The following is a 144,179-nucleotide window of genomic DNA, read 5'->3' on the forward strand; positions in this document are numbered from 1 at the left end:
TCACCTTGACCTCTTTCCACCTATCGCATTTCCGACACCCTTCCCCCAAGTCCCTCCTCTCTACCTTTTATCTTAGCCTGCTGGACAAACTTTCCTCATTCCTGAAGAAGGCCTTATGCCCGAAACGTCGATTCTCCTGTTCCCTGGATGCTGGCTGACCTGCTGCGCTTTTCCAGCAACACATTTTCAGCTCTGATCTCCAGCATCTGCAGACATCACTTTCTCCTCAAATGATTTGATGCTTTGGAGTACAAAATCAAAAAAAAATGTTGAACAGTTACAGGAGAACTGCCAAAAGACCAACAAATGTAGGCTGCTAGTGAGAACTCAGAGGCACCTGTCCAGAGAAGGAGTCTGCACAGAGAAAAAACATCGACACCAACCTGGAGAGCAAATCTACAGAGGAAGATACAAAGAGAAGATTTAACAGCTTGCTGGTTTTGAAGTTTGAGTCTTTCGGTAAATCTTAATCAAGGGTTTTTATTGGACTGGTATCATACAGGGGAAGGTAGAAGATAGGTTAGAGACAGGAGTTGTAAATAGTTGTTAATTAATTATTCTCCGTTAGACTTTAATAAATAAAGTTGTTAATTTTAACTTTAAATACTGACCTTTGGGAATAGTTGCTTGGTTCTTGAATTTTCACAGATTACCACATGGGTTAAACCTTCTCTATGTTGCTGGTTTAAATTAGGTGGGGGAGGTTGCACCCAGTGTTGTAAAATTTGGGGGCTTTCATCCAAGATTTGAACTGGTTCAGACAGATTTGAATAGATTTGGCGGTACGAAAAATCCCAGCAGATTTAAACACTTGCAAGTAAGTGTCCTAGATCATTAAATAAAACTTTAAATAGTGACTTTTAGAAACAGTTCCTTACCTCTTGAATTTTCACATTACCACGTGGGGTAAATCTTTTTTGGGTTTAAATTAGTGGGGGGTGCAGTCTGTGTCATAACAGTTCTGACGATGTAGAAATAGAGTAGTGGAGCATGGAAACAATTTGTTTGTTCCGTGCCAATCATATATCCTAAATTAATCTAGGCCTATTTGCCAGCTCTTGGCCCATATCCCTCCAAACCTTCCTGTTCATATACCCATCCAGATGCCTTTTGAATATTGTAATTGTACCAGCTTCCACCACTTCCCCTGGGAGCTCATTCAATCCACGCACCACCCGCTGCCTGAAATAGTTGCCCTTTAGATCCCTTTTAATCCTTTCCCCTCTCACCCTAATATAAATCAATTGCTGCTTTTTCTGAACAGGCTCAGTGGTTAGCACTGCTGCCTTATAGCGCTAGGCACCCGGGTTTGATCCCGGTCTTGGGCAACTGTCTGAGTAGTGTTTGCACCTTCTCTGCATGGGATTCCTTTGGTGCTCCGGTTTCTTCCCACAATCCAAAGATGTGCAGGTTTGGAGAGGGCACTTGAGGGGAATTAACTTTCACACTTTTTTTCTACTCCTTAGGTCCCTTTTAAATCTTTCCCATCTCACCCTCAACCTATACCCTCCAGCTTGGGAGTCCCCTACCCTGAGGAAAAGATGAGTAGTCAAATAAAATGCAAAAGGAATAAAATGTGGAGCCGCAGGATAAATATAAAATGTCGCTCCAGCCTTTCTTGTCTCCGAGTGTCATTTGGGTACAAAATCTGTCAGTCACACCAGCAACTTCACAGAGCATCTTGCGCATGCTCCTCGGTGACAACACACACTGCGCATGTTCGCCAATGTCAGCAAAACCTGCGCGTGCTCCTGGTTGTCCGCGGAATCTGCGCGTGATCTTCTTTTGTTGGGCCAATAGGAAGCCCTGGAGGACCGGAAGGAGCGTGGTCCTCCTGCTAATCAGAGACAAGCCGATTGTGTTTCTCTCTCTCGCCTTCAATCTCAATTTATGGAGGGGGCAGATTCTGGAAAAATTGGGCCAGGTCTGTGTCTCAGTTGGCAAACTCATGGAAAATGCAGTACCACGATGTGAAGTGATAGCATTCCCTGTGGGGGGTGGGGAGGGAAAGCAGAAAGGAGATGCATTGTTTTAATGTTGACATATTGGGATGTGGAGAAAGTGAGGACTGCAAATGTTGGAGATCAGAGTCAAAAAGTGTGGTGCTCGAAAAGCACAGCAGATGAGGCAGCATCCGAGGAGCAGGAGAGTCAGCGTTACTGACACGAGCCCTTCATCAGGAATGTGTATAAAGGGGCCTCAGCGTCCTTCCATACCAGTTAATGCCAGTTGTGAGATAGGTGCAGCAAGCAATGAGCAAAGCAGGTGTTATCTTAGCAAGAGGAATTGAGTCCAGAAGTGGGGATGTCTTCCTGCAGTTATGGGATCATTGAATATATTCAAGGCTGAGTTCATCTGATTTGGAACAACAAAGAAGTGGATGTTTATGGGGGAAGGCAAGAAAATGGTTTTCAGACCATTGCAGAACAGTTACCGAGTCAAACAGCACAGAAACAATCCCTTCAGTCCAACTACTCCATGCTATGTTCTCAAACTAATCTAATCCCACCTGCCAGTGTTTGGCCTATATCCCTCTGTCACAAAGCTGGTCCTTTTACTAAAAGCTGGTCCTTCTTCTCAAGGATGCTGTGTCCTTGTTTTTTTTCAGAAGGGTGGTTAAAAAAACCTGGGCTCCGAAGCGACTCATTTAGTACAGAGACGAAAAATGGTATTGGGAGGCATTTTTGGTTATATGTGAACAGATGAGACTTGAGGCCAAAGCTTTTATGTTTTAGAAGTGACCTGTACAATGAAAGGGGAGTGGTCAGTCCTGAAAGCTGAAGTCTCGTTTGGGTGAGTTAAGCAGTGGACTATGTAGAGAAAGGCTGCTAACACTGTCTCCTTCTGCCCTTCTAACTTCAATTGTAAGCCTCTGTTTCAGTTTTACTTTGTTTAAGGGGTTTGTTTTTTTGGTACTGTTGTGTACCAGCATTGTGAAGAGTGTTAAGAGTTTCTCCAGCTTGTACTGTACTTAATAAAGTTTGGTTGTTCACAGAAGTTGGCGTATTGCAGTGTAAGAAGCTCAAGCAAAAGAACTTAACAAAGGAACCTAAGGGATAAGTCTTTCATGCAGAAAGTGGCGTGTTTAAGGAAAGAGCTGTCAGAGGAAGTGGTGGGTGCTGGTACAGTGGCATCTGGATGGGTATACGATTAGGAAGGGTTTACACAATATGGGCAAAAATGCTGGCAAATCGGCCGAGATTAGGTTAGGTTATCTGGAAGGGTGCTACATATCTCTATCACTCTGGCTAGCCACTAACATTTGCCACATTTATATGTACAGTTTCTCTCTGGTGTCAGTGTCAATGCCTTGATATTCTTAACCGGACTGGCAGTGATGACTTTTATAATCTTTTCTTACAGACTATCTGAAGACAGAAGTTTCAAGTTAACAGATAAAGGGCTTATGTCCAAAATGTTGATTCTCCTGCTTCTCTGATGCTGCTTGCCATGCTGCGCTTTTCCAGTGACGCAGTTTTTGACTCTGACTCTCCAGTGTCTCCAGTCCTCACTTTCACGTCAATGTCTGACGGTTACTCAATCCATCAGGACCGCAACAATTTTCAACTATGATTCTGTGAGAAGGAGCAAAGCTTTCTTTTTGGTTTCTGTTTGAGTACGGGGGCACTGGTTGAAAGACCCTACTGTTGCAGCGCACTGAGTGTGGAGCCTGAAACAACTCTACTGCCTGGAAAGAAGAATTCATGGCAGGGTTGTACACGTGTGTGTGCAGCTGAAGCTTCGGCCATGGAGAAACCCGAGGAAACACGCCCTGTTGAGAAACCATGGAATTGTGGAAACTGCGGGAAGAGCTTCCGTGTCCCATCTGTCCTGGCGGCTCATCAGTGCAATCACACTGGGAAGAGGCCGTTCTCCTGCCCCGAGCGGGAGAAGGGCTTTACTAGCTCCTGTGTCTTCCTGGCTCACCAGCATATACACACTGGTGAGAGGCTCTTCAGTTGCCACGAATGCGGGAAAGCCTTCAGCAATTCCTCCAACCTGCTGAAGCACTGGCGAGTCCACACGGGGGAGAGGCCATTCAGCTGCCCCGAATGCGGGAAGGCCTTCAGCGACGACTCCAAACTGCTGAGGCACCGGCGGGTCCACACGGGGGAGAGGCCCTTCAGCTGCCCAGAGTGCGGGAAGGCCTTCAGCAATTCCTCCAACCTGCTGGCCCATCAGTGGGTCCACACGGGGGAGAGGCCCTTCAGCTGCCCAGAGTGCGGGAAGGCCTTCAGCAATTCCTCCGACCTGCTGAGACACCAGCAAATCCACACGGGGGATAGACCCTTCAGCTGCCCAGAGTGTGGGAAGGCCTTCACTAAATCCTCCGACCTGCTGGCTCATCAGCGGGTCCACACGGGGGAGAGGCCCTTCAGCTGCCCAGAGTGTGAGAAGGCCTTCATCAATTCCTCCAACCTGCTGAAGCACCGGCGAGTCCACACGGGGGAGAGGCCATTCAGCTGCCCCGAATGCGGGAAGGCCTTCAGTGACGACTCCAACCTGCTGAAGCACCGGCGGGTCCACACGGGGGAGAGGCCCTTCAGCTGCCCAGAGTGTGGGAAGGCCTTCAGCAATTCCTCCAACGTGCTGACCCATCAGCGGGTCCACACGGGGGAGAGGCCCTTCAGCTGCCTAGAGTGCGGGAAGGCCTTCAGCAATTCCTCCGACCTGCTGAGTCACCAGCGAATCCACACGGGGGAGAGGCCCTTCAGCTGCCCAGAGTGTGGGAAGGCCTTCAGTAAATCGTCCGACCTGCTGGCCCATCAGCGGGTCCACACGGGGGAGAGGCCCTTCAGCTGCCCAGAGTGTGGGAAGTCCTTCAGTAAGTCCTCCAACCTGCTGGCCCATCAGCAGGTCCATACGGGGGAGAGGCCCTTCAGCTGCACAGAGTGTGGGAAGGCCTTTAGTAAGTCCTCCAACCTGCTGGCCCATCAGCGGGTCCACACGGGGGAGAGGCCCTTCAGCTGCCCAGAGTGCAGGAAGGCCTTCAGCAAGTCCTTCAACCTGCTGAGACACCGGCAAATCCACATGGGGGAGAGGCCTTTCGCCTGCTCTGAGTGTGCTAAGGCCTTCAGCAATTCCTCTGACCTGTTGTCCCACCAGCGGGTCCACACCAGGGAAAGGCCATTCAGCTGCCCCGAGTGTGGGAAGGGGTTCACCTGCTCCTCCAAACTGCTGGCCCACCAATGGGTCCACACCGGGGAGAGGCCGTTTGCCTGCCCTGACTGCGGGCGGAAGTTCACATCGTCCTGCAACTTGCGGAGGCACCAGCGGGGGCACCAGTGCATCCAACAATCAGATTCCACCAGTGACACTGCAATGGGTCACCCCCAGGGCTGAACCTCCTGCCCATTCTGACAGTGGGTGCAGTGAGCTTTTTTTGTTTTGTGCTGGACTTACCTCCCCCCCACCCACACAAGCCCACCTACGTGGCTCAGGGGTGGCATGGTGACTCAGTGGTTAGTACCACTGCCTCACGATGCTGACCTGGGTTCAATTCCACCCTCGGGATGACAGTCTGTGTGTAGCTTTCACGATGCCCCCTCCTCCCCCACGTCTGTATGGGTTTCCTCTGAGTGCTCTGGTTCCTTCCCCTAGTCTAAAGGTGTGCAGGTTAGGATGGATTGGCCCATCTAAATTGTCCCATAGTGTTCAGGGATGTGTAGGTGTGGTGCATTAGTTGGGGTAAATGTAGAGGAATAGGGATAGGGGAATGGGTCTGGCTGGGTTACTCTGCGGAGGGCCAGTGTGGACTTGTTGGGCCAAAGGACCTGTTTCCATACTGTAGGGAATCTAATCTTAAAAAAAATTCCTTCAAGCAATATTGATAAAATATGCCGAGTTGGACAAAGTACCCCGTCAAGTTTGAGACAAACCCAGAGTTGAAGAAGTCGGAAGTCACATGACACCATGTTACAGTGCAACAAGTTTATTTTAAATCACAAGCTTTAGGAGCATTGCTCTTTCATGAGTGCTGCTCCTTCATCATTTCATCTGGTGCCATGTGACTTCTGACTTTGTCCACCCCAATTCAACACCAGCACCTCCGCATCAGAGTTGACAAATGAGATTGGATTTTATTCGGCCTGATTGTGAGATGTTCATTTGGAAACTCAAAACTGTCGTACCTATAAAGAGATGCGAATCATAGAGTCCTACAGCAGGAGACAGGCCCGTCGGCCCAACATGGTCCACACCGACCAAACTGTCCATCAACACTAAGCCCATTTCCCTGCACTTGGTCCATTTCCTTCCATACCTTTCCTATCCACGTATTTCTCCAAATGCCTTTTAAATGTTGTTAATCGACCCACCTCAACCACTTCCGCTGGCATTTCATTCCATATGTGTACCACCGTCTGCGTAAAAAGAAACATTGCCCCTCACATTCCCTTTTATTCTTTTTCCTCTAACCTTAAACTGATGCCCTCTCGCCCTCACTTCCCCAACCCCAGGGTAAACGTCTGAGTGCATTCACCCTCTACGATCTCTTCACTTCTGTAAGGGCCTCTCTCAGTCTCTACTGCTCTAAATAAAAATAACTTAGCTTGTCCAACCTCTCCCTTTTACACAGACCCTTGAATCCTGGTAACATCCTTGTATATGTCTTCAGCACTCTTCCAAGTTTAATAACATATTTGTTATAGACACTGCCCCGTTGACCTATTTTGTTGGAAATATAGGACCTAATCCAACTGGATAATCTGGCTGATGGGGCAGGAAACCACTTCCTTACTTGAGAGACAAGTCTCCTGGAGAGAACTGGCTGGCTGACTGATCTACTGACCCTCACAGTGCCCCACTGCCTTCAGTTATCTGGAGGGAGTCTACAGATGGTGCTTGAAACCTTTATCATCTTTGGGATGGATCCCCATTCATTACGTGCTATGGAGTCATGCTGCCTGGAAACAGACCCTTCAGACCAACCAGTCCATGATCCCCAACTAAACTAGTGCCACCCATCTGCTCCTGGCCTGTATCCAGTTTGTTAATAGTTTTGTTCATTTGTTCACCGTGAGAGTTGGATAAATAAATTGCTGATTGTTGATTTTAAAGCATTGGGGATTTATTCTTCTCACTAGAGCAGGTTACACCACTTTTAATGCTAATTTTACAGATTATTGGGCGACACAGTCCTCTGGGTGTTTCTGTTTGAGAAAGGTGGTGCTGTCAGCCTTCGCTTTATAAGAGTATTGACGTGATGTACTGCTGAATGCAATGCAGTCAACATGAATCCCAGCCTCTCACTGTGGTTGTGGGTGAATCGTCTTAATTTGGCTCTGAACTCAGAAACTGCACACAATTAACTGCTGAAACAATGATTAACACTTTATTGTATGTAGCAACCAAACATAAAACTCAAGTAACCAAGTTCAACCTCACTCACAACTTGGCTATCACCCAATTGATGACAGAATTTAACTGAGTTTCCCCCAATAGTATCTGTCTCTGGAAGTGTCCAGGGATTCAGTGCAGCATTCTTCTTCCAAGTACTGCTGCTGCATCTTTCTGAGGTTGAATTCTGGTGGAGATTCCTCGCTTTCAAATCTGTGATGTGATGCTTCTTTAGATTCTAACACCACATCTCCACACTTCTGGAGATCTCCGGTCTGTAGCTTACCTTCTTATCCTCGAGGGTTAGTGGTTTGTTTGATACAGCGTTTCCTGCAAAAAACCCCTTTACGTCAGGGCCTTCCTTCCACAGACAAACTTAATTGTCCTTTTGTCATGAGCTTATTAAACACTTAGCTCATCTGTCCCAGGAAACAGCTTGTTATTTTGCGTCCTTCTTCCCAGGGATGGTTAACTAGCAGAAATTAGGCCATTCAGCCCATTGAGTCTGCTCCACTATTTAATCATGGCTGATACGTTTCTCAACCCAATTCTCCCCGTAACCCTTGATACTTAAGAATGATTGAGTCTGCTCCACCATTCAATGGGCTGAATGGCCTAATTTCTGCCTCTGAGGTCTTCTGATGTAGCAGTTTCTCAGTGGACCTTTTGTTTCTTTGTCCAGAAAGAATTCCTGCGGACTCAGGGAATTTGGAAAGTTCTGCAGTTTACAGGACCACACCACATTCCCCTCTGCCTCCTCCTGAGATACTGGCAATTCCCAGTATCCTTTGGTATCCCTGAAAACAATCGAGGTGTCTGGAAATCTCTGATGCTTCTCTGGAACAGAAGAATTATGGGGAGAAAATTCAGAAATCTGATGTGCAAAGAGACTATGGAGTTCTACTCCAGGATTCTCTCAAGGTAAACTTGCAGGTTGAGTCAGTAGTTGGGGAGGCAAATCCAATGAAGGCATTTATTTTGATCAGACTTGAATACAAAAGCAGGGATGTATTTCTGAGGCTCTGTAAGGCTCCGGTCAGGCCACAATTGGAGTACTGTATGTAGATTTGGTCCCCATATCTCAGGAAGGATGTACTGGCCCTGGAACATGTTCAGAGGAGGTTCACAAGAATGATCCAGGAATGAAAAATTTTACATATGAAGAACATTAGAGGATTCTAGGTTTATACATCATGTAGTTCAGAAGGATGAGAGGGGATCTAATTGAAACCTACAGAATAATGAACGGCGTGGATGTTGGGAAGATGTTTCCATTCGGAGGAGAGATGAGAACCTGAGGGCTCAGCCTTCACGTCAAGGGAAGACCCTTTAGAACAGAGGGAAGAGAAACTTCTTAAGCCAGAGTGTAGTGAGTCTATGGAATTCACCGCCACAGAAGGCTACAGAGGCCAAGTTACTGAATATATTTAAGACTGAGATAGATAGGTTCTTGAGTATCAAGGGATTCAAGGGTTACAGGGAGAATGGGGTTGAGAAACGTATCAGCCATGATTGAATGGCGAAGCTGACTCAATGGGCTGAATGGCCTAATTTCTACTCCTATGGTCTTATGATATGCTGATGTGTGGAAGGGTGAGGAGGGGGGAAAAAAAGAGATGAAGAGAGAAAGACAGTCAAGGCGAAGCTCGATAGAGACAAAGGAAATATAAGAATTGTATGATAAATGGCAGAACACATAGGAGCACTGGCATACAGAGGGATCTGGGCATATAGATCTGTGGAAGTGGTAATGCAGGTGGGCACGGTGATCAAGAAGGCACACAGCACGCTTCCTTGAGTGTAAGAGTTACGTTACAGCTGTTTATTCTGGCCACATTCGGAATATTGTGTGCAGTTCTGGTCACGGTGCTACTGGAAGGATGTGGGTGCTCTGGTAGAGGGTACAGGCAAGGTTCACCAGGAAAGTGCCTAGTCTGGAGGGCTCTCGTTATGAGCAGAGGAGGCATAAACCTGGATTGTTTTCTTTGGAAAAACAGAGGCTGAGAGGAGACCTCGACAAAATGCTGAGATACACAGATTGGCTGGACAGGGGTGGCAGGATAGCTCAGTGGTTCGCACTGACGCCTCACAGTGCCAGAGACCTGCGTTCGATTTTAGTCTCAGGCAACTATCTGTGTGGAGTTGGCACATTGTCCCTGCAACCCACCTCCCGTGTCTGTGTGGGCTTCCTCCGGGTGCTCGGGCTTCCTCCTACAATCCAAACTTGTATAGGTTAGGGTGGATTAGCGATGCTAAATTACCCATAGCGTCCAGGGAGAGGCAGGATAAGTTGGATTGTCTGAGTGTAAATTGCCCAATGTTCAGGGATGTGTAAGTTCGGTGCATTAGTCTAAATGTAGATAATGGGGGTAAGAAAACGAGTCTCGATGTGTTAATCTTTCGAGGGCCAGTGTTGACTTGTTGGGCTAAATGGTTTGTTTCCATGCTGGAGGGATTCTATGATAGTCAGAGGCGTTTTTTTCCCTCCAAAGTAGAAAGGTCAACTAAAAGAGGTTCAAGGACTGTTTGGGGGGAAAGTGGTGGGGGTGGGGAATTTACACAGAGGGGTGGTGGGTTTCTGGAACGCACTGCCAGTGGAGGTAGTGGAAGCAGGCACCTTAACAACGTTTAAGGTGTATCTTGATAGACGCATGAAGGGGAGGTGAATAGAGGAACAGAAGCCACACATGGGCAATAAATAGCAGGTCTAAGTAAGAATTAAGAAATAGCACAGGCTTGAGGGGGTCTGTGTGCCTAAAGCAAGTGAGAAGGGCCTGTGACTGTGCTGTATTGTATTGATACAGCTTTCCCCCACTATTTGAAAGTAGAGTGTTCCTTTCATAAGCCGAAATGGCCTAAAGCGAAGAAGCAATTACCATGAATTAATTTATATTATGCCTTTCTTTGTAAAAGCGACAATCCTCTTCAGATTTCTTTCGGTTTGTGAGAACAGGTATTAATGTAGGTCTTTTGTTAAAGTGAAGTAGTGTAAAGTGAACTTTCGAAAAGTGGGGGATATCTTTATGCTGATGGAGGGGAGATGGGGGAGCAATGAAGAGGGGTGGATGTAGGCTCAGGTGCAGAATAATAAACACTGAGACACCAATTGAGCAGCCCAGACTGGCCCTGTGCTGGAGACTCAATGGGATAGAGACAAATGTATCTATTTCAGGTATACCTGCAGTATGCTCCATCCAGGATAAAAAAAAAATGTCCTTCATCTGCTTCAGCATACAGGGCAGATGAGCAGTTTCTCCCCAATGTGGACGAGGAGGTGATGCGACTGAGTGAAGCCTTTCCTGTTCTGAATGCAGGTGAATGGCCGCTGCCCGGTATATAAATGCTGATGAATATCGGGCAGGCGGGGAAGGGAAACCGTTCCTACACTCCCTGCATTTTCATGATTTCTCCATGGTGCAGGTGTCCTCGTATTTCTCCAGGTTCAACAATCAGTTGAAACTCGCTCACACTTACAGCATAGGTGTGGTGTTACTGGTGAACCCTCTGATAATTGGAGAACTCTGTAAAACATGTTCCAGTCACTACTCTGGTGTGTGGGTATGTAAGACTCTGTGAGTTTCCAGTCACACTGATATTTAAAACCTAACAAAGCAGACAGACCTTCTCCCCTTTGTTTTCAAGGCCATCTATATCCAAGTCCTGGTGAATCAAGCGATTGTCAGACTTCGATGTGATGTTTGGTCTGAGATTTCTGCCTCCAAATTCTTCTCTTGTAATATTCCTGTGGAAAGAGATTGCGAAGGTCATCGCTGTCAGTCCACAATAGAAAATCAGAACACACATTTCTAGTTTCTGTGGATCATTCTTTCCTCTCTTAATACCCAAGATCTTTGTGCTGATCTATACGTAAATGTATACAGCAGGGTAATGTGGTGGATTGCATACTCCAGGAAGAGTTCACTCAAATTGCTGAATGGACATCTATCATGTGGTATTGACGTTCTTACTGAAGATATACAATATGCTGCAGTGCAATATTATGAGCCCAGAAACCACTGCAAATCAGGCTTTTAGAGCCATAAACATTCCATTAAATATGGAACATATACCCCAGACTTATCTGTCTTATATTAACGCATGGTTGTCTTACATTTCCAGAAGACTCAGATTTAAGTTTTAAGTGTGACTTTTTGTAAAAGAAGCCGTCGTTTTGGACTCCTTCCATGCCATACTGACTCTATTACTGGAAATACATCCATACTACACCGGGATTCATGGATCAATGACGTGAGGCTTATCTTTACCCTCTTATAATTTTCTGTTGCATAAATGTTTCGACGAATGCCAACGCTTTTCACCAGTCATACAGTCAGAGACATAAAGCACAGAAACAGATCCTTCAATCTAACTTGTCCATGCCGACCGGATATCCAAAATTAGTCTAGTTCCATTTGCCATCACTTGGTCCATATCCCTCTGAACCCTTCCTTTGCTTATAACCATCCAGATGCCTCCACCACTTCCTCCGCAGCTCATTCCATACACGCTTCACCCTCTGCAAAAAAAAGGTTGACTGCAAGGTTCCTTTTAAATTTTCCCCCTCTCGCCCTAAACCTATGCCCTCTAGTTCCGCACTCCCCCTATCCCAGGGAAAAGACCTTGTCTATTCACCCCATCCACACTCAAGTTTTTATAAACCTCTTTAAAAACACACACTCAGCCTGCGATGCTCGAGGGAAAACAGCCCCATCTTATTCAGCCTCTCCTTGTGGTTCAAACCCTCCTACCCTGGCAACAGCCTTGTGACTCTTCTCTGAATCCTTTCAAGTTTCACAACATCCTGCCTACAGGAGGGAGACCAGGATTGCACACAATATTTCAGAAGAAGCCGACTGAAACTGACTTTTGCAGAGTCTGCTCCCTGCTTGTATTCATACTGCCTCCCGTTGTTGCAAGTGAACAGTGCTTCCCCCTTTCTCTCTCCCTCCCAGGATAAGGAATGGAAAGGGGGAGACATTGCTTCATTCCCAGATTTTGCCCAGAAGAGCCCCCCTATTGGCTGAATGCGCAAGTTGGACGGTGAGCTTCTGAAGCTACTGCTGCTCCTCTCTTTCTGAATGAAGGTTGAGCTTCACTCCAGACTGCAACTCCCTTTCTCTGTCCAAACATCTGTGAGCACAGCACATTTTTGTTGAAATAAGGCATATTTCCTGAATGTTACAATTAAAGGGGTGTCTTCCCCCGGATATTGCAAGGGATGGTAAGTCAGAGAAGGACCACGCCTTGTGTTGTGTGGCTCGTGTGACAGTTGCAACAGGATGTCCCAACTCCTATGCTCAATTCAAAGTTTGAGAGAAGATTTGTAGCTCGGGTGCTCATTGTTGTGGTTCTGTTCGCCGAGCTGGGAATTTTTGTTGCAGACGTTTCATCTCCTGTCTAGGTGATATCCTCAGTGCTTGGGAGCCTCTTGTGAAGCGCTTCTGTGATGTTTCCTCCAGCATTTATAGTGGTTTGTCTCTGCCGCTTCCGGTTGTCAGTTCCAACTGTCTGCTGCAGTGGCCGGTATATTGGGTCCAGGTCAATGTGTTTGTTGATAGAATCTGTGGATGAGTGCCATGCCAGAGAACAGCCAGGGAATTCCTAGAGGCATGGCCTCGAGGCATTTTTCCAGCACCACATTTTTCAACTCTGGATCTGGGACAAGGTGTGTGGTGTGGGGGGAGGGGAGGGGAAATAAGGAAACTGGTGAAATCTACATTGATCCTATGTAGTTGGTGGGTCCCAAGGCAGAAGACAAGATGTTCTTCCTACAAGCGTCAGGTAGCTAGAGCTTGGAGAGGAAGGTACCAGAGTACTTGCGTGTCCTTGACGGATTGGGAGGGGGAGTTAAAGCGTTCAGCCACAAGGTGGTGGGGTCGTTTCGATTTGGCGTCCCAGAGCTGTTCCCTGAAATGTTCTGCAAGTTGGCGTCCAGTCTCCCCACTGTGGCAGAGACCACATCGAGAGCAAGGGACATATAAATAAATCTTATAAACAAATTGTACAAATTTTAGCCTGCCAGGGTTATTTTCTTTAATTAAGTTAAAGAAAATTTTAATTAAATTGGGTGACTACATGAAACGGTTTGTTGGTCAGACTCAAATCATCATCCTCAAATGAGACAATGCCATTAATATCAGTGAACTGCTTTTTTTGTTAGAACCACAAGTTCTTGATTTATTTTCACAACTTATTGGTATTCACATCTGCACATTCAATGTCAAACTCTGACATCAGAAATGACATGACACCATTAATTTTTTTTCTTACAGTAATTCAACAAACCAGTTAATAACACACAGTGAACACCAAGTCTCATTAATATGAAATTAAATTTGACCAAAAAAAAAAGTAAAATCAAGATGAGAGATAACAAATGGGGGAAGAGCAGAAGGTAAGAAATGCAACATCATAGAAGGTGTTCCTCCAGGGAGTGTATTTTACCAACTACAACTGCTCAATATAAACAAACACTCTGACATGATCCTCCGGTTTTAATGTAAACCACAGCCCCATACAGTAGGTACCATTTAAATAAGTTAATAGATACAAGCCTTGAGCAAATCCAGCCTCCAGCCGGACCCCCCGCTTCTTGGAGCTCGGACCTTCCTCCAGCTCCGGGGGGTTGTTGAGCTCCTGGGCTCCGGCCGCCGCTGAAGAAGCCGCGGGCGCTGGCTCTCTCTCTTCCACCACTGACATTTTTAATTTGTTTTCTCGTTCACCCGGTAACCGTCACCTCCCCCTTCCCGGGCCCCGGGAATTATACACAAATAAACAATAAACCCCACCGGGGACTGTCTCCTTTTCTTCACAACTTTTGTTTGAAATGTTCTGGCTTTAATTTGAAATGTATTTTAAAGGTATTTTCTGAGGTAAACGGTGCCTGTCTGCCCCCCTCCCTCCGTCAGAAACCGCCCGCTGAGTCGATGACAAAACCGCAGCCTCGCGCCGCCATCTTTGTTTTTCTTCTTCATTCCGTCTCCTCCTTCAGTGACGCGCGTCATTCGCGTCCCCTCCAATCAGAGCGCACCTTACTCCACCTGACCAATGGCGGCTGGCTTTGTGCATCGTGTTGGTCCCACCCTCTGCAATATCTCTCTCCGATTAGTCGGTACCAACCACAAGCTTTGGGATTGGTGGAGAATTTCACAATCACGTCAGTGTATCCACCCTTTTCATTCCCGTTCATTCATTCAACAGCAGATGACCCAATTTACTGCAACGGGCTGTGGGGCTATAGCGGTAGTGTCACATATTCAGGGGGAAGATGTGATTTTTAACGTTATCAACCAATTCAACTGTGGTACCTCCACATCCATTCATTCAACTGAAGAGGGCTCAATTTAGTATAAAGGGCTCTGAGGGTATAATATTTGTATCCCATGTTGAGAAGAAACCTCTCCCCATTCATTCAATAGAAGAAGGCCTATTTGCTGCAGAGGTTTTTTTTAAGGCGCAGTGGTAGTGTCCCTATCTTCGAGCCCTGAAATCCCACTGCTATGAGGATGCGTAATAACAAATTTTTTAGTCATAAGTCACATGACACCAGGTTATAGTCCAGCAGGTTTGTTTGGAGGGGATCTTACAGAAATATATTACATTATGAAAGAAATAAAAGTAGGATGTTGCATTGGTAGGTGAGACTAGGATAAAAGCGCATGGCCTCAAGATTAGAGGAAGCAGGTTTAAAACTGAACTGAGAAGAAACTTCTTCACCCAGAGGGTTGTTAATCTATGGAATTCCTTGCCCAGGGAAGTATTTGACATTACTTCAGCAATCACTAGAAGCAGTAGATACGTTTTTGAAAAATAAAATAATTAAGGGATATGGTGAAAACGCAGGTAAGTGCAGCATAGTCCACGAAAAGATTAGTCATGATCTTATTGAGTGGTGGAGCAGACTCGAAGGGCCGGAAGGCTGACTCTTGCTCCTAGTTCTTATGCTCTTATGTTGAAATCACAAGCTTTTGGAGTGTAGTCACTTCAGCAGATGAAGTCATGAAAAAACAAGTGCAGGAAAGAGAATTTAGATAAATGAAAGACAGAGCATCTCAACGGTCAATTACTTACTCCCATTCCTATTTCTGATGATCTTACTACACAGCAAGTTGTGTTTACCAAACATTAATTTTATTTCCATTGTTTAAAATCAAATATTTAAGATGAACAGTTTGTTTTTCCTCACTTGGACACACAGTGACCCACAACACTGTGAATATCATAAACCCGCTCATGAGATATCATAGGAACAATTCATAAACTAGATTTGTCACTGAGATACTAGAAAGGAGAAAAATTCCCAACATATGCAGGATGCTAACGAAAAGTTAGCAACCTGAAATGGTAAAAGGAGCAAGTGAACAGTCCCAATCAGGAAACTCATATTCTGACATCCACTACAGTAGCTTGCTTTCCTTTTCAGTTTAATGATCCATAATTGAATCTGACTCCAACACACTCTCTGGCAGACAGTTCCAGAGGTCAAAGTATTTTCAATCATTAACGAAGTAAGTTTTGGATCCATCCCAAAGACATTGAACATAGAAAAATACAGCGCAGTATAGGCCCTTTGGCCCTCGATGTTGCGCCGATCCAAGCCCACCTAACCTACACTAGCCCATTATCCTCCATATGCCTATCCAATGCCTGTTTAAATGCCCATAAAGAGGGAGAGTCCACCACTGCTACTGGCAGGGCATTCCATGAACTCACGACTCGCTGAGTAAAGAGTCTACCCCTAACATCTGTCCTATACCTACCACCCCTTAATTTAAAACCATGCCCCCTCGTAACAGCTGACTCTATACGTGGAAAAAGGTTCTCATGGTCAACCCTATCTAAACCCCTAATTATCTTGTACACCTCTATCAAGTCACTCCTAAACCTTCTTTTCTCCAATGAAAACAGCCCCAAGTGCCTCAGCCTTTCCTCATACGAACTTCCTACCATACCAGGCAACATCCTGGTAAACCTCCTTTGCACCCGTTCCAGTGCCTCCACATCCTTCCTATAGTATGGCGACCAAAACTGCACACAATACTCCAGATGCGGCCGCACCAGAGTCTTATACATCTGCAACATGACCTCAGGACTCCGGAACTCAATTCCTCTACCAATAAAAGCCAGTACGCCATATGCCTTCTTCACAGCACTATTTACCTGGATGGCAACTTTCAGAGATCTGTGTACATGGACACCAAGATCCCTCTGCTCATCCACACTACCAAGTATCCAACCATTAGCCCAGTACCCCATCTTCTTGTTACTCTTACCAAAGTGAATCACTTCACACTTACCGACATTGAACTCCATTTGCCACTTTTCTTCCCAGCTCTGCAGCTTATCGATATCCCGCTGTAACCTGCCACATCCTTCCTCACTGTCAACAACTCCACCGACTTTCGTATCATTCGCAAACTTGCTCACCCAACCTTCTAGCCCCTCCTCCAGGTCATTTATAAAAATGACAAACAGCAATGGTCCCAAAACAGATCCTTGCGGAACACCGCTAGTAACTGCACTCCAAGATGAACCTTTTCCATCAACTACTACCCTCTGTCTTCTTCCAGCCAGCCACTTCCTAATCCAAACCTCCAACTCACCCTCAATGCCATACCTCCGTATTTTTTGCAGTAGCCTAGCATGGGGAACCTTATCAAACGCCTTACTAAAATCCATATACACCACATCTACCGCTTTAGCCTCGTCCACCTCCTTATTCACCTTCTCAAAGAATTCAATAAGGTTTGTGAGGCACGACCTACCCTTCACAAAACCATGCTGACTATCCTTGATCACGTTATTCCTATCCAGATGTTCATAAATCCTATCCCTTACAATTCTCTCTAAGACTTTTGCCCACAACAGAAGTGAGACTCGCCGGCCTATAGTTACTAGGGTTATCCCTACTCCCCTTCTTGAACAAGGGAACCACATTTGCGATCCTCCAGTCTTCTGGCACTATTCCTGTAGACACTGAGGACATAAAAATCAAGGCCAACGGCTCTGCAATCTCCTCCCTTGCTTCCCAGAGAATCCTAGGATAAATGCCATCAGGCCCAGGGGACTTATCTATTTTCACCCTTTCCAGGATTTCCAACACCTCTTTCCTACATACCTCAAAGCCATCCATGCTAATAAATTGTGACTCAGTATTCACATCGGCAATAATATCCTGTTCCTGAGTGAATACTGACGAAAAGTATTCATTCAGTGTCTTCCCCAATCTCTTCAGCCTCCACACGCAACTTCCCACTACTATCCTTGACTGGACCTATTCCTACTCTAGTCATTCTTTTATTCCTGACATACCTATAGAAAGCCTTTGGGTTTTCCCTAATCCTACCAACTAAGAACTTTTCATGTCCCCTCCTTGCTGCTTTTAGCTCTCTCTTCAGATCCTTCCTGGCTACCTTATAACTATCAATCGCCCCAATTGAACCTTCACACCTCATCTTTACATAGGCCGCCCTCTTCCCTTTAACAAGGGATTCCAATTCCTTATTAAACCACGGTTCCCTCACACGACCCTTTCCTCTCTGCCTGACAGGTACATACTTATCAAGAACACTCAATAGTTGCTCCTTGAACAAGCTCCACATATCAATTGCGCCCTTCCCTTGAAGCCTACTTTTCCAAGCCACGCATCCTAAGTCGTGCCTCACCATATCATAATTTCTCTGCCCTCAGCTATAACTCTTGCCCTGCAGTGCACACTTATCCCTCTCCATCACTAGAGTAAAAGTCACCGAATTGTGGTCACTGTCCCCAAAGTGCTCACCTACCTCCAATTCTAACACCTGGCCTGGTTCATTACCCAGAACCAAATCCAGTATGGCCTCACCTCTTGTTGGCCTGTCTACATATTGTGTCAGGAAACCCTCCTGCACACATTGGACAAACACCGACCCATCTAACGAACTCGAGCTATAGCTTTCCCAGTCAATATCTGGAAAGTTAAAGTCCCCCATAACAACCACCCTATTACTTTCACTCTTCTCCTGAATCAATCCTTTCTTCTACGTCTCTAGGACTATTAGGGGGCCTGTAGAAAACTCCTAACAGGGTGACCTCACCTTTCCTATTCCTAACCTCAGCCCAAACTACCTCAGATGGCGAGTCTTCATCCATCGTCCTTTCCACCGCTGTAATACTATCTTTGACAAGCAATGCCACACCTCCCCCTCTTTTACCCCACCTCTGACCCTACTAAAACATTTAAACCCTGGAACCTGCAACAGCCAATCCTGTCCCTGTTCTACCCATGTCTCCGTAATAGCCACAACATCGAAATCCCAGGTACCAATCCATGCTGCAAGTTCACCTACCTTATTTCATATACTTCTTGCATTGAAGTATACACACTTCAAGCCACTTTCCTGTTTACAGGCACCCTCCTTTGAGATTGATGCCATGTTCCTAACCTCCCTACACTCCAGGTCCTGCACCCTAAAGCTACAGTCTAGGTTCCCATGCCCCTGTAGAATTAGTTTAAACCCCCCTGAAGAGCACTAGCAAACCTTCCCCCAAGGATACTGGTGCCCCTCAGGTTCAGGTGTAGACCATCCTGTTTATAGAGGTCCCACCTTCCCCAGAAAGAACCCCAGTTATCCAGATACCGGAATCCCTCCCTCCTGCACCATCCCTGTAGCCACGCATTTAACTGTTCTCTCTCCTTATTCCTCGACTCTCTATCACGTGGCACGGGTAACAAACCAGAGACAACAACTCTGTTTGTTCTAACTCTGAGCTTCCAACCGAGCTCCCTGAAAGCCTGCCTAACATCCTCAACCCTCTTCCTACCTATGTCGTTTGTGCCAATGTGGACCACGACTTCAGGCTGCTCCCCCTCCCCATTAAGGATCCGGAAAACACGATCAGAGACGTCACGTACCCTTGCACCTGGGAGGCAACATACCAAACGTGAGTCTCTCTCGCCCCCACAGAACCGCCTATCTGTGCCCCGAACTATTGCTCTGCTCTTCTCCACCCTTCCCTTCTGAGCAACGGGGACAGGCTCCATGCCAGAGGCCTGAACCCCACCCTGGTAAGTCATCCCCCCCACAAGTATCCAAAATGGTATACTTGTTCTTGAGGGTAACGGCCGCAGGGGTCCCTGCACTGGCTGCTTCTTCCCAGTCCCCCTCACTGTCACCCATCTGTTTGCAATCTTTGGAGTTACTACTTCCCTAAAGCTCCGATCTATGACCCCCTCTGCCTCCCGAATGATCCGAAGTTCATCCAACTCCAGCTCCAGTTCCCTAACATGGTCTTGGAGGAGCTGGAGATGGGTGTACTTCCTGCAAGAGTAATCAGCAGGGACGACCATGGCATCCCTCACCTCAAACATGTTGCAAGAGGAACATTGCACTGCCTTCACTGCCATCCCTCTAAAAGTAACCTTTTAAAAACAAACTAGGTCCAAGAACAGAACAAGCAAAATGCAGCACTTACCTACTTACCACAATGGTTCTTATTAATAGGTTAGGCACCTCTGTAGTGCCTCGGGTTCCTCTCCTGCATGCTTTTATAGGGAAAGAAACCTACCCAGGTAAGCTTACGCTACACCAACTTCCAGATCCGCTTCGCGCTTTTTAAAAAAAAAACTTTCAAATTTAAACCGTTAAACAAACGTCACCGAGCCTTCAAGCAGCCCCTGCCAAATAGCCCTTACCTGCTCCGCTGACACTTCTATAAGAGGTGTTGGCTGGACCCAGACACTTCAGCGGGCAGTGTTCATTACTCATGTGTATTCTCTCCCCCACCCGCCTTAAACTAATCACCTGGGTTGTGAGTCGATTGTGCTGGCATTCTGGTGGCCCCAGGCAGTGTCTGTATCTGCTCTGCTGTTTCTCTCCATATTGTGATCCAGCGGCCATCTTGTGTGTCAAGTTGGCCAACTGATGGCTCAGTAGCCATCTTGTGTATCTGTGTGCCTAGTAACACCCTGCCCTTCCCCACCTCTCCGCCACGCCCACTCTCTCTTCCCCACTCAATCTCTCTATCAACCCCACTCATTCTCTCTCTCTACCCCCACCCTCTGACCGCCATTTTCTCTCTCTCTCTGTCCCCCATCCTTTTGGTCACTATTCTCCCCAGCCCCCACCACACCCGTCCTTTCTCAAGCCTCGAACCATCTTTGACCGCTGTATCAAGCCCTTCAAAGAACAGAGAGAGAGAGAGAGAGAGAGATAATGGATAGTAATGACTCTACCTGGGAGTTGGGAGGGGTGATAAATGGCTGATCTTCAAAATTGAGAATACCTAAAATAATTTTTGCAAGGTTTGTAGCTCAGGTTGAGGTTTAGGGTGTAGGTTTGCTCGCTGGGCTGTAGGTTTGATATCCAGACATTTCATCACCTGGCGAGGTAACATCATCAGTGGCGACCTCCAAGTGAAGCGAAGCTGTGTCTCCTGCTTTCTATTTATATCTTTCTCCTGGATGGGGTTCCTGGGGTATGTGGTGATGTCATTTCCTGTTCGTTTTCTGAGGGGTTGATAGATGGCATGTAGATCTGTGTGTTTGTTTATGGTGTTGTGCTTGGAGTGCCAGGCCTCGTAGCCCTACACATGGATGAAAAAAAACATCATTTCGACTGGGACAACACATCTATCCTGGGGCAGGCTAAGCAAAGACTTGCCAGAGAATTCCTAGAGGCCTGGCACTCCAACCTCAACGCCATAAACAAACACATAGACTGAGATACCATCTATCAGCCTCTCAGAAAACGAACAGGAAATGACATCACCACAAACCCCAGGAACCCCATCCAGGAGAAAGAAATAAATAGAAAGCAGGAGACAACAGCTTCGCTTCACTTGGCGTCGCCACTGAAGATGTTACCTAGCCAGGTGATGAAACGTCTGGATATCAAACCTATACCCTAAACCTAAAATGATATCTTCAGAAACATCGTTAAAGCCAGAAAGCGTGTTCAAGTTTTTTAAAAGAGCTGCTGAAATCTGTCTGATTCTTTCACTGAAATAAACGCAGTCAGGCCACCGCTCAGGACAGGCTGGAAGGGGTGAATGGGCGAAAATGAGCACTGCAGACGCAGGAGATTAGAGTCAAGATTAGAGTGGTGCTGGAAAAGCACAGCCGGTCAAGCAGCATTCGAGGCTTTTGCCTGAAACATCGATTTTCTGCTCCTTGGATGCTGCCTGACCTGCTGTGATTTCCAACACCACTCTGATCTTGACTGTAAGGGGTGAATGGCCTAGTCCTAGTCTTGTGAAGTTGGTTCCAACTATCTAGAAATAGCGTCACAGAGCACAGAAACATACCCTTCGGTCTATGCCGACCAGATATCCTAAATTAATCTAGTGACCCATTTGCCAGCATTTGGCCCCTTATCCCTCTGAATCTGTCCTATTCATATCCCCATCCAGATGCATTTTAAATATTATCATTGTACTGGCCTCCACCACTTCCTCTGGCTGACCCCCACCAGCGTTCTGTGCAAAAAGGTTGCCCCTCAGAAATCTTTCCCCTCTCACCCTAAACCCATGCCCTCCAGTTCTGGACTCGCGCAACGTGGGGAAAAGACATACCAAAGTTGAGCAGCCAGACAGAATGCAAAAACAATACAATGTCGAATCACAGGGAAAAACAAATTGTAGCTCGACCCCTTTTTTGTCGTATTGGCATTTGGACTCTTAAAATCTGACAGGAACACCAGCATCCCTAGTGAGCATACTGCGCATGTTTCCCGGTGTCAGTAACGCAGTGCACATGCCCACCGGTGTCAATTAAACACTGGGCATGCTCATCGCTTTCCGCAAAAAATGGCGCGCGACCTTCCTTTGATGGTCCAATAGGGAACCGTGGAGGACCAAAACAAAACTGGTCCTCCTGCCAATCAGAGCCACCCCATTGTCTGAATGTGGAAGTTGGACCATGAATTTCTGAAGCTGCTACTCCTGCTCCTCTTTCTGAATCAACATTGAGCTTCACCCAGACTGCAAATTCTTTCCTCTGTCTAAGATCTGTGAGTACAGCACTCTCTTTTCTCGCCCCCTTTGCCATTTCTATTTCTTTCTGGAGTTCAATTGTTCACTTACAGCAACTGAAAGGAAAGGGATTGAACCCAGGGAGGGGACGGACTATGGAAAAGTGATCGAGGTCTGTGTCTCAATTGGCAAAATAGACAGACAGGAGGCTGGAAGGGCACAGCAAATCAGGCAGCATCACGAGGTGTAGAAGTCGATATTTCGGGTGTAACCCTTCGTCAGGACTGGGGATGGGTGCCAGGACCGGGGCTAAAGTGGGGATAGGTGAAGAATCAGTCAGATAAATCATTGGGTGGAAGAAATCAGGTTGGTGGCAGGAAGGAGTGGTAGTGAGGGGCAATGGGCTGAGAAGGGAGTCGGGTGATGGAAAGGGAGGTTATTTGAAATTGGAGAACTCTATGTTGGGTCCTGCAGGCTGTAGTCTGCCCGGGCGGAAGATGGGGTGTTGTTCCCTAATTTGCGGTTTGGTTCGTTGTGACAATAGAGGAAGCCTATGATGTTCTTGTCAGAAAGGGAGTGGGAAGGGGAATTAAAATCGATGGTGACTGGGAGGTCTGGTCAGCCTCTGCGGACCCAGCTGTGATGCTCGCCAATCCGTTCTCCAAGTTTATGCTCAGTCTCCCGGAAGTCGAGAAGACCACAATTTACAAACACGTGGCAAATGCAGTATCTCAATGTGAAGTTATAGTCTTTGCTATGAAACAAAAAAGCAGGAAGGAGATGTATTGTTTAAATGGTGATACTTTGGGATGTGGAGAAAGTGAGAACCGCAGATGTTGGAGATGAGAGTCAAAGTGTGGTGCTGAAAAAGGTGGTAAGTCAGGCAGCATCTGAGGACCAGGAGAGTCGACATTTCGGTCCCGAGCACTTCATCAGGAATGATGTGTGGATGGACAAAGGGTCTGATTCGGTTCTATATAACTCCAATAATCTTCAGTGAGAGCAGAAGTGTGATTGTGAAGGCTGGAGTTTCAGAGCAGCTTTCAAAGATGCTTTGCCCTTAATGTGGATGGACAAAGGGTCTGTTTCTGTGCTGTATGACTCTAATCATCTTCGGTGAGAGCAGAAGTGCTTCTGAGGACTTTTCAAAGATGTTTTGCCCTTAATGGGAGTAGAAGGTACAATGAAATCTTGCATTTGTGAGACAGCAACTGAGTGAGTGAGTAAATCCGAGGTTTTGGTGCAAAGTGGGAATTCATTGCACTGTGAGGATGAAACTCTACTTATTGAGTCATTTCTGCTGGTGAATGAAACCAGGCTCAAGATTAGGAGGAGTAAATTTAGGACAGAGATGAGGAGGAACTGCTTTTCCTGGAGTGTAGTGTATCTATGGAATTCTCTGCCCCAGGAAGCAGTAGAGGCAGCTTCATTAAGTATATTCAAGACACAATTGGATGGGTTTTTGCAATGGTGGGGGAATTAAGGGTAGTTGGGACAATGCAGGGAGGAGGATCTCAGATGGTGAATAGATTAGCCATGATCTTAATTGGATTTTTGAACAAGAGGAAGGCATCAAAATGGTTTCAAGACCAGTTTAGAACAGTTACAGAGCCAGAGAGCACAAACAGACCCTTCAATCCAACTAGACCATGCTGACTGTGTTCACAAACTAAACTAGTCCCACCTGCCCCATTCTCCCCGTAACCTTTGATCCCCTTGATACTCAAGAACCTATCTGTCTCAGTTTTAAATATCCTCAGTGACCTAGCCTGCACAGCCTTCTGTGGAAATAGATTCCACAGATTCACCGCTCTCTGGCTGAAGAAGTTTCTCCGTTCTAAAAGGTCTTCCATTTACTCTAAGGCTGTGCCCTCTGGCCCGAGTCTGTCCTACCAATGGAAACATCTTCGCAATGGCCACTCTGTCTGGGCTTTGAAGATTATGTATGTTTCAATTAGACACACCCCCCCCCCCTCCCCCCGAGTGCGGGCCTGTTAATCAGCATGAACCAGACCCTTCAGGATGAGGTACAGCAGGGATTAGGTCAGCAAAGTGAGAATGGAGGGAGTGTGTGTGGGATGGAGATTTTCAGCTTCGAGGGAATGAGAGAGAAAAGTGAGTTCGCTATAAATTAGAATTGATCGGATGGGCCAAAGAGTGGTAAATGGAATTTAATTTGGAGAAATGTGAGTTGTTGCATTTTGGTCAAGCAATCCAGGCAGGACTGACACAGTTAGGGGGAATGTTGCAGAACAAAGAGTCCTTGGAGTGCAGGTTCCATAGTTCTCAGGTAGACAGGGATAGCCTTTGTTGGTCAGAGCATGGAGTAGATGAGTTGGGAGGTCATGTTGTGGCTGTCCAGGATGTTGGTTAAGCCACTTTTGGAATCCTGCAGTTAGTTCTGGTCTCCCTGCTGTAGGAAAGATGTTATGAAACTTTGAAAGGGGTCAGAAAAGAATAGGCCAGGGGCATTTTCCATGGAGCATCCGAGGCTGAGGGGTAAACTTATAGACCTTTGTAAGGGCCATGGATAGAGGGGAAACCCTAAGGTCTTTTCCCCAGGGTATGGCAGTCCAAAATTAGAAGGCATATGTTTGAGGTGAGAGTGGAATGATTTAAGAGATTGGAGGGGCAACCACTTCAGAGGGTGGTGCATGTATGGAACGAACTGCCAGAGGAAGTGGTAGAGGCTGGCACAATTACAACATTTAAAAGGCATGTGGATGTCTGTCTGTTCTCAGCTCTGCTGGATGTCTGTTGAAGCTCTGAACCCCCCCTTCTACACCTTCTGGGTTAAACAAACATTCAGTCAATCAAGCCTCAATCCACAATCTCCCAGCCAGTCAACAATCCAGGCACAGTGTAGTCACAGCAGGGAATCAGCTGCCCTGAGTGCGGGAAGGCCTTTACCCAGGCCTCTGCCCTGCTGAGGCACCGGTGGGTCCACACGGGGGAGAGGCCCTTCAGCTGCCCCGAGTGCAGAAAGACATTCCGTGAATCCTCCAACCTGTTGAGGCACCAACGGGTCCACGCAGGGGAAGAGGCCCTTCAGCTGCCCAAAGTGCGGGTAGGCCTTTACCCAGGCTTCCTTCTTGCTGATCCACCAGTGGGTCCACACGGGGGAAGAGGCCGTTCCCCTACACAGTGTGGGGTTGGCCTTTTTCCAGGCCTCTGCCCTGCTGAGGCACCGTGAGTCCACGCAGGGGAGAGGCCTTCAACTGCTTCTCCCACCTGCGGAGCCACCAGCGGGATCATGTGGCATTGCAGGGGATTGAAAGAATGACGGCCGAGTGCGTTTATTAACTGGACTATCAACCCAGTTCCAGTGGCTCCCGAGTTCGATTCCCACCGCGACAGATGGTGGAATTCGAATTTGGTCAGAAATCTGGAGTTCAGAATCTAACGGTGAAACCATTGTCGGTGGGGTGGGGGTGGAAGAAAACCCCCATCTGATTCACTCAGTTCTTTTTTAGGGAAGACTTGAGCAGTTATTAGAGCAGTCGTCCAAGCTGCATCCTTTACCCGGTCTGGCCTACACGTGACTCCAGCCCCACAACAGTCTGGTGGACTCTACGCTGCTCATCCAACTTGATTGGAATACAGGTTGAAATTGCTGAGTGAGGCAATACTTCCTCCAGGTTAAGGCTGTACCAAGGATGCAGTTACAAAGGGACGACTCAGTGGTGACCAATAATGAAGAAAGTGAGGGGTTGCACTTTGACCTTGAGCGATTTTTTAAAAATTGCTACTTTTTCTACGCCTTTCTGCTGGGAGATTCTGAAGCTGTAACAAAGTTGGGTCACAATAAAGATTACCTGAACTTCACACTGAGCTCAGACTCTCACTGAGAGCTTTAAACTGCAACAGGTTTTTGTTTTAAAACTGCTCATTTTACATGTGAAAGTGAGAACTGCTGATGCTGGAGATCAGAGTCAAGATTAGAGTGGTGCTGGCAAAGCACTGCAGGTCAGGCAGCATGCGAGGACCAGGGAAATTGACATTTCGGGCAAAAGCCCTTCCTCAGGTTTTTGCCAGAAACGTTGATGTTCCTGCTCCTCAGATGCTGCCTGACCTGCTGTGCTCATTTCTGACAGTCTCCTGTACTATGTTTCCAATGTTGTGTATCAGTTGCAGCAGTGAATGAGTAGCCAGCATTGTTATAAATTGTAAAATTTTCAGGAGTGCAATGTCATCAGCATTGTAGTTTCCTGGCAGCACTGAGAAGTGTGTGCTTGGTTCACTAGACATGATGTGGAGGTGACATGATGTGGAGGTGCCGGTGTTGGACTGGGGTGGATAAAGTTAAAACTCAACACCAGGTTATCGTCCAACTGGCTTATTTGGAAGCACGAGCTTCTTCATTGGGTGTTTGTGGAACAGAATCATAAGACACAACCACCTGATGAAAGAGCAGTGCTCCAAATGCTCGTGCTTACAAATAAGCTTGTTAGAGTATCACCTGGTATTGTGTGAAATTTAACTTCGCACACCCCAGTCCAACAGCGGCATCTCCAAATCAGGTACATAGTTCTTTGAAAGTTGCATCATTGGGACACAGGGTAGTGAAAGAGGCCAGTCAGGAGCCCTGGAGGACCGGAAGGTGACTGGTCCTCCTGCCAATCAGAGCCTTCCTATTGTCTGAATGCAGACGTTGGAACATGAGCTTCGGAAGCTGCTGCTGCTCCCTCTGAATGAAGATTGAGTTTGCTCCAGACTGTAACCTCCTTATTCTGTCAACCATCTGAGTGTATGGTACTCTCTTCACAACTCCTTTTCCATGTTTTTCATTCTGGGCTTCAATTTACGACTTGCAGCAACCGAAAGGAAAGGGAATGAATTCACGGAGCGGACAGAATCAGGAAAAGTTTGTTTATAAACAGAGTGTTTCACGTGTGGAGTGAATGTAAAGAGGAAGTGGTGGATGCACATTCAGATGCAACGTTTAAAAGACATTTGGATAAGTATATGAAGAGGCACGGTGCGGAGGGATATGGGCCAAACACTGGCAAGTGGCACCAGTTTAGTTTGAGAACATAGACAGCATGGAATAGTTGGACTGAAGGGTCCGTTTCTGTGCTGTCTAACGTAACTGTTCTGTCGTGGTCTTAAAACCATTTTCTTGCCTTCCACCTTCAACGTGGATACTGTACCTGCATCCAACACATAAACCATTCAAAATAAAAAAAACCCTCTTGCGCACAAAGAAATCCACACTTTATTGGTCAAAAATCAGATGAACTCAGCCTTGAATATATTCAATGACCCCCTAACTGCAGGAAGACATCCCCACTTCTAATCTCAGTTCAGCTTGTTAATATACCACTTGCCTTGCTGCACCTGTCTGACAACTGGCATTGACTGATGTAGAAGGATGCTGCTAATCAAAGCACTGATCACACGGTGGTCTGGTGTCAGCTCAGATTTCAGGCCCTGATTTCTCTGTCCCGTGTTGATCCTCCTGTTCCCACAGACTAAGATGTCGGTCTGTTCTCAGCTCTGCTGGATTTCTGTTAAAGCTTTGACCCCGCCTTTTATAACTTCTGGAACGATAAAATATTCAATCAAGACCCAACCCACAATCTCCCAGCCTGTCAACCATCCTGATACAAGGTGCAGTCATAGCAGGGAATCAAACAAGAAAAAATGAAACAAAAATCATAAATAGGCGCACATGCTTAATGTTTGTTCATGAGAAAGTAAACCAGGAATAGGGGTCTCCCAGGAATCTTACAGTGCCCTACTTGAGGAATTCTGTCACCCTTACATCTATTAGTACCCAGCTATGAATTACAACAACATTTACACCAACAGGAATAAAGCATCTGTTATCAAATAGACAGAGATATACAGCACGGACATGGACTTTTTCTCTATCTCATGCACACATGATAGATCATCCATGGTGGGAGTTTGTCTTTGTAGCATGATGTTTGCAAATACATTCTACTTTGCTCAAAGACTGCACAATCTGCAGGCAGTCAATACATGTAATATATTGTAAATTCCACTTTGAAAATAGATAATGGGACCACTACCTTTTGGATGTGAGCATAAGTGGTATAGTAAGTAAGTTTGCTGATGACACCAAAATTGGAGGTGTTGTGGACAACGAAGGAGGTTACCTCAGATTACAATGGGATCTTGATCAGATGGGCCAATGGGCTGAGAAGTGGCAAGTGGAATCTAATTTAGGTAAATGTGAGGTGCTGCATTTTGGGAAAGCAAATCTTAGAAGGACTTGTACACTTAATGGTAAGGTCCGAGGGAGTGTTGCTGAACAGAGACCTTGGAGTGCAGGTTCACAGCTCTATGAAAGTCGCAGGTCAATAGGATAGTGCAGATGGCATTTGGTATGCTTTCCTTTATTGGTCAGAGTATTGAGTACAGGAGGTCATGTTACAGCTGTACAGTTGGAATATTGCATGCAATTCTGGTTTCCTTCCTGTCAGAAAGCCCTATGCAATGTTTGTTTTTGTTTAGTGGGCGGCACGGTGGCACAGTGGTTAGCACTGCTGCCTCACAGCTCCAGAGACCTGGGTTCAATTCCCGCCTCAGGCGACTGACTGTGTGGAGTTTGCACGTTCTCCCCGTGTCTGCGTGGGTTTCCTCCGGGTGCTCTGGTTTCCTCCCACAGTCCAAAGATGTGCAGGTCAGGTGAATTGGCCATGCTAAATTGCCCGTAGTGTTAGGTAAAGGGTAAATGTAGGGGGTATGGGTGGGTTGCGCTTCGGCGGGGCGGTGTGGACTTGTTGGACCGAAGGGTCTGTTTCCACATTGTAAGTAATCTAATTAATGATTGCTGCAACCTATTCTAAAATATGAAAGACTTAACAATCCAGGTTTGTTCAATATATCAGTTCAGTGGCAGGGCACGGTAATGTTTTCCTATCAATTCTGTGCCATATGATCTTATTGTCCACAATCACCTGATGAAGAAGCAGTGCTCCGAAGCTCGTGTTTCCAAATAAACTGTCGGACTGAGCCTGGTGTTGTGAGATTTTTAACTTTGTCCAGATTCAGATAGTGCCCAGGGATGTGCAGGTTAGGTGCATTAGTCAGGGGTAAATGTTGAACAATAGGGGAATTGTGTGGGTGGGTTACCTTTCGGAGGATCGGTGTGTAGTCTTTGGGCCAGTTGGCCTGCTCCCACACTGTGGGGAGTCTCTGAAGGGGAAGGGATTTTTGTAAACTGTGCAAGGCAATGCAGGCGTAGTGTGGGGGCCTGCTGTTGGCCTTGCCCCGCCCTTTGCTCCTCTCCCCTGTTGTGGAGTTGTCTAAAAAACAGCTACTCTTTCTCTGCCCTTTTTGCTGGGGGAGGGGTGGGGGATCTGAAGCTGTAACCATGTTGGGACACAAAATAAAGGTAACCAGAACGTACTGCTGGGCTCAGGCTCTCATCGAAAGCTCCAAGCGGTTTTTGTTTTAAAGCTGCTCATTTCTTGCAGCCTTCTGCACTAAGTTTCCAATGTTGTGTATTAGATGGAGCAGTGAATGAGTAGCTGGTTTCGTTAGATACTATAAATTTTTCAGGAGTGCATCGTTTCATCGGCAGTTTACTGGCAGCACTGGGAAGTATGGGCTGTGTTCACTAGAAACGAGGTGGAGGTGCTGCTGTTGGACTAGGTTGGACACGGTTTAAAAATCACAACACCAGGTTATAGTCCAACAGGTTTATTTGGAAGCACCAGCTTTCGGAGTGCTGCTCCTTCATCGGGTAACTGTGGAGCAGGATCATAAGACACAGAGTTAAGAGCAAAAGATCAGTGTCATGCAACTGATGATATATTGACAAACGTAGATTGCTGTTAAATCTTTCATCTTTTAGAATGGGTTGCAGGTTTTAGTTCATTAATGTGTACATCGCAGTACTACTATTAAGTCATATTCTCAAGATCACTTAAGGTCTTTTTAAAAAACAGGTGATATCTCAGTCCAGACAATGCATGAAAGGTGTGAGAGTATCCCAATCTTAAATCGGACTGGTTCTATTTCCAAACTAGGAATTTATAAAATATTACGTGGATTGACTACCTGCATATTGTGCGTTTGAATATATCTGCAAATATAATTCTGCAAATGCACCACATTGTTATATGTATGTGTGCAGCATGAGAGTGTGTGTAAGAGAGTATGTGCGCACATGCTTGGTAAAGTGAGTGTGATGGAGGAGAAGCCTGTGAAAGGGTGTGTGTGTTGGGGGGGCGTGTATGTGTGTATGTCTGAGAGAGAACATGTGTATAGATAAAAGGTGAGGGGTTGCATTTTGCCAAAATAAGGAAGGGCAGGGTTTGTACAGAGGGATATGGTGGGGGGCGGGGGGGTTCAGATATATACTTCTTTGAAAGTTGCATCACTGGTTGGAAGGAAGCTTCAGAAGGCATTCAGCACACTTACCTTAATTGTTCACACCATTGAATAAAGGAGCTGGGACATAATGTTGAAGTTGTACAGGATGTTGGTGAAGCCACTTGTAGAGTACTGAGAACGCTTCTGGTGGCCCTGTAATAGGAAGAATTCTATTAGAAAGGGTTCAGTAAAGATTTACCAGGATGTTGCCAGGACTGGAGGGTTTGAGTTGTAAGGAGAGGCTGAGACACTCTTCACTGGAGCACAGGAGGTTGAGGGGTGACCTCATTTGAGATTTATAAAATCATGAGGGTTATAGGGAAGATGAACATCAAACACAGCGAGCAGCATGCGCGGTTATGTCGAGTGACAGGGGAAGAAATTGTGGCATTTGGACACTTTAAATCCATCAGGAACAGCATCTCCATAGAGCACACTGCACATGTCAGGTGAGGTGCCAGAAGACTGGAGGTTGGCTAACGTGGTGCCACTGTTTAAGAAGGGTGGTAAGGACAAGCCAGGGAACTATAGACCAGTGAGCCTGACATCGGTGGCGGGCACGTTGTTGGAGAGAGTCCTGAGGGACAGGTGGTACATGTGTTTGGAAAGGCAAGGACTGATTAGGGATAGTCAACATGGCTTTTTGTGTGGGAAATCATGTCTCAAATTTTGAGTTTTTTGAGGAAGTAAAGAGGATTGAGGAGGGCAGAGCGGTAGATGTGATCCATATAGACTTCAGTAAGGCGTTCGACAAGGTTCCCCATGGGAGACTGATGAGCAAGATTAGATCTCATGGAATACAGGGAGAACTAGCCATTTGGATACAGAACTGGCTGAAAGGTAGAAGACAGAGGGTGGTGATGGAGGGTTGTTTTTCAGACTGGAGGCCTGTGACCAGTGGAGTGCCAGAAGGATCGGTGCTGGGCCCTCTACATTTTGTGATTTACATTAATGATTTGGATGCGAGCATCAGAGGTACAGTTAGTAAGTTTGCAGATGATACCAAAATTGGAGGTGCAGTGGACAGTGAAGAGGGTTACCTCAGATTACAACAGGATCTTGACCAGATTGGCCAATGGGCTGAGAAGTGGCAGATGGAGTTTAATTCAGATAAATGTGAAGTGCTGCATTTTGGGAAAGCAAATCTTAACAGGACTTATACACTTAATGGTAAGGTCCTAGGGAGTGTTGCTGAACGAAGACACCTCAGAGTGCAGGTTCATATCTCCTTGAAACTGGCGTCGCAGATAGATAGAACTGTAAAGGTGGTGTTTGGTATGCTTTCCTTTATTGGTCAGAGTATTGAGTACAGAAGTTGGGAGGTCATGTGGCGGTTGTACAGGACATTGGTTAGGCCACTGTTGCAATATTGTGTGCAATTCTGGTCTCCTTCCTATTGCAAAGATTTTGTGAAACTTGAAAGAGTTCAGAAAAGATTCACAAGGATGTTGCCAGGGTTGGAGGATTTGAGGTATAGGAAGTGCTAAACAGGTTGGGGCTATTTTCCCTGGAGCGTCGGAAGCTGAGGTCTACAAAGGGGCATGGATAGGATAGATAGACAAAGTCTTTTCCCTGGGGTGGGGGAGTCCAGAAGTCAAGGGTATAGGTTTAGGGTGAGAGGGGAAAGATATAAGAGACCTACTGGGAAACTTTTTCACACAGAAAGTGGTACATGTATGGAATGAGCTGCCAGAGGAAGTGGTGGAGGCTGGTACAATTGTAACATTTAAGAGGCATTTGGATGGGTACATGAATTGGAAGGGTTTGGAGGGATATGGGCCAAATGCTGGCAGGTGGGACTAGATTGGGATGGGATATCTGGTCGGCATGGACGGGTTGGACCGAAGGGTCTGTTTCCATGCTGGTTCAACAAAAGCCATTCATGCTCTTCGCTGTCTGCAAAAACGGTGCAAATCCTTCTTCAAATGGACCAATGAGAAGCCAATTGTTGACTTGCAGCAACTGAAGAAAGTGAGTGAATCCAGGGAGGGGACAGAGTCGGGAAACGTTGGTCCAGGTCTGTATCTCAATTGGCAAACACATGGCAAATGCAGTCCCACAGTGTGAAGTTATAGCCTCAGTTACGAACAAATAACCGCTGAAAGGAGGTGCGTTGTTTAAATGGTGACATATTGGGATGTGGAGAAAGTGAGGACTGCAGATGCTGGAGATGACAGTTGAAAAGTGTGGCACTGGAAAAGCACAGCAGATCAGACAGCATCCGAGAAGCAGGAGAATCAACGTTTCAGGCATGAGCCCTTCCTCAGGAATGATGTGTGAATGTAAAAAGTGGCCTCAGCGTCCTTCCACACCAGTCACTGCCAGTTGTCAGACAGGTGCAGCAAGCAATCAGCAAGGCAAGTGGTATATTAGCAAGAGGAAATGAGTTCAGAAGTCTCTCCAGTTAGGGGGTCATTGAATATATTCAAGGCTGAGTTCGTCTGATTTTAGAACAAGAAAGAAGTGGATGTTTCTGGGGGAAGGCAAGTAAAATGATTTTAAGACCAGTACAGAACAGTTAAAGGGTCATACAGCACAGAAACAGACCCTTCAGCCCAACTAGTCCATGCTGACTATATTCATAAACTAAACTAGTCCCACCTACCTGTGTTTGGCCCATATCCCCCTGAACCTTTCCTATTCATGTACTTATCCAAATGTCTTTTAAATGTTGTTACACAACCAGCATCCACTATTTCCTCTGGACATTTATTCCACACACAAACCACTGTTTACAAAAAAGGTGCTCCTCATCTCTTATTAAAATCTTTCTCCTCTCACCTTAATTTGAGGCCTAATCTTGAAATGACACATGCCGTTCACCTTATCTATGCCCCTCATGGTTTTGGAAACCTCTATAAAGAGAACAAAGAACCCTACAGCACAGGAACAGGCCCTTCAGCCCTCCAAGGCTATGCTGATCGAGATTCTCTATCTAAACCTGCCGCCTATTTTCTAAGGATCTGTATCCCTTTGCTCCCTGCCGATTCATGTATCTGTCTAGATACATCTTAAATGACGCTATCGATCCCAGCCCTACTGCCTACACTGCATGAGGCACCCACCACCCTCTGCGTAAAGAATTTTCCATGTAGATCTCCCTCAAACCTTTCCCCTCTCACTTTGAACTCGTGACTCCTAGTAATTAAGTCTTCCCCTATGGGGGAAAAAAAAATTCTTCCTATCCACCCCGGTCTACATGCCTCATGGTTTTATAGGCCTCAATCAACACCCCTCCTCAACCTCCTTATTTCCAATGAAAATACTCCTAATCTACTCAACCTCTCCTCATAGTTAGCGCTCTCCATAACAGGCAACATCCTGGTGAACCTCCTCTGCACCCTCTCCAAAGCAACCTTTGGGAAATCTGGCGACCGGAATTGTACAGCAGTATTCCAAATGTGGCCGAACCAAAATCTTATATAACTTTAACATGACCTGCCAGCTCTTGTACTCAATACTCCGTCCGATGATGGAAAGCATGTTGTATGCTGCCTTAACCACTCTACTGACAGACATTGCCATCTTCAGTGAACAATAGATCTGAACACCCAGATCTCTCTGTACATCAATTTCCCCCAGGACCTTCCCATTTAAAGTATAGTTTGCTCTCGAATTGCACCTTCCAAAATGCATCACCTCGCATTTGTCTGGATTAAACTCCATTTCTCTTCCCAACTCTCCAATCTATATTCTGCAGTATCATCTGACAGTCCCCTTCACTATCTGATATTCCATCAATCTGAATGTCATCTGCAAACTTGCTAATGAGGCACCCGACACCTTCACCTTTCAACCTCCTGTGCTCCAGTGAAAAAAGTCCCAGCCTAACCTTCAATAGGTGTGAATTCTGTCTGGGTCCCAATGTCGAGTCAGCCTGACATTTTGGATAGAAAAGCTCTGCATTTAAATTACGTTCTTGAGAAAGTTACTGAAAACAGGTTCTGGGATTAACATACCAAAGAACAGAACCCCATTCTAAAAGATGGAAGATTTAATCTAAATTGTTTAATGTATCAAAACTCCATGACACTGGACTCCTTTGGCTATAAATTCTGTGATCATGATCTTATTCTCCACAACCACCTGATAAAAGAGCAGAACTCCAAAAGCTAGTGCTTTCATGTTATGGCAGTAGCGGGAGGTGTGGGCTGTATTCACGAGAAACAATGAAGCAGTTGGATACCACACATTTGAGGGGGAAGGGTGTATTACATGACCTCCCAATTCCTATACTGAATGCTCTGAGCAATGAAGGAAAGCAAACCAAACACCTTCTTCACAATTCTATTCACCTGAGACTCCACTTTCAAGGAACTATGAACCTGCACTCCAAGGTCTCTTTATTTTGCAACATTCCCCTAACTGCATCAGTCCTGCCTGGATTGCTTGACCAAAATGCAAACCTCAGACTTCTCTAAATTAAACTCCAACTGACACTCCTCGGCTCATCAGCCGATCCCAAAAATTCTAATTTATAGGGAACTCTCTTTCCTCTATTATTCCCTAGAAGCGGAAAATCTCCATCCCACACTCTCTCCGTCCGTTTTCACTTTGTTGAAAGTGGAAGAATGGGATTGAGAAACTGATCAGCGATGATTGAATGGAATGAGCAGACCTGGTGGTCTAATTTCTGCTCCTATGTCTTGTGGTCTCTTGCTGTCCTGGACACCGTGAGAGAGAATTGGGACCAGCATTGAACCGATCATGACTGGATATGGATCTACCTGCATCTAGGTGGATGGGCTGGGACTTTTTTCACTGGAGCATAGGAGGTGGAGATGTGACCTTATCAAGGTTTATAAAATCATGAGGGGAGAGATGAGGTGAATGACAGGTGTCCTTCCCCGAGGCTGGGGGTTTCAAGATGAGGGAGCAATTTTTGAATGTGAGAGGAGAAAGAGATTTTAAAAAGACTTGAAGGGCACAATATTTTTTATATACAGAGTGTGGTTCACGTGTGGACTGAATATCCAGAGGAAGTGGTGGGTGCAGGTACAGTTACAAGGTTTAAAAGACATTTGGATAATTACATGATTAGGAAATGTTCAGAAGGGTATGGGACAAAACACTGGCAGGTGGGACTGGTTTAGTTGGTGAACATAGTCAGCATGGACTAGTTGGACTGAAGGGTCTGTTTCTATGCTTGTATGGTTCTGTAACTCGGTTCTGTACTTGTCTCAAGACCATTTTCTTGCCTTCCCCATAAACATCCACATAAAAATCAGATGAACTCAGCCTTGAATATATTCAATGACCTGAAAATGTGTTGCTGGAACAGCGCAGCAGGTCAGGCAGCATCCAGGGAACAGGAGAATCGACGTTTCAGGCATAAGCCCTTCTTTAGGAATCAAACGTCAATTCTCCTGTTCCCTGGATGCTGCCTGACCTGCTGCGCTGTTCCAGCAGCACATTTTCAGCTCTGATCTCCAGCATCGGCAGACCTCACTATCTCCTCGAATATTCAATGACCCCCCAACTGCAGGAAGACATCCCCGCTTCTGAACTTAATTCCTCTTGCTAATACACCACTTGCCTTGCTCATTGCCTGCTGCACCTGTCTGACAACTGGCACAGATGGACACTGATGCCCCCGAACATCCACGCATCACTCTTGATGAAGGGCTTGCGCCCAAAACCTCGACTGTCCTACTGCTCGGATGCTGCTTGACCTACTGCGCTTTTCCAGCACCACACTTTTTGACTCTAATCTCCAGCATTTCCAGTCCTCACTTTCTCCACATCCCAATATATCACCATTTAAACAATATACCTTTCTACTTTATTTCACAGCAAAGGCTGTAACTTTACGTTGGGGTACTGTATTTGCCAACTGTGGCCTTCTCTACGTCGGGGAGCACGAGCATAAACTTGGGGAACGGTTCGCCGAGCATCGCAGCAAGGTCTGCAGAGGCCGACCAGACCTCCCAGTCACCATCCATTTTCATTCCCCTTCCCACTCCCTTTCTGACATGACCATTTTTGGCCCCATCCATTGGCACAACAAACCAAAGTGCAAATTGGAGGAACAACATCTCATCTTCCACCTGAGCAGTCCACAGCCCGAAGGACTCAACAGTGAGTTCTCCAATTTCAAATAACCTCCCTTCCGAGCCCCTGCCCCTCCACCTCCCTGCCACCAACTAGGTTCCTTCCTCACATTCACCAACCAGGTCGTACCCTCTACCTATTTACACCTATCCCCACTTCATCACCCTGCCCTCAGCATACCCTTGTTCTGCAGCTCTCCCTATACTCACCCCCAGTCCTGAACAAGGGTTACACTCGAAACGTCGACTTCTCCACCTCCTGATACTGCCTGGCTTGCTGCATTCTTCCAGACTCCTGCTTGTCTGTTTTGCCAATTGAGACACAGGCATGGACTAACTTTTCCAGAGTCTATCCCCTCGCTGGATTCATTCCCATTCCTTTCAGTTGCTCCAAGTCAACAATTGAACCCCAGAATGAAACGTAAATGGAAAAGGGGGTGAGAAAAGAGAGTGCTGTACTCACAGATGTTGGACAGAGGAAGGAAATTGCAGTCTGAGGTGAAGCTCAATCTTCATTCAGTGTGAGAGGAGGAGCAGGACCTTAAGAAGCTCATTGTCCACCTTCCGCATTCAGACAATAGGGGAGCTCCAATTGGCATGAGGACAACTCTCCTTCTGGTCCTCCAGTGCTCCTTATTTGTACATCAAAAGTAGGTCTCGCCCCTTTTCTGCCGACAGTGAGGAACATGCCCAATGTTTTGGTGACACCGGCAAACATGTGCCCTGCTTGTTGACACTGAGGAGATTACACAATATGCTCTGTAGCAATGCTGACGTTATTGACAAATTTTAAGTGTCCATATGCCTCAGAGAACAAAAAGGATTAGAGCCATAATTTGTTTTACACTATGTGCCTCGATATTTTATTGCTTTTGCATTTGTCTGGCTGCTCAATGTTTTTATGTCTTTTCCTCAGTGTTGGGGTGAAGTTCACAACTAGAGGGCATAGGTTTAGGGCGAGAGCAGAAAGATATAAAAGGTACCTAAGGGGCAATGTTTCCATGCAGAGGGTGGTGCATGTATGGAATGAATTGCCAGAGGAAGTAGTGGAAGCCGGTAGAATTACAGCATTTAAAAGGCATCTGGATGGGTCTATGAATAGGAAGGGTTTAGAGGGATATGAGCCAAGTGCTGACAAATGTGACTAGATTAATTTAGGATATTTGGCTGGCATGGACAGGTTGGACCAAATGGGTCTGTTTCCGTGCTGTACATCTCTATGACTCTAAATAATAAAAAGTATATTTTCCAAGTAACAAACTATACCCAGTTAAAAATCACACAACACCAGGTTATAGTCCAACAGGTTTAATTGGAAGCACACTAGCTTTCGGAGCGATGCTACTTCATCAGCTGATTAAACCTGTTGGACTATAACCTGGTGTTGTGTGATTTTTAACTTTGTACATCCCTGTCCAACACTAGCATCTCCAAATCATAACAATACCCATATTAACAAGGTTTAGTACACCACACACTTGACCAACCATTCTCAACAGATCCTGCCCCTTCAATGCCTGAGGAACATATACATGCTGGTGCTTAATCTCCTTCACTAGTATTTACACACTACCCTCAGCAATTGCACAAGTAACAGCAAAGGGCAAACAGCACAAGGATTAAACACACAGTGAGGGGCAAACAGCACAAGGATTAAACACACAGTGAGGGGCAAACAGCACAAGGATTAAACACACAGTGAGGGGGAAACAGCACAAGGATTAAAACAAACAGTGAGGGGTAAACAGCACAAGGATTAAACAAACAGTGAGGGGGAAACAGCACAAGCGCCAGTAAAAGCAGATGGAAAGTGAGTGTAAAATGTCACTATGACAGGACAGGACAGGACAGGACAGGACAGGACAGGCCCCACATTCCTTCCCCTCCGTCCCCCCACAACCTGCCTCACCTTTCACCTCCCGGGCCCAGTACCTTCCAGGTGGCCCCATAGTTGACACAGGGGCCGCCCCACGACCAGTAGAACTCCACCACCCAGGCGGCCGACGAGTTCCCAACCAGGCCCTTAACCCCATCCGCCTCCAGAATGCTCACCGGCTCCTGCCTGCTGTACAGCCGGCCGGTGTGGCCCGGACACAGCAGCTGCGCCAGGAAGGCGGCGGTGCCCAGTGACGGGTGTCAGCCCCGGGCCGCACGGCGCCATTTTCCTAACGGCCGCCCTCCCGCCGCTTCCCCGCTCGAGCGACTTCTCCTCCCAACCGCCTTCGGCCCCGCGTGACGTCTGCACGGGGGATGGGCGGGGCCGGGGGAGCCTCACCGTCACCAAGCAACAGCCACCTCGCGCTACAACTGCTCATTCACAAAAACAAACTCTCCTGTCTCGCTCTGCAGCTGCAGGGGGGACACTGCCACGTTTCCAGGAGCCCTGTCTACATTGGGAAAGCTCACGGCTCAATTTAAACAGATATTCCGACATCTAACGGAACGGCGTCATATCTAAAGGGGGAAATCTGCATGGACATTTTAACGGGTATTTCTGCAAATAAAGAGGTTTAAATGGACGAGATTACATTTCAAAGGGATGTGGGCACATTTCAAAGGGATATCTTCATATGTAAAGTGACGCAGTTATATCTAAATGAATCTACATTTCGAAGAGACGTTGCCCTATTTATAAGTAGAGACAATAGGTATGAATTCTATCTGTGTCCCAATGTTGAGTCAGACTGACATTTTTTTTAGAAAAGCTCTGCATTTAAATTACATTCTTGAGAAGGTAATTTATAGATTCGGGTGTAGGTTAGGGAGGATTGGCCGTGCTAAGTTACCCATAGTGACCAGGGATGTACAGGTTAGGGTGGCTTGGCCATGGGAAATACGCAGTAAGGGGTTGGGTATGGGTGGGATACTCTTCAGCGGGCCAGAGAGGAATCAATGGGCTGAATGGCCCGCTTCCACATTGTCGGAATTCGATGACCCTCCCCACCAAAGGAGCATTTTATCTGCATCTATCCTGTCAAGCCCCTTTCAGAATTCTACCAGTTTCAATAAAGGTATACAGCACAGAAACAGACACTTCGGTCCAATTCGTCCATGCGACCAGGATTCCAAACTAAACCAGTCCCACTTGCCTGCATTTGGCCCATATCCTTCTAACCTTTCCATTCACGTACCCATCCAAATGCTGTTTCAATGTTGTCACTGTACCTGCATCTACCACATCCTCAGCAAGTTCATTCCACGTACAAATCACCCTCTTTCAAAATGTTGCCCCTCCGGTTCCTTTTAAATCTCTCTCTTCACATTAAAAAAAAATGCCCCCTAGTTTTGAGCTCGCCGACGCTAAGCAAGAGCCCTTTGTTATTCACCTTACCTCCAATCCTCATGATTTTATCAATCTCAATGAGGTCACCCCCCCCCCCCCCCCCCAACTTCCTGTGCTCCAGTGAATAAAGTCCCAGCCTCTCCTTATAACCTCAAACCCTCCAGTCCTTACAACATCCTGGTAAATCTTTATTAAACCCTCTCTAATAGTATTCTTCCTATTACAGGGCCAACAGAACTGTACTGAGTACTCTAAAAGTGTTACATATTAATGAACCAAAGCCCACACCCATTCTAAGAGATGAAGACTATCTAAGTTTGTTCAATATATTCTATCAGTTGCATGACACTGATGTTTTGATATAAGTTCTGTGTCTTATGATGCTGTTCCATGAGGCTTATGTGTTGATGAGGCAAGATGGAACAGATGAGGCGATGGAGAATTACAAATCACGTAGGAAGGATTTAAAGAGAGAGTTAAGAAGAGCAAAGAGAGGACAGGAGCAGCCATTAGCAAATAGAATACAGGAAATCGCTCAAGCTTTCTATAGATATGTGAGGAATAAAAGGATGATTAGGGTAGGAATAGGGCCAGTCAAAGACAGAAGTGAGAAGTTGAGCATGGACCCTGTATCGGTGTTCACTCAGGAAAAGAATGAGGTACGAGATATTAGACTCGAAAGGATCGAGGTCAGTTACACACAGGTGTTATTAATTTGAGAAGGAGTGAAAGTAGACAAGTCCCCTGGGCTGGATGGGATTTATCCGAGGATTCTCTGGGAAGCTAGGGAGGAGATAGCAGACCCTTTGGCTTTGATATTTGAGTCGTCATTGTCTACGGGTTTAGTACCCGAGGACTGGAGGATTGCAAATATTGTGCCCTTGTTCAAGTAGGGCAGCAGAGTTGACCCAGGTAATTATAGACCAGTGAGCCTTACATCTATTGTAGAAAAGATTTTGGAAAGGATTATAAGAGAAGATTTAAAATCATCTTGTAAGCAACTATTTGATTTCAGACAGTCAACATGGTTTCGTGGAGGGCAGGTCGCGTCTCACAAACCTCATTGAGTTCTTTGAGAAGGTAGATGTAGATGAGGGTAGGGCAGTTGATGTGGTATACTTGGACTTCAGTAAAGCCTTTGATAAGGTTCCACATGGTAGGCTGATGGAGAAAATGCACAGGCATTGAATTGAGGGTGATTTAGCAGTTTGGATTAGAAACTGGAAGAAGGCAGCGAGTGGTGGTTGATGGAAAATATTAAGTCTGGAGTCCAATTACTAGTTTCGGGACCACTGCTGTTTGTCATTTTTATAACTGACTTAGGCACAGGCATAGGTGGATGGATTCGTAAATTTGTAGACGACACTAAAGTCGGTGGACAGTTTGGAAGAATGTTACAGGTTGCAGGGGGAAATTTGGATAAACTGCAGAATTGGGCCGAGAGGTGGCAAATGGAGTTCAATGCAGCTAAATGCAAGGTGATGCGCTTTGGGAAGAATAACAGGATGGCAGAGTAGTTGGTCAATGTAAAGATTCTTGGTAGTGTGGATGTGCAGAGGGATCTTGGAGTCCATGTGCGTAGATCCCTGAAAGTTCCCACCCAGGTGGATAGTGCTGTGAAGAAGGCATACGGTGTGTTAGGTTTCATTGGTAGAGGGATCGAGTTCCGGAACCGCAATATCATGCTGCAACTATACAAAACGCTGGTGCAGCCACACTTGGAATATTGTGTACAGTTCTGGTCACCCAATTACAGAAAAGATGTGGAAGCATTGGAAAAGCAGAGGAGATTTACCAGGATGTTGTCTGGTCTGGAGGGAAGGTCTTATGAGGAAAGGCTGAGAGACTTGGGCCTTTTCTCATTGGAAAGGCGGCGGCTAAGGGGGGATTTGATAGAGACATACAAGATGATCAGAGGATTAGATAGAGTAGACAGAGAAAGACGTTTTCCTAGGATGATCACGTCAGCGTGTACGAGGGGGCATAACTACAAATTGAGGGGGGATAGCTTTAAGACAGATGTCAGAGACAAGTTCTTTACACAGAGTGGTAAGGGAGCGGAATGCCCTACCTGCTAAGTAGTCAACTCAGCCACATTAGGGAGATTTAAACAATCCTTACATAAGTGCATGGATGATTTTGGAATAGTATAGGGGGACGAGAATAGTTCACAGGTCGACGCAACATCGAGGGCCGAAGGGCCTGTTCTGTGCTGGATTGTTCTATGTTCTTTGTTCTAAACTTAGTGCAGGAGGCTGAAAGAAATGAGCAGCTTTAAAACAAAAACTTCTTGGAGCTCAAAGCTTTCAATGAGAGTCTGAGCCCGGTGGTAAGTTCAGGTAACCTTTATTGCAACCCAACTTTGCTACAGCTTCAGATCCCCCCAGCAAAAAGACAGAGAAAAAAGTAGTTGCTTTTTGAACAGCTCAAGATCAAAGTGCACACATCACACCTCCCCTTGTCCCACCCCCCTCACTGTCTTTACTATTGGCCAGCAGCAAGTTGTCCCTTTGTAATTGGATCCTTGGTACAGCCGTAACCCGGAGGATGTATTGCCTCACTCAGCAATTTCAACCCATACCCTGTCTCCAAGTAAGTTTCTCCCCGCTCCTTTGCCAGGAAGGGGCAGTGTAGTGTCAACCAGACTGCTGTGGGTCTGGAGTCACGTGTAGGGCAGACCGGGTAAAGGATGCAGCTGGAACGACTGAGTGAATCCTTTCCCACAATGGCAGTTCCCTTCCCTAACAAGGGAGAGAGTGAATCAGATGGGGGCTTTCTCCCCCGCACCACCCCCTCCCTGAAACACTCTCATCGTTAGATTCCCAACTCCACATTTCTGACCGAATACCAATTCTGCCACCTGTCGTGGCGGTATTCGAACCCGGGAGTCCCCGGAACTGGGTTGATGGTCCAATCGATAATGGCACTCGGCTGTCACTCCTTCAATCCCCCTGTGATGGCACCTGAACTCGCTGGTGGCTCCGCAGGTGGGAGGAGCGGGTGAAGCCCTTCCCGCACTGAGAGCAGATGAACGGCCTCTCTCCTGTATGGATCCGCTGGTGGGTCAGCAGGGTGGAGGAATCGCTAAAGGCCTTCCCGCACTCGGGGAAGCTGAAGGGCCTCTCCCCCATGTGGACCCGCTGGTGGGTCAGCAGGGTGCAGGAATCGCTAAAGGCCTTCCCACACTCAGGACAGCTGAAGGGCCTTTCCCCTGTGTGGACCCGCTGGTGGGCCAGCAGGTGGGAGGAATGTCTGAAGGCCTTCCCGTAGTCGGTGCAAGGGAATGGCCTCTCCCCGGTGTGACTGCGCCGATGAGTCTCCACGGCAGACGGGACACGGAAGCCATTCCCACAGTCGCCACACTTCCATGGTTTCTCCACGGGATGGGATTCCTCAGGTTTCTCCATGGCCACAGCTTCAGCTGCACACAAACACGTGTAGAGCCCCTCCGTGCCGTGAAATCCCTTTTCCAGGCCGTATAACTGTTTCAGGCTCCACACGCAGTGCGCTGCAACAGTTGGGTCTCTCGTCCAGTCCCACTGATGCTGAAAATGTCCTCAAACAGGAACCAAAAAGCATTGATCCCTCTCACAGAAATCACAGTCAAAAATAGTTGCTGTCCCGATGGATTGAATGACTGTCAGACATTGACATCAAAGTAAGGACTGCAGACGCTGGACAGTCAGTCGAAAAGCACAGCAGGTCAGCATCTGGGGAGCAGGAGAGTCAATGTTTCGGGCGTAAACCCTTCATTCATTGATTTTGAAACTTCAGTCTTCAGATTTTCAAATACTCTGCAAAAAGGGATTACAAAAGGGATCATCAGTGCAGGGTAGAAATTCAGAAAAACCAATTCTACTTTGTGGAATATTCTTTTGTTGTTCCACAAAATTGAAAGCACCATCCCACTCTCTCTCCCCCTCTGTTCTCACTCAGCTCTAACTAATTCCCCTGAAGGTGCTGATTCAGGATCTTACAGGGGCAGAAAAAGCAAAAACATCAAGACTGAAATCTCTCTGAATTTTGGATACCTCCACCTGAAAGTTAATATCTTTCATAACACTGGGATCCTGCTGAGAGTGAGCAGGTCTGATTTTGGGAAGCAAAAAAAAAGTGTGTCAGTTCAGGGTGAACCTGCAATGCAGGACCAGATGTCCTTGAGGAAGGACCAGATACAAAATGGTTAATGACCCCAGGAAGATGGGAACAAAATGAGACATTAACACCGACACACTTCAGTCAAACTCTTCTCCTGCTTCCAGTCAGGAAAAAGTGAGGACTGCAGATGCTGGAGATCAGAGCTGAAAATGTGTTGCTGGAAAAGCGCAGAAGGGCTCATGCCCGAAACGTCGATTCTCCTGCTCCTTGGATGCTGCCTGACCTGCTGCGCTTTTCCAACAACACATTTTCAGCTGCTTCCAGTCAGGGCAAAACATGCTCTGAAAGTCCAGCCATCACAACCACACGTCTGCGTTCACTGAAGACAATTAGAGTTACACAGCACAGAAACAGACCCATGGTCCAATCTGTCCGAGTTGGCCATCTGGTCAGCAAGGACGAGTTGGACCGAAGGGTCTGTTTCTGTGCTGTACATCTCTGTGACTCCAGTCACATTTGCCATCACTTGGCCCTGACCCATCTGAACCCTTCATATTCAGATGCCCGTCCAGGAGCCTTTTAACTTGTCATCGTACCAGCACCCACCACTTTCTCTGGCAGCTCATGCCATCGCTCAAGCGACTCCACGTTGAAAGCGTCAGGTCTGGTGCACCAGATGACATCAGGATAATCTTAGATCATTCCAGATCGCTTCGATACTCAAGTCAGTGGCTTTTCCGATCAGGATGTTGTACGTGGTCAAACAGGTCAGTGGGTAGGCGATCCCCCACCTCTTAGTTCAAGTATCTCTACGGGAAACCCACTTGCTGGAGGGTCCCTTGGAGACACTTCAACTGGACTTCATTGAGTTGGAGAAATGAGTTGAGTTGCTATCAATATGTTTTGCTTATTGTTGATGTCTTTTCTAAGTGGATTGAAGCCTACCCTCCTCCTAACACTACTGCTGAGACTGTGATGAAGATTTTGTTTAAGGAAATAATTCCCCACTTCAGTGTACCTGCGTGCATTAGCTCGGACAATGGACCACACTTTGTAGGTAATATTAACGGAGAACTCTGTTCCTAGCTTTGTATTTGTCGGCAACCGCATGGTGCATATCCTCAGGCGGCCGGCCTTGTTGAATGTTTTAACCAGACTCAAATCTAAACTTGCCAAATTAATGGCCAAGTCTGGCCTCTCCTGGTTATGCTAATCCCTGTGGCCTTATTCCAGATGCAAACCATGTCTGCAGGCAAGATGCTACTGTCTCCAGCTGAGAGTCTCTCTGGTCACCCCCTCCGTACCCCTTGGAATGATTCAGCTCCCTTCTCAGTCCACGTCCACCACATGACCAAAGCAATGATTGGTTATGTTCTTGCTCGAACTAGTGTTATGCGTGCCTTTCACTCCCAGGAGCGTGCGGCCTACGGCGATGTTCCCTCCCTTTCAGCCTCGTCACAGGTAGAGCCTGGTTCATTGGTGCTCATCAAGAACTGGACTGGCAAAGGTCTCTAACCTCGTTGGAATGGCCCCTTCGAGGTTTTACTTCCCACCCCTACAGCGATCACAGTCGCTGGGCGCTCAGCTTGGGTCCAACTGCACCATTGTAAATTAATTGACCGCACCAATCAAAAAAGGGGGGGGGGAAAAGAGGAGGAGAGAACCCTGGAATCCCAACAAAAGGAGTGGACCCTGTCCAGTTGGGTTTTTGAATTTTGCTGTTGTTCTAATATTAATCTTATTACAGATACTTGAACTAAGAGGAGGGACATGTGGGGGAATCGCTATCTCCTCACCTTTCTGATCACGTACAACATCCTGATGGGGAAAGCCACTAAGTATGGATGTGATCAGGAATGATCAGAGATTATCCACCACCCATGCTGAAGAGATGTCGTCCAGTGCACCGGACCAGACGCCTTTGACGTGTGGAACGTGATGAAGATTGATTATTGCAATGGACTCTTACATCAGAAAGACCAGATGGTCCATCTGGACAGTAGAAATCAGTGAGAGTTACCATGTTTTTTTGATTTTACCTGCAGACGCAAGCCTAGTGAGGATAAAACTGATCCATTCCGTTATTATGGTAAATATTTTAAGGGCGCCCAGGAACACCATCCCTTTTTGCAGGACGGACCGACTCGAGAAAACGGAAGCCTGATAGGCGAAACTCCTCAATCCACAAACAACTTATTTATACAGGCCCACAGAACGCTCTTCACCCCAGAGGCAGTAGTATGTTACTCCTCTCTATCGGGAGATGACTTACTTGCCCCGTCCCCAGTCCCCGATTCCATTCTATTCATCAGACTCCCTACTGCCGACCCTCCGCTGAGAAATACAGTATCACTTTCCAACACCACATGAGCCTCCTGCTACCTGTTTGCTGACATCTTTTCACTCTACTGCATGGTCACATGAGAATTGCTTTAATGGAACCGGCTATGGGTGTGCAATTGTTTATGTTCCACATAACATCACCTGCCTACTTGAGACCTGTCACGCCCACTCGTGCAAGACAAAAGGAGCCTTATACCTCCTGCCCATGTACAAAGATGGCTTGCGTTCCACCGGCTGGGGAACAACAGGCCTTATGCATCATAAGTAACTATACCCATCTCCATGTACACACCTGGAACGGAACTCTTCCCTTGCGCATTTATAGGTCTTTTCTCATTTCAGAATGTGATACTGTCACCACGACCATGTGCAATAGAGTTAAGGGTGAGCCTAATGGGAACAGAATTCTGAGGACCATTGTCTACCAGATGTACAGCACAGAAATAGTCCCTTCGGTCCAACTCATCCATGCCGATCAGATATCCACAATCACTAGTCTCATTTGACAGCACTTGGCCCATATCCCTCGAAACACTTTCTGTTCATATACCCAGCGAGATGCCTTTTAAATGCTGGAATTGTACCAGCCTCCACCACTTCCTCTGGCAGCTCATTCCTTACATGCACCGCCCTCTGAATACAAGAGTAGGGCCCTTTTAAATCTCCCCCCAACCCTAAACCTATTACCCTCTAGTTCTGGACTCCCCCATTCCAGGGAAACACCTTGTCTATTTATCCTATCCATGCCACTCATGATTTTATAGAAATCTGTAGGGTCACCCCTCGGCCTCTGGTACTCAAGGGAAAACAGCCCCATCCTGATCAGCTCAAACCCTGACAATATCCTTGCCAATCTTTTCTGAACCCTTTCAAGTTTCACAACACCCATGACTCTATGACATCCTTCCTAAAGCAGAGAGGCCAGTCCAGTACTGCACACAATATTCCAAATGTGGCCTAACCAATGTCTTGTACAGCTGCAACATAATCTCCCAAATCCTGTACTCAGACGATTGGGAAAGTTTTCAAAGCCCACAAAAGACAACCAGGAAAACATTGAGGTATCAACACCGGGTTGGGGGGGGGGGGGGGGGGGTAGTGGAGAAGGGAAAGGAAGCCAAAAGTGCTGGAGCCAAGGCAGAGGAAGAACAGAGGGTGCACAGCCGGCTTGAAGCTGCATGTGCTGTACTTATACCTGTTGCATTTACTTGTGGAAATCGGGTCCATTTTGAAAAGGAAAACAGAAAAGATATCTACTCCTCCCAATCTCTGTCCTCCTCACCTGGTAATTAACTCCCATACCTGAGTTGACAGGGTCTGCTCCCTCCCTGGTTTCACTCCCGTTGCTACAAGTGAACAGATTTTCCCGCCCCAGGATTAGCCCAGACGGAGGGATTTTCATTCATTCAGTGTCACTTCCGCGTTGTGACGTCACGAAAGGAGCGGATGGGCGGGGCCAGGCCGGGGGCACGACCTGCGCCTGCGCTGTCCTGCACCGTTTGCAAATATCCCTTCGCTTCAGAGAATCCCCACAGTGTGGGAGCAGGCCACTCGGCCCAACGAGTCCACACCGACCCTCTGAAGGGGAACCCACCCAGACCCATTCCCCTACCGCTCTACATTACCCTGACAAATACACCTAACCTGCACATCCCTGGGCACTATGGCCAATCCCAATCAAGGCCAGTGAGCAATGTAGTGATGTGGGAAATGAACATCACAGAATGATGGAGACAGGGAGAGTAAATGTACCAGCAATTAAAACTGGATTGCAAAGATCATAAAAATGTAAACCGAAAACAGTGTGTCTGCATGTGTGCTGCTCTGTTACAAAAGTGAATGAATTGACTGCACACATTGAAGAGAATAATTATGATCTGAGACTCCCTACAGAGACATGGCTTCAGGACGACAAGGATTGGATCTTGAATATCGAGGGGATAGTCAAACGGGAAGCTAGGTGAAGGTAGAGGGTTGGCATTGCTAATGAAAACACTGATCACAGTAATCCGGTGTCAGGTCGGATTTCAGGTCCTGGTTTCTCTGTCCTCTGTTGATCTCCTGTTCCCACAGAGTAAGATGTTGGTCTGTTCTCAGCTCTGCTGAAGTTTTGATTCTCCAACACCCCACCCCCCAACCCTTTACACCTTCCAGAACAATACAACATACAGTCAATCGAAACCCAATCCACTATCTCCCAGCCTGACAACCGACAAGACACAGAGTGTCGTCGTACCAGGGAATCAAACAAGAAAAGTGAAACAAAAAAATAGAAATAAATAGGTGCTCATGCTTAATGTTTGTCAATAGGAAGTAAACCAGAAATAGGGGTCTCCCAGGATAGTGCCCTACTTGAGGAATTCTCTTTGCTTTATATCTTACTATTAGTACCCAGCCATGACTTACAACAATAGTTATGCCAACAGAAATAAAGCATCTGTTAGCAAATAGACAGAGATACACAGCACGGACATAAACGTTTTAGCTGTAAGCACACACAAGTCCATGGGGTGAATTTGCATTTGCAGAATTATATTTTCAAATAAATTCTATTTTGCTCAAAAATACACAATCTGCAAGCTGTCAGAACATGTTGTATTTTATAAATTCCTACTTTAGAAACAGAACTAGTCAGATTCAAGGTGGGGATAAAGACAGACTCTGACTTTTAACGCATTGTCTGAGCTGAGATTGGTTTAGATTCCCTACAGTACGGAAACAGGCCCTTTGGCCCAACAGGTCCACACCAACCCTCCAAAGAGTAACCCACCAGGCCCCATTCCCCATATTTACCCCTGACCAATGCATGTAACAGAATGGGCAATTTAAGCATGGCCAATTCACCTAACCTGCATGTTTTTGGATTGTGGGAGGAAACCGGAGCACCTGGAGAAATCTCATGCAGACACGGGGAGAATGTGCAAACTCCACACAGACTGTGGCCAGTGGCTGGAATTGAACCTGGGTCCCAAGCGCTGTGAGGCAGAATTAAGAACCACTGAGCCACCATGCCACCCAGATGTTGTTACCTTTTGTGATAAAAACTTATGTTATCGAGATTTACATATGAATGATAGTTGCAACCCACTGTACAAGATGAGAGGTGTAACAATCCAGGTTTGTTCAATATATCATTTCAGTGGCAGGACACTTTAATCTTCTTCCATAAATTCTGTGCCTTATGATCTTGTACTCCACAACCACCTGATGATGGAGCAGTGCTCCGAAAGCTAGTACTTCTTGGTGTTGTGTTATGTTTAACTTTGTCCAGGTTCGGGTGGATTGACCATGCTAAATTACCCAGTGTTCAGTGTTGTGCGGATTCGGTTGGATTGGCTGTGCTAAATTACCCATGGTGTCCAGGTAGGGTGCAGGTTAGAGTGGATTCGCTATGTTAAATTACCCATAGTGCCCAGTGATGGGTTAGCTGTGGGAAATAGTTTCACAGTAATAAAAGCAGGAGGAGAGAGTGAGGTCTGCAGATGCCGGAGATCAGAGCCGAAAATGCGTTGCCGGAACAGCGCAGGTCAGGCAGCATCCAGGGATCAGGAGAATCGATGTTTCGGGCATAAGCCCTTCTTCAGGAATAAAAGCAGGAGTCAGCCATTTTGCCCATCTAGCCTGCCCCGTTCTTCATTGCGATCACGGCCGATCTATCCATCGTCTCAGCTCCTCCTCGCAGCATTGCCCCAACTACCCTTAATTCCCCAACCATGCAAAAACCCATTTTGAACATATTTAATGAAGAGAATTCCATAGATTCACTACACTCCAGGAAAAGCAGTAGTCCTCACTTTCTCCTCCTCATCTCTGTCCTAAATCTACTCCCCCTAGTCTTGAGGTCTGGTCTCACCCACCAGCAGAAGTGACTGGATAGGGTTCGGCTTCATCCCCACAGTGCAATGAATTCCCATTTTTCGCCAAAATTGCAGATGTACTCCCTTTACCCAGTCGCTGTCTCACAAATGCAAGATTTCATTGTAACTTCTTCTGCTCCCAGGAAGGACAAAACATCTTTGAAAGCTGCTCTGAAAGTCCAGTCTTCACAACCACACTTCTGCTTTCTCCAAAGACGATTAGTGTCATACAGCACTGAAACAAACCCTTTGGTCCAATTCATCTGATCAGATATCCAAAACTAATCTAGTCTCATTTGTCTGCATGTGGCCCATATCCCTCTGAACCCTTCCTATTCATATCCCCATCCAGATGCTTTTCAAATGTTGTAATTTTATCAGCCGCCACCACTCCCTCTGGCAGCTCGTTCCATACATGCACCAATCTCTGCGTGAAGTTGCCCCTCAGGTCCCTTTGAAATCATTCCCCTCTCACCTCAAACTTATGGCCTCAAGCTTTGGACTCCCTTACCCTGGCCAAAAGACCTTGGGTCTTCACCATATCCATGCCTCTTACAAACATCTATAAGGTCACCCCTCAGACTCTGATCCTTCAGGTGAGGATCTAAAATTTGAATTTAGGTTATTGTCACATGCAACAAGTACATGTAGATTTTTACTAACCACAAAATGGCTTTTCAATTTAAAATAATACAACAAAATGGCCGAGAATAATGATCGAACTCTGTGAACGTGTCCTGCTGTTTTGCAGAATTAAGCTAAAATCCAAAGATAAGAGGACAATGGAGTTTGTTTAAAATGAACACTGACACATTAATTGACCAATTGAACTAACCTTGAGCTGCTACCATGGCATGATGATTTACGTAATTAAGACTCCTTTCCCAGGAAATATCATTTGATTAACCTGCTGTGAATCATGTCACCTTATTATATTTGATTGATATTTTCTTGAAATTAAGGCTGTACTGTGTCTTAAAAAAAAACTTAAATAAATCATGTGTAATTTTTGAATGTACTTGCACAACTTCACCATGGAACACAGAAGCTTTAACCGCTGTGTTGCTGGACAGAATTGTGTCAAGATGCCTTATTAAACTGATAACCTTGCTTTGTACAGACGCATTCCATTGATTCTTTAGACCAATCGCGAACCAAAAGGCTCCTTCACTCTGGATAAGTTAGTCTGGCCAATTAACCCTAACCTGCACATTCCTAGGCACTATAGGTAATTTAGCATGACCAATCCATTCCTGGACACGATGTGTAATTTAGCACAGCCAATTCACACAAACCTGCACCTCCCTGGACACAGTGAGCACTTTAGCATGGTCAATCCACCCTAACCTGTACAAAGTTAAAAAACATCTCACACACCCAGGTTATCGTCCAACAGGTTTATTTGGAAGGACCAGCATTTGGAGTGCTGCTCCTTCATCAGGTGGTTGTGGAGAATAACATCATAAGGCACAGAATTTATAGAAAAACAGTAGTGTCCTGCCACTGAAATGATATATTGAACAAACCTGGATTGTTAAGCCTTTCATATTTCAGAATGGGTTGCAGGTATCATTAATATGTAAATCCCAGAACTTCCTGTAAGACACTTTCTTGAGATAACTTAAGGTTTTATAACAAAAGGTGTCATCTCAACTTAGACAATGCATTAAAGGTGTGAGGTTTGAGTCTGTCTGTATCCCAATCTTGAATCAGACAGGTGGTATTTCCAAAGTGGAATTTACAAAATATGACTGGATTGACTGCCTGCGTGAACTGCCGAGTCTCATCCACCAGCTGAAATAACTGGCTAGGGTAGGGCTTCATCCCCATAGTGCAATGAATTCCCATTTTTTGCCAAAATCGCAGATGTACTCCCTTTACTCAGTTGCTATCTCACAAATGCAAGATTTCATTGTATTCTTCTGCTCCCAGTAAGGGCAAAACATCTTCGAAAGCTGCTCTGAAAGTCTAGTCTTCACAACCACACTTCTGCTTTCATCAAAGACGATTAAGAGCCATACAGCATGGAAACAGACCCTTAGGCCCAACTTGTCCATGATGACCAGATATCCAAAATTAATCTAGTCCCGTTTGCCAGCATGTGACCCACACGGTTTCAAACCGTCCCGATTCATGTACCCAGCCAGATGCATTTTAAATATAATTGTACGAGCCTCCACCAATTCCTCTGGCATCTCGTTCCACGCATGCACAACTGTCTATGTGAAAAAGTTGTCCTTCACGTCTCTTTTAAATCATTCCCCTCTCACCTCAAACATATGTCCTCTAGCTTTGGAGTCCCCTACTCTAGGGAAATTCCTGATGAAGGGCTTTTGCCCGAAACGTCGATTTTCCTGCTTCTCAGATGCTGCCTGACTTGCTGTGCTTTTCCAGCACCACTCTGATCTAAACTCTGGTTTCCAGCATCTGCAGTCCTCCATTTTGCCTACGTCGAACCCTTTACCTGTCTACATCTATCCCCACTTCACCAACCAGCACACCCTTTATCTGCATCGCCCCCTAAACCCATCCCCCTGCATCGCCCCCTAAACCCATCCCCAATCCTGAAGAAGGGTTACACCTGAAACGTTGACTTCTCCACCTCCTGATACTGCCTGGCTTGCTGTGTTCTTCCAGCCACCTACCTGTGTATTTTGCCAATTGAGACACAAACCTGGCGCAACGTTTCCAGAGTCTCTCCGCATCCCGACTCACTCTCTTTCCTTTTAGTTGCTGCAAGTCAACAACTGAATCCCAGAATGAAAAAATAAATGGAAAAGGTGGCAAGAGAAGAGTGCCGTACTCATAGATAATGGACAGAGGAAGGAATGTGCAGTCTGGGATGAAGCTCAATGTTCATTCAGACACGAACAGCAGCAGCTTCAGAACCTCACGGTCCAACTTCTGCATTCAGACAATGGGGTGCCTCTCATTGGCAGGAGGACAAATGTCCTTCCGGTCCTCCTGTGCTCTCTATTGGTCAATCAAAAGAAGGTCCCGCGCCTCTTTTGCCAATAGTGATTAGCATGCGCACTATTATTTGCTGACACCAGCGAGCATGCGTACTGCGTTGTTGACACTGGCAAACATGCGCAGTATGCTCTTTGAGGCTGCTGCTGTTATTGACAGATTTTAAGTGTCCAAATGCCAACAGGGAAAAAAGGGGTGGAGCCACAATTTTTTTTCCCTGTGGTTCGACATTTTATTGCTTCTGCATTTTGTCTGGTTACTCCACTTTTGTATGTCTTTTGCCCTTGTTGAGAGAGAGTGTGCCCCAGTGAGCTGTCTATGGGATGGAGCTGTAACCAGTTACACAGACTGAAGTAATATTATAGTATTCGCAGCAGGGAGTAACTGCACACATTTCCTGAGTGTGATCACAGTTTCAATTGTTCATCAAAATCCGGGAGCCAAAAGGACACCAGAACGACAGAGAAGTCGTGGAAATGCGGGGAGTGTGCTAACGGATTCCATTCCCTGTCGGTACATGAGATTTATCAGCTCAGTCGCAGTTGGGAGAGGCAGTTCTTCAAAACATTATTACAACATTATTTCCCGTTGACAAAAACACATTCACGCTGCCTGAACTTATACAAGTGCCCTGACATCACATCTTTAATCATAGCTTTGAACATTTTCCCTATGGCATATGTTAAGGTAAATTGTCTGCAGTTTCCTGTTCTCGGTCTGCCTTTTTGAAGAAAGGAGTTTTCCAATCTACAGAAACCTTCCCAGATACTAATAAGGTTTGGAAAATTAAAACCAATGCATTAACTATATCACTAGCTAATTTTTCTTTAAGGGTCTAGAATGAAGTCCTTTGGACCCCTGGGACTTGTGAGCTTGTAGTTCCAACAGTTTACTCAGTACTACTTCCCTGGTAATTGTAATTGTCTTCAGTTCCTCCTTCCCTTTCAGTTCCTGATTTCCAGCTAGTTCTAGGGTGTTACTTGTATCCTCTCTACTGAAGACAGATTCAAGCTCTTTTCAATTCATCTGCCATCTCTTTATCCTCCGTTATTGAATCCCCAGACTCATTTTTTACAGAACCAACACTTAGCTTTTCTTTAAAAAGTTAACAAAGTGACAAAACTTTCCTTCCTGTTTTTATACTTTTGGCTAACTTTCTAACTCTAATTGCTGTGCTCCTGTCTCCATTATTTCTGATGTTTGTGCCAGCTCTTAACCAAGGTCAGTTCCATAGAATATGCAGTCAGGTTGATGCGAGAGTTAAGTGTTGCAAAATACACAAGGGCAAATTTTTCATCTCCAGAAAGTCTTAGTACTGAACACGATAACATTCACTTTGAAATATTGTTCATTCAAGCTTCACAAGCACACCCTCTAGATTCAAAATCCCACAATTACACCAAGTTTTGTTATGACCTTTAATTTTGAAGAGAAATTTGAATATTCAGTGATTAACTGGAAGAACTGTTCATGAAATTTTCACATTTTTAAGCAAAAAAAATCAACTGGATTAATTTAGCAGAATAGCATGTATGACCTTAAATTGTAAATCTAGTTTTGTTTTGAGTGACGGAGCAGATCCACACCAGATGAGGATCTAATACCTAGGTTTAGGCTGTTGTCAGGAGCTTTTATTAAACACAAAATGGCATCTCAATATAAAGTAATATAAAACATGTCTTCAGGCTGCAAATTAACACTGTGTTTAAAATGGCTAAAAGCTGCATTTCTGCATTCCTGAGCTAACTGAATCACAGATTAAGCAAACAATGCCTTCTTCATAGTATGGATCTAATTAAGCTAGATAGGACATTACTGACCATCCTAGCTAACCTTGAAGCACAAGTATGAGGAGATAATGCGTGTGAAACAACATTATTTCCCAGGAAATATCATTGGGTTAATCTGTTGTCTATTATGTAATTTTATTACATTTTATTGGATTACTCTGTAATTAAGGCTGTACTGTCACCTAAGAAACATATGAAAATTGATATTTTATTCCAAGTTAATCTCACAGTTTCTCCAAGGAACACAGAATCTTTTAATATCTGTCTTGCTGGACAAATCTTTGCCCGGCTGTTACAAATTAAAGTGTGAAACCTTGCTGAAGCTTGCTGTTGATTTGACCAATCACAGAACTGAGAGAGCCCTGCTGGGGGTTGAGATCATCAACTCTCACTGTGCTTTTGGTGTGACCCATGATTACAGAGACTTGTGGGAACATAGAGGATTTGTAACCCCCACGGGGCAGATGAATAGTAATGCTGTTTTGTCCAATCAATCTGGCAGCTATCAAGATGTTCAGCTCATGCTGAGGCAATGGATACAGTCTCCAAAGGAATGAGCAGATGGATGCTGCTGCCAAGCAGGCAGCCTGACACCCCAAACCTTTGGTCCCATTGGGTCCCCAGCAAAACCCGGATAGAGACAATATGGGGACAGGTATGCCAGGCCTGGGTAAGGGACTGAAATCACAGAGGAAGCCCCCTCCTGAGCAGCACAAACTATGGCCTCAAATAGGGTACTCCCTCGATACTCAAACCGAAATGTGGGTGAACCCTGATAGACTGGTTTGTGTTCCTTCTTTGCTGCTGCCTTTTTCAATTGATTATGTGCATTATTGTGTACAGATGGGCAAGGAGGGAATGGTTAATACTGTATTACAAACCTGGTGTCACCCAGATTTCCAGAAAGCAGCTAGGAAAAGAGCTTAAGCCTGTTTAATTTGTAAACAAACAAGATGCATAGTTTAAGAGGGATGCCCTGAGGTTGTTAACCACCTCCTTGCCTGGTCAGCCTTTTTACTTGTCTACAACTTGTTTTTAGAGTCATAGAGATGTACAGCATGGAAACAGACTCTTTGGTCCAACCCGTCCATGCCGACCAGATATCCCAATCCAATCTAGTCCCACCTGCCAGCACCTGGCCCATATCCTTCCAAACCCTTCCTATTCATATACCCATTCAGATGCCTTTTAAATGTTGCAATTGTACCAGCCTCCACCATATTCTCTGGCAGCTCTTTTCATACACATACCACTCTCTGCATGAAAATGTTGCCCCTTGGGTCTCTTTTATATCTTGCCTCTCTCAGCCTAAACCTATGCCCTCGAGTTCTGGACTCCCGACCCCAGGGAAAAGACTTGGTCTATTTATACTATCCATGCCCCTCATAATTTTGTAAACCATTATAAGGTCACCCCTCAGCCTCCGACGCTCCAGGGAAAACAGCCCCAGCCTGTTCAGTCTCTCCCTGTAGCTCAGATCCTCCAACCCTGGCAACATCCTTGTAAATCTTTTCTGAACCCTTTCAAGTTTCACAATATCTTTCTGATAGGAAGGAGACCAGAATTGCACGTAATATTCCAACAGTGGCCTGACCAATGTCCTGTGCAGCCGCAACATGACCTCCCAACTCCTGTACTCAATACTCTGACCATTAAAGGAAAGCAGACCAAATGCCTTCTTCACTTCCTATCACGATCCTATTCTTCACTACCTGCGACTCCACTTTCAAGGAGCTATGAACCTGCACTCCAAGGTCTCTTTGTTCAGCAAGACTCCCTAGGACCTTACCATTAAGTAAATAAGTCCTGTTAAGGTTTGCTTTCCCAAAATGCAGCACTTCACATTTATCTGAATTAAACTTCATCTGTCACTTCTCAGCCCATCGGGTCCAGACCCTGTTGTAATCTGAGGTAACCCTCTTCGCTGTCCACTACACCTCCAATTTTGGTGGCATCTGCAAATTTACTAACTGTACCTCTTATGCTCGCATCCAAATCATTTATGTAAATGACAAAACGTAGAGGGCCCAGTACCGATCCTTGCAGCACTCCACTGGTCACAGGCCTCCAGTCTGAAAAATAACCCTCCACTGCCATCCTCTGTCTTCTACCTTTGAGCCCGTTCTGTAACCAAATGGCTAGTTCTACCTGTATTCCGTGAGATCTACCCTTGCTAATCAGTCACCCATGGGGAACCTTGTTGAATGCCTTACTGAAGTCCATATAGATCACATCTACTGCTCTGCCCTCATCTATCCTCTTTGTTACTTCTTCAGAAAAACTCAATCAAGTTTGTGAGACATGATTTCCCATGCACAAAGTCATGTTGACTATCCCTAATCAGTCCTTGCCTTTCCAAATACATGTACATCCTGTCCCTCAGGACTCCCTCCAACAACTTGCCCACCAATGACATCAGGCTTACTGGTCTACCACCCTTCTTAAACAGTAGAACCATGTTAGCCAAGCTCCAGTCTTCCGGCACCTCACCTGTGACTATTGATGTTAATATCTCAGCAACAGGCCCAGCAATCACTTCTCTAACTTCCCACAGAGCTCTAGGCTACAGCGGATCAGGTCCTGGGGATTTATCCACCTTTATGTTTCAAGACATCCAACACTTCCTCTTCTGTATTTTAGGGTGTAGGTTAGGGTGGATTAGCCATGGGAAATATGAAGAAAGGGGTTAGGTATGGATGGGATGCTCTTCAGAGGGCCAGTGTGTAATAGATGGGCTGAATGGCCTGCTTCCACATTGTTGGGATTCTATGACCCTCCCCACAAAGGAGCATTTTATTGGCATCTATCCTGTCAAGCCCCTTTCAGAATTCTACTGGTTTCAATAAGATCACTTCTGGTTCATAGAGGTTGACAGCACAGAAACAGACCCTTCGGTCCAACCCGTCCATGCCGACCAGGATTCCCAAAATAACTAGTCCCACTTACTTAAATTTGGCCCATATCCCTCTAAACCTTTCTATTCATGTACCCATCTGAATTTCGCTTAAATGTTGTAACTGTACCTGCATCTACCACTTCCTTAGCAAGTTCATTCCATATGCAAACCACCCTGTACCAAAACGTTGTCCCTCAGGCTCCTTTTAAATTTCTCTCCCCTCACTTTTAAAAATATGCCTCCTAGTTTTGAGCACCTCTACACTAAGGAAGAGCCCTTTGCTATTCACCTTACCTCCACTCCTCATGGTTTTATAAATCTCAATGACATCACCACTCAACCTCTTGCACTTCAGTGAAAAGTGTCCCAGTCTCTCCTTATAACTCAAACTCTCCAGTCCTTACAACATCCTGGTAAATCTTTATTAAACCCTCTCTAATAGTATTCTTCCTATTACAGGGCCACCAGAACTGTACTCAGTACTCTGAAAGTGGTCTCACCAACATCCTGTACAACCTCAACATGATGTCCCAACCCCTATACTCAATGGTGTGAACAATGAAGGCAAGTGTGCTAAACACCTTCTTAACCACCCTGTCTCCCAGTGATGCAGCTATGCACCTGAATCCTCCCATGTCTCTGTTCTCCAACAATGCTCAAGGCCCTACCATTACCTGTATAGGTCCACCCTTCCTTGTTTCAGCAAAATGCAACCCCCTGCTTTTATTCATACTTCTCTCATACATATACACACACATACACCCCCCAACACTCTCACAGGCTTATACTCTATACCAAGCATGCACACAAACTCACATGCACACACACAAATAACTCCAAGAAGTGAATTTGAATTGGCAGAATTATTTGCAAGTACATTCTACTTTGCTCAAAAAAGTGCAGAAACTGCAGGCAGTCAATCCATGTAATATTTTATAAATTCCTACTTTGGAACTAGAACCAGTCTGATCCAAGATTGGGGTGTGACAGGCTCGAACCTCACACCTTTAATGCATTGTCTGAGCTGTAAGCATTTTTTAAAATAAAACCTTAAGTCATCTCAAGAACGTAACTTAAAAGCTGTTCTGGGGTTTACAGATTAATGAACCAAAACCCGCAATCCATTCTCAAAGATGGAAGACTGAACAGCAATCTAGGTTTGTTCAGTATATCCTATCAGTTGCATGACACTGTGAGCTTTTGCTATCAATTCTGTGTCTTTTGATCCGGCTCCACAGCTACCCGATGAAGCAGCAGCGCTCCGAAAGCTAGTGCTTCCAAATAAACCTGTTGGACTATAACCTGGTGTTGTGCGATTTTTCACTTTACCCAGGCCAAGTGCACCACCGGCTCCTCCACATCGTTTCCACTGAACACAGCCCACACCTCCCGATGCTGCCAGTAAACTTTACAATGCTGATGAAATGATGTACTCTACAATCCTGAAAAACTTACAATTTCTAATGATACTGGCTCCTCATTCACTGCTCCATCTGATAGACAACGTTGGAAGCTTAGTGCAGGAGGCTGAAAGAAATGAGCAGCTTTAAAACAAAACCTCTTGGAGCTCAAAGCTTTCAATGAGAGTCTGAGCCCGGCGGTAAGTTCAGGTAACTTTTATTGCAACCCAACTTTGTTACAGCTTCAGATCCCCCTGCAAAAAGGCAAGAAAAAGTTGCTGCTTTTTCAACAGCTCAAGGTCAAAGTACATACATTTCCCCCCCACCCACCTCACATTCTTTACTAATGGTTAGCACCCAGTCGTCCCTTTGTAATTGGATCCTTGGTACAGATGTAACCCGGAGGAAGTGTTGCCTCACTCAATAATTTCAATCCATACTCTGTCTCCAAGTAAGTTTCTCCCCTCTCATTTGCCGAGTGAGGAGGGGTGGGGCAGTGTAGAGTCAACCACACTGCTGTGAACCTGGAGTCATGTGTAGGCCAGACCAGGTAAAGGATGCAACTTGGCCATCACTGTTTCAATTCCCCTACAGGTGAACTCACTGGTGCCTCCGCAGGGCGGAGGAGCAGGTGTAAGCCTTCTTGCACTGACAACAGGTGAACAGCCTCTCCCCCGTGTGGACCCACCGGTGGGTCAGCAGGGTGGAGGAATTGCTGAAGGCCTTCCCACACTCGGGGAAGGGAACGGCCTCTCCCCGGTGTGGCTGCGCCGATGAGAGTCCACGGTAGATGGGAAACAGAAGCTTTTCCCGCAGTCATCACACTTCCATCGTTTCTCCAAAAGGTGGGATTCCTCGGGTTTCTCCATGGCCGACGCTTCAGTTACACGCAAACACGCATACAAGCCCCTCCCTGGCATCAATTCCTCTTTCCAGGCCATATAGCGGTTACACGCTCCACACTCAGTGCGCTGTAGGGTCTCTCATCCAGTCCCACTGATGCTGAAAACGTACCCAAACAGGAACCAAAAAGCTTTGCTCCTTCTTGCAGTATTACAGTTGAAAATTGTTGCGGTCCGAATGTCTGTCAGACATTGATGTCAAAGTGAGGACTGCAGACGCTGGAGAGTCAGTGTCGAAATGTGTGGCATTGGAAAATCACAGCAGGTCAGGCAGCATCCGAGGAGCAGGAGAGTCAATGTTTCAGGCATAAGTCCTTCATCTGTTGACTTTGAATCTTCTGACTTCAGATTTTCAAATACTCTGCAAAAAGAGATTACAAAAGTCATCACCATCAGTACAGGGTAGAAATTCAGAACAAGCAATTCTACTTTCTGTGGAATATTCTTTTGTTATTCCACAAAATTGAAAGCACCATCCCACTCTCTCTCCCCCTCTGTTCTCACTCCGCTCTAACTAATTCCCCTGAAGGTGCTGATTCAGGATCTTACAGGGGCAGAAAAAGCAAAAACATCAAGACTGACATCTCTCTGAATTTTGGATACCTCCACCTGAAAGTTAGTATCTTTCACAACACTGGGATCCTGCTGAGAGTGAGCAGGTCTGATTTAGGGAAGTAAACAAAAAGTGTCAATTCAGGGTGAACCTGCAACGCAGCTTCTTGAGGAAGGCCAGACACAAAATGGTCAATGACCCCGGGAAGGTGGGAGCAAACGGAGACATCAAGGCATTAACACTGACACACTTCAGTCAAACTCTTCTGCTCCCAGTCAGGGCAAAACATGCTCTGAAAGTCCAGCCTTCACAACCACAATTCTGCTTTCACCAAGGACATTTAGAGTCACACAGCACGTTAACAGACTCATTGGCCCAATCTGCCCGAGCTGCCCAGATTTCCTAAATTAATCTAGTCACGTTTGCCATCACTTGGCCTCTATCTGGGCCGGGTGCTGACAGCTGGGACTAAATTGGGTTGGCTATCTTGTCAGCAAGGACGAGTTGGACCGAAGGGTCTGTTTCTGTGCTGTACATCTCTATGACTCCAGTCACATTTGCCATCACTTGCCCCCGATACACTGAACCCTTTGTATTCATACACCCATCCAGATGCCTTTTAACTGTTGGAATTCTAGCAGTCCCCACAACTTCCTCTGGCAGCTCATTCCATAAAAGCACCACCCTTTTCATGAAAAAGTTGCCCCTGAGGTCTCTTTTACATTTCCCCACTGCCCTCACCCTGAACCTATGACCCTCCAGTTTGGGACTTTCCCATCCCAAGGGAAAGACCTTGTCTATTTACCCTATCCATACCCCTCATGATTTTATAAAAGTCTCAGACTCTGGCGCGATGGGGAAAACAGCCCCACCCGATCCTTCCATCCCTCCTCGCCCGGGTAATTAAGACACATACCTGAGTTTGCAGAGTCTGCTGCCTCCTTGGATTCACTCCAGTTGCCACAAGTGAACAGATTCCCCCCACACATTCCCAGGACGAAGAATTGCCGAGAGGAAGGGAGTTTCATGCAAACTGACGGCCACTTCCGCGTTGTGACGCCTTCAATGGGTCAGGGGTGGGGTAGGGAATGGGAAAAGGGACGAGAGGAAGGGGTGGGTCGCGGCCGACCGGCTGGCTAGCCCGCACTGCCCTGCACAGTTTGCAGGAATTCCTTCCCTTCACAGAATCTCCACAGTGTGGAAGCAGGCCACTCGGCCCGACGAGTCCACACCGACCCACCCACATCCCTGCACCTGTTGCTCTACTCCCTGACTATCACACCTAACCTGCACATCCCTGGGCACTATGGGTAATTTAGCATAGCAATTCCCCCCTAACCTGGACAAAGTTAAAAATCACACAACACCAGGTTATAGTCCAACAGGTTTATTTAGAAGCACTAGCTTTTGGAGTGCTGTTCCTTCATCAAGTGGTTGTGGAGAATAAAATAATAAGACACAGAATTTATAGAAAAACATGACAGTGTCCTGCCACTGAAATGATACATTGAACAAACCTGGATTGTTAAGTCTTTCATCTTTTCAAAAGGGTTGCAGGTATCATTAATATGCAAATCCCAGAACTTCCTGGAAAGCACCTTATCAAGCGAACTTAAAGTTTTAGAACAAAAAGTGACATTTGAGCTCAGCTCTGCAAATGTGCATTCATTCCCGTGAACTTGTGTATGTGTGTGCGCGTGCGCGCGCATGAGAGAGAAAATGTCTATTTCCATCCTGTTTATCTCTGTCTATTTGAGAACAGGTGCCTTACTTCTGTTGGTGTAAATATTGTTGTAAATCATAGCTGGGTTCTCATAGTTAGATGTAAGAGAGAGAGAATTCCTCAAGTAGGATAGTATAAGAATCCTGGGAGAGCCCCATTTGTGGTTTACTTTCTCATGAACAAACATTAAACACAAGCACCTAGTCATTTCTAATTTGGTTTCATTTTTCTTGTGAGATCCCCTGCTGTGATTACACTGTGCCTGGATGGCTGACAGGCTGGGAGATTGTGGTTGGGGCTTGATTGACTGAATGCTTTATTGTTCCAGAAGGTGAAAAAGGCGACAAAGCTTCAGCAGAAATCCAGCAGAGCAAAGCACAGACCGACATACTCCTTGGGAACAGGGAGATCAACAGTGGACAGACAAACCATGCCCTGAAACCCGAGCTGACATCAGACGACCATGCGATCAGTGCTTTGATTAGCAGTGCCAACCCTCTACCTTTACCAAGCTTCCCATTAGACAACACCCTCAATATATAGAATCTAATCCTTGCCATCCTGAAGCCATGTCTCTGTAAGGAGTCTCAGACCATAATTATTCACTTCAATGTGTGCAGTCAATTCATTCAATTTTGTTACAATGCAGCACACGTTCAGACTCACCGTTTCAATGTTTGTGATCTTTAGAATCCAGTTTTGATTGCTGGTACATTTACTCTCCTTGTCCCATTCTCTAATGTTCATTTCCCACATCACCTCACTGCTCACCGGCCTTGATTTGAATTGGCCATGCTAAATTGCCTATAATGATGACGAATGTGCAGGTTAGGTGGGTTAACCATGGGAAATGCAGGGTTACACAGTTACCTAGTAATAGAAGTAGGAGAAGGCCATTTGGCCCGTCCAACCTTCTCCGCCATTCATTAAGATCAGGGCTGATCTATTCATCATCTGAGATCCTCCTCCCTGCATTATCCCAACTACCCTTCATTCCCCTACCATTGCAAAAACCCATCCAACTGTGTCTTGAATATACTTAATGAAGCTGCCTCTACTGCTTCCTGGGGCAGAGAATTCCATAGGTTCACTACACTCCAGGAAAAGCAGTTCCTCCTCATCTCTGTCCTAAATTTACTCCTCCTAATCTTGAGCCTGGTTTCATTCCCCAGTAGAAATGACTCATTAAGTAGAGTTTCATCCTCACAGTGCAATGAATTCCCACTTTGCACCAAAATCTCGGATTTACTCACTCACTCAGTTGCTGTCTCACAAATGCAAGATTTCATTGTAACTTCTTCTGCTCCCATTAAGGGCAAACATCTTTGAAAGCTCCTCTTAAACTCCAGCCTTCACAATCACACTTCTGCTATCACCGAAGATGATTAGAGTCATACAGCACAGAATCAGACCCTTTGTCCATTCACACATCATTCCTGATGAAGTGCTCGGGACCGAAATGTCGACTCTCATGGTCCTCAGATGCTGCCTGACCTACTGCCTTTTTCTAGCACCACACTTTGCCTCTGATCTCCAGCATCTGCAGTTCTCACTTTCTCCACATCCCAAAGTATCACCATTTAAATAATACACTGTCTTTCTGCTTTTTTTTCCATAGCAAAAGCTATAACTTCACATTGTGGGACTGCATTTGCCACGTGTTTGCAAATTGTGGTCTTCTCCACTTCGGGAAGACCGAGCGTAAACTTGGGGAACGGATTGGCGAGCATCACAGCTGGGTCCGCAGAGGCTGACCAGACCTCCCAGTCACCATCGATTTTAATTCCCCTTCCCACTCCCTTTCTGACAAGAACATCATAGGCTTCCTCTATTGCCACAACGAACCAAACCGCAAATTAGGGAACAACACCCCATCTTCCGCACGGGCAGCCTACAGCCTGCAGGACCCAACATCGAGTTCTCCAATTTCAAATAACCTCCCTTTCCATCCCCCGACTCCCTTCTCAGCCCCGTGCCCCTCACTACCACTCCTTCCTGCCACCAACCTGATTTCTTCCACCCAATGACTAATCAGGCTGTACCCTCTCCCTATTTTCACCTATCCCCACTTTAGCTTTAGCCTTAGCCCCAGCCCCAGCCCCAGTCCTGAGGAAAGGTTACACCCGAAACATCGACTTCTCCACCTCCTGATGCTGCCTGGTTTGCTGTGTTCTTCCAGCCTCCTGCCTGTCTATTTTGCCAATTGAGACACAGACCTGGACCACGTTTCCAGAGTCTGTTCCCTCCCTGGGTTCACCCCCTTTCCTTTCAGTTGCTGCAAGCCAACAATTGAACTCCGGAAAGAAATAGAAATGGAAAAGGAGGCGAGAAAAAAAAGTGCCGTACTCACAGATCTCAGACAGAGGAAGGAGTTTGCAGTCTGGGTGAAGCTCAATGTTGATTCGGAAAGAGAGGAGCAGGAGTAGCAGCTTCAGAAACTCATGGTCCAACTTCCGCATTCAGACAATGGGGTGGCTCTGATTGGCAGGAGGACCAGTTTTGTTTTGGTCCTCCACGGTTCCCTATTGGACCATCAAAGGAAGGTCGCGCACCATTTTTTGCGGAAAGCGATGAGGATGCCCAGTGTTTAGCTAACACCGGTGGGTATGTGCACTGCATTACTGACACCGGAAAACATGCGCAGTATGTTCACTGGGGATGCTGGTGTTTCTTGGAGAAAGTGAGGACTGCAGGTGCTGGAGACCAGAGTTGAAAAGTGTGGTGCTGGAAAAAGACAGCAGGCCAGGCAGCATCCGAGGAGCAGGAGAATCGACGTTTCGGGCATAAGATTCCTGAAGAAGGGCTTATGCCCGAAACGTTGATTCTCCTGCTCCTCGGATGCTGCCTGGTCTGCTGTGTTTTTCCAGCACCACACTTTTCAATGCTGGTGTTTCGGTCAGATGTTAAGAGTCCAAATGCCAATAGGAAAAAAGGGGTAGAGCCACAATTTGTTTTTCCCTGTGATTCGACATTGTATTACTTTTGCATTCTGTCTGGCTGCTCAACTTTGGTATGCCTTTTCCCCAGGTTTACCCCGAGTCCAGAAGTGGAGGGCATGGGTTTAGGGTGAGAGGGGAAAGATTTCTGAGGGGTAACCTTTTTGCACAGACGCTGGTGCGTGTCAGCCAGAGGAAGTGGTGGAGGCCAGTACAATGATAATATTTAAAATGCATCTGGATGGGGATATTAATAGGACCGATTCAGAGGGATAAGGGGCCAAATATTGGCAAATGGGTCACTAGATTAATTTAGGATATCTGGTCGGCATAGACCGAAGGGTATGTTTCTGTGCTCTGTTTCGCTATTTCTAGATAGTTGGAACCAACTTCACAAGACGAGGACTAGGCCATTCACCCCTTACAGTCAAGATCAGAGTGGTGCTGGAAATGCACAGCAGGTCAGGCAGCATCCAAGGAGCAGGAACATCAACGTTTCAGGCAAAAGCCTCAAATGCTGCCTGACCGGCTGTGCTTTTCCAGCACCACTCTAATCTTGACTCTAATCTCCAGCATCCGCAATGCTCACCTTCGCCCATTCACCCCTTCCAGCCTCTCCTGAGCAGTGGCCTGACTGCGCTTATTTCAGTGAAAGTTTCAGAAAGATTTCAGCAGCTCTTTTAAAAAACTTGAACGTGCTTTCTCACTTTAATGATGTTTCTGAATATATTTTAGGTATTCTCAATTTTGAAGATCAGCCATTTCTCACCCCTCCCGACTCCCAGGCAGAGTCATTACTATCCATTATCTCCCTCGCTCTGTCCTTTGAAGGGTTTGATACAGTGGTCAAAGATGGTTCGAGGCTCGAGAAAGGACGGGTATGGTGGGGGCTGGGGAGAAAAGAGACCGAATGGATGGGGGACAGAGAGAGAGAAAATGGACGGGGGGCAGAGGGTGGGGGTAGAGAGAGACTAGGGGGTACAGAGAGAGAATGAGTGGGGTTGATAGAGAGATTGGGCGGGGGAGAGAGAGTGGGCGTGGCGGAGAAGTGGGAGATGGCACAGGGCAGGGTGACACTAGGCACACGGATACACAAGGTGGCCACTGAGCCATCAGTTGGCCAACTTGACACACAAGATGGCCGCCGGATCACAATATGGAGAGAAACACAGAGCTGATACAACACTGCCTGGGGCCACCAGAATACCAGCACAATGGACTCACAACCCAGGTGATTAGTTTAAGGCGGGTGGGGGAGAGAATACACATGAGTAATGAACACTGCCTGCCGAAGTGTCTGGGTCCAGCCAACACCTCTTATAGAAGTGCTAACAGCATGATACAGACTCAATACCAAATGCTAATAGCCAGGGCTGCAGGAATCCCCCTTCTCAGGAAGAGCAATTAGCGCCCATTACTACAACAATGGATTTCCATGCAGACATTGAAATGGACAATGTCTGCACTGAAACTGACAACGACGGTGCGGAAATTAACAAAGGCTGTGCTGGAACTGACAAAGACTGTACCGAAACGGTCAACGATTCTAGAATGATTACCATAAACAAATCATGTTACAAAGACAATAATCTCATCCCTGACCGATTGTATCATAAGATGTATAAAGGTTTCTTGACGTGTGCTCTGGGTTGAGAGAAGTCTCGCAGCTGACACTGTGCTGTTGGTGTGTTTCTCTCCCCTCACCCTGATGGCCACCTTTGTGTGTGGCTGCATCAAGCTGTGCGTGGATCCCCGGTACGCAAACACCAAGTGTCACTACGTACTGAGATTCTACCTGTCCCCGGTGTTGCGAAGGATGGGCCTGGCCTCGCTGCCACGGAACTCTCCGAGTAGTTGGACCGTTCCGTATCACCTGTCCTTCGTGGAGAAGTTTGTGAAGAAAAACACCTTTGACCACAAGTCCATCAGGAAGTGGTCAGCACGTAGTGTCCTTGAGACCCTTTGGGAAAAGGAGAGGGCGGATTCTATCGAGCGGTTCCCTGAGCAGACTGTCAAAGCCATTTGGCAGAATGCCTCATCGCCAGAACTTTCCAACAAGCACCAAGACATGGCTTGGCTGGTGGTGAGAAGGGCTCTGCCTGTGAGATCCTTTATGCACGCCCGGACTCTCTGCCACACCGCACGCTGCCCTCGAAGCGGCTGCGGGGGGGACGAGACTGTCACACACCTCCTTCTGGAATGTGCCTATGCAGAAGAAGTCTGGAGAGGAATGCAGTGGTGTTTGTCGAGGTTCGTCCCGAGCAGCGCCATGACGCGGGATTCCGTGCTGTACGGCCTGTTCCCAGGGACACACACCGAGACGAACATCAACTGTGCCTGGAGGATCATCAACTCGGTGAAGGACGCTCTCTGGGCGGTCCGAAACCTGTTGATCTTCCAGCTGAAGGAGTTGACCCTGTCTGAGTGTTGCAGACTGGCACATTCCAAGGTCCAGGAATATGTGTTGAGGGACGCGCTGAAGCTTGGGGCAGCTGCCGCCAAGGCGCAGTGGGGAAAGACCACCGTGTAACATCTGCCTGCCTAAAGAAGAACAGGGGGCCCAGGCAGTCATTTGGGCTCTGCTGACGCCTCAGCTAAAAATGTAATCGTACAGACCTGTAAACAGGAATGATTACTCTGTTTTCGGAATGCAAACAAATGGAATGTTTACATATGTATGGCATGTCCAGTTGTACAGATCACCAAAGTATTTTATGAACAAAGTATATTTTTGAAATAAAAAAAAATTCTGTTCTTAATAGGGCACCCACTCAGTAGGTGGGTCCTGCTGAAGCCACAGCTAAATAATAAGAGACTGGATGGTTAATAAAGGGAACTGTAAATAGGATAACTGTAAATTCGATTAATTTAATCTGTTCTTTGTAATGTGAAGACATGCAATGTATATATCTATGAACGACAAGACAAATTGTACAAGTACCAAAGATTTATTTCTATGAATAAAGTATATTTTGAAATTTAAAAAAGTGTTTCTCTCCCCGGAGCCCCGGTATTTCCTTGTGCAATAAACTCTGTCATTGAACCCCAATTCTGACTCCGAGCCTGGTGTATTTCAGGGGAGAGAGAATGGGTGGGGTGGCAGATGGTGGGGGGAGCGAGAGAGCGAGAATGGATGGTGGGGGCTGGAAGAATGGACATGGACAGAGGGTGGGATGAGAGAGAATAGATGGGTGTAGAAGGTGGGGAGATGGACTGGACAGGGGCTGAGGAATGAAACGACAGGGGTACAGAGAGTTGCATGAGAGAGAATGGACAGGGTGTTTGTAGTATAGAGGGAGAATGGGCAAGAACCTGGGGATGGAGAGAGAATGGACAAGGGGCGCTGTGGTTGGCAGTGGGAATGGACAGGGGGAGCTGTGGGTGGTGGGAGGAAAGAACGGGGGTGCTGTGAGTGGTGAGGGAGAATGGATAGGGAGCGCTGGAGTGGCGGGGAAGAAATGGACAGGGAGCGGTGTGTGTGGCGGGGCGAATGGACAGGGGGCGCTGTGTGTGGCCAAGATCAAAAAGGTTGATGACAGTCAACACTTATCAGATTGTTTCCCGAACAAAAAAACTTGCACTGGAGACTCCCAGAAGAGGGGTGTTGCATCTGTATTCCTTCAATTAGTTTTGAAATATTGTTGTGTATCTGAATTGTTCAGGGATACCTGGTACATAGAGAGATGGCTTTGGTTGTTGGAGGTCAGTCATCTCAGTTCCAGAACGTCTCTGCAGGAATTCATAGGGTAGTGTCTTCTTAGGCTCAACCATCTTCATCAATGACCGTCCTCCATCATAAGGTCAGAGGTGGAGATATTCGCCAATAATTGCACAATGTTCAGCACGATTCACAACTCCTCACAAACTGAAGCAGTTCAGTTTGAAATGCAACAAGATCTTAACAATATCCAATGGGCTCAGGAGTGGCAAGTAACATGTATGCTATGCCAATGTCAAACAATGACTCATCCCCAAAAGAGAGAATCTGACAACTGCCCCGTGATATTCAACAGTGTTACTGTCACTAAACACCCCACTATCAACATTCTTGGGGTTTACCATTGACCAGAAACTCAACTAGACTAATCACAGACACAATGACAACAAGAGCAGGCAACAGGTCAGGCATACCGTGACTCCCCAAACCCTGCCCATCTTCTACAAATCACAAGTCTGCAGTGTACTAGAATACTCTCCCACCAGCTTGGATGGGTGCAGCTTCAACAAAATTCAAAAAGCTTGATACCATCCAGGACAAATGCTTGATTGGCACCATCTCCACATACATCCACTCCCTCTGTCCCACTGTTCAGAAGCAGGAGTGTGTACGATCTACAAGACACAACACTGAAATTCACCAAAGATCCTTAGAAAATGCCTTCCAAACCAACAACCACTTCCTCTAGAACGACCAGGGCAACAGATACTTGGGAACACAACCTCTTGCAAGTACCCCTCCAAGCCACTCACCATCTTGACTTGGAAATATATTGCTGCTCCTTCAGTGTTGCTGGGTCTAAATCCTGGAATACCCTCCGTAAGGACATTATGGGTCACCGTACAGCGTGTGGACCACAGCAGTTGAAGAAGGCAGGTCACCATCAACTTCTCAAGGGGAACTAAATGCTGGCCAGCCAGCAATGCTCATGTACCATGAATAACTTTTAATAAATGATTGAAACGGAGGATTGGAAACTGCAAACTAAAAAAAACAACCTTCAGGTGGAGCAGACGTCGGGCTTTGATTCGGTCCTTATTTGAGGACAGATAAAGAGTGTTATACTGACACTGAACTGGAAACAGAGAGTTAAACACCTGTAGTGTTTCACTCAGTGTATCAATCGAAAATCGATTAAAGATTAGCTCTTGACGTGTTCGTCATTAACACATAAAAAAGGACGGTTAAGAAGGCATATGGGACTCTTGATTTTATCTCTTTAATGACTGTGGTAGCACCCACAATCCCATGCGATCCAGAAACCGCTCTTTGGGCCGAGAGCAGTGTTCATAGTGCGCATGTGTGAGCTCGGAATGGGGCCCCGCCCCTCGTCGTTCGGATGGACGGGGAGACCAATCTTTTGGAAATCCTGGAGGACCAGAAGGGGCCTGGTCCTCCTGCCAATCAGAGACCCCCCCCGCCATTGTTTGAATGCGGAAGTTCGACCATGAGCTTCTGAAGTTGCTGTTGCTCCTCTCTGAATGAAGATTGAGCTTCAGTCCAGACTGTAACTTCCTTCCTCTGTTTTATATCTGGGAGTACCGCACTCTCTTTCCCATTTCTTTTCTCATCCTTGGGTTCAGCTGTTGGTTTGTAGGAGCTGAGGGAAAAAGAAAGTCAATCGAGGTGAAGGGACAGACTCTGGAAAAGGTTGGTTTCGATCTGTGTCTATTAATGTTTGACAGGCTTTGTTTCCTGAGCTTGACACATTTACTTGTCTGGCAAAAAAGGATGGCGTCTTGATCCATGTTGGGGATGGAAGTGGATTATGCTGTGGGTGACTTACTCGCAGTAGACCAATAAGTATTAGATAAGTAATCATGACACACAAACCTTGGGTTATTGATTGTCTATTTGGGAGCTCACAAGTCACTCCGACGAGTAACAGAGAGTTGTATGATTATATAGGTTACAATCATTTAACAGTTAGCAAACTGTTAATTGCAGGATATTGAGCAACCTAAGTCACTTTGCCCAGCGACACAGTGTCTGGATACTGGATCAGTGGTGCTTTTATTCCTGATGAAGGGCTTTTGTCCGAAACGTCGATTTTGCCTGTCCTCGGATGCTGCCTGAATTGCTGTGCTCTTCCAGCACCACAGATCCAGGATCTGGTTTCCAGCATCTGCAGTCATTATTTTTACCACAGTGTCTGGATAGTGTTGGTTAGTAGCTGATAAGTATACAATAGGTCCTTGCAAAGAGAAGGATATTCCCATGCAAGGAAATAATTTGTTTATCAGGTAGCAGTACAGCTGCAAGGCTTAGTGTCTCTGTTAAGTCAGGGAATTAAGGGTAGTTGGGACAATGCAGGGAAGAGGAGCTTAGACAATGGATGCATCAGCCCTGATCTTAATGTAGGCTGGAAGGGCCAAATGGCCTACTCCTGCTTCTATTACAATGAAACTATAACCCTGCATTTCCCATGGTTAACCCACTTAACCTGCATATTCCTGGGCACTGTGGGCAATTTAGCATGGCCAATCCAAATCAAGGCCGGTGAGTAATGTAGTGATGTGGAAAATGAATATCAGAGAACAATAGAAAGGGACAAGGAGAGTAAATTTCCCAGCAATGAAAACTGGATACTAATGTCACAAAAATTGAAATGATACATGGTGAGTCTGAACGTGTGCCACATTGTAACAAAAGTGAATGAATTAATTGCACTCATTGAAATGAATAATTATGGTCTGAGACTCCTTACAGACACATGGCTTCAGGATGGCAAGGATTGGATCCTGAATATTGAGGGGGGAGTCAGATGGGAAGCTAGGTAAAGGCAGAGGGTTGGCACTGCTCACCAAAGCACTGAGCATACGGTAGTCTGGTGTCAGCTCGGGTTTCACGACCTGATTTCTCTGTCCTCTGATCTCCCTGTTCCCACTGAGTAAGTCCACTCTTGGCTGAAACAATTATACCCTGGCGTTAGTTCATTTACCTTGCAGAAGCAATTATGGTTGCAGAAGTAACACTGCTTTACCTATATCCCACAGGGGAGACCCTACAACCTTGTATAAAATAATGTGGGGCATGGCGAGGGTAAATAGACAAGATCTTTGATCTGGGATTGCTCATAGGTTTAGGGTGAGGCTGAGATTTAAAAGAAACCTCAGGGGCAACTCCTATATACAGAGGGTGGTGTGTGTAAAGAATGAGCTGCCAGAGGAAGTGGTGACTGCTGGTACAATTACAACCTTTAAAAGGTATCTGGATGGGTATATGTTGGGAAACATTGAGAGGGACATGGGCCAAGTGCTGGTAAATGGGACTAGATTGATTTAGGATATCTGGTCAGCATGGACTGAAGGGACTGTTTGTGCTGTACATCTGTGATTCTGGCTTGCCACAAATGTTTGTCACGTCTGTATGTTCAGTTTCTCCCTGGTGTTGGTGTTAATGCCTTGGTGTCTTATTTTGCTCCCCACAATCTGGGGACATTAACCGTTTCCTATCTGGTTGTTCTGATGATCTGGACTGCTGTCCGGATCTTCGGATTTCTGGGATTGGTCAATAAACACACCTGGAAATGACTCTTTTGTCAGTCATGCAAGCAATAGTTTATTCTTTGATACAGCCGGGTCAGTAGACTCTGATCAGCCCAGAAGGATTAGATTCCCAACATTGTGGAAACAGGCCCAAGGCCCAACCAGTCCACACCGACCCTCTGAAGAGTAGCTCACCCAGACCCATCTCCCTCTAACTAATGCACCTAACATTCTGGGCAATTTAGCATGGCCAATTCACCAAACTGTACATCTTTGGATTGTGGGAGGAAACCAGAGCACCTGGAGGAAACCCATGCAGACATAGGGAGAATGTGCAAACTCCACACAGCCAGCCCCCGGAGGCTGGAATTGAACCTGGGGCCCCTGGTGCTGTGAGGCAGCAGTGCTAACCACTGGGCCACCGATGAGTACTCCTAGAGTGCCAAAAGAATCCGCCAACCTTTGCAGAGTTTGTATAGAATTTATGTACATTGTTTAGAGTCAGACATTGAGCATGATCACATAGATTAGATTAGAGAGATTAGATTAGATATAGTGTGGAAACAGGCCCTTCGGCCCAACAAGTCCACACCGACCCGCCGAAGCGTAACCCACCCATTCCCGTACATTTACCCCTTTACCTAACACTACGGGCAATTTTAACATGGCCAATTCACCTGACGTGCACATCTTTGGACTGTGGGAGGAAACCGGAGCACCCGGAGGAAACCCACGCAGACACGGGGAGAACGTGCAAACTCCACACAGTCAGTCACCTGAGGTGGGAATTGAACCCGGATCTCTGGCGCTGTGAGGCAGCAGTGCTAACCACTCTGCCACCGTGCCACCCAAACATAGTAACAACCAATCAGATCCCGCAAGGTCCTCATGCATTTTTGACTTGGCCTAGGGCGGCATGGTGGCTCAGTGGTTAGCACTGCTGCCTCACAGCCCCAGGGTCCCAGGTTCGATTCTAGCCTTGGGTGACCATCTGTGTGGAGTTTGCACATTCTCCCCGTGTCTGCGTGGGTTTTCTCCGGGTGCTCCGGTTTCCTCCCACAGTCCAAAGATGTGCAGGTCAGGTGGATTGCCCATGCTAAATTGCCCATGGTGTTAGGTGCATTAGTCAGACGAAAAATGGTTCTGGGTGGGTTACTCTTCAGAGGGTCAGTGTGGACTGGTTGGGCCGAAGGGCCTGTTTCCAAACTGTAGAGAATATAATCTAATCTATCATAATTTCTTGTAGACAACCTGTTCTTGGAATTGTATTTGTCCTGTCTGGTGGTTAGGATTAAACCGTTACTTCTGCGATTGATGGTTAGGTTCACATTTGTTACTTCTGCATTTGCAGTTTTTTTCACTGGATTGACATCAGTCTGTGGTTTCTTGTTTGTTCTGAGTCGTGAGTATCTGCCTGACTCAGTCCCACCGAGTTAGCCAAGCAGAAGCCATTTTGTCCTACCTCCCATGTTAAAGTGGAGATTTGAGGTGGCCCAGGGAATCCTTTGAGAACTCAGACCTGTAAAGCCTCTCTCTTGGTTTGTCCTGGAGATCATACTCTTTGGAAACCTGGAATAAAAACCTCTCATCATAAAGTCCCAAAATGCAATTCAATTCGATTCATAGCAGATAAGCACTAAGAGTTAATTCTCTACGGGATTCAACAGCCTCAGCAATAAAATGGTCTCTCTCTCTCGTGTCCTTTTGAACTCTCAATACAGCGAAGATTTATTTTGTGAATGCCCTGCTTGCAAGGGGGAGTAAGAATCCATTATAATGGACAAGCTCCACCCATTAATTACAAAGCTATGGATAGTACCGAGTCTTGTTTCAGGGTCAGATTCAAAGACTATCATTCATTTCACAAGGGAACGGCTGTGAATGTTATCACTTGGTGTCCTGTTCACACAGATTCACCGATGATAAAGTAAACGTTCTTAATTGCCTTACAGCATCCTGTTATCACTTGGTGAGCCCAGGAGTCCCTATCTTTAAGTTCTCTCCTCTTTCTGAGCCTTCTTGCCTGTTTATTTTCTAGTGCAGTAAATGTATTCAATAATTCAGCATTACATTTTAGTCTGAATGTTTAAAGACAAGTTTTAAGGCTATAGACTTTCTCACCCAGATGCCCACACCCTCATTCCTCCCTTTGATTGCACCGCGATCACTGAAAGAGAAGGCTAGTCCAAACGAATGCCCTTCAAGGTGGTCCAGCCATCAACATCCTGCAGAGCGGCACCACCATCTTCGCAGCTCATCTGGTCATATTTATCATCGCCATCGACACATGTGGGTGAGCTATCGGATCGCAAAAGGAACATCTTCTGGGGCAAATCTATATCACTAAGGGACCTCATAAGCCTAGCAATTAAATACCGAACCATACCAATACTGATAAACAAACATAGCTAAATTGATAAGCCAATTGTACCATGAGCCCGATCTGCAGTTTCCCCAACTGGTCCCTTCACTCATTCTGTCAAGGAATGCCTGGATCTCTTCTTGTATCTTAGTAATATTGCCAGTGAGATCGGGAATGCCCGCAGTGCATTTATCTTGGACAATGGTGCAGACCTCACCCTCCTGGGGGAGTATATAGTCTAAGGCATACCGATTCTGCACAGAGTAAAGACACAGGTCTGATAATCCCAGTTTACTCTGTTTCAGAGCCTCTTTAGTCTTATTTCCTCGAAAGGTCAGGCCGCAAAAGAGGGAATTGCGGTTCTGTTGACTTGTCACCCCTGCCGATCCTTCCAACCTCAGGGTACTCTGGATTCCCCAGGCTATCGGGTGCCCTGTATTGTCACCCTTGGGATCCTTTCAGTTGGAGCAAGGTTGGCTGAGACTGACCTCTGCATCCTCCTCAGATGGAGGTTTCATCGACTTGTCCACTGGCCAGGACAAGGTACTGTTGGGAACAAGGGCTCCGATAGTGACCTTATGAGGGACATCTTTGCCATCCAGGACAAGGAAATTGGTAGCTTTACCTTAGCTGAAGAAATAATAAGAAGGGCATGTGCCCGAAACGTCGAATCTTCTGTTCCCTAGATGCTGCCTGACCTGCTGTGCTGTTCCAGCAATAAAGTTTCAGCTTTGATCTCCAGCGTCTGCAGACCTCACTTTCTCCCTGAAGAAATAATAGTCTGGTTTGGTTTATATTACGGAGAGTTTGTCAAAATAGGTTACTGAAATGTTACAGCAGGGGGTTTGGTCAGGTCGACAGGAGGAAAGGGTCGACATTTTGCAAGAGGAGGTGCCTGAGCTCTGTTAAAAAAAAAATGGGCCAAGTGACTCGAGCACTCGCACTGTATGGGAGACAATGGTCCTCAGAATGCTGTTCCCATTGGGCTCTCCCTTAGCTCTATTGTACATGGTCTTGGTGACAGTATCAGATTCTGAAAAGAGAAAAGGCCTATAAATGGACAAGGGAAGGGTTCCGTTCCAGGTCCATGTGCCGCATAAGGCCTGCTGTACCCCAGCCAGTGTTACACCAGCTGTTTGTATACACAGACCGGAGGTATTGGAAAGTGATATTTCTCTTCGCAGGATCGGCAGTAGGAAGTCTGACGAATAGAATGGAATCGGGGACTGGGGACGGGGCAAGTAAGTCATCTCCCAATAGAGAGGAGTAACATACTACTGCCTCTGGGGTGAAGAGCGTTCTGTGGGCCTGTATATATAAGTTGTTTGTGGATTGAGGAGTTTCCCCTATCAGGCTTCCCTTTTCTCGAGTTGGCCCGACCTGCAAAATGGGATGGTGTTCCTGGGCGTCTTTAAAATATTTACCATAATAACGGGGTTGATCATTTTTATCCTCACTAGGCTTGCGACTGCAGGTAAAATAAAAAAAACATGGTAACGACATGATATCTCCCACTGATTTCTACTGTCCAGGTGGACCATCTGGTCTTTCTGATGTAAGAGTCCATTGCAATAATCAATCTTCATCACGTTCCACACGTCAAAGGCGTCTGGTCCGGTGCACTGGTCGACATCTCCTCAGCATGGGTGATGGATAATCTCTGATCATTCCTGGTCGTATCCATACTTAGTGGCGTTCCCCATCAGGATGTTGTACGTGATCAGAAAGGTGAGGAGATAAGCGATCCCCCACATGTCCCTCCTCTTAGTTCAAGTATCTGTAATAAGATTAACATTAGAACAACAGAAAGATTCAAAAACCCAACTGGACAAGGTCCACTCCTTTTGTTGGGATTCCAGGATTCTCTCCTCCTCTTCCCAAGTTTTGATTGGTGCAGTCAATCAATTTATAATGGTGCAGTTGGACCCAAGCTGAGTGCCCAGTGACTGTGACCACCGTAGGGGTGGGAGGTAAAACCTGGAAGAGGCCATCCCAACAAGGTTGGAGACCTTTGCCAGTCCAGTTCTTGACGAGCACCAACGAACCAGGCTCTACCCGTGAAGAGGCTGAAAGGGAGGGAACATCACTGTACGCCGCACGCTCCTGGGAGTGAAAGGCACGCATAACACTAGTTAGAGCAAGAACATAACCAATCATTGCTTCGGTCATGTGGAAGTGGACTGAGAAGGGAGCCGAATCGTTCCAAGGGGTACGGAGGCGGTGACCCGAGAGACACTCAGCTGGAGTCAGTCCTGTCTTGCCTGTAGATATGGATCGCATCTGGAATAAGGCCACAGGGATTAGCATAACCCAGAACCAGCACAGAAACAGACCCTTCGGTCCAACTCATCCATGCCGACCAGATATTCCAATCCAATCTAATTCCCCCTGGCAGCACCCAGGCCATATCCCTCCAAACCCTTCCTATTCATGTACCCAACCAAATGCCTCTTAAACATTGCAATTGTACCCACCTCCACCACTTCCTCTGGCAGTTCATTCCATACATGCACAACCCTCTGCATGAAAAGTTGTCCCTTAGGTCCCTTTCAAATCTTTCCCTTCTCACCTGTTTTAAAAAATTCTCAAGGTCAGGTTCGTAGGAGAGTAGTCTGACACAGAACAAACGACCAAGAGGCGAGACTGCTAGAATATGGGCATTTTATTCCCCGCAGCGTCGCACAACGGGTCTGGCTTATACTCACTCTACATGTTACAAAAACTGGGAGCCGTCAGTTCTCGTAGAGCGGTTGCCAACAACCCACGCTCGGCGGTTAAACGTAACCCCGGAGCAGACTCACCGAACTGGAGACTTTTCCGGCTGATATACTCTTTTCCAGATATAAACATTCATGTGAACAGCAGAAAAACACATTCCATTCTGAATAACAGCAGAGCAAGGCTAAAAAACACATTCCATTCTGGTTACATACAGATAAGAAGATTCACACGGGACTAAGCAACACCTCCATTCCGGTTAGATTCACACATGTATTGGGACATAATTTTTAACCGTTTCACCACATTCCACTGCTTGGAATTTTACACCACATTCCACTGCTTGGCCCAATACATGTGTTACATTATGCTTAATTCAGTTCAATTCGTTTCAGTTAATTTCAGTTCAGTCAATTCAGTGTAATTCAATTCAGCTCAGTTCAGGTCTGTTCAGTTCAATTCAATTGTGTTCAATTCAGTTCCGTCCATTTCAATTCAATTTAGCTCAGTTCCATTTTGTTCCGTTCAATTTGATTCACTTCAGTTCCACTCAGTTCAGTTCAGTTCAATCCCATTCAATTCTGTTAACTCCGCTTCAGCCTTTTGGACATGCCCACATCCTCCGCTGTACCCCAGGCAAGGGGTTCTTCGGCAGGACTGGGATCCTTTCTCAAACAAACTGCCACGTACATGCCCACATCCATGCCATCCCGGGACGGTCGGGACCTCCACAGTTTGTTCTTCTGGTTTCTTAGTCGTTTTCCAAAACATTGTTCTGTATCAAAATCTCTCCTCAATTGCGATTGACCCTGCTCGACTACGCCAAATGTTTTAAAAAATTCTCAAGGTCAGGTTCGTAGGAGAGTAGTCTGACACAGAACAAACGACCAAGAGGCGAGACTGCTAGAATATGGGCATTTTATTCCCCGCAGCGTCGCACAACGGGTCTGGCTTATACTCACTCTACATGTTACAAAAACTGGGAGCCGTCAGTTCTCGTAGAGCGGTTGCCAACAACCCACGCTCGGCGGTTAAACGTAACCCCGGAGCAGACTCACCGAACTGGAGACTTTTCCGGCTGATATACTCTTTTCCAGATATAAACATTCATGTGAACAGCAGAAAAACACATTCCATTCTGGTTACATACAGATAAGAAGATTCACACGGGACTAAGCAACACCTCCATTCTGGTTAGATTCACACATGTATTGGGACATAATTTTTAACCGTTTCACCACATTCCACTGCTTGGAATTTTACACCACATCACCTTAAACCTATGCCTTCTAGTTTTCGACTCCCCCATCCTGGGGGGAAAAGACCTAGGCTATTTGCCCTATCTATGCCCCTCATGATTTTATAAACCTCTCTACGGTCACCCCTCAGGCTCTGATGCTCCAGGGGTAAAATAAATGCCTCAGCCCCTCTCTGTCTGTGTAACTGGTTAAAGCTCCTTCCCGTTGTCAGCTCACTGGGACACACACACTCTTTCTGTGTAACCAGTTAAAGCTCAGTTCACTGGTAGTTCCTCTTTGAAGCAGGTCGAATGGATTTCTCTTTCCAGATTCAACCCCCCAATGATATTGAGTGACCCTGTCAGATCTTGTTATGGAATTTCTTCCAAGATTTCTGTCTGCAGATCCTCCCCTTCTGATACCTGTTAGCAAGTTGAAATAAATCATCATTGTCTCTACCGAGGAGAAACTCTGATTTTCTTGTATGTGTCTGTGTATTTAAAGTACTAACCCAGGAACATACAAATGTTATTATTGATTTAAAATACATAGGAGACATGAGGAAGGAGATGTTAGGACCTGGCACTCTCTGAACCCTAACAGGATGTTCCAAGTGGTAGTGCAAACATTTCAAAATGAAGTGGATGGCCATAGAGCTGTACAGCACAGAAACAGTCCATCTCGTCCATGCTGACTAGATATCTAAAATTAATCTATCTTATTTACCAGCACTTGGCCCATATCACTTTAAACCCCACCTATTCACATACCCATCCTGCTGCCTTCCTCATTCCCCGTTTTACTTGTACTGATACCTTTGGGGATCTCTGAACTTGGACAGTAAGGTCCCTTTTTTCCTCAGCACTCTGCAGGGGTCTATTATTTATTGCTTACTTCCTTCTCTATTCAGATGAGGTGTTGTCCCTCCAGTTTGCGGTTTGATTCGTTGTGGCAATAGAGGAGGCCACAGAAAGTAATGTCAGAAAGGGGGTGGGAAGGGGAATTGAAATGGGTGGTGACTGGGAACTCTGGTCAGCTCTGTGGACCCAGATATGATGCTCAGTGAACCATTCCCCAAGTTTGCGCTCGCTCTCCCCGATATAGAGAAGACCACAACTGGCAAACACATGGCAAATGCAGTACCACAATATGAAGTTATAGCCTTTGCTGTGGGGAAAAAAGTAGAAAGGAAGTGCATTGTTTAAATGGAGATGTATTTGGATGTGGAGAAAGTGAGAACTGCAGATGCTGGAGATCAGGGTCAAACAATGTGGTACTGGAAGAGCAGTAGGTGAGGCAGCATCTGAGGAGCAGGACAGTTGGCTTTTTGGGCACGAGCCCTTCATCAGGAACGATGTGTGGATGGATAAAGGAGCCCCAGCATCCTCCTACACCAGTCGCTGCCAGTTGTCAGACAGGTGCAGCAAGCAATCAGCAAGGCAAGTGGTATATGAGCAAGAGGAATTGAGTTCAGAAGTGGGGATGCCTTCCTGCAGTTAGGGGGTCATTGAATATATTCAAGGCTGAGTTCATCTGATTTTTGAACAACAAAGAAATGAATGTTTGTGGGGGAAGGCAAGAACATGATTTTAAGACCAGTACAGAACAGTTCCAGAGTCATACAGCACAGAAACAGACCCTTAAGTCCAACTAGTCATAGAGATATACAGCATGGAAACAGACCCTTCGGTCCAACTTGTCCATGCCAACCAGATATCCCATCGCAATCTAGTCCCATCTGCCAGTACCTAGCCCATATCCCTCCAAACTCTTCCCATTCATATACCCATCCAGATGCCTTTTAAATGTTGCAATTGTACTAGCTTCCACCACTTCCTCCTGCAGCTCATTCTATACATTTACTACCCTCTGTGTGAAAAGGTTGCCCCTCAGATCTCTTTTGTTTCTTTCCCCCCTCACCTTAAACCTATGCCCTCTTGTTCTGGACCTCCCCTTCCCCCCACCGCAGGGAAAAGATTTTGCCTATTTATCCTATCCATGCCCTTCGTGATTTTATAAACCTCTATAAGCTCACCCCTTAGCCTCCAACGCTCCAGGGAAAACAGCCCTAGCCTCCCTTTAGCTCAAATCCTCCAACCCTGGCAATATCCTTGTAAATGTTTCTGAGCCCTTTGAAGTTTCACAACATCTTACTGATAGGAAGGAAACCAGAATTGTGCTCAATGTTCCAAATGTGGCCTAACCAATGTCCTGTACTGCGACAACACAACTTCCCAAATCCTATACTCGGGATTGGGAAAGTTTTCAAAACTTACAAAAGACAACCGGGAAAGAATGGAGGGAAAAACCGAACCTTTGAAGGTCAGCTTGGAGGCATCAAGGTCTCAGGACAGGGGGTGGGGATGACCCCAGCTATGGGCCACGTATGAGCAAACGGTTCCAGATTGATTTACGATATCTGGTCGGTACAGACGAGTTGGATCGAAGGGTCTGTTTCTGTACTGTCTACCTCTATGACTCTGGCTTTCCACTAATGTTTGCCATGTCAGTATATTCAATTTCTCTCTGGTGTCAGTGTTAAGACCTTGATGTCTCATTTTGCTTCCCCTTCCCGGGGATGTTAACCATTTTCTGTCTGGTTATTCCTCAAGAAGCTGCGTGGCAGGTTCACCCTGAATTGACACACATTGTGTTTGCTTCCCAAAATCAGACCTGCTCACTCTCAGCAGGATCCCAGTGTTGTGAAAGATATTAACTTTCAGGTGGAGGTATCCAAACTTCAGAGAGATGTCAGTCTTGATGTTTTTGCTTTTCTGCCCCTGTAAGATCCTGAATCAGCACCTTCAGGGGAATTGGTTAGAGCGGAGTGAGAACAGAGGGGGGAGAGAGAGTGGGATGGTGCTTTTAATTTTGTGGAATAATAAAAGAAAAGAATGTTCTGCAGAAAGTAGAATTGCTTGTTCAGAATTTCTACCCTGGGACTGGCAGTGATGACTTTTGTAATCTCTTTTTACAGCATATTTGAAGATCTGATGGCGGAAGTTTCTCAATCAACAGATTATGCCTGAAACATTGACCCTCCTGCTCCTCGGATGCTGTCTGACATCCCTGTGCTTTTCCAGTGCCACATTTTTCGACTGACTCTCCAGCATTTGCGATCCTCACTTCGCCGTCAATGTCTGACAGTCACTCAGTCCACCAGGACTGCAACAATTTTCAACTGATTTCTGTGAGAGGGATCAAAGCTTTTTGGTTCCTGACTGAGTGAGTATGTTTTCAGCATCACTGGGACTGGACGAGAGACCCCACTGTTGCAGCGTACTGTGCGTGGAGTGTGTAGCAGCTATACGACCTGGAAAGAGGAATTCACGACAGGAAGGGGCTGGAAGTTCGATTGTGTGTGGCTGAAGCTTCATCCATGGAGAAACCTGAGGAATCCCGCCCCGTGGAGAAACCGTGGAAGTGTGGCAACTGTGGGAAAGGCTTCCGTTTCCCGTCTGCCCTGGAGACTCATCGGCGCAGTCACACTGGGGAGAGGCCATTCCCCTGCCCTGTCTGCGGGAAGGCCTTCAGACATTCCTCCCACCTGCTGGCCCACCGGTGGGTCCACATGGGGGAAAGGCCCTTCAGGTGCTCTGAGTGCTGGAAGGCCTTCAGCAATTACTCCAGCCTCCAGACCCACCAGCGGATCCACACGGGGGAGAGGCTCTTCAACTGCCCTGAGTGCGGGAAGGCCTTTACTCGGGTCTCCCCCCTGCTGACCCACCAGCGGGTCCACATGGGAGAGAGGCCCTTCAGCTGCCCCGAGTGTGGGAAAGCCTTCAGCACATCTTCCACCCTGCTGAGGCACCAGCGGGTCCACACCGGGGAGAGGCCGTTCACCTGCTCTCAGTGCGGGAAGGGCTTCACCCGCTCCTCCCACCTGCGGAAGCACCAGCAAGTTCACGTGCCATCGCAGGGGGATTGAAGGAGTGACGGTCAAGTGCCATTATCGATTGGACTATCAATCCGGTTCCGGGGACTCCCGGGTTTGAATCCCACCACGACAGATGGCAGAGGGAGTGGGTGGTGCGGGGGAGAAAGCCCCCATCTGATTCACTCTCTCCCTTGTTAGGAAAGGGAACCGCCATTGTGGGAGAGTATTCATTCAGTCGTTCCATCTGCATCCTTCACTCGGTCTGGCCTACACATGACTCCAGACCCACAGCAGTCTGACTCTACACTGCCCTCTCCCCACTGGCAAATGAGCAGGGAGAAACTTACCAGGATACAGGGTATGGGTTGAAATTGCTGAGTGAGGCAATACTTCCTCCGGATTACGGCTGTAACAAGGATCCAATTACAACCTGGTGCTGCCCAATAGTAAAGACAGTGGGGTGTGTGTGGGCTTTGATCTTGAGCTGTTTAAAAAGCAGCTACTTTGTCTATGCCTTTTTGCAGGGGGGAATCTGAAGATGTAACTAAGTTGAGTCACAATAAAGGTCACCTGAACTTACCGCCGGGCTCAGACTCTCATTGAAAGCTTTGAGCTCCAAGAGGTTTTTAGTTTAAAGCTGCTCCTTTGTTTCAGCCTCCTGCACTGAGTTTCCAATGTCATGTATCAGATGGAGCAGTGAATGAGAAGCTAGTATCGTGAGAAATTGTAAATCTTTCAGGTACTGCGTTGTTTCATCAGCATTGTAAAGTTTACTGACAGCACCAGGAGGTGTGGGCTGTGTTCACTGGAAATGATGTGGAGGTGTCGGTATTAGTCTGGGTTGATAAAGTTAAAAAGAAATCACCCAATATCAGGTTGTTGTCCAACAGGTTTATTTGGAAGCACTAGCTTTCTGAGTGCTGCTCCTTCATCGGGTAGCTGTGGAGCAGCATTGTAAGATACAGAACGTATATCAAAAGATCAGTATCATGCAACTGATGGAATATATTGAACAAGCCTAAATTGCTGTCAAGTCTTTCATCTCTTAGAATGGGTGCAGGTATTGATTCATTAATGTGTAACTGCCAGAACATCTTTTAAGTCACATTCTTGAGATGACTTAAGGTTTTATAAAAAAGATGACCTCTCAGCTCAGACAATGCATTTAAAGGTGTGAGAATTGAGTGTGAAAATGTGTTGCTGGAAAAGCACAGCAGGTCAGGTAGCATCCAAGGAGCAGGAGAATCGACGTTTCGGGCATGAGCCCTTCTTCAGGAAAGGGCTGAAGAAGGGCTCATGCCCGAAACGTCGATTCTACTGCTACTTGGATGCTGCCTGACCTGCTGCGCTTTTCCAGCAACACCTTTTCAGCTCTGATCTCCAGCATCTTCAGTCCTCACTTTCTTCCTGAGAATTGAGTCTGACAGTATTCCAATCTTGAGTCAGACTGGTTCTATTTCCAAATTCATAAAATATTACATGGATTGACTGCCTGGAAATTGTGTGCTTTTTGAGCAAAATTGAATACATCTGCAAATATAATTCTGCCAATACAAATTCACCCCGTAGAATTGTGTGTGGGTGCATGTGAATGTGTACATGCTTGGTAAAGTGAGTGTGATGGAGTATAAGCCTGAGAGAGTATTAGGGAGGGTGTGTGTGTGTGTGTGTCTGAGGGGGAGCATGTGTAAGAGAGGTATTAATACAAGCAAGGGGTTGCATTTTGCTAAAACAAGAAAGGGCAGGACTTGTACAGATAATGGTAGGGCCCTGGGTCATGTTATAGAACAGACAGACATGGGGGAGTGGTGTTCAGGTACATAGTTCGTTAGAAGTTGCATCACTGATAGACAGGGCAGTTAAGAAGGCATTTATTAGCATAGCATTCATTGTTCACACCATTGAGTACAGGGGTTGGGACATCATGTTGAGGTTGTATAGGATGTTGGTGAGGCCACTTTCAGAGTACTGAGTACAGTTCTGATGGCCCTGTAATCAGAAGTATTCTTATCACAGAGGGTTCGGTAAAGATTTACCAGGAAGTTGCCAGGACTGGAGGGTTTGAGTTATAAGGAGAGGCTGGGACTTTATTCACTGGAGGAGAGGAGGTGAGGGGGTGACATCATTGAGATTGATAAAATGAGGAGTGGAGGTAAGCTGAATAGCAAAGGGCTCTTGCTTAGCATCGGGGAGCTCAAAACTTGGGGGCATATTACTTAAGGTGAGGAGAGAGATTTAAAAGGAACCGGAGGGGCAACATTTTGAAAGAGGGTGGCTTTGTATATGGAATGAACTTACTGATGATGTGGTAGTTGCTGGTACATTTACAACGTTTAAACAGCATTTGGATGGGTACATGAATAGAAAGGTTTAGAGGGATATGGGCCAAATGCAGGCAACTGGGACTGGTTTAGTGTGGAATCCTGGTCGGCATGGACGAATTGGACCGAAGGGTCTGTTTCTGTGCTGCATACCTTTACTGAAACCAGTAGAATTCTGAAAGGGGCTTGACAGGATAGATGTAGATAAAATGCTCCTTTATGGGGAGGGTCATAAAATCCCAACAAAGTGGAAGCAGACCATTCAGCCCATCTATTCCTCTCTGGCCCTCTGAACAGTATCCCAGCCATATCCAACCCCTTACTCCATATTTCTATGGCCAAGCCTCCCTAACCTGTACATCCCTGGTCACTATGGGTAACTTAGCACGGCCAATTCTCCCTAACCTACACCCGAATCTATAACTTACCTTCTCAAGAATGTAATTTAAATGCAGAACTTTTCTAAGAAAAATGTCAGTCTGACTCAACATTGGGACACAGACAGAATTCACACCTATTGTCTCTACTTATAAATATGGCAACGTCTCTTCGAAATGTAGATTCATTTAGATATAACTGCGTCACTTTACATATGAAGATATCCCTTTGAATGTGACCACATCCCTTTGAAATGTAATCTTATCCATTTAAACCTCTTTATTTGCAGAAATACCCGTTAAAATGTCCATGTCCCTTTAAAATGCAGATTGCCCCCTTTCGATATGATGCCGTTCCGTTAGATGTCGGAATATCTGTTTAAATTGAGCCGTGAGCTTTCCCAATGTAGACAGGGCTCCTGGAAACGTGGCAGTGTCCCCCCTGCAGCTGCAGAGCGAGACAGGAGAGTTTGTTTTTGTGAATGAGCAGTTGTAGCGCGAGGTGGCTGTTGCTTGGTGACGGTGAGGCTCCCCCGGCCCCGCCCATCCCCCCCGTGCAGACGTCACGCGGGGGCGAAGGCGGTTGGGAGGAGAAGTCGCTCGAGCGGCGGGAGGGCGGCCGTTAGGAAAATGGCGCCGTGCGGCCCGGGGCAGACACCCGTCACTGGGCACCGCCGCCTTCCTGGTGCAGCTGCTGGGACACGGCCACACCGGCCGGCTGTACAGCAGGCAGGAGCCGGTGAGCATTCTGGAGGCGGATGGGGTTAAGGGCCTGTTTGGGAACTCGTCGGCCGCCTGGGTGGTGGAGTTCTACTGGTCGTGGGGCGGCCCCTGTGTCAACTATGGGGCCACCTGGAAGGTACTGGGCCCGGGAGGTGAAAGGTGAGGCAGGTTGTGGGGGAACGGAGGGGAAGGAATGTGGGGCCTGTCCTGTCATAGTGACATTTTACACTCACTTTCCATCTGCTTTTACTGGCGCTTGTGCTGTTTCCCCCTCACTGTTTGTTTAATCCTTGTGCTGTTTCCCCCTCACTGTTTGTTTAATCCTTGTGCTGTTTGTCCCTCACTGTTTGTTTAATCCTTGTGCTGTTTGCTCTTTGCTATTACTTGTGCAATTGCTGAGGGTAGTGTGTAAATACTAGTGAAGGAGATTATGCACGAGCATGTATATGTTCCTCAGTCATTGAAGGGGCAGGACCTGTTGAGAATGGTTAGTAAAGCATGTTGTGCACTAAGCCTTGTTAACATGGATATACTTTGTTATTTGGAAAAGTAGACTTTATTATTTAAAGTCATGGATGTACAGCACGGAAACACCCATTCGGTCCAACCTGTCCATGCCAACCAGATATCCTAAATTGATCTAGTCCCATTTGCCAACACTTTGCTCATATCCCTCTAAATCCTTCCTATTCATATACCCATCCAGATGTGTTTTAAGTGCTGTAATTATACCGGCTTCCACTACTTCCTCTGGCAGTTCATTCCGTACGTGCACCACCCTCTGCATGGAAAAGTGGCGACTTAGATACCTTTAATATCGTTCTGTCCTCACCCTATAACCTATGCCCTCTTGTTGTGAACCTCAACCCTACACTGACGAAAAGACATTAAAAAAATTGTTGAGCAGCCAGACAAAATGCAAAAGCTATAAAATGTTGAACCACATGAGGAAAAAGAACTGTGGCTCTACTCTTTATTTCTCCCCTTGGCATTTGAACACTTAAAATCTGTCAATAACACCATCGCCACAGAACATATTGTGTCTGCTCCTTGGTGTGAACAACAGCATGCATGCCCGCTGGTGTCCATGCTCCTCGCTGTCGCCAGAAAAGGCGACATCGCTTATCTCTGTTCCTAAAGGTCTTCCCTTTATTCTTAAAGCTGTGCCTTCTGGTCCTTGTCTCTCCTACCAGTGGAAACATCTTCCCAATGCCATTGCACTACCCTGTCCGGTCATTTCTGCTGGTGGGTGAGACTAGGCCTCAAGGTTAGAGGGAGTAGCTTTCAGACAGAGATGCAGAGGAACTGCTTTTCCCCGAGGGTCATGAATCTATGGAACAGTCTAGATTAGAGTGGTACTGGAAAACCACAGCAAGTCAGGCAGCATCCGAGGAGCAGGAAAATCGATGTTTTGGGCAAAAGGGCTTCTATCAAAATCTATGGAATACTCTGGCCAAGGAAGCAATAGAGGCAGCTTCATTAAGTATATTCAATACACAGTTAGGTGGGTTTTTGCCTGGTAGGGGAATTAAGGGGTTCCTTGTGACTGCAGGGAGGAGGAGATGAGATGATGGACAGGTCAGCCGTGATCTTAATGATTGTGGAGCAGGCTCACTTGTGGCAACTGGAGTGAATCCAGGGAGGGAGCAGACTTTACGACCTCAGGTATGTGTCATGGTTACCCGGGTGAGGAGAGACATAAGGATAGGCTGGGACTGTTTTCCGTAGTGTGCCAGAGTCTGAGGAGTGACCTTATACACTTTTATATCATCATGAGGGACATGGATAGGGTAAATAGACATGGTATTTTCCTTTGGATGGGGGAGCCCAGAACTAAAGGGTAATAAGTTTAGGATCAAGAATGTGGTGTTGCAGCAAGTCAGGCAGCATCCGAGGAGCAGAAAAATCAACGTTTCGGGGGAAAAGCCTTTCATCAGGAAAGTGTGTTTGTATGTGAGTTTGTGTATAAGACTGTGCGTCAGTGAGTGTGTCTTTGCATGTGTGCATGCTTGATAAAGTATGATTGTGATGGAGAATGAGCTTGCGAGAGGGTGAGTGTGTTGAGAGGATGGTGTATGTGTATGTCTGAGAGAGAGCGTGTGTATGAGAGAGGTATGGTATAAGTGAGGGTTTGCATTTTACTAAAATAAAGGACTTGTACAGGTAATATTAGGGCCTGGGTCGTGTTGTAGAACAGAGACCTGGGGGTGTTCGGGTTCATTGTTCTTGAAAGTTACATCACTGGTAGACGGGGGTGAAGAAGGTGTTTCGCACACTTGCCTTCATTGTTCACATGCTGAGTACAGGAGTTGGGACATCATGTTGGAGATGCACACAGAAAGTACTTTACTCAGAGGGTGATAGATGTCTGGAATGCATTGCCAGCAGAAGTAGAGGCAGGGACGGTAGATTCATTTAAGGTGCATCTGGGTGGAGGAAATCCAAGATGGCGGCGACCCAGCAAGTCTGAGTCTGTTGTGCTCTGCCCAAGACTCAGGCAAAGTAGGCTGCCTGCTTCCACCACACCTTCCAAATCATTTAAATAGGTTTTATTTAAATACAGCTAGTTATTTTGCACCAAACTTGAGCAGTTTAGTGCCCCGTTAAAATGACTAAAGGAGAGAATGCCTGCAGCTCGCAGCACATAGGAACCCCTCCCCAGCTGCAGCAGAGGCGTCCGCAGCTGCCCCAGGGTACTTAACTATGGTAGCGAGCCTTGTTGCAGTGATTTCTAAGCTTGAAGAGAAGATCGCCACCTTCATAGAAGAGTCCAGGAGCAGGTGGGAGTTGCTCTCGGTCGCGCTGCAGAAGCACAACCGAGATATTGAAAGAATCGAACATTGAGTCGGAGGGGCGGAGCTAAAGGCTGCGACCTCCGAGGCTGCTGCAGAATCAGCCGTGGGTCGGGTCTGGAACCTCTCGACCAGCGAGTCTGGGCCTTGGAAGATCACATTAACTACCTCAAAAATCAAGGTCGTCGAAAATATTTGTTTGCTGGGCCTTCCCGAATGGGAAGAGGAAGGCCAGTTTACAACGTTTCTGGAGCAGTGGCTTCCACAGTTATTGAATCTGGAGGCTGGATCAGGCCAGGTCTGGGGAGAATGGGCCCATCGGGATGCAATACACAGGCCCGGCTTGGACCAGCGCCCCCACCCGGTCCTGTTCCGGCTGCAGTGCTTTTAGGAGAAGCAGATGTTCCTGGAAGCTTCCAGAAATCTTGGGAAAGATCCCCAAGCCATGATTTACAAAGGATCCAAGATTATGCTGATTGAGGACTTTTCCTTATCTCTGGTCCAAAAGAGGAGGGCATTTAAAGGATTTAAACATACAGTACTCCCTGCGCTACCCAGCGATGCTACGTTTTAGCCACGAAGGGTCAGTGTATGACTTCGGGTCGCCGGAGAAGGCCACAGAATTTTTGGCCTCTTGGATAAATCGTAAGAGTTAACTCGTGTGGTGAATGATGTTCTACCCTCCCCCTTCTCTGGTTCACCCCCTTTTTTTTCTCTTATTACTTTATTGCTTAATATTATCTCCGGGGAGTAGGGAGAGGGGGCTTATTTGTTCTTCACTCTGCGATTTTCCCCAATTTTTTGTGTATTATCATAATTAATTATTATCTGCTGAGACTGTAATTTTATAGTTTTATATGTTTATACGTGGTATTAACATCACCAAATATATCTAAGTGTTGGTGTGGCCGGGTAGGGAGGGTACTCATTGTTAACTTTAGCTTGGGCATACACTTGAATTTTCTTCACTTTATTATGGGGTTCCTGGGTCGAGGGTGGGGCACTGGTCGGGAGAGGATATGATGGGTTTTCGGAAAGGAAATGAGAGGGAAAATCTCCATTTAAATATGTTTTTTTTTTATTTAGAAATAGTTTTTTATTATGTTAGTGTGAGTGTAATAAAGAATCTCTTTGTGAAGTTTCTATGGTCTATGCTCGTGGTGTTTTGGATGGTGTTTCTCCTCCCGGGGGGGCTCGGACTTGCCTGGACAATTATGGTGAGTCATTCAATTAAATGGTGCACCTGGAATGTCAAGGGGAGTAATTCTCCAATCAAAAGGAAGAAAATATTATCAAACGTCAAAAAAGAAAGGGTTGATATAGCTCTCCTACAGGAGACCCATTTATTGGATAAAGAACACTTGAAATTAAAACGGGGTGGATTTGATCAGGCCTTCTTTCCTTCCTTCAGCTCAAAAAGTAGGGGAGTAGTTATTCTTATTTGGAAGTATCTCCCTTTCAAAATCCCAAGTCAGATAAAAGATGAATCTGGGCGATATATGCTAATTAAAGCCCTTAAAAATGGAGAGGAATATGGGATTTTAAAGCAGTATTGTCCCCCGGCGCATCCTTTCAAATTTATAAAGGAAGCCTTCTCCAAATTGATGGCACTCGGTGCTCGTCATACAATTGTAGGGGGAGACTCTAATTGCATTATGGAGCCGGAAATAGGCAGCATACCCAAGAGTACTGCGGGTGTATCCCCCAGATATAGACAATTGGCGGATTTGAATCAAGAATTAGGATTAATAGATGTGTGGAGGTGCCTCCACCCGCAAGGCAGAGATTTCTCTTTTTACTCTCATCCACATAAATGTCACACTAGAATTGACATGTTTTTGCCCCCTCGAGTTTTTTAAATTCCATATCATCCGGTAAAATAGGTGATATGATAATTTCTGATCATGCTGTTGTGTATATGGAAATCAAGGCTAGGAACAATGAGGCATCCCCCTGACATTGGTGTATGGGTTCCTTCTTAACGAAGGATAGTAAATTTGCAAAATATTTTTCTCAAGAATTTAAAGCTTTCTTGGAAATTAATTCAGGTACGGCCAGGAACCCGTCAATGATGTGGGAGACTAATGAAGCTTATGCACGAGGTCTGATCATTTCATACTTGGTGACCCAGAAAAAATTAAAGGGAAACCAACAGCGTCTACTTGAGGCTCGCTTAATAGCAGCTGAAACAGCATACGCTGACAGACCTTCTATTGCCAAATTACAAAGGATTACGGCCCTTAGGACAGCTCTGAATACCGCCTTCACCATAACGGCAAAGAAGGAAATATTATTTGCAAAACAAAGATTATATGAATTGAGTAATAAACCTGGTATATGCTTAGCATTTCTTACAAGGAAAAAAAAGGGCCTCTCAAGCTATCACAGCTATCAGGGAAAATGCTGGTACTCTGACTCACGATCCTAAAAGGATCAACGCAATCTTCAGAAAGTTTTATTCTGATCGCAGGATTGTGAAGATAGAGCCAGGAGGATGCAGTCCTTTTTTAAAAGCCTGGCATTTCCGGACTTAACCCCGAAACAGGTATCGGTCCTGAATGCTTCCCTAACAACCCAGGAAATACTTGATGCAATTAGGCAGTTTCAGAGCGGTAAGGCACCTGGCCCAGAGGGCTTTCAGGTTGAATTTTACAAAGAGTTCACAGGAGTATTAGCTGGCCCACTTATGAACATGTAAAACTACAAAAATAGTCAGGGCTGCCTCCTGCCTTCACTGAATGAGGTGACTATCTCCCTTATTCTCAAAAAAGGAAAAGATCCAGAAGATTGTGCATCACACAGACCAATATCCTTGCTAACTGTAGATTTTAACATTCTCTCTAAAACATTAGCATTGAGGCTGGAGAGGGTACTGCCATATATCATAAAAGAGGAGCAGACTTGGTTTATTAAGGGCCGTAGATCATTTAATGATATTAGAAGGGTCTTGAATGTGAATCAAGTCTGTCATCAGGAAAAAATACCAGGAATAGTAGTCTCTTTGGACGCGGAGAAGGCATTTTACAGGGTTGAATGGTCATACCTGTTCTATACATTAGAAAGGTTTGGTGTTGGAAACGTATTTGCCAAATGGGTCTCAACACTGTATAATGATCCCAAAGCAGTTGTGATCACCAATGGATTAGGCTCAGGTAGCTTCAGTGTGGGTAGGGGCTGCTGTCAGGGATGTCCTCTCTCACCGTTGCTATTCACGCTAATAATTGAGCCACTGGCGGAAGCGATACGGGCTGACTCTAATATAACGGCCCCGAGGGTTGGTACAGGTAAACATAAAATTACCCTATATGCAGATGATGATCTCCTTTTTCTTAGTAATCCTCTGATGTCCGTGCGTCCCTTAATCCAAGTTATTAATACATTTAGTGCATTTTCAGGCTACAAAATTAATTTTTTAAAATCGGAGGCCACGCCTCACTAGTATGTCCCACTTATTGGACCGATCCCACTTCCCCTTTCGGTGGTCTCTGGAGGATTTCTTATACTTAGGCATTTTTATCACCCCAGTATTTGGCCAGTTATACAAAGCCAATTTTGTGCATCTATTGGAAAGACAGGACCTTCACGCTGGGGAGACCTTCCAATTTCCTGGCAAGGTAGAATAGCCCTAATTAAAATGAATGTCTTGCCCCGTCTCTTATACCCTATGAGAATGCTTCCGGTGATGCTGCTGAGGCTGGCACTGTACAAATTGTATGGTTGGCTGGGTTCGTTCATCTGGAATCCTAGACAGCCCCTCATTAAGTTAAGGAAGCTACAGCTTCCACAGGCAAGGGGGGAGGGCTGGATTTTCCAGACTTTAGGAAGTATCAGTTAAGTTTCTTGTTAAGCTACATAGCCGATTGGGTCACATCTGACCCGCAATCAATCTGGATGGACATCGAGGCTTCTCAAGTACAGTGCTCTCTTATTAATCTCTTATTTTTAGATTAGATGAAAATCATTACGGACCACTGTAGAAACCCTATAGTACTAAACACAATTAAAGCTTGGAATATAATGCGGCAAAACGAGGGTAATTCACATAAAACATCCTCCTATACTCCTATAGTGGGGGCATGGGGTTTTCAACTGGGGCTTACAGATACCACATTCAAATCCTGGAGATCCAGGGGTATCTCCTATTTAGGGGATCTGTTTGAGAAGGGGGTCCTAATGTCTTTTGAACAGCTGCATCAGAAATTTGGATTACCTAATGGAGACCTCTTTCGATACTTCTAAATACGAGATTACATACAGAAGACGACTACGTTATTAAATAGTCTCTATAAATCAGATAGAGAACGAAGAGTGTTGTGGCCAATGGGCGTTCCCTCGGTCAGCACTCTTTATCATTTATTACGTGATGAAGTGTCGGAAGATATGGACCGTCCGCTTAGAACATGGGATCAGGATTTGCGGCTGGAAATTTCTACAGAAATGTGGAATGACATCTGGGAAAATGCCAAAAAAATCTCCATTTGTAACAGAACTCAGGCCATTCAGTTAAAAATACTTCATAGGGCCCATATGGCACTGGAAAGATTGGCAACATTTAGGGCAGGAGTATTTCCAATGTGTCCCAAATGTAAAGCAGAGGTGGGCATTCTTACACACCGCTTATGGACATGCCATAAGATCCACAAATACTGGACCAAAGTAGCAAACGCCCTGACAGAAATCTTGGGAACGGAAATTACAGTAGATCCAGTATCTCCTCTTCTGGGCTTCTCGAGCTGACCTTCTCTGGATGTGCACGGGAGGAAATTATTTTCCATTCTCTCCTTCTATGCAAGGAAAAATATCTTGGTAAACTGGGTGGCTGAGGGCCCTATATAACAATTAAGAAGCATCTGGATGGGTACATGAAGAGGAAGGTTTTTGAGGAATATGGGCCACATGCTGACAAATGGAATAGATTGATTTTGGATATATAGTTGGCATAGACTAGTTGGGTGGAAGGATCTGTTTCTGTGGTGTATGACTCTTACTGTCTTCGGTGAAAGCAGAAGTGTAGTTGTGAAGACAGGGCTTTCAGAGCAGCTTTCAAAGATGTTTTGCCCTACTGGGACCGGAAGAAGTTACAACGAAACCTTTCATTTGTGAGACAGCAAGCAACTAAGTGAGTACATCCGGGATTTTGCTGGAAAGTGGGAATTCTTTGCACTGAGAGGATGAAGCCCTACCCTATCCAGTCATTTCTGCTAGTGGCTGAGACTAGGCCCCAAGCTTTGGGGGAGTAGGTTTAGGACAGGGATGAGGAGGAGGAAGTGAGGGCTGCTGGTTTTCCCAGAGAGTAATGTATCTGCGGAATTCTCTGCCCGAGGAAGCAGGCTCCAATATGCCCCGGTCCTAATTCTTCAGCTTGACGTACCCGTGACTGTAAACGTTGAAGAGTTTTCGTTAACTGGTGCAAATATTTCCCATTTGTCCAACAATGCAGTGTCAGCTGTTTCAATCATTGAGATGGTTTTGATTCATCTACTAAATACATCTACTCATATTAGACAATATTCATGACAATGTACGCGAGGTGATTCTATATACGCAAGTTGTAAACCAGTAAAAAAGGCTGACCAGGCAAGGAAGTGGTTAACAAACACAGGGCATCCCTCTTAGAGTATGCATCTTGTTTGTTTACAAATTAAACACGCTTCAGATCTTTTCCTAGCTGCTTTCCAAAAATCTGGGTGCCACAATAATGGACATCATCAACTGAAATAGGCAGCAGCAAAGAATGAACACAAACCAGTCCAGCAGGGGGCACCCATGTTTTGGTTTGAGTATTGAGGGAATCCCCTATTTGAGGCCCCTGCGCTATCAGTACCATACCCAGGCTAATGTGCATTGAAACCAGATTATGAAGTGTTAACTTTCCTGCAAACTTCTGCCTGTGTGTGTCTCTCTGTAACATTTTCTAACTTGCTTCATATCTCAGTTTGTCAGCTTTTGTTTATTCCTTCCTTCCTTCCAAGGCTAATGAGGCACTCACATTCCAGAACAGCCCAAGTTAGGGAGTTGAGCCTCAGAAATCCTGGCTGTGACACATTGCTACTTAACCAAGTGTGCAAACTCTAAATACCTCTCAGCTGTTCCATTTGCAAATCGAACACTGTTTTCAACACAAGTTGTTTGTGTCTCTGCATGAGTCCATAACCCAGGGAAATACAACAGAGTCTTTAATGGTTGCCCAATGTGTCCTGTATGCCAAATTCATTCAAGTCTGGACATCCTGAAGTGAGCAATTATACTTCAGATTTCTACTCGCCAATTAAAACTAATGTTGGGCACTCAAACAGATTGAGGGCATCTTGAAGCATGCCATGGACCTCAGTGTGGGTCCAGGGCTTATCAAATAGGGTTTCACCTCTCATAACCCTGCGGTAAGCAAATTATTTATTCCTAATTTTGTAAAGCACAAGTGTTCTCAGCAGTATTATGTCCAGATGCTAGGACCCTGTTGAATTCTCTCACTAGTATCTTGTGGCTGAGTAGGGAGAATTGTATCAATATTTCTAACAGCACTTTTGTCCCTGGCCAGATTTCCTCTTTATTTTGGACACAACAAAAGCAGCAACCAGATATTTCATCTCTCAAAGGATATCGGCCGGTGACCTGGCAGGACCCGGGTATCTCCTGCCTGACTCGCCAACTGTGGGGGATGGAAATAAAGCCCCATGTCAGGAAAGAATTTGTTTATCAGGAAGCAGTACAGCTGCAAGGCCAACCGTTTCCGCTGAGCCTGGGAAACATGAGCTTTAGTAAGCAGGAGAAAGTGAGGTCTGCAGATGCTGGAGATCAAAGTTGAAACTTTATTGCTGGAACAGCACAGCAGGTCAGGCAGCATCCAGGGAACAGGAGATTCGACATTTCGGGCACAGGCCCTTCTTCAGGCATTCCTGAAGAAGGGCCTGTGCCCGAAACGTCGAATCTCCTGTTCCCTGGATGCTGCCTGACCTGCTGTGCTGTTCCAGCAATAAAGTTTCAACTTTAGTAAGCAGGCACTAAGCTGAGATTCAAAATGGTTTCCAGGCTTTAATATGTGACCAAATGGCTGGCCCAAATCTAACAATTCTCCCACATAATCGCAGGGAATTAAACAAGAAAAATGAAACCAAATTAGAAATAAATTGGCGACCGTGCTTAATGTTTGTTCATTACGAAGTAAACAAGAAATAGGGGTCTCCCAGGATTCGTATGGTGCCCTACTTGAGAAATTCTGTCCAACAAGTTTAATTGGAAGCAGTAGCTTTCGGAGTGCAGCTCCTTCATCAGGGGATTGTGGAATATAAAATTGTAAGACACAGAATTTATAGCAACAGTTTATAGTGTGATGTAACTGAAACTATATATTGAAAAAGACCTGGATTGTTTAAGTCTCTCATCTGTTCGAATGACCATGATAGTTTCAGTTCTTTCAAATGTAAATCAGAAAAACTTTTAAAATAGTTAAATCCTCAAGTGAACTTTACCAATTGGTGTCACGTCAGCCCAGATAATGTATTGAAGGTGTGAGCTCCCCTGTGTGAGACTCTGTGCCACAATGGTTAAACTGATTTACAGAATCTTACATGGATTCATGCAGTTTTTGAGCAAAGTAAGACATAATTCTGCAAGTACGAATTCACCCAACAACTTGTGCGTGTGGGTATGGGGGTGTGTGGATGTATATTTGCAGATACATTCTATGTGCATTTTTTTAAGGAAAAATCTGCAGGCAGTCCATACATGTAATAGTTTGTAAATTCGACTTTGGAAACGGACCCAGTCTGACTCAAGATTGGGATACAGGCAGACTCTGACCTCGCACCTTTAATGCATTGTCTGGGCTGAGATGTGAGCTTTTGCAATAAAGCCTTGTTATCTCGAGAAGGTGACAACAAGAAGTTCTGGGATTTACATTGTAATGACACCTACAACCTATTTGAAACGGTGGAAGACTTATCAATCCAGGTTTGTTCAATATACCATTTCAGTGGCAGGACACTGGAATGTTTTGCTCTAAATTGCATCTTAGGATCTTATCCTCCACAACCACCTGATGAAGAGGCAGCACTCCAAACGTTACTGCTTCCAAAGAAGCCTGTTGGACTACAACCTGGAGTTGTGTGATTCTAGAATCTGGTTTCTAGTATCTGCAGTCCTTGTTTTTACCAAGTTGATTTTAACCCTACTGTGAATCCTCTTGCAAGGATGCCTGCATTGAAGAAGTTTTCCTCCTCTCTCTCCAAGAATCTCAAGGAATCCCTCTCTCACTGCAACTCCCAGGTCATTTCCTCTGCCCTGAAGCTTTTCAACCATGTCCTGAAACAGACTCGCTACCACAGCCACATTTGCTTCCTCATTACCTGCCTCGTTACCAAATAATCCTCCACGGACTCCGGGCCACCTTTAAACCAGCAGAGTTCGGATCTGAACAGGTCACTCCACCCTCCTGTCTGACCTATCCCCCCCACCCCCACCCCATTCACCTATTGTACTCAATGCTACTTTCTCCCCACCCCCACCCCCACCCTCCTCTCATTTATCTCTCCACCCTGCAGCCTCTATTCCTAATGAAGGGCTTTTGCCCGAAACGTCAATTTTCCTGCTCCTCGGATGCTGCCTGAACTGCTGTGCTTTTCCAGTACCACTCTAATCTAAAGTGGATTGGCCATGCTGAAATACCCACAGTGCCCAGGGATATGCAGGTAGGGGTGAATTGGCCATGCGAAATTAGGCATAATGTGCAGGTAAGGTGCATTACTCAGGGTTAAATGTAGGGGAATGGGTGTGGGTGGGTGACCTTTGGCAGGGTTGGTGAGGCCGAGTGGCCTGCTTCCACACTGTGGGGATTCTCTGAAGGGAGGGTTTTTTTTCGAAAGTGTTTTCTCGTCCTCGTCTGCTGCATGCGCAGTGCGGCGTCCCGCTGTTGACCCCCTCAACCGTCACTTTTCCTTGGCCCGCCCCTAGTCCATTTGTGACGTCACAAGGCGGAAGTAGCTCTGTCAGTTTCAAAGTGAATGTCCCGCCCTCTGGGCAACTCTTCATCCTGGGAGGGAGACAGAGATGGGAGGAGGGGAAATTGGTCACTTGTAGCAACTGGAGTGAATGCAGGGAGGGAGCAGACTCTGCAAACTCAGGTATGTGTCTTAGTTAGCCGGGTGAGGAGGAACTGAAGGATAGAGATTGGGAAGGGGGAGGGCTGGATATCTTTTCAGTTTTTATTTTTAAAATGCACCCGATTCCCACCATTAACAGCCACAGGTACAAGTACAGTACATGCAATATTCCTCATTGCAGCTTCAAGCCGGTTTTGCATCCTCTGTTCTTCCTCCACTTCGGCTCCAGCACATTCAGCTTCTTTCCCGCATTCACATTCCTCCATCCCCGCCCTGATGTTCCAAGCTGATCCTCAAAAGATCGGTTTGTCCCTCCATTCTTTCCCGGTGACGTCTATTACTCTTGTCTATTTCTTGCCTTATCCGGCCTTGAGCGTGAACAAAATGTTAGCGTATATCCTCTTTCACTGCCAGCTGCTTCCTTGTATGCGAAAGCAATATTTCCTCCCATTTTTCGCCGACACTGAGCCTTCTGACCTCCTTGATTGTGTTTTTTTTTGTTTTTGCAGAAGCAGGAAACAGATGCTTATAACTGTTTGTACGAGCATATCTAGCTTAACCTACACCCCCTCCCCTCACAGCACCTTATCTGTTTGTCTGTAACATCTACCATTGTTTGCAGGCACATTTCATGTATGCACATTTTAGCTAATACAAAAGCAATTATATATTTCTTTCACATAGCTTTCGTGCTTGTTAACTCCACTCTTAGCTTATACCCTGGCGTTAGTTCATTTACCTTGCAGAAGCAATTATGGTTGCAGAAGTAACACTGCTTTACCTATATCCCACAGGGGTGACCCTACAACTTTGTATAAATAATGTGGGGCATGGTGAGGGTAAATAGACAAGATCTTTGATCTGGGATTGCTCATAGATTTAGGGTGAGATTTAAAAGAAACCTAAGGGGAAACTCCTATATACAGAGGGTGGTGTGTATAAAGAATGAGCTGCCAGAGGAAGTGGTGACTGCTGGTACAATTATAACCTTTAAAAGGTATCTGGATGGGTATATATTGGGAAGCATTTAGAGGTACATGGGCCAAGTGCTGGCAAATGGGACTAGATTGATTTAGGATATCTGGTTAGCATGGACTGAAGGGACTGTTTCTGTGCTGTACATCTGTGATTCTGGCTTGCTACGAATGTTTGTTACGTCTGTATGTTCAGTTTTTCTCTGGTGTTGGTGTTAACGCCTTGGTGTCTTATTTTGCTCCCCACATCCTGGGGACATTAACCATTTCCTATCTGGTTGTTCTGATCTGGACTGCTGTCTGGATCGGATTTCTGGGATTGGTCAATAAACACACCTGGAAGTGTCTTTGTCAATCACACAAGCAATAGTTTATTCTTTGATATGGCCCGGTCGGTAGACTCTGATCAGCCCAGAAGGATTAGATTAGATTAGATTCCCAACAATGTGGAAACAGGCCCTTTGGCCCAACCAGTCCACACCGATCCTCTGAAGAGTAGCCCACCCAGACCCATCTCCCTCTGACTAATGCACCTAACATTATGGGCAGTTTAGCATGGCCAATTCACCAAACCTGCACATCTTTGGATTGTGGGAGGAAACCCACGCAGACACGGGGAGAATGTGCAAGCTCCACACAGACAGCCCCCCCGAGGCTGGAATCGAACCTGGGACCCCTGGTGCTGTGAGGCAGCAGTGCTAACCACTGGGCCACCGATGAGTACTCCGAGAGTGCCAAAAGAATCTGCCGACTTTTACAGAGTGTGGACAGAACTTATGTACATTGTTTAGAGTCAGACATTGAGCATGATCACATCGTAACAACCAATCAGATCCCGCAAGGTCCTCATGCATTTTTGACTTAGCCTAGGGTGGCATGGTGGTTCAGTGGTTAGCTCTGCTGCCTCACAACACCAGGGTCCCAGGTTCGATTCCAGCTTTGGGTGCCCGTCTGTGTGGAGTTTGCACATTTTCCCCGTGTCTGCGTGGGTTTCCACCGGGTGCTCCGGTTTCCTCCCAGAGTCCAAAGATGTGCAGGTCAGGTGGATTGGCCATGCTAAATTGCCCATGGTGTTAGGTGCATTAGTCAGAGGAAAAATGGTTCTGGGTGGGTTACTCTTTGGAGGGTTAGTGTGGACTGGTTGGGCTGAAGGGCCTGTTTCCAAACTGTAGGGAATATAATCAAATCTATCATAATTTCTTGTAGACAACCTGTTCTTGGAATCGTATTTGTCCTGTCTGGTGGTTAGGATTAAACCGTTACTTCTGCGATTGATGGTTAGGTTCACATTTGTTACTTCTGCATTTGCAGTTTTTTTCACTGGATTTATATATGGCTGTGGTTTCTTGTTTGTTCTGAGTCGTGAGTATCTGCCTGACTCAGTCCCACCGAGTTAGCCAAGCAGAAGCCATTTTGTCCTACCTCCCATGTTAAAGTTGAGATTTGAGGTGGCCCAGGGAATCCTTTGAGAACGCAGACCTGTAAAGCCTCTCTCTTGGTTTGTCCTGGAGATCATACTCTTTGAAGCCTGGAATAAAAACCTCTCATCATAAAGTCCCAAAATGCAATTCAATTCAATCCATAGTAGATAAGCACTAAGAGTTAATTTTCTACGGGATTCAACAGCCTCAGCAATAAAATGGTCTCTCTCTCTTGTGTCCTTTTGAACTCTCAAGACAGCAAAGATCTATTTTCTGAATGCCCCGCTTGCAAGGGGTAGTAAGAATCCATCATAATGGACAAGATCCAACCATTAATTACAAAGCTATAGATAGTCTTTGAATCTGACCCTGAAACAAGACTCAGTACTATCATTAATTTCACAAGGGAACGGCTGTGAATGTTATCACTTGGTGTCCTGTTCACACAGATTCACCGATGATAAAGTAAACATTCTTAATTGCCTTACAGCATCCTGTTATCACTTGGTGAACCCAGGTGTCCCTATCTTTAAGTTCTCTCCTCTTTCTGAGCCTTCCTGCCTGTTTATTTTCTAGTGCATTAAATGTATTCAATAATTGAGCATTACATTTTAATCTAAATGTTTAAAGACAAGTTTTAAGGCTAGAGACTTTCTCACCCAGATGCCCACACCCTCATTCCTCCCTTTGATTGCACCGCGATCACTGAAAGAGAAGGCTAGTCCAAACGAATGCCCTTCAAGGTGGTCCTGCCATCAACATCCTGCAGAGCGGCACCACCATCTTCGCAGCTCGTCTGGTCATATTTATCATCGCCATCGACATGTGTGGGTGATTCATCAGATCGCAAAAGGAGCATCTTCTGGGGCAAATCTATATCACTAAGGGACCTCATAAGCCTAGCAATTAAATACCTAACAATACCAATACCGACAAACAGACATAGGTAAATTGATAAGCCAATTGTATCATGAGCCCGATTTGCAATTTCCCCAACTGGTCCCTTCAGTCATTCTGGAGGAGAAAGTGAGGTCTGCAGATGCTGGAGATCAGAGCTGAAAATGTGTTGCTGGAAAAGCGCAGCAGGTCAGGCAGCATCCAGGGAACAGGAGAATCGACGTTTTGGGCATAAGCCCTTCTTCAGGAAAGGCTTATGCCCGAAACATCGATTCTCCTGTTCCCTGGATGCTGCCTGACCTGCTGCGCTTTTCCAGCAACACACCTTCAGTCATTCTGTCAAGGAATACCTGGATCTCTTCTTGTATCTTAGTTAAAATTGCCAGTGAGATTGGGAATGGCCATAGTGCATTTATCTTGGACAATGGTGCAGACCTCACCCTCCTGGGCAGGTATGTAGTCTAAGGCATACTGATTCTGCACAGAGTAAAGACACAGGTCTGATCATCCCAGTTTACTCTGTTTCAGAGCCTCTTTACTCTTATTTCCTCGAATGGTCAGGCTGTAAAAGAGGGAATTGCGGTTCTGTTGACTTGTCACCCCTGCCGATCCTTCCAACCTCAGCGTACTCTGGATTCCCCAGCCGATCGGGTGTCCTGTATTGTCACCCAGTCCCTTGGGATCCTTCCAATTGGAGCAAGGTTGGCTGAGACCGACCGCTGCATCCTCCTCAGATGGAGGTTCCATCGACTTGTCCACCGGCCAGGACAAGGTACTGTTGTGGGAACAAGAGCTCCGATAGTGACCTTATGAGGGACATCTTTGCCATCCAGGACAAGGAAATTGGTAGCTTTACCTTAGCTGAAGAAATAATAGTCTGGTTTGGTGTATATTAGGGAGAGTTTGTCAAAATCGGTTACTGAAATGTTACAGCAGGAAGTCTGGTCAGGTCTACAGGAGTAAAGGGTCGATGTTTTGCAAGAGGAGTCGCTTGAGCACTTTAAAAAAAGAAAAAAAATGGGCCAAGTGACTCGAGCACTCGCACTGTATGGGAGACGATGGTCCTCAGAATGCTGTTCCCATTGGGCTCTCCCTTAGCTCTATTGTACATGGTCTTGGTGACAGTATCAGATTCTGAAAAGAGAAAAGGCCTATAAATGCGCAAGGAAAGGGTTCCGTTCCAGGTCCATGTGCAGCATAAGGCCTACTGTACGCCAGCCAGTGTTACACCGGCTGTTTGTATACACAGACCGGAGCTATTGGAAAGTGATATTTCTCTTCACAGGGTCGGCAGTAGGAATTCTGACGAATAGAATGGAATCGGGGACTGGGGACAGGGCACGTAAGTCATCTCCCGATAGAGAGGAGTAACATACTACTGCCTCTGGAGTGAAGAGCGTTCTGTGGGCCTGTAAAGATAAGTTGTTTGTGGATTGAGGAGTTTCCCCTATCAGGCTTCCCCTTTTTCTCGAGGAAGCCCGTCCTGCAAAAAGGGATGATGTTCCTGGGCGTCCTTAAAATATTTACCATAATAACGGGGTTGATCATTTTTATCCTCACTAGGCTTGCGTCTGCAGTTAAAATAAAAAAAACATGGTAACGACATGGTAACTCTCACTGATTTCTACTGTCCAGGTGGACCATCTGGTCTTTCTGATGTAAGAGTCCATTGCAATAATCAATCGTCATCACGTTCCACACGTCAAAGGCGTCTGGTCCGGTCCACTGGACGACATCTCCTCAGCATGGGTGGTGGATAATCTCTGATCATTCCTGGTCGCATCCATAGTTAGTGGCTTTCCCCATAAGCATGTTGTACGTGATCAGAAAGGTGAGGAGATAGGCGATCCCCCACATGTCCCTCCTCTTAGTTCAAGTATCTGCAATAAGATCAACATGAGAAAAACAGCAAGATTCAAAAACCCAACTGGACAGGGTCCACTCCTTTTGTTGGGATTCCAGGATTCTTTCCTCCTCTTCCCCCAAACCTTTTGATTAGTGCGGCCAATCAATTTACAATGGTGCAGTTGGACCCAAGCTGAGCGCCCAGCGACTGTGACCGCCGTAGGGGTGGGAAGTAAAACTTGGAAGGGGCCATCCTAATGAGGTTGGAGATCTTTGCCAGTCCAATTCTTGACGAGCACCAACGAACCAGGCTCTACCCGTGACAAGGCTGAAAGGGAGGGAACATTGCTGTAGGCCGCACGCTCCTGGGAGTGAAAGGCACGCGTAACACTAGTTAGAGCAAGAACACAACCAATCATTGCTTCGGTCATGTGGTGGAAGTGGATTGAGAAGGGAGCAGAATCGTTCCAAGGGGTACGGAGAGGGTGACCAGAGAGACTCTCAGCTGGAGACAGTTGTGTCTTGATCGCAGATATGGATCGCATCTGGAATAAGGCCACAGGGATTAGCATAACCAGGAGAGGCCAGACTCTGCCATTAATTTGGCAAGCTTAGTCTTGAGTTTGGTTAAAACATTCAACAATGCCGGCCGCCTGAGGATGATAAGCACCATGCAGTTGCCGACAAATACAAAGCTGGGAACAGAGTTCTCCGTTAATATTACCTACAAAGTGCGGTCCATTGTCCGAGCTAATGCAGGCAGGTATACTGAAGCAGGGAATTATTTCCTTAAACAAAATCTTCACCACAGTCTCAGCAGTAGCGTTAGGAGGAGGGTAGGCTTCAATCCACTTTGAAAAGACATCAGCAATAAGCAAAACACATTTACAGCAACTCAACTCATTTCTCCAACTCAATGAAGTCCAGTTGAAGTGTCTCCAAGGGACCCTCCAGCAAGGGAGTTCTTGTAGTTAGAATGGAGTGAGAACGGGGGGTGTGGGAAGAGTGGGATGGTAATTTCAATTTTGTGGAACAACAAAAGAATATTCCACAGAAAGTAGAATTACTTGTTCTCAATTTCTACCCTGCACTGATACTGATGACTTTTGTAATCTCTTTTTTTGCAGAGTATTTGAAGATCTGAAGACTGAAGTTTCAAAATCAACAGATGAAGGGCTTATGCCCGAAACATTGACTCTCCAGCTCCTCGGATGCTGCCTGACTCTCCTGTGCTTTTACAGCGTCACATTTTTTGACTGACTCTCCAGCGTCTGCAGTCCTCACTTTGATGTCAATGTCTGACAGTCATTCAATCCATCGGGACAGCAACTATGTTTGACTGTGATTTCTGTGAGAGGGATCAACGCTTTTTGGTTCCTGTTTGAGGATGTTTTCAGCATCAGTGGGACTGGACGAGAGACCCCACTGTTGCAGCGCACTGTGTGTGGAGCCTGAAACAGTTATACGGCCTGGGAAGGGGAATTCATGGCAGGGAGGGGCTCCCGACACGTTTGTGTGCAGCTGAAGCTGTGGCCATGGAGAAACCCGAGGAATCCCACCCCGTGGAGAAATTGTGGAAGTGTGGCGACTGTGGGAAAGGCTTCCGTTTCCCGTCTGTCCTGGAGTCTCATCGGCACTGTCACACCGGGGAGAGGCCATTCCCCTGCACCGACTGCAGGAAGGCCTTCAGACATTCCTCCCACCTGCTGAGGCACCAGCGAGTCCACACGGGCGAGAGACCCTTCAGCTGCCGCGAGTGCGGGAAAGCCTTCAGCAATTCTTCCACCCTGCTGACCCACCAGCGGGTCCACACGGGCGAGAGACCCTTCAGCTGCCGCGAGTGCGGGAAGGCCTTCAGCACTTCTTCCACCCTGCTGAGGCACCAGCGTGTCCACACCGGGGAGAGGCCCTTCAGCTGCCGCGAGTGTGGGAAGGCCTTCAGCAATTCCTCCTCGCTGCTGACCCACCAGCGGGTCCACACGGGGGAAAGGCCGTTCACCTGCTCTCAGTGCAGGAAGGGCTTCACCTACTCCTCCAACCTGCTGAGGCACCAGCGGATCCACACGGGGGAAAGACCCTTTAGCTGCCCCGAGTGCGGGAAGACCTTCAGCACATCCTACACCCTGCTGAGGCACCAGCGGATCCACACAGGGGCGAGGCCGTACACATGATCTCAGTGCGGGCAGGGCTTCAGGTATTCCTCCCACCTGCACAAGCACCAGCGGGTCCACACGGGGGAAAGGCCCTTCAGCTGCCCCGAGTGCAGGTAGGCCTTCAGCAATTCTTGCAAACTGCTGACCCACCAGCATGTCCACACAAGGGAGAGGCCGTTCACCTGATCTCAGTGCGGGGAAGGGCTTCACCTACTCCTGCAACCTGCGGAAGCACCCGCGAGTTCACGTGCCATCGCAGGGGGATTGAAGGAGTGACGGCCGAGTGCCATTATCGATTGGACTATCAACCCGGTTCTGGGGACTCCCGGGTTCGAATCCCGCCACGACAGATGTCAGAATTGGTATTCGGTCAGAAATGTGGAGTTCGGAATCTAACGATGAGACCGTTTCAGGGAGGGGGGTGGTACAGGGGAGAAAGCCCCCATCTGATTCACTCTCTCCCTTGTTAGAGAATGGAACCGCCATTGTGGGAAAGGATTCACTCAGTCGTTCCAGCTGCATCCTTTACCCGGACTGGCCTACATGTGACCCCAGACCCACAGCAGTCTGGTTGACTCTACACTGCCCTTCCCCCACTGGCAAATGAGCGGGGAGAAACTTACTAGGAGAGAGGGAATGGGTTGAAATTGCTGAGTGAGGCAATACTTCCTCCGGGTTACGGCTGTGCCAAGGATCTAATTACAACCTGGTGCTGCCCAATAGTAAAGACAGTGGGGTTTGTGTGGGCTTTGATCTTGAGCTGTTTAAAAAGCAGCTACTTTGTCTTTGCCTTTTTGCAGGGGAGGAATCTGAAGCTGTAACAAAGTCGGGTCACAATAAAGGTTACCTGAACTTACCGCCAGGCTCAGACTCTCAATGAAAGCTTTGAGCTCCAAGAGGTTTTTTGTTTAAAGCTGCTCCTCTCTTTCAGCCTCCTGCACTGAGTTTCCAATGTCGTGTATCAGATGGAGCAGTGAATGAGTAGCTAGTGTCATTAGAAATTGTAAATCTTTCAGGTACTGTGTTGTTTCATCAGCATTGTAAAGTTTACTGGCAGCACCAGGAGGTGTGGGCTGTGTTCACTAGAAATGATGTGGAGGTGTCGGTATTCGACTGGGTTGATAAAGTTTAAAAAAAATCACACAATACCAGGTTAATTTCCAACAGGTTTATTTGGAAGCACTAGCTTTCTGAGTGCTGCTCCTTCATCGGGTAGCTGTGGAGCAGCATCGTAAGACACAGAACGTATATCAAAAGGTCAGTATCATGCAACTGATGGAATATATTGAACAAGCCTAGATTGCTGTCAAGTCTTTCATCTCTTCGAATGGGTGTAGGTTTTGGTTCATTAATGTGTAACTGCCAGAACATCTCTTAAGTCACATTCTTGAGATGGCTTAAGGTTTTATAAAAAAGATAACATCTCAGCTCAGACAATGCATTAAAGGTGTGAGATTTGAGTCTGTCAGTATTTCAATTTTGAATCAGACTGGTTCTATTTCCAAAGGAGGAATTCATAAAATATTACATGAATTGACTGCCTGGAAATTGTATGCTTTTTGAGCAAAATTGAATGTATCTGCAAATATAATTCTGCCAATACAAATTCACTCCAAAGAATTGTGGGTGCGTGCATGTGAGTTTGTGCGTGAGAGTGTGTACATGCTTGGTAAAGTGAGAGTGTGATGGAGTATAAGCCTGTGAGAGCATTGGGGGGGGGGGAAATGTTTGTATGTGTCTGAGGGGGAGCATGTGTGAGAGGTATTAATACAAGCAAGGGGTTGCATTTTGCTTAAACAAGGAAGGGCAGCACTTGTCCAGATAATGGTAAGGCCCTGGGTCATGTTATAGAACAGACAGACATGGGGGGGTGTTCAGGTACATAGTTCTTTGGAAGTTGCATCACAGGTAGACAGGGCGGTTAAGAAGGCATTTAGCAGCATAGCATTCATTGTTCACACCATTGAGTGTAGGGGTTGGGACATCATGTTGAGGTTATACAGGGTGTTGGTGAGGCCATTTTCAGAGTACTGAGGACAGTTCTGGTGGCCCTGTAATAGGAAGAATACTATTAGAGAGGGTTTTGGTAAAGATTTACCAGGATGTTTCCAGGAATGGAAGGGTTTGAGTTATAAGGAGAGACTGGGATTTTATTCATTCGAGTGCAGGAGATTGATAAAATCATGAGGAATGGAGGTAAGGTGAATAGCAAAGGGCTCTTGCTTAGCGTCGGGGAGCTCAAAACTTGGGGGCATATTGCTTGGAGTAGAAAGATTTAAAAGGAACCTGAGGAGCAACATTTTGAAAGAGGGTGGCTTTGTATGTGGAATGAACTTGCTGAGGATGTGGTAGATGCAGGTACAGTTACAACATTGAAACAGCATTTGGATGGGTACATGAATAGAAAGGTTGAGAGGGATTATGGGCCAAATGCAGGCAAGTGGGACTGGTTTAGTTTGGAATCCTGGTCGACATGGACGAATTGGACCGAAGGGTCTGTTTCTGTGCTGCATATCTTTATTGAAACCAGTAGAATTCTGAAAGGGGCTTGACAGGATAGATGCAGATAAAATGCTCCTTTGTGGGGAGGGTCATCGAATTCCGACAATGTGGAAGCAGGTCATTCAGCCCATGTCTTCCTCTCTGGCCCTCCTGAACAGTATCCCACTCATACCCAACCCCTTACTCCGTATTTCCCATGGCCAAGCCACCCTAACCTGTACATCCCTGGTCACTATGGGTAACTTAGCACGGCCAATTCTCCCTAACCTACACCCGAATCTATAAATTACCTTCTCAAGAATGTAATTTAAATGCAGAGCTTTTCTAAGAAAAATGTCAGTCTGACTCAACATTGCAACACAGACAGAATTCACACCTATTGTCTCTACTTATAATTAGGGCAACGTCTCTTCGAAATGTAGATTCATTTAGATATAACTGCGTCACTTTACATATGAAGATATCCCTTTGAATGTGCCACATCCCTTTGAAATGTAATCTCGTCCATTTAAACCTCTTTATTTGCAGAAATACCCGTTAAAATGTCCACGTCCCTTTAAAATGCAGATTGCTCCCTTTAGATATGAAGCCGTTCCGTTAGATGTCGGAATATCTGTTTAAGTTGAGCCGTGAGCTTTCCCAATGTAGACAGGGCTCCTGGAAACGTGGCAGTGTCCCCCCTGCAGCTGCAGAGCGAGACAGGAGAGTTTGTTTTTGTGAATGAGCAGTTGTAGCGCGAGGTGGCTGTTGCTTGGTGACGGTGAGGCTCCCCCGGCCCCGCCCATTCCCCGTGCAGACGTCACGCGGGGGTGAAGGCGGTTGGGAGGAGAAGTCGCTCGAGCGGGGAAGCGGCGGGAGGGCGGCCGTTAGGAAAATGGCGCCGTGCGGCCCGGGGCAGACACCCGTCACTGGGCACCGCCGCCTTCCTGGCGCAGCTGCTGTGTCACGGCCACACCGGCCGGCTGTACAGCAGGCAGGAGCCGGTTAGCATTCTGGAGGCGGATGGGGTAAAGGGCCTGCTTGGGAACTCGTCGGCCGCCTGGGTGGTGGAGTTCTACTGGTCGTGGGGCGGCCCCTGTGTCAACTATGGGGCCACCTGGAAGGTACTGGGCCCGGGAGGTGAAAGGTGAGGCAGGTTGGGGGGGAACGGAGGGGAAGGAATGTGGGGCCTGTCCTGTCATAGTGACATTTTACACTCACTTTCCATCTGCTTTTACTGGCACTTGTGCTGTTTACCCCTCACTGTTTGTTTAATCCTTGTGCTGTTTGCCCCTCACTGTGTGTTTAATCCTTGTCCTGTTTCCCCCTCACTGTTTGTTTTAATCCTTGTGCTGTTTACCCCCTCACTGTTTGTTTAATCCTTGTGCTGTTTACCCCCTCACTGTTTGTTTAATCCTTGTGCTGTTTACCCCCTCACTGTTTGTTTAATCCTTGTGCTGTTTACCCCCTCACTGTTTGTTTAATCCTTGTGCTGTTTCCCCCTCACTGTTTGTTTTAATCCTTGTGCTGTTTACCCCTCACTGTTTGGTTTAATCCTTGTGCTGTTTACCCCTCACTGTTTGGTTTAATCCTTGTGCTGTTTACCCCCTCACTGTTTGTTTAATCCTTGTGCTGTTTACCCCCTCACTGTTTGTTTAATCCTTGTGCTGTTTACCCCCTCACTGTTTGTTTAATCCTTGTGCTGTTTACCCCCTCACTGTTTGTTTAATCCTTGTGCTGTTTACCCCCTCACTGTTTGTTTAATCCTTGTGCTGTTTACCCCCTCACTGTTTGTTTAATCCTTGTGCTGTTTACCCCCTCACTGTTTGTTTAATCCTTGTGCTGTTTACCCCCTCACTGTTTGTTTAATCCTTGTGCTGTTTACCCCCTCACTGTTTGTTTAATTCTTGTGCTGTTTACCCCCTCACTGTTTGTTTAATCCTTGTGCTGTTTGCCCCTCACTGTTTGTTTAATCCTTGTGCTATTTGCCCTCAACCACACTGCTGTGGGTCTGGAGAACTCAGTGTTGAGTCCTCCGGGCTGTTGACTGCTCAGACAGAAGATGAGGTTTTGTTCCTCCAATTTGTGGTTTGGTTTGTTGTGGTAATGGAGGAAACCAAAGATAGTCATGTCAGAAGGGGAGTGGGAAGGGGCATTAAAATGGGAAGTCCGCTCGGCCTCTGCGGACCCATCTGGGATGCTCAGTTCCCCAAGTTTACGCTCGCTTTCCCCGATGTAGAGAAGACCACAATTGGCAAAGCACAGCAGGTCAAGCAGCATCCGAGCAGTAGGACAGTCGAAGTTTTGGGCACGAGCCCTTCATCAGGAATGATGCGTGGATGTTCAGAGGGGCATCAGTGTCCTTCTGTGCCAGTTGTCAGACAGGTGCAGCAGGCAATGAGCAAGGCAAGTGGTGTATTAGCAAGAGGAATTAAGTTCAGAAGTGGGGATTTCTTCCTTCAGTTAGGGGGTCATTGAATATATTCAAGGCTGAGTTCATCTGATTTTTATGTAAATGTTTATGGGGAAGGCAAGAAAATGGTTTTAAGACTAGTATAGGACCGAGTTACAGAGCCATGCAGCACAGAAACAGACCCTTCAGTCCAACTAGTCCATGCTGACTATGTTCTCAAACTAAACCAGTCCCACCTGCCAGTGTTTTGGCCCATATCCCTCTAAACCTTTCATATTCATGAACTTATCCAAATGTCTTTTAAACGTCGTTACTGTATCTGCATCCATCACTTCCTCTAGACATTTAGTCCGCATGTGCACCACTTTGTATAAAAAAAATTGTGCCCTTCAAGTCTTTTTAAAATCTTTCTCCTGTCACCATCAAAATTTGCTCCCTAATCTTGAAACCCCAACCTTCGGGGAAGGACACCCGTCGTTCACCTCATCTCTCCCCTCATGATTTTATAAACCTTGATAAGGTCACATCTCCACCTCCTATGCGCCAGTGAAAAAGTTCCAGCCCATCCACCTAGATGCAGGTAGATCCATATCCAGTCATGATCGGTTCAATGCTGGTCCCAATTCTCTCGGTGTCCAGGACAGCAAGAGACCACAAGACATAGGAGCAGAAATTAGGCCACCAGGTCTGCTCATTCCATTCAATCGTGGCTGATAAGTTTCTTAGTTACATTCTTCTGCTATAAGCAAAGTGAAAATGGAGGGAGTGAGTGTGGGATGGAGATTTTTAGCTTCCAGGGAATGAGAGGAAAGAGTTCACTATAAATTGGAATTTATGGGATCGGCTGATGAACCGAGGAGTGTCAGTTGGAGTTTAATTTAGAGAATTCAGAGATTTGCATTTTGGTCAAGCGATCCAGGCAGGACTGACACAGTTAAGGGGAGTGTTGCAGAATAAAGAGACCTTGGAGTGCTGGAGTCTCAGGTGGACAGAGTAGTGAAGGCGGCGTTTGGTTTGCTTTCCTTCATTGCTCATAGCATTGAGTATAGGAGTTGTGAGATCATGTTATACACACTTCCCACTCGAACGTGTTATCTAACTGCTTAACTGTTTTTAGTGAATATAATGCACACCTCCCGCCGCTGCCATAACGTGGTTTGTTTGGAAGCCCTAGCTTTCGGAGCGATTAGATTTATTTTAGATTTTATTACTTAGTGTGGAAACAGGCCCTTCAGCCCAAACCGACCCTTCGAAGAGCAACCCACCCAGACCCATTCCCCAACATTTACCCCTTCACCTAACACTACAGGCAAATTAGCGTGGCCACGTCACCTAACCTGCACATCTTTGGACTGTGGGAGGAAACCCACGCAGACACTGGGAAAATGTGCAAACTCCACACTGACAGTTGCCCGAGGTGGGAATTGAACCCGGATCTCTGGCACTCTGAAGTGCTGCTGCTGCTGCTGCTTCAGGTGGTTGTGGGGAATAAGATCATGATTAGACTATTTATAGCCAATAGAGTCCAGTTCATGGAGATGTGATACATTAAACAATTTAGATTAAATCTTTCATCTTTTAGAATGGGGTTCTGTTCTTTGGTATGTTAATCCCAGAACCTGTTTTCAGTAACTTTCTCAAGAACGTAATTTAAATGCAGAGCTTTTCTATCAAAAATGTCAGGCTGACTCGACATTGGGACCCAGACAGAATTCATACCTATTGGTGGGTAGGCTGGGACTTTTTTCACTGGAGCACAGGAGGTTGAAAGAGTGTCAGACGATACAGCAGAATGTAGATTGGAGTGTTGGGAAGAGAAATGGCAGATGGAGTTCAATCCAGACAAATGCGAGGTGATGCATTTTGGAAGATGCATTTCAAGAGTGAGCTATACAGTGAATGGAAAGGTCCTAGGGGAAATTGATGTACAGAGAGGTCTGGGTGTTCAGGTCTATTGTTCTCTGAAGGTGGCAATGCATGTCAGTAGAGTGGTCAAGGCAGTATACAACACGCGTTCCATCATCGGACGGATTGAGTAAAAGAGCTGGCAGGTCATGTTAAAGTTATATAAGATTTTGGTTTGGCGCATTTGGAATACTGCGTACAATTCCGGTCGCCAGATTCCAAAAGGATGTGGATACTTTTGGAGAGAGTGCAGAGGAGGTTCACCAGGATGTTGCCTGTTATGGAGAGCGCGAGCTATAAGGAGAGATTGAGTAGATTAGGATTATTTTCATTGGAAATAAGGAGGTTGAGGGGGGGTCCTGATTGAGGCCTAAAAACCATGAGGGGTGTAAACAGGGGTGGATAGTAAGAATTATTTTCCCAGAGGGGAAGACTTAATTACTCAGGGTCACGAGTTCAAAGTGAGGGGGGAAAGGTTTGAGGGAGATATACATGGAAAGTTCTTTACACAGGGTGGTGGGCGCCTCGAATGCATCGCCAGTGGAGGCAGTAGGGGTGGGATCGATAGCGTCATTTAAGATGTATCTAGACAGAGACATGAATGGGCAAGGAGCAGAGGGATACAGATCCTTAGAAAATAGGCGGCAGGTTTAGATAGAGTATCTCGATCAGCATAGCCTTTGAGGGCTGAAGGGCTGTTCCTGTGCTGTAAGGTTCGTTGCTCTCTTTATAGAGGTTTACAAAACCATGAGGGGCGTAGATAAGGTGATTGGCATGTGTCGTTTCAAGATTAGGCTGCAAATTAAGGTGAGAGGAGAAAGATTTAAAAAACACATGAGGAGCACCTTTTTTTTAAACAGTGGTTTGTGTGGAATGAATGTCCAGATGAAATGGTGGATGCAGGTTGAGTAACAACGTTTAAAAGACATTTGGATAAGTACATGAATAGGAAAGGTTCAGAGGAATATGGGTCAAACACAGGCAGGTGGGACTAGTTTAGTTTGTGAATATAGTCAGCATGGACTAGTTGGGCTAAAGGGTCTGTTCTGTGCTGTATGACTCTAACTGTTCTGTACTGGTCTTAAAACCATTTTACTTGCCTTCCCCCATAAACATCCACTTCATGGTTGTTCCAAAATCAGATGAACTCAGCCTTGAATATATTCAATGACCCCCTAACTGCAGGAAGACATCCCTACTTCTGAAATCAATTCCTCTTGCTAATATACCTCTTGCCTTGCTGATTGCTTGCTGCATCCGTCTGACAACTGGCAGTGACTGGTGTGGAAGGATGCTGAGGCCACTTTTTACATGCACACATCATTCCTGAGGAAGGGCTCGTGCCTGAAACGTCGATTCTCCTCCTCGGATGCTGTCTGACCTCCTGTGCTTTTCCAGTGCCACACTTTTCGACTCTCACCTCCAACATCTGCAGTCCTCACTTTCTCCACATCCCAATATGTCACCATTTGAACAACGTACCTCCTTTTGGCAGTTATTTTTTCATAACCGAGGTTATAACTTCACACTGTGGGACTGCATTTGCTGTACGTTTGCCAATTGAGACACAGACCTGGACCAACGTTTCCCGACTCTGTCCCCTCCCTGGATTCACTCGCTTTCTTTTCAGTTGCTGCAAGTCAACAATTTAACCCCAGAATGAAAAAATGAAATGGTAAAGACAGTGCCGTACTCACAGATGGCGGATAGAGGAAGGAAGTTGCAGTCTTTACTGAAGCTCGATCTTCATTTGGAGAGAAGCAGCAGCTTCAGAACCTGATGGTCCATCTTCCGCATTCAGACAATTGGGGAGTTCTGATTGGCAGGAGAACCAGGCTCCTTGTCTGGCTTCTCATTGGTCCATTTGAAGAAGGGTTTGCACTATTTCTGTAGACAGAGCATGCGTGGCTTTTGCTGAACCAGCATAGAGTCAGAAGTGTACAGCATGGAAACAGACCCTTCGGTCCAACCCGTCCATGCTGACCAGATATCCCAACCCAATCTAGTCCTGCCCCTCAACACCTGGCCCACATCCCTCCAAACCTTTCCTATTCATATACCCATTCAAATGCCTCTTAATTGTTGCATTCGTACCAGCCTCCACCACTTCCTCTGGCAGCTCATTGCATGCACGTACCACCCTCTGTGTGAAAAAATTGCCCCGTAGGTCTCTTTTATATCTTTCCCCTCTCACCCTAAACCTATGCCCTCTAGTTCTGGACTCCCCAACCCAAGGGAAAAAACTTTGTCTATTTATCTTGTCCATGCCCCTCATAATTTTGTAAACCTTTATAAGGTCACCCCTCAGCCTCTGACACTCCAGGGAAAACAGCCCCAGCCTGTTCAGCCTCTCCCTCTAACTGTACCTCTTATGCTCGCATCCAAATCATTTATGTAAATGACAAAAATAGAGGACCGAGCACTGATCCTTGTGGCACTCCACTGGTCGCAGACCTCCAGTCTGAAAAACAACCCTCCACCACCACCCTCTGTCTTCTACCTTTGAGCCAGTTCTGTATCCAAATGGCTAGTTCTCTGTATTCCTTGAGATCTCACCTTGCTAATCAGTTTCCCATGGGGAACCTTGTCAAATGCCTTACTGAAGTCCATATAGATCACATTACTGCTCTGCCTTCCTCAATCCTCTTTGTTGCTTCCTCAAAAAACTCAATCAAGTTTGTGAGACATGATTTCCCACACAAAAAGCCATGTTGACTATCCCTAATCAGTCCTTGCCTTTTCAAATACATGTCCATCCTGTCCCTCAGGATTCCCTCCAACAATGTGCCCACCACTGATGTCAGGCTCACTGGTCTAAAGTTCCCTGGCTTGTCCTTACCACCCTTCTTAAACAGTGGCACCACATTAGCCAACCTCCAGTCTTCTGGCACCTCACCTGACATGCACAGTATGCTCTATGGAGATGCTGTTCCTGATGGATTTAAAGTGTCCAAATGTCACAATTTCAACCCCCCCCCCCCCCCCCCCCCAGTCACTTGACATAACTGTGCAGGGTCCTCGCTATTTTTGATGCTCATGTTACCCAGAACCCTCATGATTATATCAATCTCAATGAGGTCACCCCTCAACCTCCTGTGCTCCAGTGAAGAGAGTCCCAGCCTCTCCTTATAACTCAAACCCTCCAGTCCTGGCAACATCCTGGTAAATCTTTACTGAACCCTCTGTAATAGTATTCTTCCTATTACAGGGCCACCAGAAGTGTTCTCACTACTCTACAAGTGGCTTCACCAACATCCTGTACAACTTCTAAATGATGTCCCAACTCCTTTATTCAATGGTGTGAACAAATAAGGTAAGTGGGCTGAATGCCTTGTGAAGCACCCTTCCAACCAGTGATGCAACTTTCAATGAAGTATGTACCTGAACCCCTCCCTTTCTCTCTCTCCCCCCCCCCCCCCCCCCCCCCCCATATCCCTCTGTACAAGTCCTGCCCTTACTTTAGGAAAATGCAACCCCTCACTTTTATCTATACCTCTCTCATACGTACGCTCTCTCTCCGATGTACACACACCCTCTCACAGGCTTCTCCTCCATCACACTCCATTTACAAAGCATGTGCACACACATATAACGATGGGGTGCATTTGCAGAATAATATTTACAGATATATTCAATTTTGCACAAAAAGCGCACAACATGCAGGTAGTCAGTCCATATAATATTTTATAAATTCCTAGTTTGGAAATAGAACCAGTCTGATTTAAGATTGGGATACTGACTCACCTTTCATGCATTGTCTGGGCTGAGCTGTCACCTGTTTTTAAAAAAGATCTTAAGTGATCTTGAGAATACGACTTAATAATAGTTCTGCGATGTACACATTAATGAAATAAAACCTGCAACCCATTCTAAAAGATGAAAGACTTAACAGCAATCTACATTTGTCAATATATCATATCAGTTGCATGACACTGATCTTTTGCTCTTAACTCTGTGTCTTATGATCCTGCTCCACAGCTACCCGATGAAGGAGCAGCACTCTGAAAGCTAGTGCTTCCAAATAAACCTGTTGGACTATAACCCGGTGTTGTGATTTTTAAACCTTGTCCCACCTAGTCTAATAGCAGTATTTCCACCTCCTTTCTAATGAACACAACCCATACTTCCCAGTGCTGCCAGTAAACTGCCGATGAAACGATGCAGTGCCTGCACTCCCGAAAAATTTAAACTTCTAACGAAACCAGCTACTCAGTCACTGCTCCGTCTGATACACAACATTGGAAACTTAGTACAGGAGGCTGCAAGAAATGAGCAGCTTTAAAACAAAAACCACTTGGAGCTCTAAGCTTTCAATGAGAGTCTGAGTCCGGCAGAACGTTCAGGTAACCTTTATTGTGTCCCAACATTGTTACAGCTTCAGATGCCCCCAGCAAAGATCACTTTTATCTAAGTCACAATGTTTAAACCCAAATGGAGCAATTAAGTGCAAAGTTACTTTCAACCATTTAATAAAACACTGCAAATTTTATTTCATATGAAAATACATTCATTTTATAATTTGGATAAGATCTTTACAAAGGAAATATACTAAACAAAATAGCTTTCCTGGGTATCAATATTGACGACAGTTATGCAGCTATTATTTGGCAATTGACCAACTAATTGAAATAATTTCAGAATAAATGAGCTGCTTCATTATTATACATTGAGATATTGCATATCCTGGCTCTCACCCAAGTATTCTCCGAAGAAAAAAATGCATCGGATGGGGACATGAATAGGAAGAATTTAGAGGGATATGGGCCAAATGCTGGCAAATGGGTCACTAGATTAATTTAGCATATCTGGTTGGCCTGGACTGAAAGGTTTGTTTCTGTGTGCTCATTACAGACGCCCCTCTTCTGGGATCCCCATACCAGCTGTTATTTTCATGAAATAATCTGACAATTGTTGACTTCCATCAACCTATTCCATCCAGAGAAATTTCCTCTCCCTGCAAAGTGTGGTTCACGTTGGCAAGTTCAATCTTCCTCCAGTCCTCAGGAACACAATCTATAGTGCGCAATGTTCTCAATACCTGTTTAACGTTCAGTGGGGAAACTATTTTCAGTCCAACAGGTAAACAGAATTCCTCCGAAATGTTTTTGGCAAATGCACTGCTCCCACGAGAGCTCATGGGCCCACAGTTCAAAGCTTTCAACAGCTTTTTTTCTCATTTCTCCGCCTTCCCAGGATGCAGAATTTCTCCCACCAGAAATTGTTTGCCCTGAAAAAAATCCAGCAGGAACATGATTATGGAGCTATCAGTAAAAATGCTTCATTTGGCTCAACTAAGGTTGGAAATGGAAGAACATTTCTGTTCAAAGTTACTGTTCGTTTGCCCTTTCAAAATTCCTTGAATTTAAGGTGTTCCATTGTAGCATTTATTTATGATCCATTAAAAGCAGTATCCAGTCTCATCTGAGTGAGGAACCGACTCAACAAGCGAAATAACTTTTCTGTCTGCTCTTTAGATGTGACAAACTCTCCCTCTCTGTTGATGCAACAGGATTACCAGAGCTGGAAGTACCACTCTCGGAATACAATTGCTGATTGACAGTTTACTTGAACTGTTTAACATAAGGATTTAAAAGCTGCTAGCCCGATCTCGCACAAAGCACTAAAACAAACTGTTCACCCGTGCCTGTGCAGAGGAGAAATTTCACTTGGAATAGATCACAAAATAAGAACTCTTACCAGACCCACAACTCATGTGTTTCCCACGGACAAAGTTAAACATCACACAGCACCAGGTTATAATCCAGCAGGTTTGTTTGGAAGCACTAGCTTTTGGAGCGCCGCTCCTTCATTAGGTAATTGTGGAGAATGAGATCATGATCACAATTTATATCCAAAGGAGTCTAGGGTCATGGAAATGTGACACATCAAACAATTTTAGATTAAATCCTTCATCTTTTAGAATAGGTTTCTGCTCTTTGGTTTGTTAATCCCAGAACTTCTTTTTTGTTACCTTCTCAAGAATGTCATTCAAATGCAGAGCTTTTCTAACAATAAGTGTGAATTCTGTCTGCGCCCGAATGTTGTCAGACTAACATTTTTCTTAGAGAAAAACTTGACATTTAAATTACATTTTTGAGAAGGTAATTTATAGATTAGGGTGTAGAGGTCAGGGTGGATAGGCTGTGCTAAATTACCCATAGTGACCAGGGATGTGAAACTAAGGGTGGATTGGCCATGGGAAATATGGAGTAAGGGGGTGGGTATGTGTGGGATGCTGTTCAGAGGGCCAGTGTGGAATAGATGGGCTGAATGGCCTGTTTCCACATTGTTGGGATTCTATGACTCCCACCACAAAGGAGCATTTTATCTGCATCTATCCTGTCAAGCCCCTTTCAGAATTCTACTGGTTTCAATCAGATCACTTCTGGTTCAGAGAGGTTGACAGCACAGAAATAGACCCTTTGGTCCAACTCATCCATGGCGACCAGGGTTCCCAAACTAAACTAGCCTCACTTGCCTGCGTTTGGCCCAAATCCCTCTAAACCTTTCTTTTCATGTACCCATCCAAATGTCGTTTAGACTTTGTAAACGTACCTGCATTGACCACATCCTCAACAAGTTCATTCCACGTGTAAACCGCCCTCTGTCAAAACGTTGCCCCTCGGGTTCCTTTTAAATCTCTCTCCTCTCACTTTAAAGAAATATCCCCCCTAGTCTTGAGCTCCCCAACGCTAAGGAAGAGCCTTTGCTTTTCACCTTACCTCCACTCCTCATGATTTTATCAATCTCAATAATGTCACCCCCCAACCTCCTGTGCTCCAGTGAAAAAAGTCCCAGCCTCTCATTATAACTCAAACCCTCCAGTCCTGGCAACATCCTGGTAAATCTTTACCGAACCCTCTCTAATAGTATTCTTCCTATTACAGGGACACGAGAACCATACTCAGTACTCTGAAAGTGGCCTCACCAACATCCTGTACAACCTCAACATGATGTCCCAACTCCTTTACTCAATGTGGTGAACAATGAAGGCAAGTATGCCAAATGCCTTCTTGACCACCCTGTCTCGCAGTGAAGCAACTTTGAAAGAACTGTGTACCTGAACCCCACCATGTCTCTCTCTTACAGCATGACACAGGGCCCTACCATTAACTGTACAAGTCCTGACTGTCCTTGCTTTAGCAAAACGCAAGCCCTTGCTTTTATTCATACCTCACTCATACACACGTGCTCTCTCAGACACGCACACATACACCCCCAACACACTCACAGGCATATACTCCATCACACTCTTATGTGCACTCATGCATAAACTCACATATCACTTTTTGGGCAAATTTGTATTGGCAGAATTATGTTTGCAGATACATTCAATTTTGCTCAAAAAGTGCACAGTCTGCAGGCAGTCAATCCATGTAATATTTTATAAATTCCTACTTTGGAAATAGACCCAGTCTGATTCAAAATTGGGACATTGACAGACTCGAACCTCACACCTTTATCGGGGCTGTCTGGGCTGAATTGTCACTTTTTAAAAAAAAACTTAAGTCATCTTGAGAATGTGAATCAAAAGATGTTCTGGGATTTACATATTAATGAACTGAAACCTGCAACGCATTCTAAAAGGTGAAAGACTTAACAGGATATATTGAACAAACCAAGATTGCTATCAGTTGCATGACACTGTGATCTTTTGCTCTAAAATCTGTGTCTTTTGATCCTGCTCTACAGCTACCCGATGAAGCAGCAGTGCTCCAAAAGCTCACATTTCCAAATAAACCTGTTGGACTATAACCTGGTGTTGTGTGATTTTTAACTTCATCCAGGCGAGTCCACCACCGGCTCCTCCACATCATTTCTAGTGAGCACAGCCCACACCTCCCAATGCTGCCAGTAAACTTTACAACGCCGATGAAATGACACACTATGCACTCCTGAAAAATTCACAATTTCTAACGAAACTGGCTGCTCATTCACTGATCCATCTGATACGCCACATTGGAAGCTTAGTGCAGGAAGCTGAAAGAAATGAGCAGCTTTAAAACAAAAACCTTGGAGCTCAAAGCTTTCAATGAGAGTCTGAGCTGGGGGTAATTTCAGGTAACTTTTATTGAGATCCAACTTTGTTACAGCTTCAAACCCCCTCAGCAAAAAGGCAGAGAAAAAGTAGCTGCTTTTTAAACAGTTCAAGGTCAAAACGCACACGCTACCCCACCACCCCCCTACCTCACTTCTTTACTATTGGTCACCACCAAGTTGTCCCTTTGTAATTGGATCCTTGGTACAGCCTTAACCTGGAGGAAGTGTTGTCTCACTCGGCAATTTCAACCCATACCCTGTATCGCACCATCTGCTGCAGTGGGATTCAAACCCAAGAGCCCCTGGAACTGGGTTGGTAGTCCAGTCGATACTGGCACTCAACCATCGTGCCTTCAATCCCCCTGCGATGGTACATTAACTCCATGGTGCCTCTGGAGGTTGGTAGAGCTGGTGAAGCCCTTCCCGCACAGGGGGCAGCTGAAGGGCCTCTCTCCTGTGTGGACCCGCTGGTGCCTCAGCAGGGTGGAGGAATCGCTGAAGGCCTTCCTGCACACTGTGGGCAGCTGAAGGGCGTCTCCCCAGTGTGGATCCGCTGGTGGGTTAGCAGGGTGGAGGAAGTGCTGAAGCCCTTCCCGCAGACGGGACAGGGGAACAGGCTCTCCCTGGTGTGGCTGCACCGATGAGTCTCCAGGACAGACGGGACACAGAAGGTTTTCCTGCAGTCACCACACTTCCATCGTTTCTCCACGGGGCTGGATTCCTCGGGTTTCTCCATGGCCGAAGCTTCAGTTACACACAAATGCGTGTGGAACCCCTCCCCACCGTGAATTCCTCTTCCCAGGCCGTATAACTGCTTCAGGCTCAACACTCAGTGCGCTGCAACAGTAGGGTCTCTCATTCAGTCCCACTGAGGCTGAAAACGTACTCAAACAGGAAACAAAACGCTTTGCTCCTTCTCACAGAATCATAGTTGAAAATCAGTGCGGTCCCGATGGAGTGAGTGACTGTCAGACATTGACGTCAAAGTGAGGACTGCAGACCCTGGAGAGTCAGTGTCGAAAAGTGTGCCGCTGGAAAAGCACAACAGGTCAGGCAGCATCTGAGGAGCAGGAGAGTCAATGTTTCGGGCATCAGCCCTTCATCTGTTGATTTTGAAGCTTCAGTCTTCAGATCTTCAAATACACTGTTAAAAACAGATTACAAAAGTCATCACTATCAGTGCAGGGGAGAAATTCACAACAAGCAATTCTATTTTGTGGAATATTCTTTTCTTTTGTTGTTCCACAAAATTGAAAGCACTCCCACACCCTCTTCCCCCTCTGTTCTCACTCTGCTCTATCTAATTCTCCTGAAGGTGCTGATTCAGGATCTTACAGGGGCAGAAAAGCAAAAACGTCAAGACTGACATCTCTCTGAATTTTGGATACCTCCACCTGAAAGTTCATATCTTTCACAACACTGGGATCCTGCTGAGAGTGAGCAGGTCTGATTTTGGGAAGCAAAAAAAAAGTGTCAATTCAGGGTGAACCTGCAACGCAGCTTCTTGAGGAAGGACCAGACACAAAATGGTTAACGACCCTGGGAAGGTGGGAGCAAAATGAGACATCAAGGCATTAACACCGACACACTTCAGTCAAACTCTTCTGCTCCCAGTCAGGGCAAAACATGCTCTGAAAGTCTAGCCTTCACAACCACACTTCTTCCACTGAAGACAATTAGAGTCACACAGCACGGAAACAGACCCTTTGGCTCAACCTGCCCAGATATCCTAAATTAATCTAGTTACGTTTGCCATCACTTGGCCCCTATATGGGCCGGGTGCTGCCAGCTGGGACTAAATTGGGTTGGCTATCTTGTCAGCAAGGACGGGTTGGACCGAAGGGTCTGTTTCTGTGCTGTACATCTCTATGACTCCAGTCGCATTTGCCATCACTTGGCCCTGACCCTATGCCCATCCAGGGGCCTTTTAACTTGTCATCATATCAGCACCCACCACTTCCTCTGGCAGCTCACGCCATCGCTCAAGCGACTCCATGTTGAAAGCGTCTGATCTGGTGCACCAAATGACACCAGGATAATCTCAGATCATTCCAGATTGCATCGATACTCAGTCAGTGGCTTTCCCGATCAGGATGTTGTACGTGATCAAACAGGTCCATGGGTAGGCGATCCCCCACCTCTTAGTTCAAGTATCTCTACGAGAACTCCCTTGCTGGAGGTCCCTTGGAGACACTTCAACTGGACTTCATTGAGTTGGAGAAATGAGTTGAGTTGCTATAAATGTGTTTTGCTTATTGTTGATGTCTTAGATTAGATTAGATTACTTTAAATTATTTTACAATGTGGAAACAGGCCCTTCGGCCCAACAACTCCACACCGACCCGCCGAAGCGTAACCCACCCATACCCCTAACCTAACACTACGGGCAATTTAGCATGGCCAATTCACCTGACCTGCACATCTTTGGACTGTGGGAGGAAACCGGAGCAAACCCACGCAGACACGGGGGGAACGTGCAAACTCCACACAGTCAGTCGCCTAAGGCGGGAATTGAACCCGGGTCTCTGGCGCTGCGAGGCAGCAGTGCTAACCACTGTGCCACCGTGCCACTTGTGGGTGGCATGGTGGCACTTTTGTAAGTGGATTGAAGCCTTCCCTCCTCTTCATGCTACTGCTGAGACTGTGGTGAAGATTTTGTTTAAAGAAATCATTCCCTGCTTCAGTATACCTGAGTGCATTAGCTCGGTCAATGGACCAACTTTGTAGGTAATATTAACGGAGAACTCTGTTCCCAGCTTTGTATTTGTCGGCAACTGCATGGAGCTTATCCTCAGGCGGCCGGCCTTGTTGAATGTTTTAACCAGACTCAAGACTAAACTTGCCAAATTAATGGCCGAGTCCGGCCTCTCCTGGTTATGCTAATCCCTGTGGCCTTATTCCAGATGCGATCCATATCTGCGGGCAAGACATGACTGTCTCCAGCTGACAGTCTCTCTGGTCACCGCCTCCGTACCCTTGGAACGATTCGGCACCCTTCTCAGTTCTCGTCCACCACATGACCGAAGCAATGATTGGTTATGTTCTTGCTCTTACCAATGTTATGCGTGCCTTTTACTCCCAGGAGCGTGTGGCCTACAGCGATGTTCCCTCCCTTTCAGCCTTGTCATGGGTAGAACCTGGTTCGTTGGTGCTCGTCAAGAACTGGACTGGCAAAGGTCTCCAACCTCATTGATGGCCCCTTCCATGTTTTACTTCCCACCCCTACGGCGGTCCCAGTCGCTGGGCGCTCAGCTTGGGTCCAACTGCACCGTTGTAAATTGATTGACCGCACCAATCAAAAGGGGGGAAGAGGAGGAGAGAATCCTGGATCTCAACAAAAGGAGTAGACCCTGTCCAGTTGGGTTTTTGAATCTTGCTGTTGTTCTAATGTTAATCTTATTACAGATACTTGAACTAAGAGGAGGGACATTTGGGGATCGCTTATCTCTTCACCTTTCTGATCACGTACAACATCCTGATGGGGAAAGCCACTAACTATGGATGCGACCAGGAATGATCAGAGATTATCCACCACCCATGCTGAGGAGATGTCGTCCAGTGCAACGGACCAGATGCCCTTGACGTGTGGAACGTGATGAAGATTGATTATTGCAATGGACTCTTACATCAGAAAGACCAGATGGTCCATCTGGACAGTAGAAATCAGTGAGAGTTATCATGTCGTTACCATGTTTTTTTGATTTTACCTGCAGATGCAAGCCTCATGAAGATAAAAATGATCAACCCTGTTATAATGGTAAATATGCCCAGGAACATTATCCCTTTTTGTAGGACGGGCCGACTCGAGAAAAGGGAAGCCTGATAGGGGAAACTCCTCAATCCACAAACAACTTATTGAAACAGGCCCACAGAACGCTCTTCACCCCAGAGGCAGTAGTATGTTACTTCTCTCTATCGGGAGATGACTTACTTGCCCCGTCCCCAGTCCCCGATTCCAATCTATTCATCAGACTTCCTACTGTCGACCCCGTGAAGAGAAATGTCACTTTACAATATCTCGGGTCTGTGTATACAAACAGCTGGTGTAACACTGGCTGGCGTACAGCAGGCCTTATGCGGCACATGGACCTGGAATGGAACCCTTCCCTTGTGCATTTATAGGCCTTTTCTCTTTTCAGAATCTGATACTGTCACCAAGACCATGTACAATAGAGCTAAGGGAGAGCCCAATGTGAACAGCATTCTGAGGACCATTGTCTCCCATACAGTGCGAGTGCTCGAATACCTTGGCCCATTTTTACAGCGCTCAAGCGACTCCTCTGTGCCACCTTGGGCGGCACGGTGGCACAGTGGTTAGCACTGCTGCCTCACAGCGCCAGAGACCCGGGTTCAATTCCCGCCTCAGGCGACTGACTGTGTGGAATTTGCACATTCTCCCCGTGTCTGCGTGGGTTTCCTCCGGGTGCTCCGGTTTCCTCCCACGGTCCAAAGAAGTGCAGGTCAGGTGAATTGGCCATGGTAAATTGCCCGTAGTGTTCGGTAAGGGGTAGATGTGTAGGGGTATGGGTGGGTTGCGCTTCGGCAAGGCGGTGTGGACTGATAGGGGAAACTCCTCAATCCACAAACAACGTATTTATACAGGCCCACAGAACGCTATTCACCCCAGAGGCAGTAGTATGTTACTCCTCTCTATCGGGAGATGACTTACTTGCCTGTCCCCAGTCTCCAATTCCAATCTATTCATCACTGTTTCCACACTGTAAGTAATCTAATCTAAAACGTCGACCCTTTACTCCTGTAGATCTGACCAGACCCCCTGCTGTAACATTTCAGTAAACTACTTTGACAAACTCTCCCTAATATACACCAAACCAGACTATTATTTCTTAAGGTAAAGGTAAAGCTACCAATTTCCTTGTCCTGGATGGCAAAGATGTCCCTCATAAGGTCACCATCGGAGCCCTTGTTCCCACAACAGTACCTTGTCCTGGCCAGTGGACAAGTCGATGGAACCTCCATCTGAGGAGGATGCAGCGGTCGGTCTCAGCCAACCTTGCTCCAACTGGAAGGATCCCAAGGGACTGGGTGACAATACAGGACACCCAAAAGGTAGGGAGGAATGAGGGTGTGGGCATCTGGGTGAGAAAGTATATAGTCTTCAAACTTGCCTTTAAACATTCAGACTAAAATGTAATGCTGAATTGTTGAATACATTTACTGCACTAGAAAATAAACAGGCAGGAAGGCTCAGAAAGAGGAGACAACTTAAAGATAGGGACACCTGGGCTCACCAAGTGATAACAGGATGCTGTGAGGCAATTAAGAACGTTTGCCTCAGCATCGGTGAAACTGTGTGGATAGGACACCAAGTGATAACATTCACAGCCGTTCCCTTGTGAGACCATTTTAGTGCTGAGGCTGTTGAATCCCGTAGAAAATTAACTCTTAGTGCTTATCTGCTATGGATTGAAATGAATTGCATTTTGGGACTATATGATGATATTGAGTAGCCATTACTGGTTATTAAATACAAACTCTGTAAAAGGAAATATTGATAAAGCTTTACCTTACTTGCTGCAGCCGAAGCTCCAGAGGAGGAAACAGGCCGCGTGCACACTTCCGGCTTCGGGGTGGCCCCGCCCCCTGGCCCTGGTCCCGCCCCCTCCGAACGCAGATCGTAAACCCCGCCCCCAGGGTAAACCCCGCCTACCCAGGTGTATTTGGAAGCACTGGCTTCTGCAGCGCTGCTTCTTCTGCGGGTAGCTGCGCTGCAGGATCATAAGACACAGAATTAATACCAAAACATCACAGTGTCACGCAACCGATGCAATATTTGGAACAAACCTGGACCGCTGCTTTGCTTTTAGAATGGGTTGCAGGTTTCAGTTCCTCAATATATAAATTCCAGAACTTCAGATCAGATTTCCTCCAGTGTGGAAACAGGCCCTTCGGGCCAACAAGTCCACACCGACCCGCCGAAGAGCAAAACACCCAGCCCCATTCCCCGTCACCAAACACTACGGAGCAATTTAGCTTGGCCAATTCACCCTAACCCGCACGTCTTTTGACTGTGGGAGGAAACCCACGCAGACGCGGCACGGGGGGGGGCGGAGGGAATTGAACCGGGGGCTCTGGTGCTGTGAGGCAGCAGTGCTAACCACAAAAAAATGAGGAATAGGGATGTAAGGCAGGATTTCAGGGAGCTAGGGTGGAAGCTGAGGGCTAGAACAAACAGAGTGGTTATCTCTGGTTTGTTGCCTCCTTTCCCAGGTATCTGACCCTTGTCTTTCATGTCCTCCCGTACCCTTCCTGTTAGCCCTTGACCCCAGTCTCCTTTTTGTTATTTCTTCTACTGCCTCCACCATCATTTTGGCTTTCTGTTTCTGCTTCTCGTCTTCCCTTTTCACATACACTTTCTGTGCCTCACGTAACAGCTCTTCCATCTGTCTTTCACTCCATCCATCTAATTTCTGTAATTTCTTTTGTATGTCCGGCCATGATTTCGTTACAAACTGGACCTTTAAGAGTCCCTGTGCTATCTGATTATCGGGATCCATTCCCAAACACTTCCTTGTGGCCTCCTTGAGCCTTTTAAGAAATGCAGAAGTGGTTCCATCCTTCTCTTGTCGTACTTCAAAGGCCTTAACAAAGTTTTATGATCTTGGTGCCGCCTCTTTAATTCCTAATATTCCCATTTCTCATAGATCCCGCATTGACTCCCTGTCTTCTCTGTCATTATTTTCCCAATGTGGGTCAACATTTGGGAATTTCTGTTCTGCTGGGGCCCCTTCTTCCCCAACTGGGTGCCTGTTTTCCCATTCCTATAAAGCTGCTCTCCTAATCATACCTCGTTCTTCCCCTGAAAATAACGTTCCTAAAATTGCCATCAGTTCTCCCCAGGTATATAAATTAGGCCCTAGGAATTGCTCTAATTGTTCGGCTCGTCCAACCGGATCCTCTATTAAACTTTTCATTTCCTTTGTAAAGACCCTAACTTCACTGCTCGTTAAGGGAGCGTTTATATATCTGATTGTACCTTCCCCAATCGGAACCTCTCGTAAGGGACATAATTTTACATTTTCCAATATCTCTGCCCCTCCTTTACGTGTGGTGGCTCGAGTGACTCTTGCCCCCCCCCCCGAAGTTCTGCATCTTTTAGTTCAGAGTCCGTTCCCATTTCTGTGTCTGGGCTCGGTTCTACTTCGGGAGCTGTAGGCTCGTTCCGGGGAGTAGTATATGGGGGCGGCAAACACGTTAAGGGATCCCATTGTGGCTTCCCTTGTTCATTCTTTTTCTGTTCTTTCCCTGATTCCTCCCTATTCATGGGACATAATTTTACTCCCGCGCTCCCTATCCAACAAACCGCATAATCGGACTCTTTTTGACTGTACGCTTCTTTCTGATTGACATATATATTAAGATCTTGACACAGCCAATCCTCATCGGACCCATATTTGGGCCAAAAAATACCAGGCACCTTAATATTTTATCTAGTCCAGACAAAACAACAATAGTTTACCATTGTAGCCTTATCTTTCCCCCGCGTCCGGGAGTTGTGTTCCCAATTTCCCAACATTCTCCCCAAAGGACTGTTGGGTGAAATATATTCCCCTTTAACGTTATTTACAGATCGATCGTTACCCAGGCAACTCCCCGTGCCTCCCATTGTTGCTAATTTAATTAATCTTAACGAGGTCCGGTGTCACCTTCTTCCACACCCCCTTCAGGGTCCTGACTAGACACCTTACTCGTCCAATTAATCTGACCAACTATATGCTTTTTGAGACTTCAACTGTTCTCCATAAATCACTTTTATGTAAGGATAAAAGAGATTAGTTAGAAACTGATAGTAAGGCAGTCATGACCTGTAAAAAGAACAGGAGTTAACACTTTATTTCATTATCTGTAAAATCCTTAACGTTAAGAGAAATCATGTTAAAATTTCCATAGTAGAAATCAGATTCAAAACAGTCCCGGATCTCAAGCTCCAGGGAACAAAGCAGAAACATTCAATCACCAACAAACAAATGTGCATTCAAACCAAATCACACCGGGTTAAACTTTCTAGTTGCTCTTTCTCTCTCTCACATACACACACACACAGACACCGTGTCTCACAGACACTTTGAGCTTTCCGCAACGACTCCTCTAGCTTTTGAATATTCATCTGGACGTCTGGTCATAAGTTAGTTATGAAGGGCATCCTCAGTCGCCCTTCAACTACCAGCCCTTCTGACACTGGCTGTTTTCCATTGACATATGCTTAATTTTATATATCACCAATTCCCCATACTTTTATATGTCCTGACCACCTCTTCTGACCTTGGTCTGTGCACAGAGTTACCTGGTCATTTTGGTGCGCCCCGTCCCGCAGCAATTCTTGCAGCAAATACCGTTGCCCCCGGTCACCCGGATATATCCTTTAAGACCTTTCCCTACCCGGGTCCTGTGCACAAGAGCTGCCCGACCTAACCCGCTGCGTCTGCCCGCCTTGTTTCCAGGGTCTCCCAGTCCGGATCGTACTCGCCCAAACCGCGAACGACAAGCAAGGGAGTCGGAGATCACCGAAATCGGCGACGTGCACCTCCACGGTCATCCCAAGAGTGTCGAGCGGTCTGAGTCTTGGATCCCAGAACGAGGCCCCCAATTGTGAGAAACAGAACTCACTCACAAATCAATCAGCCTGAGACAAAGCCTTGGAAACAAGAACAATTTATTACAGTCTTCTAAGTACTGGACGCTTCTGCAATCAAGCAGAAATGCGTGCCAAAACAGAGCATGTTAGCTTTCTTATTCAGTTTACAAATTGCGGAATCACTTTATTGCGGAATCAGTATACTTCAGCTTTATTGTGAAATACCCCTGCTGCTTCTTTTTGTGGTCAACTACAACACTTTAAAGTTATTTCCTAGCTTAAAACTATTTTCTTTAAAAGACCCTCTATATTCATTAAAGTCGTAGCCTTATGTATGCTACATGCTACAAGAATTCCGCTTTCCTTCCCCCTACTACACCCCCTCACCCATCTGCAAAAACAACATTTCTAATCTCCCACAGAAAGAGGGATAGGGATGTAAGGCAGGATTTCAGGGAGCTCGGGTGGAAGCCGAGGGCTAGAACAAACAGAGTGGTTATCTCTGGTTTGTTACCCATGCCTTGTGATAGCAAGGCAAGGAATAGGGAGATATATCAGCTGAACACGTGGCTGCAAGGATGGTGCAGGAGGGAGGGTTTCAGGTTTTTGGATAATTGGGGCTCATTCTGGGGAAGGTGGGACTTGTACAAACAGGACAGTCTTCACTTGAACCAGAGGGGTACTAATATCCTGGGTGGGAAATTTGCTGGTGCTATTCGGGTGGGTTTAAACTAGCTCAGCAGGGGGATGGGAACCGGGGGGTGTAGCTGCAATGCACAGGAGGATGAGAGTAGGAAGGACAGGGACTGGATTTCAGGGTCACAGGAATGTGCTGGCAGACAGTGAAGTGATTTGAAGTGTGTCTCCTTCAACGCCAGAGTATCCGCAATAAGGTAGGTGAGCTTGCAGCACGGCTAGGGAATTGGATGTTGTGGCCATTTCGGAGACATGGAGAGAGCAGGGTGAGGAATGGATGTTGCAGGTTCTAGGGTTTTGATCTTTCATTAAGAACAGCCAAGGCGGTAAACGAGGGAGAGGCGTGGCCTTGTTAGTCAAGGATAGTATAACGGTGGCTGACAGAACTTTTGATGAGGACTCATCTACTCAGATAATGTGGGCTGAGGTTAGAAACAGGAGAGGAGAGGTCACACTGCTTGGAGTTTTTTTATAGGCCTCCGCAGAGTTCCAGGGAGGTGGAAGAGGGGATTAGCAAAATTATTCTGGGTAGGAGTGAAAGGAACAGTGTGGTCATTATGGGGGACTTTAACTTCCCCAACATTGACTGGAAATGCTTTCACTCTAGTACGTCGTATGGATCAGTTTTTGTCCAGTGTGCGCAGGAGGGCTTTCTGACACAGTATGTCGAAGGCCGACAAGAGGGGAGGTCACTCTGGATCTGGTGCTTGGCAAATGAACCAGGCCAGATGTTTGATTTAGTGGAAGGTGAACACTTTGGAGAGAGTGACCATAATTCAGTTAGGTTTCATTTAGCGATGTAAAGGGATAGGAACATGCCGCAGGTCAAGAGTTATCGATGGGGCAAGGGCAATTATAATGCAATTAGGCAAGACTTAGGATGCATAGAATAGGGTAGCAAAATGCAGGGAATGGGAACAATTGAAATGTGGAGCTGGTTTAAGGAACAGATATAGTGTGTCCTTGATAGGTATATCCCTGTCAGGCAGGGAGGAAGTGATGAGGTAAGGGGACCGTGGTTTACAACAGAAATTGCATCACTTGTTACAAAGAAGAAGGAGGCTTATCTGTTGATGAGGCAAGGTGGTTCAGATGAGGCGATGGACAGTCACAGATAAGCTAGGAAGGATTTCAAGAGAGAGTTAAGAGCAAAGAGAGGACATGAGCAGTCCTTAACAAATAGAATAAAGGAGAACCCTAAAGCTTTCTATAGGTATGTGAGGAATAAAACGATGATTAGGGTAGGAACAGGGCTAATCAAAGACAGAAGTGGGAAGTTGAATGTGGGCCCTGTGGAGATTGGAGAGGTGTTAATGAATATCTCTCATCGGTCTTCACTCAGGAAAAGGAGAATATTGTAGAGGAGAAGAATGAGGTACGAGATATTAGACTCGAAAGGATCAAGGTTAGTTGCACACAGGTGTTATCAATTCTAGAAGGAGTGAAAGTAGACAAGTGTCCTGAGCCCGATGGGATTTATCCGAGGTTTCTCTGGGAAGCGAGGGAGGAGATAGCAGAGCCTTTGGCTTTGATATTTGAGTTGTTATTGTCTACAGGCTTAGTACCAGAGTGGAGGATTGCAAATGTTGTGCCCTTGTTCAAGGGCAGCAGAGATGACCCAGGTAATTATAGACCAGTGAGCCTTACTTCTGTTGAAGGAAAGCTTTTGGAAAGGAATATTAGAGATCGGATTTATAATCATCTAGCAAGAAACAATTTGATTTCAGATAGTCAACATGGTTTCATCAAGGGCTGATCGTGGCTCACAAATCTTATTGAGTTTTTTGAGAAGGTGACCAAGCATGTAGATGAGGATAGGGCAGTTGACGTGGTGTACATGGACCTCCGTAAAGGTTCCACATGGTAGGATGTTGGAGAAAATGCAGAGGCATGGGATTGAGGGTGATTTAGCAGTTTGGATTAGAAACTGGCATTCTGAAAGAAGGCAGCGAGTGGTGGTTTATGGAAAATATTCAGCCTGGAGTCCGGTTACTAGTGGTGTGCCACAAGGATATGTTTTGGGACGACTGCGGTTTGTCATTTTTAAAATTACTTAGGTGCAGGCAGAGGTGGATGGATTAGCAGAATTGGGCTGAGAGCTGGCAAATGGAGTTCAATGCAGCTAAATGTGAGGTGATTCACTTTGGAAAGAATAACAGGAAGCCAGTGATCTTGGAGTCCATGTGCATAGATCCCTGAAAGTTGCCACTCAGGTGGATAGTGCTGTGAAGAAGGCATACAGTGTGTTAGGTTTCGTTCGTAGAGGGATTGAGTTCCGGGGAACCGCAATATCACGCTGCAACTATACAAAACGCTTGGAATATTGTTTATAGTTCTGGCCCCCATATTTCAGGAAGGATGTGGGAAGCATTGGAAACGGTGCAGAAGAGATTTACCAGGTTGTTGCCTGGTCTGGAGGGAGGGTCTTATGAGGAAAGGCTGAGAGACTTGGGTCCATTCTCATTGGAAAGAAGGAGGCTAAGAGGTGATTTGATAGAGACATATAAGATGATCAGAGGATTAGATAGGGTAGACAGTGAAAGACTCTTTCCTAGAATAGTGACGTCAGCTTGTACGAGGGGGCATAACTACAAATTGAAGGGTGATAGATTTAAGACAGATGTCAGAGGCAAGTTCTTTATGCAGAGAGTGGTAAGGGCGTGGAATACCCTACCTGCTAAGGTAGTCAACTCAGCCACATTAGGGAGATTTAAACAATCCTTAGGTAAGCGCATGGTTGATTTTGGGATAGTGTCAGGGAACGAGCTGAGAATAGTTCACAGGTTGCGTAATATCGAGGGCTGAAGGGCCTGTTGTGCGCTGTATTGTTCTATGTTCTTTGTTCTATGTTCTAAACTTAGTGCAGGAGACTGAAAAAAATGAGCAGCTTTAAAACAAAAACCTCTTGGAGCTCAAAGCTTTCAATGAGAGTCTGAGCCCAGTGGTAAGTTCAGGTAACCTTTATTGCAACCCAACTTTGTTACAGCTTCAGGTCCCCCCCAGCAAAAAGGCAAAGAAACAGCAGTTGCTTTTTGAGCACCTCAAGGTCAAAGTGCACACACCACACCTCCCTGTCCCACCCCCCCTCACTGTCTTTACTATTGGCCAGCACCAAGTTGTTCCTTTGTAATCGGATCCTTGGTACAGCCGTAACCCGGAGGAAGTATTGCCTCATCAGCAATTTCAACCCATACCTTGTCTCCAAGTAAGTTTCTCCCCGCTCATTTGCCAGGAAGGGGCAGTGTAGTGTCAACCAGACTGCTGTGGGTCTGGAGTCACGTGTAGGCCAGACCGGGTAAAGGATGCAGCTGGAACGACTGAGTGAATCCTTTCCCACAATGGCGGTTCCCTTCCCTAACAAGGGAGAGAGTGAATCTGATGGGGGCTTTCTCCCCCGCACCACCCCCTCCCTGAAACACTCTCATCGTTAGATTCCGAACTCCACATTTCTGACCGAATGCCAATTCTGCCATCTGTCGTGGGGGGATTCAAACCCGGGAGTCCCCAGAACCGGGTTGATAGTCCAATCGATAATGGCTCTCGGCTGTCACTTCTTCAATCCCCCTGCGATGGCACGTGAACTCGCTGGTGTTTCCGCAGGTTGGAGGAGTAGGTGAAGCCCTTCCCGCACTGAGAGCAAGTGAACGGCCTCTCTCCGGTGTGGATCCGCTGGTGCCTCAGCAGGGTGGAGACCTGGGTAAAGGCCTTCCCGCACTCTGGGCAGCTGAAGGGCCTCTCCCCCGTGTGGACCCGCCGGTGGGTCAGCAGGTGGGAAGAATACCTGAAGCCCTTCCTGCACTCGGGGCAGCTGAAGGGCCTCTCCCCCGTGTGGACCCGCTGGTGGGCCAGCAGGGTGGAGGAATTCCTGAAGGCCTTCCCGCACTCGGGGCAGCTGAAGGGCCTCTCCCCCGTGTGGACCCGCTGGTGCCTCAGCAGGGTGGAGACCTGGGTAAAGGCCTTCCCGCACTCTGGGCAGCTAAAGGGCCTCTCCCCGGTGTGGACCCGCTGGTGGGTCTGGAGGTTGAAGGAGCAGGTGAAGCCCTTCCCGCATTGAGAGCAGGTGAATGGCCTCTCCCCCGTGTGGATACGCTGGTGGGTCATAAGGGAGGAGACGTGGGTAAAGGCCTTCCTGCACTGAGAGCAGCTGAAGGGTCTCTCCCCTGTGTGGATCCGCTGGTGGCTCTGCAGAGTGGAGGAGCAGGTGAAGCCCTTCCCACACTGAGAGCAGGTGAACGGCATCTCCCCCGTGTGGACATGCCGGTGACTCCGCAGGGTGGAGGAATCGCTGAAGGCCTTCCCGCATTCAGGGCAACTGAAGGGCCTTTCCCCCGTATGGACACGCTGGTGCCTCAGCAGGTTGGAGACCTGGGTAAAGGTCTTCCCGCATTCAGGGCAACTGAAGGGCCTCTCCCCCGTGTGGACATGCTGGTGGGTCAGCAGGGTGGAGGAATTGCTGAAGGCCTTCCCACACTCGGGACAGCTGAAAGGCCTTTCCCCCGTATGGACCCGCTTGTGCCTCAGCAGGGTGGAGGCCTGGGTAAAGGCCTTCCCGCACTCTGGGCAGCTGAAGGGCCTATCCCCCGTGTGTACACGCTGGTGGCTCAGCAGGTGGGAGGATGTGCTGAAGGCCTTCCCGCACTCTGGGCAGCTGAAGGGCCTCTCCCCCGTGTGGACACGCTGGTGGGCCAACAGGTAAGAGGAATGTCTGAAGGCTTTCCCGCAGTCGGTGCAGGGGAATGGCCTCTCCCCAGTGTGACTGCGCCGATGAGTCTCCAGGGCAGATAGGACACGGAAAACTTTCCCACAGTCGCCACAATTCCACGGTTTCTCCACGGGGCGGGATTCCTCGGGTTTCTCCATGGCCACAGCTTCAGCTGCACACAAACACGTTTAGAGCCCCTCCGTGCCGTGAAATCCCCTTTCCAGGCCGTATAACTGTGTCCGGCTCCACGCACAGTGCGCTGCAACAGTGGGGGCTCTCGTCCAGTCCCACTGATACTGAAAACGTCCTCAAACAGGAACCAAAAAGCGTTGATCCCTCTCACAGAAATCACAGTCAAAAGTCGTTGCGGTCCCGATGGATTGAGTGACTGTCAGACATTGACATCAAAGTGAAGACTGAAGACGCTGGAGAGTCAGTCAAAAAATGTGGCGCTGGAAAAGCACAGCAGGTCAGGCAGCATCCGAGGAGCAGGAGAGTCAATGTTTCGGGCATAAGCCCTTCAGCTGTTGATTTTGAAACTTCAGTCTTCAGATTTTCAAATACTCTGTAAAAAGAGATTACAAAAGCCATCACTATCAGTGCAGGGTAGAAATTCAGAACAAGCAATTCTATTTTCTGTGGAATATCTTTTGTTGTTCCACAAAATTGAAAGCACCATCCCACTCTCTCTCCCCCTCTGTTCTCACTCCGCTCTAACTAATTCCCCTGAAGGTGCTGATTCAGGATCTTACAGGGGCAGAAAAAGCAAAAACATCAAGACTGACATCTCTCTGAATTTTGGATACCTCCACCTGAAAGTTAATATCTTTCACAACACTGGGATCGTGCTGAGAGTGAGCAGGTATGATTTTGGGAAGCAAAAAAAAAGTGTCAATTCAGGGTGAACCTGCAACGCAGCTTCTTGAGGAAGGACCAGACACAAAATGGTTAATGACCCCGAGAAGGTGAGAGCAAAATGAGACATCAAGGCATTAGCACCGACACACTTCAGTCAAACTCTTCTGCTCCCAGTCAGGGCAGAACATGCTCTGAAAGTCCAGCCTTCACAACCACACTTCTGCTTTCACTGAAGACAATTAGAGTCACACAGCACGGAAACAGACCCTTTGGCCCAACCTGCCCAGATATCCTAAATTAATCTAGTCACGTTTGCCATCACTTGGCCTCTATCTGGGCCGGATGCTGGCAGCTGGGACTAAATTGGGTTGGCTATCTTGTCAGCAAGGACGAGTTGGACCGAAGGGTCTGTTTCTGTGCTGTACACCTCTATGACTCCAGTTGCATTTGCCATCACTTGGCCTTGACCCATCTGAACCCTTCATATTCAGATGCCAGTCCAGGAGACTTTTAACTTGTCATCGTAACAGCACCCACCACTTCCTCTGGCAGCTCACGCCATCGTTCAAGCGACTCCACGTTGAAAGCGTCTGATCTGGTGCACCAGATGACATCAGGATAATCTTAGATCGTTCCAGATCGCATCGATATTCAGTCAGTAGCTTTCCTGATCAGGATGTTGTACGTGATCAAACAGGTTAGTGGGTAGGCGATCCCCCACATCTTAGTTCAAGTATCTCTACGAGAACTCACTTGCTGGAGGGTCCCTTGGAGACACTGCAACTGGACTTCATTGAGTTGGAGAAATGAGTTGAGTTGCTATAAATGTGTTTTGCTTATTGTTGATGTCTTTTCGAAGTGCATTGAAGTCTAACCTCCTCCTAATGCTACTGCTGAGACTGTGGTGAAGATTTTGTTTAAGGAAATAATTCCCTGCTTCAGTATACCTGCGTGCATTAGTTCGGTCAATGGACCAACTTTGTAGGTAATATTAACGGAGAACTCTGTTCCCAGCTTTGTATTTGTCGGCAACTGCATGGTGCTTATCATCCTCAGGCGGCCGAACTTGTTGAATGTTTTAGCCAGACTCAAGACTAAACTTGCCAAATTAGTGGCAGAGTATGGCCTCTCCTGGTTATGCTAATACCTGTGGCCTTATTCCAGATGCGATCCATGTCTGCGGGCAAGACACGACTGTCTCCAGCTGAGAGTCTCTCTGGTCACCCCCTCCGTACCCCTTGGAACGATTCGGCACCCTTCTCAGTCCACTTCCACCACATGACCGAAGCAATGATTGGTTATGTTCTTGCTCTAACTAACGTGATGCGTGCCTTTCACTCCCAGGAGCATGCGGCCAACAGCGATGTTACTTCCCTTTCAGCCATGTCACGGGTAGAGCCTGGTTCGTTGGCGCTCGTCAAGAACTGGGCTGGCAAAGGTCTCCATTCTCGTTGGGATGGCCCCTTCCAGGTTTTACTTCCCACCCATACAGCGGTCACAGTCGCTGGGCGCTCAGCTTGGGTCCACCTGCACCACTGTAAATTGATTGACCATACCAATCAAATGGGGGAAGAGGAGGAGAGAATCCTGGAATCCCAACAAAAGGAGTGGACCCTGTCCAGTTGGGTCGTTGAATCTTGCTGTTGTTCTAATGTTAATATTATTACAGATACTTGAACTAAGAGGAGGGACATGCGGGGGATCGCCTTTCTCCACACCTTTCTGATCACGTACAACATCCTGATGGGGAAAGCCACTAAGTATGGATGCGACCAGGAATGATCAGAGATTATCCACCACCCATGCTGAGGAGATGTCATCCAGAGCGGACCAGACGCCTTTGACATGTGGAACGTGATGAAGATTGATTATTGCAATGGACTCTTACATCAGAAAGACCAGATGGTCCATCTGGACAGTAGAAATCAGCGGGAGTTACCATGTTTTTTTGATTTTACCTGCAGACGCAAGCCTCGTGCGGTTAAAAAGATCAACCCCGTTATTACGGTAAATATTTTAAGGACGCCCAGGAACACCATCCCTTTTTGCAGGTCGGGCCAACTCGAGAAAACGGAAGCCTGATAGGGGAAACTCCTCAATCCACAAACAACTTATTTATACAGGCCCACAGAATGCTCTTCACCCCAGAGGCAGTAGTATGTTACTCCTGTATATTGGGAGATGACTTACTTGACCCGTCCCCAGTCCCCGATTCCATTCTATTCATCAGACTTCCTACTGCCGACCCTGTGAAGAGAAATATCACTTTCCAATACCTCCGGTCTGTGTATACAAACAGCTGGTGTAACACTGGCTGGGGTACAGCAGGCCTTATGCGGCACATGGACCTGGAATGGAACCCTTCCCTTGCACATTTATAGGCCTTTTCACTTTTCACAATCTGATACTGTCACCAAGACCATGTACAATAGAGCTAAGGGAGAGCCCAATGGGAACAGCATTCTGAGGACCATTGTCTCCCATACAGTGCTAGTGCTCGAGTCACTTGGCCCATTTTTTACAGCACTCAAGCAACTCCTCTTGCAAAACGTCAACCCTTTACTCCTGTAGACCTGACCAGACCCCCTGCTGTAACATTTTAGTAACCTATTTTGACAAACTCTCCCTAATATACACCAAACCAGACTATTATTTCTTCAGCTAAGGTAAAGCTACCAATTTCCTTGGTCTGGATGGCAAAGATGTCCCTCATAAGGTCACCATCGGAGCTCTTGTTCCCACAACAGTAGCTTGTCCTGGCCAGTGGACAAGTCGATGGAACCTCCATCTCAGGTGGATGCAGCGGTCGGTGTCAGCCAACCTTGCTCCAACTGGAAGGATCCCAAGGGGCTGGGTGACAATACAGGACACCCGATAGGCTGGGGAATCCAGAGTACCCTGAGGTTGGAAGGATCGGCAGGGGTGACAAGTCAACAGAACCGCAATTCCCTCTTTTGCCGCCTGACCATTCGAGGAAATAAGACTAAAGAGGCTCTGAAACAGAGTAAACTGGGATTATCAGACCTGTGTCTTTTACTCTGTGCAGAATCGGTATGCCTTCGACTATATACTTGCCGAGGAGGGTAAGGTCTTCCCCATTGTCCAAGATAAATGCACTATGGGCATTCCCGATCTCACTGGCAATATTACTAAGATACAAGCAGAGATCCAGGCATTCCTTGACAGAATGACTGAAGGGACCAGTTGGGGAAACTGCAGATCGGGCTCATGGTACAATTGGTTTATCAATTTAGCTATGTTTGTTTGTCAGTAGTGGTATTGTTAGGTATTTAATGGCTATGCTTATGAGGTCCCTTAGTGATATAGATTTGCCCCAGAAGATGCTCCTTTTGCAATCTGATGGCTCACCCACACGTGTCGATGGCGATGATAAATATGACCAGATGAGCTGCGAAGATGGTGGTGCCGCTTACAGGATGTTGATGGCTGGACCACCTTGAAGGGCATTCGTTTGGACGAGCCTTCTCTTTCAGTGATCTCGGTGCAATCAAAGGGAGGAATGAGGGTGTGGGCATCTGGGTGAGAAAGTCTATAGCCTTAAAACTTGTCTTTAAACATTCAGACTAAAATGTAATGCTGAATTATTGAATACATTTACTGCACTCGAAAATAAACCGGCAGGAAGGCTCAGAAAGAGGAGAGAACTTAAAGATAGGGACACCTGGGCTCACCAAGTGATAACAGGATGCTGTGAGGCAATTAAGAACGTTTGCCTCAGCATCGGTGAATCTGTGTGAACAGGACACCAAGTGATAACATTCACAGCCGTTCCCTTGTGAGACCATTTTAGTGCTGAGGCTATTGAATCCCGTAGAAAATTAACTCTTAGTGCTTATCTGCTATGGATTGAAAAGAATTGCATTTTGGGACTTTATGATGATATTGAGTAACCATTACTGGTTATTAAATACAAACTTTTTAAAAGGAAATATTGATAAAGCTTTACCTTACTTACTGCAGCCGAAGCTCCAGCGGAGGAAACAGGCCGCTGGCATAGTTCCGGCTTCGGGGTGGCCACGCCCCCTTGTCCTGGTCCTGGTCCCCCTCTTTCCCCCGCCAAAGCGGCACATAAACCCCGCCCCTTCCGGACGCAGCTCGTAAACCCAGCCCCTTCCGGACGCAGCTCGTTAACCCCTTCCCTTCCGAACGCAGCTCGTAAACCCCGCCTCTTCCGAACGCAGTTCGTTCACCCCGCACTTTGGAACGCTGCATGTAAACCCGCGCCATCGATACCAAGCCCCGCCTCTTGGACACAAACTCCTTTCCAACTCGCGAACCAAACCCCGCCCCTACGCCGCGGACCCCGCCCAAGTCAAACCACGCCCCCTGCCCTCACGCGCAACCGCCCACAAAGCAGCGCGCCTCCAGGATAGCCGCCTTGCCCCGCCTACTAGCCCGCGACCCTCTCACGAGACACGCCCCGCCCATGTGCTCCGCCCGCCCTCCAATCGAAACCCCGCCCCTTCTGGTAAACCCCGCCCACCCAGGTGTATTTGGAAGCACTGGCTTCTGCAGCGCTGCTCCTTCTGCGGGTAGCTGTGCTGCAGGATCCTAAGACACAGAATTAATAGCAAAACATCACAGTGTCATGCAACCGATGCAATATTTGGAACAAACCTGGACCGCTGCTGAGTCCTTCATCTTTTAGAATGGGTTGCAAGTTTCAGTTCATCAATATATAAATTCCAGAACTTTAGATCAGATTCCCTCCAGTGTGGAAACAGGCCCTTCGGGCCAACAAGTCCACACCGACCCACCGAAGAGCAAAACACCCAGCCCCATTCCCCGTCACCAAACACTACGGAGCAATTTAGCTTGGCCAATTCACCTTAACCTGCACGTCTTTGGAAAATGGGAGGATATCCGCGCAGACGCGGCACGGCGGGGGGGGGAGGGGAATTGAACCGGGGGCTCTGGCGCTGTGAGGCAGCAGTGCTAACCACAAAACAAAGAGGGATAGGGATGTAAGGCAGGCTTTCAGGGAGCTAGGGTGGAAGCTGAGGGCTAGAACAAACAGAGTGGTTACCTCTGGTTTGTTGCCTCCTTTCCCAGGTATCTGACCCTTGTCTTTCGTGTCCTCCCCTACCCTTCCTGTTATCCCTTGACCCCAGTCTCCTTTTTGTTATTTCTTCTACTGCCTCCACCATCATTTTGGCTTTCTGTTTCTGCTTCTCGTCTTCCCTTTTCCCATACACTTTCTGTGCCTCTCGTAACACCTCTTCCATCTGTCTTTCACTCCATCCATCTAATTTCTGTAATTTCTTTTGTATGTCCGGCCATGATTTCGTTACAAACTGAACCTTTAAGTGTCCCTGTGCTATCTGATTATCGGGATCCATTCCCAAACACTTCCTTGTGGCCTCCTTGAGCCTTTTAAGAAATGCAGAAGGGGTTCTATCCTTCTCTTGTCGTACTTCAAAGGCCTTAACAAAGTTTTATGATCTTGGTGCCGCCTCTTTAATTCCTAATATTCCCATTTCTCATAGATCCCGCATTGACTCCCTGTGTTCTCTGTCATTATTTTCCCAATGTGGGTCAACATTTGGGAATTTCTGTTCTGCTGGGGCCCCTTCTTCCCCAACTGGGTGCCTGTTTTCCCATTCCTATAAAGCTGCTCTCCTAATCATACCTCGTTCTTCCCCTGAAAATAACGTTCCTAAAATTGCCAACAGTTCTCCCCAGGTATATAAATTAGGCCCTAGGAATTGCTCTAATTGTTCGGCTAGTCCAACCGGATCCTCTATTAAACTTTTCATTTCCTTTGTAAAGACCCTAACTTCACTGCTAGTTAAGGGAGCGTTTACATATCCGATTGTACCTTCCCCAATCGGAACCTCTCGTAAGGGACATAATTTTACATTTTCCAATATCTCTGCCCCTCCTTTACGTGTGGTGGCTCGAGTGACTCTGCCCCCCCCCCCCCCCCCCAGGTTCTGCATCTTTTAGTTCAGAGTCCGTTCCCATTTCTGTGTCTGGGCTCGGTTCTACTTCGGGAGCTGGAGGCTCGTTCCGGGGAGTAGTATATGGGGGCGGCAAACATGTTAAGGGATCCCATTGTGGCTTCCCTTGTTCATTCTTTTTCTGTTCTTTCCCTGATTCCTCCCTATTCATGGGACATAATTTTACTCCCGTGCTCCCTATCCAACAAACCGCATAATCGGACTCTTTTTGACTGTACTCTTCTTTCCGATTGACATATATATTAAGATCTTGACACAGCCAATCCTCATCGGACCCATATTTGGGCCAAAAAATACCAGGCGCCTTAATACTTTCTCTAGTTCAGACAAAACAACAATAGTAATTTACCATTATAGCCTTACCTTTCCCCCGCGTCTGGGAGTTGTGTTCCCAATTTCCCAACATTCTCCCCAAAGGACTGTCGGGTGAAATATATTCCCCTTTACCGTTACTTACAGATCGATCGTTACCCAGGCAACTCCCCGTGCCTCCCATTGTTGCTAATTTGATTAATCTTAATGAGGTCCGGTGTCACCCTCTTCCACACCCCCTTCAGGGTCCTGACTAGACACCTTACTCGTCCGATTAATCTGACCAACTATATGCTTTTTGAGACTTCAACTGTTCTCCATAAATCACTTTTATGTAAGGATAAAAGAGATTAGTTAGAAGCTGATAGTAAGGCAGTCATGACCTGTAAAAAGAACAGGAGTTAACATTTCATTTTATAATCTGTAAAATCCTTAACCTTAAAAGAAATCATGTTAAAATTTCCAGAGCAGAAATCAGATTCAAAACAGTCCCGGATCTCGAGCTCCAGGGAACAAAGCAGAAACATTCAATCACCAACAAACAAATGTGCATTCAAACCAAATCACAACAGGTTAAACTTTCTAGTTGCTGTACAGCTCTTTCTCTTTCTCTCTCTCTCGCTCTCTCTCACACACACACAGACGCCGTATCTCACAGACACTTTGAGCTTCCCGCAACGACTCCTTGAGCTTTTGAATATTTTTCTGGACGTCCGGCCATAAATCTCCCAGTCCGGATCGTACTCGCCCAAACCGCGAACGACAAGCAAGGGAGTCGGAGATCACCGAAATCGGCGAGGTACACCTCCCCGGCATCCCAAGAGTGTCAAGCGGTCTGAGTTTTGCATCCCGGAACGAGGCCCCCAATTGTGAGAAACAGAACTCACTCACAAATCAATCAGCGTGAGACAAAGCGTTGGAAACAAGAACAATTTATTACAGTCTTGCAAGTACCAGACGCTTCTGCAATCAAGCAGAAATGCGCGCCAAAACAGAGCATGTTAGCTTTCTTATTCAGTTTACAAGTTGCGGAATCACGCCTCCCTTTTCCCATCCTATCATAAGTCGATTACCTCACTTGTTAGTTATTTTCTTATCTGGCCATCCTGCTGTCCTTGTCTGCATTCTTTGTTCCTTGTTTGCTACATGCTACAAGAATTTCGCTTCCCTTCCCCCCACTACCCCACCTCACCCATCTGCAAAAACAACATTTCTAATCTCCCACAGAAAGAGGGATAGAGATGTAAGGCAGGATTTCAGGGAGCTAGGGTGGAAGCTGAGGGCTAGAACAAACAGAGTGGTTATCTCTGGTTTGTTACTCGTGCCACGTGATAGCAAGGCAAGAAATAGGGAGATATATCAGCTGAACACCTGGCTGCAAGGATGGTGCAGGAGGGAGGGTTTCAGGTTTTTGGATAATTGGGGCTCATTCTGGGGAAGGTGGGACTTGTACAAACAGGACAGTCTTCACTTGAACCAGAGGGGTACTAATATCCTGGGTGGGAAATTTGCTGGTGCGATTCGGGTGGCTTTAAACTAGATCAGCAGGGGGATGGGAACCGGGGATGTAGCTGTAGTGCATAGGAGGATGAGAGTAGGAATCACAGGGACATGTTTTCAGGGTCACAGGAATGTGCTGGCAGACAGCGAACTGGTTTGAAGTGTGTCTACTTCAACGCCAGAGTATTCGCAATAAGGTAGGTGAGCTTGCAGCACGGATAGGTACCTGGGACTTGGATGTTGTGGCCATTTCGGAGACATGGAGAGAGCAGGGTGAGGAATGGATGTTGCAGGTTCCAGGGTTTTGATCTTTCATTAAGAACAGCCAAGGCGGTAAACGAGGGAGAGGCGTGGCCTTGTTAGTCAAGGATAATATAACGGTGGCTGACAGAACTTTTGATGAGGACTCGTCTACTCAAGTAATGTGGGCTGAGGTTAGAAACAGGAGAGGAGAGGTCACACTGCTTGGAGTTTTTTTATAGGCCTCCGCAGAGTTCCAGGGAGGTGGAAGAGGGGATTAGCAAAATTATTCTGGGTAGGAGTGAAAGAAACAGGGTGGTCATTATGGGGGACTTTAACTTCCCCAACATTGACTGGAAATGCTTTCACTCTAGTACGTCGTATGGATCAGTTTTTGTCCAGTGTGTGCAGGAGGGGAGGTCACACTGGATCTGGTGCTTGGTAATGAACCAGGCCAGGTGTTTGATTTAGTGGAAGGTGAGCACTTTGGAGAGAGTGACCATAATTCAGTTAGGTTTCATTTAGCGATGTAAAGGGATAGCAACATGCCGCAGGTCAAGAGTTATCGATGGGGCAAGGGCAATTATAATGCAATTAGGCAAGACTTAGGATGCATAGAATAGGGTAGCAAAATGCAGGGGATGGGAACAATTGAAATGTGGAGCTGGTTTAAGGAACAGATATTGTGTGTCCTTGATAGGTATGTCCCTGTCAGGCAGGAAGTGATAAGGTTGGGGAACCGTGGTTTACAACAGAAATTGCATCTCTTGTGACAAAGAAGGAGGCTTATGTGTTGATGAGGCAAGATGGTTCAGAAGAGGCGATGAAGAGTTACAGATCAGCTAGGAAGGATTTAAAGAGAGAGTTAAGAGCAAAGAGAGGACATGAGCAGTCATTACCAAATAGAATAAAGGAGAACCTAAAGCTTTCTATAGGTATGTGAGGAATAAAAGGATGATTAGGGTAGGAATAGGGCTAATCAAAGACAGAAGTGGGAAGTTGAGTGTGGGCCCTGTGGA

General features: G+C 46.4%; 2 protein-coding genes and 2 long non-coding RNA genes across 8 annotated transcripts; 2 read left to right on the plus strand and 2 right to left on the minus strand.

Annotated features, from left to right (window-relative positions):
* Window positions 1-1,834: 1,834 nt before the first annotated feature.
* Window positions 1,835-106,579, plus strand: LOC148144814 (uncharacterized). Its single transcript, XM_087975060.1, has 4 exons — window positions 1,835-1,924; window positions 3,364-5,249; window positions 82,493-82,849; window positions 104,995-106,579. Exons 2-4 carry the CDS (start codon window positions 3,748-3,750, stop codon window positions 105,452-105,454), a joined length of 2,319 nt encoding a protein of 772 aa, XP_087831186.1. The 5' UTR covers window positions 1,835-1,924; window positions 3,364-3,747; the 3' UTR covers window positions 105,455-106,579.
* On the minus strand, window positions 7,307-39,029 carry LOC148144815 (uncharacterized). Of its 5 annotated transcripts, none has more exons than XR_015751637.1 (3): window positions 38,593-39,029; window positions 30,682-30,786; window positions 7,307-11,080 (listed from the first exon to the last, which is right to left on the minus strand). It is a non-coding gene; the product is annotated as an uncharacterized LOC148144815 (long non-coding RNA). The 5 variants fall into 5 exon arrangements; XR_015751639.1 differs by lacking the exon at window positions 7,307-11,080 and adding an exon at window positions 15,041-15,319; XR_015751638.1 differs by lacking the exon at window positions 7,307-11,080 and adding an exon at window positions 20,484-20,901.
* A 2,215-nt stretch (window positions 106,580-108,794) lies between the features above and the next one.
* On the plus strand, window positions 108,795-119,990 carry LOC148144816 (uncharacterized). The gene is made up of 3 exons (XR_015751631.1): window positions 108,795-109,064; window positions 115,444-115,548; window positions 119,123-119,990. It is a non-coding gene; the product is annotated as an uncharacterized LOC148144816 (long non-coding RNA).
* A 12,695-nt stretch (window positions 119,991-132,685) lies between these two features.
* LOC148144817 (uncharacterized) lies at window positions 132,686-134,822 on the minus strand. The gene has a single exon (XM_087975683.1). It carries the CDS (start codon window positions 134,425-134,427, stop codon window positions 133,123-133,125), a length of 1,305 nt encoding a protein of 434 aa, XP_087831809.1. The 5' UTR covers window positions 134,428-134,822; the 3' UTR covers window positions 132,686-133,122.
* Between the last annotated feature and the right edge of the window lie 9,357 nt (window positions 134,823-144,179).

The sequence above is a fragment of the Chiloscyllium plagiosum genome, unplaced genomic scaffold, assembly GCF_037043375.1.
Source record: "Chiloscyllium plagiosum isolate Xiang-an unplaced genomic scaffold, Cpla_swu_hap1 HiC_scaffold_27, whole genome shotgun sequence".
NCBI lineage: Eukaryota > Metazoa > Chordata > Chondrichthyes > Orectolobiformes > Hemiscylliidae > Chiloscyllium > Chiloscyllium plagiosum.

Coding starts and splice junctions, on each gene's coding strand:
- LOC148144817 (XM_087975683.1), bottom strand. CDS start 134,427: ATGGAGAAACCCGAGGAATCCCGCCCCGTGGAGAAACCGTGGAATTGT.
- LOC148144814 (XM_087975060.1), top strand. CDS start 3,748: ATGGAGAAACCCGAGGAAACACGCCCTGTTGAGAAACCATGGAATTGT. Junction 5,250..82,492: donor TGCGGGCGGAAGTTCACATC/GTCCTGCAACTT, acceptor GAAGGCCTTCAG/ACATTCCTCCCACCTGCTGG. Junction 82,850..104,994: donor CGCTCCTCCCACCTGCGGAA/GCACCAGCAAGT, acceptor CCACCTGCTGAG/GCACCAGCGAGTCCACACGG.